The sequence below is a fragment of the Mauremys mutica genome, chromosome 3 (assembly GCF_020497125.1).
Source record: "Mauremys mutica isolate MM-2020 ecotype Southern chromosome 3, ASM2049712v1, whole genome shotgun sequence".
Taxonomy (NCBI): domain Eukaryota; kingdom Metazoa; phylum Chordata; order Testudines; family Geoemydidae; genus Mauremys; species Mauremys mutica.
The window spans coordinates 26,791,418-26,935,596 of NC_059074.1; the positions used below are offsets into that span (position 1 = coordinate 26,791,418).

The following is a 144,179-nucleotide window of genomic DNA, read 5'->3' on the forward strand; positions in this document are numbered from 1 at the left end:
CAGACTAGCTACAGCCCAATAAACTGTGAGAACAGCACATGGGTGTTTAGTTGTACTCCGGACTCTGACTGTTATTTGGAATTACTACTATGGGGAGTATGGTCTTTGCACATAATAAGAATTTATGATCATTTTTCAAAGATCCCAGAAGGAAGTCAGTCAAAATCACTGGATTATGAGGTATTCAGTTGTGCTCCCTGTTTTTGTTTTAAGTAGAACATATTGTCAGATATTTCTTGTATGTATAAACATATATAAAGGATGTAAATAAAAAGTGACACGAAATATATATTTATTAGCTTAGACTGTGAATAGAAATTATTTGAACTCATACAAAGATTTATGTTTTAGTTTAATTAGAAATAGTCTTTTGTATTGCTCACCAATATGTTACACAAATATTTTCATTAGTATAAAGTGTTGTACAATATAGATTAAAATATTTCCAGTAAACCATGGAATTTATTATAATACCGATACACAACATGAGATAATGTTTTCAAAATGAGGGAGAAAAGCAGTAGTGATTCTAAATAAATGTGAGGGAGTCTAGGGCACTTGAGAATTATTTCTCTGCACTTCTAGCACTTCTTTTTTGAAGTTGGAGAATAACATTCCAAAATGATTCAACAAGATTAGCATAGAATGGTCAAAATTTAAAGAACAGGAACAGCTCCCTATGAAAAATAACAATAAGAAAACAAATAATAAGGGATCAAGGGCCACATCATAAATACACGGATTGGCCCTCTGTGTTGAAGCTGGTGCAGAAATGCTTACTCATGGGAGATGCATTTTTCTTGTTTAAACTTGACAGGCCCAATTAACCACTGCCCTATACTTTTGTACAGGCATTTACACCTAAGTGAGCCCAAAGTACATGTAAAAGACTACTGTCTCTGACCTGGTAGCATTTAAAACCAACTTGCCATTGGTACAAGTGACTACACTAGGTGCAGAGCAACTATGAATTAAACCTGACATAGATAAAACTAGAAAAGGTGTGGTGTAATCAATTTATTTGCTGAAGTCTCTTTCATCGTTTATGTTATCTGTTCATTCTGAACTGAATATTCCTGCTCCATAATTTAAAATCTATTGTTTACATTAAATTATTATCTGTCTTTTGAATGCTATCATTTATGTGTTATTTTTGCTGGATTGGCAGAATTTAGATGATGCTTCTGCAGCTTAATAATGATTAGAGACCATATATTAGTCACATTTAGATTAGGCTGTTGCAGTATTTTGCTTGTGGGTGGGCATTTTGTTTTCCTTTAGTATATACTGGTCCAGACTGAATCAACTTGCTGAAAGAGACTAAACACATAACTTTAATTAAAGTATTAGCATTTCAATTTGATGGACTGTTGGTTAATGATAATCAGTTAACACTCTGAGTTTATATGAAATGAAAACTAAGATGACGAAGATACTGAGATGCAGAATAGAAAGGAAGTGAAATGAGAATAAAACAGAGTAAGGGATATAGAGAAAACACCAGCTAAAGATCTAGTAGCCTGGAAGGAATGGTCCATCGGGACTCTGGTAATTGAGCCCAGGCCCCCTAAGGCTGCCACCTTAGCCACTATGCCAGAGCAATACCCTGACCTGGTACCCCCTGACCAACAGCCTTAGTGGTAAAGGCCTACAGGCTCACAGCAGCCACACACCAGGCTCCTCAATGGATGGACAAGCAGCTCTCTCATTGGGTACCTGGACTATCTAAAGACTCCAACAGGAAGAGGAAGTTGTCTGAGCAACAGACCATTGCCTGCTGGTTGCTCCTCAGACTGCCTTGCCTTGCCTGACCCTATCTTGCTGCCCTGGTGCCTTGCCTGACCCTACCTTGCCTCCTCGTCCAATCTCGCTTCCCCAACCCACTGACCCAGCCCCTTGGATTGGATCTTTCATCTACTGACCCCTGTGAGAATCTTGACCATTTCTCTGTACAGCCTCTGATATGGATTGACCTACTAGCTACCCAACTATCACACTCACTTGACTACTGCTCTGGACTGCCACCTAGCCTGCCTCAGACACCTGGGCATTACATGGTCCTACAATAAATTGTGATTCTACAGGGATATTTAAGGTGTAATGTCTGCTTTTCTTCTATAGTTGTTTTAAAGAAGGTTAATTATTTATTGCCATATACATTCATTGTTCTACTTTTCTACATGTTGTAGTGCGTGTACTTCGATTGTCCTGTATTTTGCATCCTGATATCACCTGATGAATCAAGCATTTGGAAGGTCATGGGATATAAGGAACATCTTTTAAAATAAAAATCAGTCAAAGGAAGGATGGCCTACATCAAATAATCATCTTAAAATAAAACAGGAGACCGCAGAGAAATGTTCAGGTACAAATATAGTCAATGTTTGAAATGAATAGCTCCAGCAGACTGACTGCTGCCATAACAGGGGTAACTTCATTACTGAGCCTCCAAAAAAAGAAAGTGTAGTGACAGTTATAAGACGTGCAATGACTCTTAAGGGCTGTGCTCGTTGGCTATGAGACAAACATCTAATGTTCCCAGTTTCACTGCCTACAACCAGCACTTCAGTATGTGCAGTTATTTATATATTTATTTTTAAGTAGCTTCTGTTTCACTAGAGCCTTTGTAAAGGCTTTTGAGCCCTCGTTACATAGCAGCTGCCAAGGTCTAAATTTGCCAATTCTTTGAACAGCTAAGCCTTCTCTTGAGTGACCCCTCTGGTTTCAGTTGTGGCACCAGCCCGATACTTTGGTACTTTCCTTTTACTGTGTTTATGGCTGTACCTAACTTTGGATAAGTAAAACAATACCAAAAACGGACTTGTTTATTAGGCCTGTAGCGGTGCAATGACTCACTGGCGTGGTGCGTCCTGCTGGTCATCCTGGGAATTAGCTCTTCCAGCCCGGAGCACCCTCTGCAGGCCGGTGTCTCACCTGCCACGGGCCCCCATGGCCTTCCCAGACCCTGGTGTCCCTCTACGTCAGAGTTCTTCCCCAAGCAGTAACCCACAATCTGGATCTCCCCTCCCAGGGGAACCCCCAACCCTCTATCCCCACTTTCACCTCAGTCCCTGTTTTTCTCATTAGTTGTCCCCCACATTCATTTGGTCCCTGGATCCAGTGGTCCCTCCCACTAGGCTGGGGGAGGGGCCTTTAGAAGTGGGCGGGCGCAAGCACCTCCCAGGTTTTCCAATAAGACTACAAGGCCTCACAAATGACTCACAACAGAGCCGGAGGTTGGGAAGCTCTCCTTTCCACATCAGTTATCTGTTCTCTCTGTGGTATCTGATTGTCTGTAGTGCTGTATATGGCACACTTTACTTTGAGTCAGGAATGGACCAGTGCCCCAACATGATGTGACTATGCTGCTGGAAGTGTCATCTTTTGTAGGAGATGTGAAACAGAGAACTTAGTATAGAAAGGGCCATGAACTCTTTTAATGACTATAAAGGATAAAAATCAACTGATTTGTGCTTTCTCATATAACTGGTTGAGAACCAAAATCCATGAGTTTTTGCATTGCCTACATAACAGTTACCACGGGTCTAGTAAAATTTTAGCCAGGTTTCCAGCAGAATTCAAATGTATTACAGGAAGGAGGCTGAAAATAGTTATAATTGGGCTGCTATTTAACACTATCTTCCAATGTAGTTACAGTACAATCTTTATGTATTCATATCATTGTCATGTAGCAGTAATATAATTATACTGTTCAATTATTTTTATATTTCAGTATATATTTACAGCAGCTTCCTAATTGTTACCTGTGAAAAAAAGAACCAGAGTTCACAAGTTCAAGTCATGAAAAAAGGCATAACCTAAGAAAAAGTTCTTCTTTAAAAAGCAATGAAGCATCCTGGCTCAGAGGGAGGGGGAGACCATATCAGGGCATTCCTCTCAATCTGACAGGAGGGATTTAGGAATGCAATGAGGAAGGAAGGAAATGGAAACTGGCTGACAAACCTCCGATTCTAAATTGGGATATGACCACTCCTGTGTCCCAAGAAGCCAATTTTGCATATTGGAAGGTACGTTATATAGCATCATTTTCAAACACACAAAAGGAACTCGACCATTTTTAACGGGTTTCTGTAGAAAGGGATAAAGAAAGCCTCAAAGTTCCACTTCACTGTCAGTGTGTCTCCCTTGTGCTTTTGATTTTAAGATTCAGGGATACTTACAGATAGAGGACCTTATCCCTATTTTTATTGAAATCAATGCCAAAACGTCTGTTGACTTCAGTGATGCAGGATCAAGCCCCTAATACCTGATTAGGGCCATACTGTGGCATTTAGCAGCTAGCCTGACTAAGGGGCAATGCATATTTCATAGTCCTACGGGAAGCATGGGGGAGGGAGTATTCTCCAGGACGCAATCTGTTATCAAGTGGCCTGGTGGGCACAGGGAATGTCTAAGTCACGTCCCCACCTTCCCTCTTGAACCTTTTGGGCAACAAGAACTAATCCGAAACTCAGTTAAGCCAATGGGAGTCCTCTCATTGATTTTAACGGTGTTGCATCAGGCTGCAAGAGAGCTGTCTTGATGTTTTTCCAGTTGCAGGGACTGCAGCTGTGACAGGCCTGTGCAAGGGGAAGAGGCTCATCACTGTCACAATATGGGCCTTAAAAACTCTCATCTGGAAACTTGTTCTCTCTAGGATTTATTTCATTCTTTATTTATGATAGCCCTCAATATGTATTAAACCTTAAATGGAGTTGACTTTAGCACTACACCTGGATTCAAATCCCAAATCTTTCAATATGTAGCCAGCTTTCTTCACCACCACAAATCTTTTAGAATTTCCTGAGTACCGCGCAGTTTATTGTGGGCAGTGGAAGAATCCTCTGATGTGACCTTAAATGGAAGAAATCCTTTCTGCCCTATTTTGTTTGTCCAGTAAAGATCCTAGGGCCCTTTTCACTGGGCGAGAGGTTTGCCTGGTGTTCTTAGCCAAATATATCTCTGGTCCCTCACATCTTACAGCATGCTGTATGTTAGGCTACATCTGCCTGGCAAGCGAGGGGTGTGATTCCCCTACTCGTGTACACAAACTCATGCTAACTCAAAGAGAGCTAGTACAAGTATAAATAGCAGTGTAGCTATAGTAGCACTGGTAGCAGCAATGGAAGCACCACTGAGGTGGGCTGAGTACAAACCTGCCTGAAACCAATGTGTATGTACTCAGCACAACTCAGCTGTGGCTACGCTGCTATATATACTCACACTACCTCAATGAGAACTAGCACGAGTATGTGTACACGAGCAAGGGAATCACCCCCTCACTTGTAGTGGAGACTTGGCCTTAGTTAACCACTGCCCTCTATAAGTGGTGATTCCCTGCAAAGATGCTGTGTGTTTGTAGTGGCTAAGTGCTTTGGGATGTATGGGGCTATATAAAGGGAAGCTAATATTATGTTCTAAAACTTTTTGCCAAACCCATGTTTACTTTTGGTCATTCTAGATATCATGAATGTGGCTTTTTTTTTATATTCCTGGACCATGCAATGCTATTCTCAACTACTCCTGTTCACTGGCATTAATAACGTAATGAGACATAAATACAGCAACAGAGTCATCACACATCAAACTGTGAATGGAAAAAAGGGACCAAGAATGCCCAAGTGTTCCTTATTATAAGAACAGCCATACTGGGTCAGACTAAAGGTCCATCTAGCCCAGTATCCTGTCTTCCAACAGTGGCCAATGCTAGGTGCTTCAGAGGGACTGAACAGAACAGGCATTCACCAAGTGATCCATTCCTGGTCACTCATTCCCAGCTTCTGGCAAACAGAGGCTAAGGACACCATCCCTGCCCAGGGTGGCTAATAGCCACAGATGGACCTATCTTTCATGAACTTATCTAGTTCTTTTTTGAACCCTGTTATAATCTTGGCCGTCACAACATCTTCCAGCAAAGAGTTCCACAGCCTGACTGTGGCTCCGTAGCTCAGTGGTTGGGTTCCCTAGCCTTATAAACCAGGTGTTGTGAGTTCAATGCTTGCTGGGGCCTGGGTAGCACTTTTAAGTTGAACTTCAGGGCCCTAGTGGCCTAATGGATAAGGCATTGGCTTCCTGAATCAAAAATTGTGGGTTCAAGTCCCATCTGGGGTGGAAAAACTACTTTCAGGGAGTGTAGAGGGATAGCTCTGTGCTTTAAGTATTGGCCTGCTAAACCCAAAGTTGTAAGTTTTACCCCCTTAAGGGGGCCATTTAGGGATGTGGGGCAAAAATCTTGTCTGGGGATTAGTCCTGCTTTAAGCAGGGGGGTTCAAATAGATGATCTTCTGAGGTCCCTGATATCCTACAATTGTGTGAAAAAATACTTCTGTTTGTTTGAATCCTGCTGCCTATTAATTTCATTTGGTGACCCCCAGAGCCATCCCATCCATAGGGCAACCACTCTGGGAGGCCCTGCACTTCAGGATATGGGGTCCAGGGCAGCCTGAGGAGTTAACAGGGGGCCTGGTGCTGGCAGCAGCAATTGACCCAGCCTCAGCCCACCCTGCTCTGCTCTGTTCCATCCCACTCCACCAGAATAAATAACACTTCCTTATTTACTTTCTCCCCATAGTATTGATTTTTTTAGACCTCTGTCTTATCCCCTCTTAATCATCTCTTTTCCAAGCTGAAAAGTCCCAATCTGATTAATCTCTCTTCATACGGAAACTGTTTGCATACCCCTAATAATTTTTGTTGCCCTTTTCTGAACCTTTTCCAATTCCAATATATCTTTTCTGAGATGGGGTGATCACATCTGCACACCGTATTCAAGATGTGGGTGTATCATGGATTTATATAGCAGCAATATGATATTTTCTGTCTTATTATTGAGCCATTTCCTAAAGATTCCCAACATTCTGTTCACTTTTTGACTGCCACTGCACATTGAGTGGATGTTTTCAGCGAACTATCTACAATGACACCAAGATCTCTTTTTTGAGTGGTAACAGCTAATTTAGACCCCATCATTTTATATGTATAGTTGGGATTATGTTTCCCAGTGTGCATTACTTTGCAGTTATCAGCATTGAATTTCATCTGTCATTTTGTTGCCCAATCACCCAGTTTTGTGAGATCCTCAGTAGCTCTTCACAGTCTGCTTTGGACTTAACTATCTTGAATAGTTTTGTAGCATCTGCAAATTTTGCCACCTCACTCTTTACCCCTTTTTCCAGATCATTTCTGAATATCTTGAGTAGGACATGTCCCAGTACAGACACCTGGGGGACTATTTACCTCTCTCCATTCTGAAAACTGACCACTTATTTCTACCCTTTGTTTCCTATCTTTTAACCAGTTACTGATCTATAAAAGCATCTCCCCACTATAGCTTACTTTTGCGTAAGAGCATTTGGTGAGGGACCTTGTCAAAGGCTTTCTCAAAATCTAAGTACATTACATCCACTAGATCATCCTTGTCCACATGCTTGTTGACCCCTCTCGAAGAATTCTAGTAGATTGGTGAAGCATGATTTCACTTTCCAAAATCATGTTGACTCTTCCCCAACAAATTATGTTCATCTATGTGGTTTATGCAGAGGTAGCCTGTTCAGAGTGAACCTAATCATAACTTTTCCATTAGAAACCTGTTTTTTTTTCTTTCCTCTCTCCTACCCCTGAACTTTTCCAAAACTCAGCTGCCGGAGTGCATAATGCCTATGATATAGAGAACAATTCTTTTGAGAACAGTGACCCTTTATTAATCCCTTAATTATATGTTCTTTCTTTCTTCATACATGAAGCCATTGAGGGCCAGATCCTCAAATGGAGCTACCCTAATTTACACCAGCTAACAATCTGGCCCTTGATATGTTACACATAACTACTGTATACTCAAATTGTGAATTCGGAGCCAAATTATCTTCAGTGGGGTTGTTTTAGGTTCTAATGTAAATGAGAGCAGATTGTAGTCCTTGGCAGGGAAGGCATTATAGAAAGCAGACAAAGCAAATCAATGTAAACAACCCTATTAAAGACAGCTTGAAATAAATTTCACTGTAACTTTTCAGAATTATAAAGCTGTGCATAGCCGCCCAGAAAATTCCTTTTAAACTCCCCACCTGCTAGTTGTGATATTAACCTTTTCTTCAGTACATTTGTGACTACATGATAATGCGCATTTGAATGTTAGCACTGGTTGAGTTTGCTTGTCATTTTTTTGTTTTTAATGACAAAAACGTGCACACATGTGTTTCCTGCCTGAGGTGAGATTCACATCTACAGGATATGGAAAGTTAGCATGATAAATGTAATGACTGTGTAGAAGGAAGTGCACTCTGGTTAACAGGCATCCTATTGTATTTTACTGTCACCTGATGCAATGTGCTGCACACCATTTCAGGGAAACACCAAAACAAGTCTGGGTATAAACTTCATGTGCAGAAATTGGAAACTCTGATAGGAAAAAAAAAATCATGGCTGAGTTTACTCCAGAAAAAGGCTATCGGCTAAATCCTTCCCTTAAAAGCAAAGCATTCAGCTCCCATTGACTTCATTAGGAGCTGTGGGCATATGTCAAAGGGCAGAATTTAGCCATAAATATTTGGCAGCAAATATTTTTTGTGCAAATGGACATGTATGTAATAATCCTCAAGAGCTGATATGGAAGAGTACATTTGAACAAAAAATGGTTGTTCAAAATGTCAATTATACATGGAGCTATACCTCTCTCACAGAGCTGCTAGGGACCCTGAAAAGTCATTGAGTCCAGCCTCCTGCCTTCATTAGCAGGACCAAGTACTGATTTTTGCCCCAGAACAGCCCCCTCAAGGATTGAACTCACAATCCTGGGGTTTAACAGGCTAATACTCAACCCATTGAGCTATCCCTCCCTGCAGTTAACAGTACTGTTCCTTAAACATATATTAATTTTAGAATCTTGGTCTCTGCTGCTTGGTCACTTAGGGGTAAACTCACTTATTCTAGTAAGGACTCCAGAAAGTCTTCAGTGCAGCACAACAGCTTAGGTTCCACTGCATAGCTAGAGCAGAGATAAAGACGGGAGGCTATGCATCCCCTTCACAGCTGAGCTCCCCCTCAACTATCTATAGGCTCATTCAGGAGGAAGACTGTAATGGAGGGGCAAGGGTGCAGCCAATGACTCTACAACTATGTGGATCCACACGCCCCCAGCATAGAGATGCAGAATTCAGGTGCTGGATTAGAACTCATTTTGGAGTTGTAGGGCAAACCTATACCCTGCCTGTGGATTGACAGTTAGATATCCACACAAAGGAGTTTTTCAGAGAAAGGCCATTTACTTATTAAGCATATAATATTTTATTAAGATCCCTATATTTAAAAATTGGGCTGTGATTGTAACAGAAGTTACTGAAAACTATATGAAAAATTGTTAAGCAAATCTGCAAATTTTGCATTTTGGAAGAATACCCACAAAGAGGTGAAAAGATTAATAAGGATTTGCTCAGGGTTATATGTTGTTAATATTTATTAATTTATATTTATACAGTGCCATAGGTATACATAGTTTATACTTTTGTTTTAAATTCAAAATCACCAAAGGATGAGGTTGGATGCTGATTTTAATTAGTGCTGTGGTGAAATGCCATGTGTCCTGGCTGGTGCTATTGCACCTGTAGTGCACTGACTGTTTAAAGTTCGCTACAGTTCTCTACTTACTCCCATGCTGTTATGTCAGTAAGCATTTGCAGGATCCAGCCCTAAGTCAGTTGATGTCAATGAGTGAACTGATTCCCCAATGGGAGTGCTCTGAGTTACTATAGAGAATTCTTTCCCAGGTGTCTGGCTGGTAGGCATTGCCCACATGCTCATGGTCTAACCATGATATCTGAGGTCGGGAAAGAATTTTCCCATGAGTCAGATTGGCACAGGCTCTAGGGTTTGTTTTTGTTTTCTGCCTTCCTCTGCAGCATGGGGTATGGGTCACTTACATGTATAAACTAGTGTAAATGGTGGATTCTCCATAACTTGAAGTCTTTAAATCAGGATTTGAGGATTTCAGTAACTCAGCGAGAGGTTATGGGTCTGTTTCAGGAGTGAGGGAGTAAGGTTCTGTGGCCTGTGGCAGGGAGTAAGGTTCTGTGGCAGGAGGTCAGACTAGATGATCATGGTGGTCCCTTATGGCCTTAAAGTCTATGGGCAGGTCAACACTACAGCCTGAGTCAATATAACTTGTGTTGCTCAGAGATGTGAAGCCCCACTCTTGTGTGAGACAAGTGTCACGCTATCCATACCAGCGCTATGTCGGCGGGAGATACTCTCCTGCCAACATGCTTCCACTTCTTGCTGAGGTGGAGTAATTATGTGGAAGGGAGAGTGCTCTTCCATCAGCATAGCGCATCCTCACCAGACACACTACAGCAGCTAAGCTGCATAGGTGTAGCTGCGCCGAGGAAGCACTGTAGTGTAGACTTGCCCTATGAGTCTATGAGTCAGGAAATAATGTCTCCTGCCTCTAGTCTGTGATGCATGAATTGAATTCTGTCTGATGATATCACTGACTGAGTCTGAAACTGATTTTTCCAGGGTGATAACAAGACTTGCTGCTGACTCAAGCCCCTGAAAACAAAATTTCTTAAAGTGACATTTCAGACTGAGTCAGAGAATCAGGTTAGCAAGCAGTAAAAGGTTATATTTATAAATTGTAAAAGACAATTGAATGTAGGTGCACAAATGTAGGAAATCAGTTTAAAAGATGGCAGGTGTTGCAATAAAAAATGCATGAGTATGAATTGATTTTTGCCACAGCTGCAGCATATAGATGTTGCTCATCTTACAAATCTATGAGTAGTACAAAATTATATTCCTGCAAAGAGCAGATGAGATGGGGAAGCTCTCCCTAAGATCTGATATTCTCTCTGAACTATGAAATGTTGAATTAATGAGCTATGTAATGCTGCTGGGTAGAAAGCTGTCAGTAAGGATAGAGTCGTTTCACAGCAGAGTTGCTCTATCAAAAAAACCTCTTCCTTTCCATAGTCCTAATTCAGAAATAGAGGGAGGAGTTATACTGAACTTGACTGTTGACCGGACAGTGAGAATGGAGCTATTGTATACAAAACTGAATATGCCTATCTGTGCTGCTTTTCACAGAGCTGTACACAGCAATTACCCTTGAAGAGAGAGGAACCCTCTAAAAAGCTGCTATGAGCTGACTGTCGGTGACTCAGTCTCTGAAGACCAAAAGCCTGAAGTCATAAAGTTCATAGGCCACAAGAGGTAAATATGCAATTTGTAATCCCATCCCTCTGTTTTTTCATTAGCCTCAGGTTAAGCAACAGATTGCAAAAGCCATACAGCAAAGATCATGTCGTCATCTATGCACCGTACAGCAATGTGCATATTGGTGATGCTTGATTAATAATATAGACTGCCAGGGTAGCAGAGCTGGAAATGTTTATCTAATACTGTGACCTGAATTTGCTTATTTGAATAAAACACTCATCACTTCATGGATACTTTTGCATTAGGCATCATCTTTCAATTGCATGGTTTCCTGGTGGGCAAAAAATAACATATGGTTCAATCTGAAATGTGATGCATGTTGGGAAAAGTGCAGATTTTCAATGGGAGGAAGAAACCTGGCCAGTGGTGATGAGAGACATAGGGGCATAACGGATAAGAGATTTGAAATGACATTTGTCACAGCATAATTTACTCTTTTATGTTGTTTACTGTGGGTTTCTCCAAACTTCTGACCCTTTAGTCTTCTAAGATCTCAGAAGGAAGGGCTATCAGGAAACTTTCAGGGTTTGTTGTTTCTGATAGCTAAGCAGAAAAATTAAATACACAGAGTGGAACTTCATTCCTTCCTTGTCATCCTCACCCAGATGCTGAGGATGTTCTTATTTAATTTTAGTTGTTCCTGATATGGAAATGCTTTCTGTAATGTATACAATATAAGACCGCTGCACCACTTAAATCATACTTAAGCCCTTGAAACAGTCTAGCTCTACTATAAACTTACATCAGTATAACTACATCACTCTGGGGTGTGAAAAATCCACATCCCTGAGCATCGCAGTTACACTGACCCAGTGCTATGCCAATGGGATGACTTCTCCCGTTGACATAGCTACTGCCTCTCACGGAGGTGAATTAACTAAACTGACAGGAGAGCCCCTCCCATCAGCATAGTAGCATTGTCACTGAAGCGCAATAGCCACACAGCTGCAGCTGCCCCGCTGCCGCATTTTAAAGTGTGTGTAGCCCTGCCCTAAGTGGTGCATAGGCTCCCTGAACAAGATGAATTCCACTCCCTAAGAATAGCTGAATGATACTCTGTTTCTCTAGCTGATCTGCAGATGAGAAGGGAAATGAGTAGGGTGACCAGATGTCCTGATTTTATAGGGACAGTCCCAATTTTTGGGTCTTTTTCTTATGTAGGCTTCTATTACCCCCGCCTCCTGTCCCGATTTTTCACACTTGCTGTCTGGTCACCCTAGAAATGAGGGTCTCCCAGCTCATTTGTTTTCCCCATTGTCACTTTACAAATAGAAAAATTGCCTCATTCAATGAATAAAAACTGTGGTTCTTTTCCTGTCTTGATCCAGATAGAATTTTTGAAGCAATCAGCCACTCCCTGCTAAAGGCTGCCATTAGGCAGCAGTGGCTAATTTCAGAAGTCACAGGTGGAGCTGTAAGCAGTCATCAGGAACAGATGCAGTGTGAGCAATTCTATTAAATAAAAGAACTAAAGCAGAGCTTGGGTTTTACTGCTGAGAAGGTAGGGCAGTCTGAGGAAAGGCTTTAGTACAGCTTCAGGTGCAGAAAACGTAGATTTTGGTGGTGTTCAAGATATTATGACTCTTTATAGACTCATAGATTTTAAGGTCAGAAGGGACGATCATGATCATCTAATCTGACTTCCTCCATATCACAGGCCACAGAATCTCACCCACCCACTCCTGTAATAGACCCCTAACCTCTGGCTGAGTTACTGAAGTTCTCAAATCATGGTTTAAAGACTTCAAATTACAGAAAATCCACCATTTATTCTAGTTTAAACTTGGAAGTGCCCCATGCAGCAGAATAAGATGAAAACTCCCCAGGGTCTCTGCCAATCTGACTCAGGGAAAAAATTCCATCCTGCCCTAAATATGGTGATCCGTTAGATTCTTAGCATGTGGGCAAGACCCACCAGCCAGACACATGGGAAAGAATTCTCTGTAGTAACTCAGAGCCCTCCCCATCTAGTGTCCCATCACCAGCCACTGGAGATATTTACTAGTAGTGGTCACAGATTAGCTACATGCCATTGTAGGCAGTTCCCTCATACCATCCCCTCCATAAACTTATCAGGCTCCGTCTTCAAGCCACTTAGGTTTTTTGCCCCAGTTCTCCCAATGAAAGGCTGTTCCAGAACTTTGCTCCTCTGATGGTTAGAAACCTTTGTCTAATTTTAAGCCTAAACTTGTTGATGGCCGGTTCTTGTGTCCACATTGATGCTTAACTTAAATAACTCCTCTCCCTCCCTTTGATTTATTATTATTATTATTATTTAATTATTATTATTATTATCCCTTTGACGTAGTTATAGAGAGCAATCATGGCTCCCCTCAACCTTCTTTTGGTTAGGCTAAACAAGCCAAGCTCTTTGAGTTTCCTCTCATAAATTAGGCTTTCCATTCCTCATATCATCCTAGTAGCCCTCCTCTGCACCCGTTCCACTTTGAATTTATCTTTCTTCAACAAGGTAAACCAGAATTGCTCACAGTTTCAGATAAGGTCTCACTGATGCCTTGTATAATGGTACTAACACTTCTCTATCTCTACTGGAAATACCTCACCTGATGCATCCTAGGACTGCATTAGCCTTTTTCATAGCCACATCACATTGGTGGCTCATAGTCATCCTGTGATCAACCAATACACCCAGGTCTTTCTCCTTCTCTGTCACTTCCAACTGAGATATCCCCAGCTTATAGCAAAAATTCTTCTTGTTAGTCCCTAAATGCATGACCTTGCACTTTGCACTATTAAATTTTATCCCATTTCTATTACTCCAGTTTACAATGTCATTCTGATAATCTTGTATGGTATTCTGATCCTCCTCCATATTGGCAATACCTCCCAACTTTGTGTCATTTGCAATTATTAGCACACTCCCACTTTTTGAGCCAAGGTCTGTAATAAAAATGTTAACTAAGATTGGTCCCAAGACCGATCCCTGAGGAACTCTGCTGCTAACCTCCCTCCAGCCTGACAGTCCCCTTTCATTGTAGTCTCCCCAGTTTCTTATCCACCTTGCAATTCTCATATTAATCCCCATCTTCTCCAATTTAATAATTTTCCATGTGGAACTGTATCAAATGCCTTGCTGAAATCCAGGTACATTAGCTCTACTGGATTTCCTTTGTCTAAAAAAATCAGTTATCTTCTCAAGGAAGGAGATGAGGTTGGTCTGGCATGATCTACCTTTTTTTAAATCATGTTTATTTTATCCCAATTACGGTTAACCTCTATGTTCTTAACTACTTTCTCTTTCAAAATTTGTTGGCCTACAGAACAGGTGTAGGGGCACCTGTCTCCTAGGCCATGCAATTTGAATTGTTTCTTTGGGCCCTGGGCTAGAATTTGGTGGAGCACAGAGGGCCTAGGTTCCCCTATCCCCGGTCACTGACTCTTGCCACTGGGCAACTCAGTCACTGAATCCCACCACTGAGTGACACAGGCCAGAGTATAACCACGAGGTGATACTGCTGGCCTTAGACTAAACTCCTCTCCTCACCCCCCTTTTACAGCATGGACCCTAATTATTCAGTTGATGACAAGTTTACAATGTAACAGAGGAATAGAAGTGTAGAGTAATTTTATCTGTGTATATGGAAGTGTTCTTAACATCCCCATTGGTGTTATACACTAGAGAGATGTCAGCATGTGCTGATGTGACTGCCACCATATTAGCCAACACAAGCCTGGTCAACAGTAGAAATTTACATCAGTATTGCTGCATCTCTGAGGGGTGTGAAAATCCACAACCTGGAGAAATGTAGTTATAGTGATTTAAATCCCAGTGTAGACAGTGGTAGGTCAATGGAAGAATTCTTCCATCGACCTGGCTACAGTCTCTTGGGGAGGTGGATTACCTATACTGATGGGAGAATCCCTCTGGCAGCTCACCTGTAGCATTTTAGGGGTAGACAAGTCCATAATAGGGAATGAACAGGGGATCGCCACAGCTAAAAGCATAAGTGGCTACAGCTTGAGCTAAAGAGTCAAGTGTTTAGAGTTGCTGTGAAGTGGTACAAAAGGGGACCTATAAAACACACACATGCACACACAGTGATTACACTTAAAATTATTAGGAGGTAGATGATTAAAATAGCTCTAGTTTTGGCACAATCTCAGATGAAGTCTCTAACCATGCTTTTATGTCATACTTTCCCTTTTTTAGTCAAATATGAATAGAAAATTAAAGATACTTTATTTTGAAGGTGTAAAATTTCTGGCTTTCCAGACATCTCCAGATAAAAAAGTCATTCATAGAAAGTGTCTTCTCACTTATCATGAGACTTAGGGCTTGGCTACACTGGCACTTTATACCGCAATAAAGCCTCCAAGAGCACTCTACCTTGATCCCCATCCACACTGGCAAGGCATGTAGAGCGCTCTGACTCCCTGGCTAGAGAGCTCCTGGTACTCCACCTCCATGAGAGGGATAACGGCTGTTGTGTATTGGCTGAGATGCCCCAGGGCCAGTGTAAACGGGGAGTTAAGTTACAGCATTCTGACTGACCTTTGGAAATGTCCCATAATCCCCTTAAGTCAAGTGGCCTCTCTTCTCTTTGTTGCTTATCTGCAACGAGGTAAAGCAAACGTTTACTGAGTGAGTGAGAGAGGCGCAGGGGGGCCAGGGGGATCTGAACTTACAAGACAGCATGCTGACACACTCTCAGCACACCAAAAACCCACTCTCTCTTCCCCCCACACATACAAACAACACACTCCACCCCACCCCCCTCATTTGAAAAGCACGTTGCAGCCACTTGAACGCTGGGATAGCTGCCCATAATGCACCGCTCCCAATGCCGCTGCAAATGCTGTATTTCTTTGCAGGACTAGGACTTAAAATATTTAATTCAATTAATATTTAATCTCTTGTACTCTAGCAGACCAACCATTTGTCTAGCCATCTTTTTGTCATTCTATTCTTTAGAATGCACTATGTGGGTGTTTGTATTCTATAAATAAAAAATACATGAAAAACTTTATTTAGATTGCAAAGTCAAGCGCTCCAGTTAGAAAATGCCAGAATGTAGGATGCCAATGCAACCTTAATTTTGTCTAGTTGGGCATCCATCCTGTACACTGAATGGGGTTCTGTGGAAAAAAAGAGTATGCCACTTGATTTAAGCCCTTTTTCATGATGCAGATGCATAAGGATTGTCTTAATTCTAGTATTTCATAATTGTCAAGTGCTTGAGTTTGCAATCTAAATATTAGTTTTCACTGCACACAAACAGATAAAATTATGAAATACTCTTGCTGGAATATTGCAACAAAACTGTTCTTTATTTCTTAGAATTCACAGTAACACATAAAAACGCAAAATCAGAGAGAGACAAAACAGGTGGCTCCCTAAAACAGAGAGGCACAATTTACATCATCTAGCTTGGCTATCTACAGACTAACTCCTGTTAGGCCCAAACTGCACGCTCCCCTACAGAGCCCCCTAGCCTGCAAGAAGGACCAGGAAACTCCCCTGAAATTTGTAACACAATTTTCAATACTAAAAACATTAGTCTAATGTAGTATTTGCATGTAATTCCCTAGGACTTTTATTTTTTAAGGTAAAAACAAATTATTATGCATAAATGTAACAACCTGCACATCACCAGCAGGGTTTGAACTGCAGCACAGACGTCTACCACTTGAGCTACAAGACTAACTGTCAGAATAAAGCTGTTATCCAGAGTGGGGACATCTGGAGGGGCCATTAGAGGGACCCTGGCCCAGCTCTCTTCCCCTCTTTCCCCATTGCTGCTACAGAAGCTCCAAACATTGTTGCTGCTTTGGCATCAGCATGCGTGGGGCTGGCTCTTTAGAATGTTCACATTTAGTTACTATTCTGTCACACAGCTGTAACTTTCAGGCAGAATACAAGCAAGAAAAGGAAATACATTTATAATTCATCCAAACCTGAACAGAGATTATGGGATGAGTGAAAGGTACATCTGTACCCATAGGGCTTTGTCCTTGCTGAATTTCAAAAGCCTGCTGCAAACAATGGAGGTGTTCAAGCATCTTTAAAAAAAAATTCTATAATCTTTTATAATGTAAAGTGTTAAATCAACCAAAATATAGGGGTTTCTGACAGCTCCCTCTATAATACATATATAAAATACACACACACAAACAGTTCACAGATTGGCAGAATATTTGTTGATAAAATAACCATGGGTGACATTCATATCTGTGCTATAGGTTAGAAAAGGCCTATGCTTTACTTAAGGTCTGTGATGTAGCTGAGACTGTCTGAGTTAGTGTTTATAACTGGAAAGAGCAGGCTCTGTAGGACAAACACTTTTCCTTGCTAGCAAGTGGGCAGGATAGCAATGCAGAAGGATGGGAAATGGGTAGAGCTTTAATTCTGTCCCTCACCTCCGAAGTGCTGGCCAGCAGAGCTATAACTGTGCATGTGGGGAAATATGCTGCACAATAGTAAGAGCTACAATAAATTATTTCTCTCCCCACAGATCAGATCAAGGGAGTGCACAGGAGGAACTCAGACTTTGGCTAATAGTTCCTTCTCAGGGCACCACCCAGGGTGGCCCACCTATGCAACACACAGGGCTGAGTGTAAATTCTCAATCAAGAATCAAGCCTTCAGTTTTTATTGAGCAGGCATATTGAGGAAAATGTATAATATACCATTCTCCTAGATTCCATCTATAGCTCTTAGCTATAAAAGTCAGCCATCTTGAATTCTCGTTATTCTTGCAGTAGCAGATCATTTGCATAAAATGAAAAGACTAAATTGTTAGGAATCTAAAAATATACTGTTGCCAGGATACATCTTGCTAGATGCAAATGTAACTGTGTTTGTGCAGACCAGCTAAAAATAGTTTAGTACTCAAAAAAATTCATATTAACATTAGTGGTAAGTGAAATGATATATACCCACTGAGCTACTAAAATTCTGGCTATTCATTCTGAGTTATATGAAAAATAACTTTTGCATTAGTGATGTTATTTCAAGAAAAATTGAACTATTTTGCATGCTAATTATAATTCCATTAATAATCTTTTTCCAGTGCAGGTGCCACTGTAGAAGGATCATATTCCAAGGGTAAATATTCTATTTCAGCTTTTAGATGCACTTCCTTGTACAATAAATTAGTCATTCATTAATGATGGTTGCAAGGCAATGTCCCCTCCCAAAGAAGCAGCAGCAGCAACAAATATTTAACTAGCTCTATATAGTAACACTACTACTATATTGTCAATGTATACATATTTTGTAGAATCACAGCTGAGAATTAGTAAACCAAAGTGCTTTCCTAGGTTTTGATCCTGCACCTACTAGAGTCTATAATCAATTTTTAATGTGTTATATCTACTTATTCCTGTTTATCAAAGAAAATCAGAAGAAATAGAATTATTTTTATTGCAAATAATATACTTTAGAAATATTAAACGATTACAAATTGAACATACACACAGGGCTTATTTTAAAACCCTATACAAGTTAATTAACTATCACTTCCCTTGGGGAAATTGTTTAATTTGTGTAAGATTGAGAGAGGAATGAGCTAATACCAAATCACTGATGAGGGCAATTGGAAATTAATGTATAAAAACATGCACATTGGTAGTGTGTGCTGTCTAAATTGCCAGCATGTGGATATTGAATAAATCTTGCTGAATGAATTAGATTTTGTCATTTTAAAAACTGATGTTTTTAATATTTCAGGAAGGATTAAACTGAACATGAAATTTATAAAGACAAAAATTGTACCACAATTACAATGTTAAATAAGGAATAAAGAGAGAAGTTTAGATCAAAATAAAGATGGTTAAAAATTGTATTGCCATAACTTCTAAACAGGCAGAAAAACTTAAGCTTAAAAACTCAGCTGCATCCAGTTCTATGCCTATCTTGGCCTGAGCAAACATGAAGCTGTTCTATCCTATACTGGCTGACTGAGCTCCCCCATCCAAGAGGCCACTGACAACCTTGGACTGTTAGAACACACTATGGCCATGCCCCCTCCTCACCGTCTACATTGGATGCCTCAAAAGGAAGTGGCCTAGGAGTTTATTATGCTAACTTTGTGCCCACTGGGAACAACCTCATGCTGAAGGAATCCCCAGCAATGGAGATCCAGGAGCTCTCTGCTCCCTTTGGGGAGCCAGAAGACAGCTCAGGATTCACCCTTGTTCTCAAAGAATAGGTTTCTTCCTTGTCTGGAGAGAAAGGATTTAACAAAAACACAGGAAAACCTATCCTTGAAACAGAAAAATGCATTACAGTGTTGAAAAAGGATACTAGACGGCAAAAGCCAGTTGCTCCACATAATTCAGAGACATCAGAAAATGGATTCATCCCTCACATACAGTTGCATCGATATAATTCCATCCATGGCTTCAGTGGAGTTACTCCTGATTTACATCACTGGAGCTGAGAAAAGAATCAAGCCCCTCAACTCCGGAAAACAGCTTGAGCATGGGTTTTTTTCAGAAAGGCTAAGCTCCCACAATTCCAGCGAAAGTCACATGTGCAAGGGTTGGCAGGCTCAGGCTAGATATTAGTATAATTTATTAGCTTCAATTTTTTTTTACATTTTAACCACAAAATTATGGTTCTCACACACTGAGGGAGTGATTAAGGACTTGATTCAGAGGTCATGACATTGATGAGAGTGTTTATATTGACTTTAATAGTCTTTGGATCAGGATCTAAATCTTTTTGTTAAAGTGATATTACCTCTTTTTGGCCTTCACAGAGAGGCAAAATAAGCATTAACTAGGTTATTTTATTCCACAGATTAGGTCTTGGATGTAATGCTCAAGAAAACTACTAAATAATCTATTAGTTGTGCAACATCAAAAGCAAATAACTCAGTCTCCCATCTGTTCTGGGCCTTTGTTTGCACCCAGATGGCTGTTGGTGTGGTTTTGCATAAAGAAATATGCAAGGCATCTTACCCTCCAGACAGAAAAGGCTATGCCAGGTGAGAATTCATTTGCCATGTTTTCAAGATGATGTTACAATTGATTCATACTCAAGAATCATTCAAGAGTCTATATTCCAGCAAATCACTAGATTTAAAAAAAACCCATGTTTTAGATTGTTTTATAAATATATCCTTAGTATCTATTTATTGTTAGTCCCTTTCCTACTCTCATCAAAATCAATGCGTCAAAACTCATATTGATATCGGTAGGGGAGGATGGTGCTGTGATGGCCATCTCCTGGCCAGGCATAGAGTAGCAGCTTTCATCCCATATGGTTCCCCCTGCCAATGGTCGTTCCATTGCTGAAGTAGTCTTTCTTAACGTAATTCACAGTGCTCCCTCTTCACAACTCAGCCCTCTAGCCTTGCCGGACTAGGTAGGGAAATGCAGCTCCCCCCTACCCCCTTCTATGCTGGGTTCCAGCCCAGGGACCCCTATATACAGCAACTATGGTCTACTTGCTCCCAGTCCACGTTGCTATTTCCCTGGATTCCTTCCTCCTTTCCTTCTCTATCTTATGGCCCTATTCCCCTCTGGGTTTGCTGACCTAAATTCCTTCCTCCCAGGGAGCAACTGTAGACTACTCCCTCCCCCTGCCCCGACTTCTTGCCAAACTCTGTAGTCCCAAACAAACCTCCTTTCTCCCAAGAAGTGACTGCAGACTACTTCCCCTGCAGTCCCCTTCTTTTCTTTTCTTTTTCCAGCCCTTAGCATATGGGGGGTTATGACCACCACCCACTACAGTTTTCACATAAGCAAAAATCTATTTCCTCTCACCCAGTCTTGTATCCATAAAAAAGCAAAAGTAATGCTTTATTAACGCTATTACACTTTCCTGGTACTCTCACTAATCCTTTCAGACTATATTCTTTCAACTTGAGGCATCTCAGTTCTTCATAAAGAATCTTTCTTTCTGTGTAATTCTCCCTGCGTTGCCACAGCAGATGCTCAACTGTTTCTTCGGCTTTGCACGTGTCGCACAACCAGTCTTTGTACTTGTTTAGTAAATATAAATTACCATTCGGGTCACAGTGACCTGTTGGCAATCTAAATATAGTTATTTTGCTTCTTCTATCATAGCTATTAAGTATACCATTATCCTCAAGTTTAGGACATATTTCACAGAACCTTCATCCTTTTTTTTCTCTTTGGCCCATTGTTCTAGCCATTGCTCCTTAATTACACTATTAACCAAACTTTTGAAGTTCTGTGTACTCAGAGGAATCTTTATATCAACCTCCTCATTTTTAAGGCACTTTTAGCTGCTTTATCTGCCTTTTCATTGACCAGTATCCCGATATACACTGGAGTCCACACTATTACTATATGTATACCTAGTTGTACTATCTCTGTATTTAAGAACAGTATTATGTAATTTCTGTTTTCCAGGGCTCCCTTTCTAATTGCTGTTATACCCAATAAAGAGTCAGATAGGATATCAGTCATAGAAGATGTGACAAGGTCTGCTTACAACACACTAGCCCAGACAGGGTTAAGCCCATATTACTGACACCAGAAGTCCCACCTCCCTGGTGGGACAGGGCATGCTCCAAATGTGCTAGCAGTATAAAAGGAGGAAGCCCAGCTCATTCTGGGCTGGAGGCCACAGGGGAAGGACCTGTCTGGGAAGCTCCTGCAGAGGGCCAGCCACAGCTCCTGACTGTGCTAGGAATCAGAGCCTCTCTGGGACTGTCTGTAGCCCGGCGACTGGCCCAACTGATCACAGACAACCCGATGTCTCATGAAAGACCCCAATTCAGACACTGGTAGGAAGTGACCCAGGGAGGGTGACGGAGTGGTACCTCCTGCCCGGGGAAGCTCAGAGTGTTTTGGTAGGACCCCCCCTGCTGAGTCAGTGGCAAGTTGCTATGCCACTGTTAGGGCCCTGGATTGGGGCCCGGTGGAGTCAGGTGGGCATGGGCCCCCCTACTGGCGCTGCCACTTCCCTTCGTGGGCACCCCACCCTCATAGACTCTGGCTGCTAGGCCACATTGGCCAGCACCCCAGGGCTACTTTATAGACTCTGGCCACTAGGAAACGCTGCCCTGCACTCAAGGACTGCTTTATAGACTCTATCCTGACCCTAGCGGCATAGACTTTCACAGATGGGTATATGTCCCTTATCCAGATCAGTGCCAACAGTATGCTCATCATAATGGCCACAAGATTAGATGGTCCCATAGATCTTTAATTCCAAATTCAGGGATCCAAAAGTCCGTTCCCACTCTACCAGTGTTGTCATCGTTAGAGCTGACAATATGGATTTGGCAATGCTGACCTCATTTGCTATGTATAATCTCATAAACCTTAATCATCATATTTGACAGTCCTGCTCTTCTTTTTTTTATTGTATAATTCCAAATCCAAAACTGGAGAGCCAATCGTCCAGCTATAGTTTGATTTCCTCTAAGTAAAGATTTTTATTTATTTATTTTCATCCAAACTTTTTACACATCCTTTGACCCTGTTAACATGTGGGCGTTTGTGGTGCCCAGTTATTTCTTGTCTACTTAATTCCCAACAGGGGTTCCAGAACAGGGGAGTCAAGGGGCCATTGCCCTCCCACTTTTGAAAGTGAACCGGCCTGGACCATACACTTTTTGCCCCAGGCCCAGCCCCCTGCCACTCTTCTTCCCTTTGAAGCCCCACCTCCCATCCAGGCCAGAATCTGGGGCCGGGTCAGGAGTAAGAGCCGCGTGGGCAGCTGTAGTGAGCCATGGACCCTCCACCTGCCCTGGGGCACGGGCCGGGGGCTGCTCTTAGGCCTCCTCACCCCAGGCAGGTGGAGGGGCTCAGGCTCCCTGGCCCAGTTCCAGCTTGGCCAGGAGGGCAGGGCCTCAGGGGAAGAGGAGGGGCAGGGACAGAGCCACAGAGGAGGGTGGGGCCTTATGGGCCCCCAACTTTTAGGAAGGATCCGTGGCCCCTGATTCCCAACAATCCTTGTATATCCATTTAGTATACTCTTATCTTCACTATTTCCATTAACCTTCTCCCAAAAGTTTAAATCTAACAATTTCATTCCAAAATGTATAGGTATTTCTCTGGTTGCTACCTGCAGCACACACAATGGAGTTATAATACTAGCACTACATCCAATTTGCAGAGCTTGGGCTTTGATTGACTTTAATTTTTTAACTGATGATTTAGAAGTTGAATTAAAGGATTGGCGTCCATGATGTAAAACTGGTCTTATTAATACCCTATACAGCATCAGCAATGTGTGCTTATCTGCACCCCAATTTTTCCCAGCAATACTTTTAAGTATTTATGCTGTCTTTTCATTTAGTCTTTATATGATCCTTCTAAGTTGGTTTGTTATCGAACATAACTCCTGAGAATGCAAAATTTTGAACTACATGTATTTTTTTCTCTATAGAGATATAGGTTCCATTTTTCCCCAACCTTTCTTTTTGTGAAGATCTTTCCATTTGTTTTACCAAGTGAGAACTTAAATCCCCATGTATATCCCCATTCTGAAATCCGCCATAGCACTTCACTGGTTCTCTCCATAGCTATTCTAAGTCTTCTGTGTTTGGCCCATATAGCACGGTCATCCACAAATACTTATTCCTGCCTGTATATTCCCTGGGAAATCATTAATCATAATATTAAACAGGGTGGGCTGATAACACTCTCCTGTGAAGTGCCATTAATAAGTTTATAAATATTCAACAAAGCCTTGCATAGTTCTATTACTTCAAAAGTCTCTTACCCACCAGAACAGTCTTCCTTTTATTCCACTTCCTGCTAATTTGTACAGCAAGCCTTTCCTCCTTAGCATGTCAAATGCTTTTTCAATGTCCAGAAAGACATTTATGATAAACTCTTTATCAGAGGGGTAGCCGTGTTAATCTACATCCACAAAAACAACAAGGAGTCTGGTGGTACCTTAAAGACTAACAGATTTATTTGGGCATAAGCATTTGTGGGTTAAAAAAACACTTTTTCAGGTGCATGAAGTGAAAATTACAGATACAGGCATAAATATACTGGCACATGAAGAGAAGGGAATTACCTTACTAGTGGAGAACACGTGTTGACAAGGCCAATTCAGTCAGGGTGAATGTAGTCCACTCCCAATAATTAATAAGGAGGTATCAATACCAAGAGAGGGAAAATTGCTTTTGTAGTGAACTCTCTGTTCCTCCTGTTTTTTTGTATTTGTTTCTAATCTTACAATATTATCAACTGTGCATATTCCATTCCCGAAACCACGACACAGTTTATAATTTCATTTTTTCCAAATAGGCTACTAAGCTCTCATTTATCATTCTTTCCATAATTTTGCCCACATATGACGTGAGGACAATAGGTCTATATGCAGCAGGTCTTGTATGTAATATGCCAGGTTCTCCTATTGGTATAACCTGCGCTTGCTTCCATTATTCCCTTTCCTCATGTTATTATATAATTTCAATTAAATTCTTAAACTCCCTTTGCTATGAATCCTGGCATCAAGATTAACATGCTAATATTGTTTGTCTTCACTCTGCTTGAGTGAAAGGCCTAGGAATTATAAGATTTCCTACAACTGTCAAGCAGAAATAGTCAGCCATCCTGCATTTGAATCCCTCTTGATAACCCAGACCTGGTCATCTAACCTAGCATCTTCTGTAACCTGTGCTCTGAGGACATTCAAATAATCCATATTTCTATCAGTTGACATAAACTTTCCAGCTTCCTTATTTCAAATTCTAAAGTATATATATTTCTGTAATAAAGTATGTAGAGAACCTGTTTGGTGACAGCCACTTAACTTATACCAGTCTGGGATTTCATTTGGTGACAACAGCATCTGATGCCTTCTATAATTATTGTACTCATAGATTACCCACATTCCACCCAGAACTTGAACTGAAACTATTTGAGGATTGTATCCTTGGAACTGAAGATTTAAGATTTCTGCAGTAAATTCAATTTTCTTCCCCTTGAAACCTTTCTTTTCAAAGAGGACTATGATTGGCTCAGAAAGCTTAATGTTTATAACATATAGAGATTTAAGGCTTGTTTGGGGTGGACAATCCATTGCAGAAAAATTAGGATAGGTTCCTTCTTCTAACACATACTGACTACCAGAGACTCTTCTTTATCATATGCAATCCATCTGCCACCCAAAATCTTTGAAGATGTTATAACAAATGAAACATCAATATAATTGATTTTTTTCTCAAATATTTGGCTGTAACCTTTGAATTCTGGTTATGAAAATAACTGGATGTTGAATTTCCCCATTTGGCTATTGATGGTATCCACAACTATGGACTGAACTGAAGAGATCTTACAATTTGTGGCTTGCCCAAGCCTCAGTGCTGGGATACAGTCCTTTATCAAGTATTGCTCTCCTGTAAAGTCAGGATTCTCATAGACAACCCACTCTCCACTTAACACGTTTATGGATTGTCTCCTCAGCCATTCCAAGTGTCTCTCAAATTGGAAATAATTCCTAAAACATTAATATTGGAACCTTTACTCCCAAAGTATTTTTCACTGAATGTTATCATATGGGGGTTTGTGAAATCTCCTAGCTCTTCACTGTAACCACCCCAATCTTTCCATTCCTGGTACACACGTTCCTCCAGTAAATGATGACCTGCAAACTAATTTCTTGTAAGCAATCCAAATGCCTCCAAACACTTTTATGGACCCAACTGATGTAAATGGCCGTGTCTTCTTTTCTCCCGGTACTTCTTTTTGCTTTCCTTCCTCAGTAAGTGTGAGTATTTCTGATTCCAGTTTCATATATTTACCTTCAAAGAGAGAGTTCTCATAAATTATTACCTTTGGTTCTCCAATGGATTCAACTTTGTGGCCACCCATTTTCAAGGGATCTATCTCATGGACCTAATCTATATTTCCATCTTCTCCCAAAACACTAAATTAAGATATTCACCAGGCTCTAACATTAAAGGGACTCCCTGGAAACCAGGTTCTTCATAAATTAACCCTATGCTCCAATTTACTTTTAGAGAACAAGTCTGCTGTCTTGTGCCAAATATATGTGTTTTCTCTTTGTCATCAAAAAATGAAGTTACAATTCCTACCGCCTTCTGGTTCCATATACAAGTTAATTTGGCAGGTCTTTTACTACATGTTTAATTTAACTAGTCACTGCAAGCTTAGCAAACATACATTAATCTTTTTCTTCTGAAGTATTTTCACCTCAAATATTAGTGAGTTCCTGTTCTCCTTCCTCCAGAGGAATAGAGGTCCTTCAAAATTTGGTTTCTCATACAGAATTCAGCTTTAACTATGTACCATTCTTGTGAAAGTTTGTTATATATCAGCATCTGGTCAGGTCTGGTACGGATTTTATTTGAGCTGTTTCCTGAAAATGCCTCCTCATCTAATAAATGAACAGGGACATTTGGTTCATATCAGCTAGACTGTAATGAGCTTGAGAAATTTTTGTCAGTGCTTTCATAGTTTGGCATTTGTAAATTTAGTTCTTTTTTCACATTATCTGTTTGCAAATATTTTTCCATGTTACTTGGAACTTTTGAACCTGAAAGGGACCCAGACTTTTGAGGTATGTTGAATGGTCTGGCTGCATCAAGTTGTAAAGCAGGTATCCCTTAGGAGTCAGCTGTGAAAGTTGTTCTGATGGTGTTTACTGAGGTTACAAAGGGAGTAAATATCTTTTCTTTAGTTGTAAATATTAGCAAGCTTGAGAAGACAGTACTTTTTCCAGACGGAACCACTTAATTTCACCATCTTTACCATCCTTGTTCTCTTTTCCATTTACTTTCTGAATGAGTGCAGGTTAATCTCTGTTGGATGACTTGAGTAATTTGAAAAGTATTTGTTCTGTAGATGCATGCTTGGGTCTGACTCTGGCTTCAGTTTCTAGGCTTTGTATTTTAAATTACAAGGCTGGTGCTAGATCCTGTGCTTTTCTCTCTTTATTCACAAAATAAATTAAATATACTGGGATTAAATACTTCCTCTAAATTGTCTTCATGAATTGGAGACATTGTAAAGTGATTGTAGGGGACTTTGGAAGCTTTGGCCTTTTCTTCTTACGGGATATACAAATTGATCTGTCTAGATTTTTGATAGTTTCAGTAAACTTTTTCATGTTAGATGGGGACTCGAAAATGCTCTCATTATTACCATAAAAAACATTACAAGTGTTACTTGGACTTTTCTGAATACTGACAATATTTTGCTCTAATGTCTGTATGTTTTCTAAATTGTTTTTGTTACATTGCATGTTTGTAGACATTGACTCTCCTGGTTTTTTTGTCTTTTTGCCTTCATTTTGTATTTGAGAAAGCAAATTCTGCTCTAATTCTGATTCTTTGGAAACTACATCAGATTTTAAGGGATATTTATAATCTTTACAAGGTGATATGATCTCTTTGTTTGATAACAATATTTGTTTTTCACGTTGGTGAGATTTTGAGGTTGTATTAATTGCTCTATTAGCATTACCTTGGAAGATTTCATTTTGTTGGGGGGTTGTAAAGATGTTATTTTAGGTAACTGTCCTTATTAATAGTGGTGGGTTCTACATCTGCTTGTCTTAAAGAGCAAGCACTAGCATCTGCTTTGCTGGTGTGGTTAAAGAGAGATCCCATAACTTTGGTTGTAACTGTAGTACTGGAAACATCTAAACATAAGTTTCTCAGCTCTGAGCTATCTAAATCAGAACCTGTTTGTTTTTCAGTTGATTTGTCTACTTTTCCATATTTAATCCCTTCAGTACACAAGACAGCTCCTCCATCAGAGCTCCATTTTTACATGTTTTGCTGTCTTGGATTCAGTTTTACTTTCAGAAAGTGAGCAAGTGGTGCTTCTCTGTGTTATCAGTAGAGGAAACTTTGGAAGTCTCCACATTGCTTTCACTAGAAGGTGTGGTGAAATATTTTTGGTTTTATTGTTTATTGCTACCACAGGTTGGATAAACTGTCTTCTTGGTAAAGAATCTTTTACCTGACTCTTCAAACTAGTGGGAGAAACAGGGACTGCGTAAGATTGACTCTTTTTTTAAATGATCTTCTTCTTCTGAATGGGGATGAAGTTCGTAGTTGTTTACTTTTGTCAGATTCAATTTTAGGTGTCCCTTGTGATTTGATCCAACCTTTATGTCCTGGTTTCTCAAGGTGGAAGAATTCCATTCAGGAGTCTGAGATTTAATTTTTCTTTCTGACTTGGTTATCTTTTCTGAAACCACATCCGAAGAAACAATGTCATCCAAAACAGAGTCCTTTTTGCAGTATTCTCAGTCTGATTCTCTCTCCATTTAGAGTGTCATCAAATGACCGAGATTTCCTCCTCTTTCCAGATCACATAGTAATAGTTTTTTATCCGCCTGTATCATCACAAACTTCTCCTGATAGGTATCTAATGTTAGAACTCTAGCAGGATACATGCATTCAGTTGATTTGGATTTCACACTGTGGCAATTCCTTTGATTTGCATATTTGGGATGTATGGACACTTACACATTCACTAGTTGCTTGTTAATATGTTCTTTTCTAAGTCTTCACTGGATTAATTATTCAAACTTCTGATGAAATCTAGCATTGTGGAATTAGAGTATATAGAACAGGCTCTTTTTCTAGTTCCTTTATCTAGTCTCTGCTCTAAAAAACATTCTCTGAAGGTGACCTAACATATTTCAGTAATGCCGTTCCAATCAGTTGACCACTCACTGTCAGAAATGACTCCCTTGCTGCTCCATTCTGAAATATCATGACTCAAAGGTGTTATTTCCTTACTGAAATTGTGTCTCTGCAACAGCATCCAACTTCTTGCCTTCCACACATAGGGAGTTTTACATTTTTTCTTTAGGTCTTCACTATCTATTGATTTCAGTGAGGTTGTATGCTTAGGAAAATTTAGTATTTGGACTTGAAGAGGATTCTAGTGAATTTTTGGCATTTTTTCTCCTACCTGCACTAAGCACATTTCCAAGCTTTCCCAAAACTGGTTTATTTTTGTTCTCTTCTTAGAAGGAGTCTGGAGACTGTGCTTTGGAATTAACAATTTCAAGATTGGGGCCCAAGTCATTAGGGCATGGCATGACCCTCTATATGCAAAGGTGAAAACTTTGCTCTTAAACTTACTTGATTTGAACACCCAAACAAAATATTCTGTAACAGTAAAGGTTGCTCAAGTACAACCACCACCCAGACACGAAAAATGAGGAAGTCTACATTTATGTCAAATACACGTACACAGCAACCAATCACAATTTATAGAAAGCCCTGGTTTTAATAGATCACCCATCAAACTCCTAAGCAAATACCCCACCCAAGAAACCTTAAGTCTGTCCCTGTAGTCCAGTGCCCTTCTATTCGCAGCTTAATCCCTTTATACAGGCCCAATCTGCTCCTTCCCAGCTGAACTTTGTCTTCCATTAGGTTTACTTTTCCCTGCCTCTCCTCCAGGTGCAGAATATAAGCTTAATTGACCTAATTTAACCTATTCTGCCTTGTGTGGGGGTGGACACCCCATCACAGATGCCTATGATTTCCATAAAGTTTTAAGTGCAAGTTCAAATTGGTTAGATGTTTCTAATTCACAGGACAACATTAAGCCAGCAGTACCAGCCCAGGCCTACCTAAAAAGGTAACCTTTGTACTATGCTCTGAAGGTCAGTGGACTGAGCTGTATGAGCAGCTATTGAAATAGTTGGGGTCCAAACTTGGTTATTCCACTGTGAGCAGGGTTGGGCTCTCTTTGGATGAAATGAGAAGTAAAAGGGAAAATTTGGTTAAATATCAATAAAGCCTCTAGACTAGATCCTCAACTGATGTAAATTAGCATAACTCAATTTCCTTCAAGGGAACTGTACAACTTTACACAAGCTGAGGACCAAGCCCAAGAGCCTGATATTCAACAGGTATAAATTAATGTAATTACAGCAAATTACAATACCAGTAGATATTACACAAATTCTAGTTTGTGTGTTTCCATTCAAACACATATGCATGTATAACATATTGGTAAATAATTTGTCAATCATTAAAATAACAAGAGGGAAACATATTTCTCCTTCTCTTTTAACAGGTTTATAACAGGAACCGTGCAATAAACAAAATCTAAACTTTACTGTCAATACTAACAACATTTACTTGTGGTTCTTCTGTTTTCTTCTTTACTGTTATCTCTATTTTAATTCAATTTCCAATTTAAAACAATATATATTTGTCTTCTATTATAACAGACCCATATTACTGAGCACACATGTATATTTTATTCATCCATCTCAATAAAAGTGCATTCCATTTTAAAATATTTTCTTTATTCTTATAATGGCTCTAAAATACTATGTTGTAAATCAAAATTGGTTTCACCAAGTCTGGAACCACTTCTGAAGCATAAAGACTTAAATGGAAAAAAAGTTTTCCAGCACTCTGTAGGATTTAAAATAGCCAGCATTAGGTGAGACACAGGTTTATTCTTCTCTAATACTGACATCATTTTGTATCTGTTGCTTGGTTAGGTGGTTAGAGTGTAGTGTAGTGCTCTTAATGTCAAGGTATTAAATTTAATACAGAAGAAGAATGGTTGCCTGGGAATTGAGATACCAAAGTTCAATTTCCGGCTTTTTGTCTGACCCTGGCCTCCCTGTGCCCCTTCCCTGTCTGTAAAATATGGGTAATAGTACTTTCTTGCCTCAGAAGGGTGTTGTGAGGACAAACACATTAAAGATTATAAGGAGCTTAGACACTACAGTGATGGGGACCACTAAGTATGCCGTTCATAGATATCCTCTTAGTATCTAATACTATCCCATCAATTCATTTCATGTATTCTAGTTAGATACTGAAGAAATCTGGGGTTTTAAAAGAAAAGTTCACCCATGGCCATGATGTGGCAAAGCAAGTAGAGCTATAATAGCTTCAGCAAACCTAGCATACTGCTTTTATGTGGATGAAAGGCTAGAGCAGGGGTTCTCAAACTTTTTTTTGTTGGGCTTCCCTTTGAAAATATTTCAGGCTGTGATGACTTCCCCCACCACAAAAAATGATAGCAAATTATTTGAAAATGTTTGTTGTTGTCTTGTGACTTCCACAGATCCAGTTTTTTAGCTAAGGCATTAATTTTGTGATTGAGTTTGAGAATGTTAGTTTCTTTTCCTGTAGTGACTCATTCAATGAATTTAAACAATCAAAAATGTCTGCTAGATATGCGAGTGCTGCCCACCATTTGATGTCACTTAAATGCTTCGTCAGGGAGGAATCCACTTCAGTCAGAAACAAACGCACTGCATCTCTCAATTCAAACAGATGAGTTAGAACCCTTTCCTGTGTCAGCCAGCGAACCTCTGTGTGCAGTAATAAGTGCTGATGCTTCAATCCCATTTCTCCGAAGAGACTTTTTAAAAATCATGAATTCAGTGGCTTTGCTTTAATAAAAATAACAATTGCTACAGCTTGATTCAAAATTGATTTAAGATAGGGATCCATGTTCCTGCAGCAAGAGCCTCTCTGTGAGTCATTCAGTGTCTACTAGGCTTCTAGAGCCACTTCTGTAAGTCTGTCAAGAAGTCCACTCTTGGTACCAGGCATAGCTTTTGCAGCATCAGTGCAGATTCCTACATAGCTGTTCCAGTTAATGTGTTCCCCCATTATAAAGGCATCAAGGAGGTTAAATATTTCCTCTCCCATAATATATGCCGGCAGTGCTTTGCAGAAGAGAAAGTCTTCTTTACCTGTGTTTTCTCAAATGTACTGAACATAGACCAGTAACTGTGCTACTCCTGAAACATCAGTGGATTCATCAATCTGTAAGGAAAAAAACTTGCTCTTTTTAATCTTTTCCATCACTTGCTCTTGTATGTCATTGGACATATTGTCAATATGACAGCTCATTGTATCATTTGATAGCTCAGCTGAGTGGCAGAATCTTTGCCAGTCAGAATCTCACATATTTGTTTAGCTGCAGGAAGAATGAGAGGCTTTTTTGCCCTGGTGATTAAAATTGAAACAGCGTAAGACGCCTCCAGAGTTTTGGGTGTCACAGTTGCTGATTTACGTATAACAGCTTTTTGTTGCTCAAGCTCATGAAGATTTCTTTTAAAAAATTCCACAGTCTTCTCAACGTATATAAGTCACTAAATTTTATTTGGTTTTAGGCTGTTATTGACCAAAACTTCTCTGCACAAAACACACTGGGACTTGGAATGTCTTCTGAGCCAGTGTAAGTAAATCCAAATGCCAAATAAAAACCAGTATTTTCTGGTTTGGGGGCTTTTTTACCACACTTTTGATTCCTAACTCTTGTTCTCCACCATCTATGTCGACTTCAGTTCTCCTCTTCAGGCCATGTACAACAAAATGATCCATTTTAACAAAATAAATTTATTTAAGAAATTACAGTACTGTATTTCTTTTATTTTTGCTACCTATTTTTTCCTGCTTTTAGAGTGGGGGCTGGCTGTCTTCAACAATATGTAACTCTTCTGCCAGGTGGAGCAAGCAGCAACCAGGGCAGGATTCAATATCTAGGGGTTTCTTTTCAACAATGCAACACAGAACCAGCCCGAACCCCCATCTAGTAACCTGGGAAAACTACACATCTCCCCTGGGTGCCTCTGAGAGGCAATATTTCCCCACTTGCAAGCACAGAGTCTGAGTGTAGAAAAGAAACTTTAAATAAAAGGAGAGAAGTCACCCAACATTAATTAGGGAAAATGCCACAAGCAGGATTCAGAATCATAAAACTGTGACCAGGACACCAACCCAGACTGTGTGGGGCAGTGCCTTCCATCTCAGTGCCTTCCATTCATCTTGAGTTCTACAGCCAAAAGGTCCTTTTCTGTGCCTGTCTCTGTTTCCTTGGTCAATGAGGACCCCGGGGTTCAGAGGTGCATATGTGTGTCAGTTCAGCTCTCACCCAGGGAAGAGGGCACATTACTTGCTCTGCCATCTGAGCGCCTGCTCTGGCTCGCTGCCTGGCTGGCTCGCCAGCCCACTGTCAGTGCCACCTGCTTCTCTGCTGTGACCTCTGCAGGTCAGTCTCTTAGGGTACGTCTACACTACCTGCTGGATTGGTGGATAGCGATCGATCTATCGGGAATCGATTTATCGTGTGTAGTGTAGACACGATAAATTGATCCTCGATCCCTCTCCCGTTGATTGCTGAACTCCAGCTCAGCAAGAGGCAGATGCAAAGTCGATGGGGGAGTGGCAGCTGTCAATCCCGCGCCACAAGGATGCGAAGTAAATGATTCTAAGTTGATCTAAGATATGTTGACTTCAGCTACACTATTGTCATAGCTGAAGATGCATATCTTAGATCATTCCCACCCACCCCCAAGCATAGACAAGGCTTTAGTGATTTTCAGCTCTTTGCAGACTAGGCAGAAACACTGCCACATCAGAAACAATTTCACCTGTCATTTAAGCACTTTTAACATAATAAAAAGGCTCTTCTTAAAGCCTATTTAGCTCTATCTTTGAACAGCAGGAAGGACTAGATTAAACCAAGCTGGGGACCCTTAGAGAATGTCCACATTTCCTAGCTAGGACACCTGTCTCCACGTCTCTTTCATAGGGCTCTGGCATTCGAGCCCCTGACTTAACAAGGTTCTTTCAGCTGAGGGTGACCCCCTCATTTGGGACAGGTAAAGCACAGTTCTGTTCCCCTTTATTTATACAATAATGACAACAACAACACTGATAACAGCATTTCACTACCCCTGCAAGTGATTTGTAACCCAAACCCAGCCAAAGTTGATTACTTTGAGCAACACTGCTCTATCTGATGGATATCTAAGCAGAGTAGGGTGTTTATGTAAATACAGCCTACTCCTGAAGTCTCTCCCCCGCCCAGCTAGCTGTCAGGGGAGAATTCATTCAAACCCTGCTTACAAATATGCTACAAAAGGGTCACATTCCATGACAACAAGGATGTTGCTTAGGGAAGTGACACAATCACAACAGCCTTGTTGTCATGGAATACCCGGTTCTGAAGGCAGAGCCACTGTCAGCAGCAGCGCAAAAGTTTGGGTGGCTTGATATGCTATTGCTACCTTTACTTCTGCACTGCTGCTGGTGGCAGCACTGCCTTCAGAGGTGGCCAGCAGCTGTCAGTCTCCCCCCTTTGTGTCTGGGACCCCCCATTTGAGAAATGCTGGGATAGAGAATCAATTTAGCAGCAGCTCCGACCTTCCCAGCATCATACACAGCCCCAAAATAGGCATCCCAAATCTTGACTTCTCTTATCCATTAGAACTACTCCAGTTCCAGTCATAGGTATTGTCTTCACTACAGATTTTATCAGGTTAGAATACAACTCTGAGGTTTGTAAAGTCTGTGCAACAATTTAAACATCTTGGTTCAGTCTTGAGCTATGATGGCAATCTGATTGAGGATGTTAGAAGTCACAGGAAGAGCAGTTGATGCAAATGGAGGGAGGTGATGGGAATTCTCTGTGACAAAGAATATGCAAAGAAAACTAAAAAAACACCATTAGGTCAGCCATGACGTATGGGTCGGAATGATGGCCAATGAGGCAGAGAGAAGAACAACTGCTTCACGCTGCCAAAATGGGAATGCTTTGTGGATGCTGGGTAGAGATGAGCGCTAATAAGCTATGCAATTAAATGGTACCTGCCATGATGCTGGAAAATAGGGTGACCAGATGTCCCGATTTTAGAGTCTTTTTCTTATATAGGCTCCTATTACCCCCCCCATCACCCCCGTCCTTATTTTTCACACTCGCTGTCTGGTCTCCCTACTGGAAAAGCTGAGGAAATACTGACTGAGAAGGCTGGGTCAGTGCGTGGTTTACTCCTCCACTTACAATGGGGCTGAGGGGTCTCAGTGCCTGTTTTCCCACTTTACCCTGGGACTGGGGAGTCCCAGTGCCTGTTCCCCCTTTACACTGGGGCTTGGAGTTTCCAGCGCCAGTTTCCCCCCGCTACACTGCAGTTGGGAGGGGGGGTCCCAGAGCCTGTTCCGCCCCCTTACCCTGGCTTTGGGGAAGGTCCCAGGCCCTATTCTCCCCCCCCCCCTTTACCCTGGGTTTGGTTGCTCCCAGTGCCCGGGGTCTGCCCGTTAGCTCGGTGAGGGGGAAGGTGGGAATCCGCTGCCCTGTCTGTCAGGCCGAGGAGGCGGGGCTGGGGGCGAAGTGCCCGCCCACAGCGAGCTGGGCGGCTGTGATAGGTCACCAGGCGGAGGGGGTGGGGCAGCGTGCGCCGCGCCCCCTGGGCTGGGCGGGCACTGGGCCGCTGTCGCGCGCGGAGGCGGCGTTGGAGCGGGTGGCTGCTGGCGGCGGAGCACAGCGGCTCAGGTAAAGGAGTGGCGGGGAGAGGTGGCGTTGGGCCCGCGTCGCCGCTTGCGTTGCCCCGGGAGACCGTGCGGGTGGGCGCGGGGGCATGTGGGCGCTGACCAGGGTACGGCCGCGCTCCTCGCTGCTCCCGCCTCGTGGGGTCCTGCTGGCTCCGGGCTTCCCCCCACCTCATTCGCTGTGAAGGCGGGTGGCACCCAGCGTCCGGGGCTGCTGCTCCCCCCGCCACTTCCCTGGGGTTTGGGTGGGAACGTGGGGCTAACCCGTGTTATTAGGGATGGGGCGGGGTCCCAGTCTGCTCCCCCTCCCCGCGTACCCGGGGGCCGCAGGGCCTGGTCTGCTCTCCTGGAGCACCTGCGGGCCCCCAGTGAGGGGCTAGCACCGCACAGACACTTCAGCAAATAGGTGGGCAGTCACATGCTCAAAGCGCTGACACATTTATTTCAAACCGTAGCAGGTGGGTGAGGCAAACAGAAGTAGGGTGTGTGGGGGAATAATGCACAGGTATTTAGGTGGTTGAAGGAGAGGGTCCTTCATGTCCACTGGGCTCTATGGTTGTGTAATTTCCGCCCCTTTATTATAGTTTGTGCATCCAGCACACTGCAAAATGTGTTTTACGCTTTGAACTCACCGTTTGCCTATAGATAGGGTGAGGCAGTACCAAAGTGAGACTCCATTTGCCCTCTTTTCTTTTAAAAACAACATTTACTTTGTTGTCTTCCTGTGAATCATTGAGACTGCTCAGGCCTTACCAACGCAGAAAAGTTTTACCTGTTATACTGGTATAGTTATATCTGTATAATCCCTGTGAGGACATTCCTATTCTGGTATTAGGTTGGTTTTCTTTTTTAGCTTAAACCTCTTTCAAAGTACCATAAACTAAACCAAAAACTACCTCTGTTATGAGGATGGGTGGAAAAGACTTCTTTAACATTGACTCCACCCTCCTGGTTGAATCCCTAAACCCCTTTCTGTATTGTGATGTTTCTGACATTGAACTGATGCCACGCTTGATTTTACTCATTTTTTAATTTAGCTTCAAGGCAGTCTTCCTTTTATTTTATTGATCTGGCTTTCAGTATGCTAAGCTCTCAGCATTCCTGTTTTATGTGCTGACATCGTATGTTCCATAAAGCGCTAGAAAGACTTTCACTTTTCTCCCTTTTTAATTTTCATGTTCTGCTGTCTCTTTTTTTTTTTTTTTTTAAATTTTGATTCTTCCCTTCCCTTCTCTCAGCATCTCTGCATCTGCTTAGTTAGAAATGTATAATAATCTAAACCTCATTTTCACTACTTGGAGAAATGAAATGCATTTATGACATAAGATTGCCTTTTGAGTACCCAGCACTTGACTACAAAAAACAGAGAAACCTCATGCCAGGTGGAGAAAAATAAAGCTAATTCCTTGCCTGTTTTGTAAGGTGTGATGTTATTAAATTTTCCTTTTTAGTAAAGTGTAGAGAATATTTGTACACCAGCAATTTTGTCATTTTTCTCTTAGACATGATTTCTGTGTGAATACAAAGTTTCTTTCCTAACTCCCTATGTATTTAGTTTAAATAAATACAACTATGAAGCCCTATAGAGATCAGAAATTTCTTAACCCTCCCAAGGCTATACTGTAATTTGTTCGTGGGCATAAAAGAAAATTACAGATTACATGAGAGTAACATTAAGAGCTTGACTTAAACCCACAAAAGTGGAAACTAACAGTTAAGGCTAAAATTCTTCCAAATGTTACATTTTCGCCTAACTACTGCAGCACATCTGGTTTATAAGATTGTACCTAAATGCAGCTAACTATATCTAAGAGTTTCAGGATTGCTTATTAATTCCTTTGTGTTCTGAGTACTTCATATTTTAGTGCACTCCCTTTTTAATTTCCTTTTATGCTACCCTCTTATATCCTTTATGTAGTAACTCTTGAATTCCTGTTTCCTTCCACCCTCAATTTAAAAAAAAAATCCATATGTTAGACATTAAAAAGTCAGTACTTGTTAGTCAAAAGAAAAAATAAAGGTAACGGGGAAACTGTAGTAATGTTGGATACTATTGCGTAGTAACCATTGGCAAACATTGACACTCTAATGGTCATCAGAGTAGCTGTAATTGTCATAGTGCTGGAGAGATTCTTTATTGTCAGTGTGCTGAGGTTTAGAATGTCTTCATAACACTGCTTTATATGCTCTGCTTTTCTCAGGCCAAAAAAAATGTTATTTAAAATTAGTGTTTAAAAATACATCTCAGAAGTATCTGGGCTACACAGTGCAAATCATTTCGACTAGAATGAAAATTTCCACCTTAAAATAGAAGTCCTTTTTTGCTGATGTACAAATAACCTCAAACTGGTTAGTCCTCTCTTATCAGTCACATTTATATGCATATCTGAATATCCTGTAATAATAGTGTTTAATGTAATTTGTTTTTGTTGGGCATGATGCAAAATGCCAGTGGCCTTCTTTAAAACCATTTTAACAACTACGTTCAGAAACTCCCTTTCTGCTGTATACATAAAGTTTGATCATTCATTTGCTAATTCATGTAATAATATTCAAAATCACAACACTTTCACTTTTCACAACTTAATCAAATTATTCAGCTGTAATTCTGATGATCTGCTATTAAAATCCTGAAAATAAATTGATGATGCTAATGTTAACCCTTAACTTCTGTGTCCCAAGTGGACAATAAAACATATGTAGTAAATATATGGGGATTCGGGGGAAGGGGGGCAGAACCTGCTAGTGCTATCCATGTATGGAGTTGTACTGACTACACTGCGTGTCATGGTTTTGGCTCATTGTTAACACTCTACTAGTAGTACATTTCATGCATCTCATTCAGTTTTACTTCATTGTTCCTAGGTATGGTGAATAGAGAAAATAATTTGAAATGAGTGAGTTAAAATATTCTATACTGAACTAGCCCAAAAGCTCAAGGAAAAATGAGGTAAAATGGAATTTCTCTGAAATTATACATATGGTGTAGGCTATTGGGTTTTTATTTGTAGTTATAAAATGCAAACTATGATAGATAATAGTTTCCATAACAAAGGGTGTAGGACATAATACTGTGAGCCACTGAGTGTCCTCCATTTTCACTGAAATGGAGAGCATGCTTTTATTTTTCTATATGTTTGTACAGTGCCTAATCCTAACTGGAGTTTTTTTGATGGTACCACAATACAAATGATTTATTGACACAGAACAGTTTTTTTGGGGCCATATCTGATTATGATTATGGGGGCACTCATTCTCAATTCAAATATTTTTAAATGTTTGTAAAGTTTTGTTAATTTTGAGTTCTAGAAATGGCCAAAACTGGAGTAATTTTTACTTTATCCTAAATAAATATCAGTCAGTTCCAGTGAGATTCAGATGAATAATCAGTTTTATTTCACAAACTACTTTAATAATATACAAATCAGTAAAGCACTTTAAAAACTGCTGAGGTATGATTATCTAATTTAGCCCCTGAGTTATGATTAGTCACTTCTCTGGGATTTCACTGTTCTCTCTCCTAGTTTATAGTGCTGTGTGTTTCATAGACTTTAAGGTCAGAAGGGACCATTATGATCATCTAGTGTGACCTCCTGCACAATGCAGGCCACACAATCTCAGCCATCCACTTCTATAACAAACCCCTAACCTATGTCTGAGTTATTGAAGTCCTCAAATTGTGGTTTGAATCGCCATGCAAATCAGCTTTCAGGATTGGGGTCCTTAGTCAAAAGGAATAGTCACTGTGCTTGAAGTGAAGCGCACAATAAATCTTTGAAGGATTCAGCCGTAGATGTTTGAGAGATTCCGTTTTGTGTGCGTGTGCAACTTTCTGTGGCAGAGGTTCTCAAATTGTGGTCCATGGACCACCAGTGATCTGTGAACTCCATTCAGGCAGCCCACACATGAGAATGAAGGGCCACCCACCTAATTAGTGGAGCTGTGCAGGTGTGGCTCTGCTAATTAGGGGCCTGGACACTGGAGAAGATTCACATGTAAGGTGAGGTGTGGCCTTGGGGGGAATAAGGGGTAGGTGGGAGAGGGTAGTGGGATGAGACGAGGGCGTGGGGGGAATTTGGGATGCGCAGAGCTGTGGCGACGAGAGAAAAAGGTGACTTTCCTCAGCTCCAGGGCTGCAGCTGCTGGGGGACAGACGGCCCTCCTTCCCAGCCTCAGCTCTGTGGCTGCTGTGGCGGTGAGAGACCCCCTCCTTCCCAGGCCCAGCTTGGGGGCTGTCTCGGTGGGGGAGAGAGGTAAGAATACTGATATTAAAATATGAATTGTGCGCTTATATTTGTAGACCAAAACCAGTTTGTTTATTAAGAGCTTTTTTAATAGAGCATTTATACAAAGCGCTTTACAATAGTTAACTAATGGTACAAACAACATTTGGAAAGATCATTGTTGTCCGCCGAGACCCTCAGCAATTTTTAAGTAGTCTGCGGGGGGGGGAGAGGGAAGGAGTTAGAGAACAACTCTTCTAAGATACAGGTCTGCTCGTATAGTAGTTCTGGGTAGAATGGTCTATCGGCAGTCCTGTTTGTTCTGGCAATAAATATTGGCCCAGTTTGTAAATGTATTCCTACTTTGATCTGGAGGACAACACTGATGTGGTATGAGAATGATTATATAGGTTGTGGAGTGTGTTTATCAGATTCCTGGGTTTAGTTCTCTAGTGCTCTGTGGTGACTTGTCAATTAATGACTCATAATTGGACCTTAGATTTTGCATTCATAAACCTTCCTATTCCATTTACTCCTGGGGGAATTCTGCGTCAAAAAATTAAAATTCTGTGCACTATATTTTAAAATTCTGCATATTTTATTTGTCAAAATAACACTTTTTTGGTAATTTATTGTAAAATATCTCTCAGTAAGTATGTCTGTAGCAATACAGACCAAATAAAGATTCTGATAATTTTTTTTTTTACAAATAGATTCCTTACTAGGCACATTAATACAGAACTCTGAGTAATTAATTTAAATTACAATACATAACTGTATTTCCTTCACCTGTCAGAAGCAGTACAAAGGCTTGGGGGAGTCAGGGGTAATGGAGGAGCTGAGAGAGAGGGAAGGAGCCTGGAGTGAACCTAGAGGGTTGTTGGGTGTGGGTGGGAGAAGTATGGAACAAGTTTTTTTGGGGGGGAGGGAGAGGTGGGATTGTGAGGGCGTTGGGAAGCCTCCCTCATGCAGACCCTGGCTGACCCCAAGCCTCTTCCGCACATCCTCATGGGTCTCTGTAGACTCCTTTCCTATTACCATGTGTCCCTGCAACCTCCCTCCCCACTCAGCCCCTGGCTCAATGCTGTCACTCCACAGGCTCCTGAGCCCACACCCCAATGTGTCCCCTCACTAGCCATTCTGAACCCCAGTCTGTGACCTCCCCCAGCAGCCTTGTGTGCCCCACTCTGTCTGTCCTTATGTGGCTCCGTGGGGAGGGTGCTGTGATGAACTTCTAGTTTTGGGAGAATTCTGCGCCACTGTGCATGCACAGAAGTTTTTTTTCCCCCCCACAGAAAATACCTTCTGCCCCAGAAGTATTGCCGTTCTTCCTTTTGCCAACTAGAGGCCCACTGTGGTACCAGAACAGCTGGCTGGGTTCATGTTGCTGGCTGTTTCGATGCCACAGCAACTTCTGGTGGGCAAAATGTGGAAAGGAACTGCAGCACGTTTTGGGCAGAATGTATTTTCTGCAGGAAAAATAAAAATTCTGCGGGACACATGAATTCTGCAAATGCGCAGTGGTGCAAAATTTCCCCAGGAGAATCCATTATCCTGTTGTGGTGTTTCAGTGTTCTTAAGGGGGGATTGTAGGCATAGAAGGTCCATGGTGTATGTAGTTCCTTGATGCTTTCATTTTGAAGCAAATTTATGAGTAATGCATGATTTGAAGGGTTTTTTTTAGTTGGAGTTTTTCCTGGAAAACATGGCATTTTTTTCCTTTCTCTAGATTACCTTGTAGGGGCCTTGTGCTTCAGTAAGTCTAAGGCAAGACTTGACCAGATTATGACAAGATCATTTGTATACCAGCTGACTATTTTTTTTTTCTTGAAGTTTTTTAGTAAGAGCTCTGGGTAAGAGCACAGTTTGAGCAGTGTAATTTGATCATTGATGTGTAGGTTGAACATGTCTGGATTGATACCATGGTCCTTTCTGCTATCTTGTCACTTGATGGCATCTGTTTGCACATGTAGTTTTTTGTTTCACAGAGAATGGATTGGTACATATGCTAATTAATCCACCATCATTTCCATTTTGCAGAAACCCAAAGTTCCATCCAGGATGTCACATTGAAGAAGAGCTCTGTGTAAGCTCAAAAGATTATTTCTCTCACCAACTGGCACTGGTCCAATAAAATATATTACCTCACCCACCTTGTATCTCTGATATCCTTGGACCAACACAGCTACAACAACACTGCATAGATTGATTCAAAGTTTTTTTGGGGGGGGGAAAGAGAAGCTTGAAATGCACTTCCTATTTTTTTTTTAATATGTTGATTACCATTCTGTAGTGCAAAGATGGGGAACATTGGTTTTGGGTAGTCCGATGATATTGGCTAGTCTTTTGATGATAATCAAGTAACTTGAATATCTTACTGATGTTCCTTCTAATACAGAAGAATCTGTTTTTTGAGGGCTGAAGCAGTCCCAGCATGGTGGTTAGCCCATATGATCCTGTCTCCGGTAAATGGACTCCAGAACTATGTTGAAACAGCTCCTATAAGTCTTATTACTGTGCACACCTAGAAGTTTGAATTTCTCCTTTGATATATTATTTGGGACTTGTTGGATCTAATTTTCTGTGGATTTTATTTGAATTAATAGATTGCAATAGAAATGTGTGAGGACAGGTTTCATAGGCTCCAAGGCCAGAAGGGACCATTATGATGATCTAATTTGACCTCCTGTGTACCATAGGCCACAGATCATTTCTCAACATCCAGTCTTGATTGAAAAATTGACAGTGATGGAGAACTGAACATGAACCTAGGTAATTTTGTTCCAGTGGCTAATTATCCTCACTGTCAAATTTACGCCTGAATTTCTATAGCTTGCAACTACCAGCCATTGGATTGCATTTTATCTTTCTCTGCTAGGCTGAAGAGCCCATTATTATATATTTATTCCTCATGTAGATAATTATAGTCTGTAGTCAAGTTACCTGCTGTCCTTCTCTTTGTTAAGCTAAGTAGATAGGCTCAAGGAGCTCAATCACTATAAGACAGAGTTTTTAATCCTTTAATCATTCTCATGGCTTGTCTCTGAACCCTCTCCAATTTATCAACATCCTTCTTGAATTGTGGGCATGAGAACTGGACACAGTATTTCAGCTGTGGTTGTACTAGTGCCCACAGAGGTAAAGTAACCTTTGTACTCCTACTCCAGATTCCCCTGTTCATGCTTCCTAGGATGACATTAGTTCTTTTGGCTACAGCATCATATTGGGAGCTCATGTTCAGCATATTATCCACCATGACCCCTGAATCTTTCTCAGAGTCACTACTTCCCAGGATAGATTCCCTTATTCTGTAAATATGGCCTACATTCTTTGATCCTATATGCATACACTTACATTTAGTCGTATTAAAATGCTTGTTTGCCTGTGCCCCGTTTACTAAGTGATCTATATCACTCTGAATCAGTGACCTGTCCTCCTCATTATTTACCACTCCAACATTTGTGTCATCTTCAAACTTTATCAGTGATGATTTTGTAGGTTTTTTTTTTTTCCTTCCAGGTCATTGATAAAATGTTAAATATTGTAGGGCCAAAAACTGACCCCTGTGGGATGCCATTGAAAACTGACCCCTGTGGGATGCCACTGAAAACTCTTGAGACCTATCAGTTATGCAGTTTTTAATCCATTTAACATGTGCTATGTTAATTGTATATCATTCTGGTTTTTAAATCAAAATACGGTGCAGTACCAAGTCAAATACCTTACAAAAGTTTGAGTATATTATGTCAGCACTCTTACCTTTATCAACCAAATTTATAATCTCATCAAAAAAAGTTGTTAGTTTGACAAGATCTATTTTTCCATAAATTCATGATGATTTACATTAATTCCACTACTCTCCTTAAATTCTTATTAATTGAGTTCTATTATCTTGCTGGGATTGATGTCAGGCTCACGGGCCTATAGTTACCGCGGTCATCCCATTTACCCTTTATAAAAATTGACACAATATTAGCTTTCTTCCAGTCTTCTGGAACTTCCCCAGTGCTCCAAGTCTGATTGAAAATCACCATTAATCTTCCAATAACTTCCTCAGCTAGCTCTTTTAAAATTCTTGGATGCAAGTTTTCTGGACTTTCTGATTTTAAAAATGTCTGTCTTTATTAGCTTTTGTTTAATATTCTCCAGAGGTACCAGTAGGATGATGTAGTTTCATCATGAAATAAAAATACTCTTCATCTTTTCCTTCAAATACATAACATAAATATTTACTGAGCACTTCTGCCTTTTTTTGCATTATTATTGATAATGTAGTGTTATGGACCCATATTATTGTTAGGTTTCTCTTGTTCCTAATATTTTTAAAAATCCTCCTTATTGTCCTTAACTTTGCTGGCCATAGGTTTCTTCTTGTGTCCCTTGGCTTCTCTAATCAGTTTACTGTAATGTCTTACTTCTGGTTTATATTCCTTACAATGAGCTTTACCTTTCTTTCATTTGTTATATATTTTTAATTTTTTTGTAGGTGTCTTCACTTCCCCTCTAAGCCAGATTGTGGGGGTTTTTGTTTGTTTTTTTAACCAGCACAGTCTTCCTTAATTGTTGGATTGTGGCTTTTTGGGAATCTGGTAAGGTGTTCTTAAATGATTCCCAATTATCATTCACATTTTTCTGAGTAGTTCTTCCTTCTAGCTAATTGGCTCATGATTGTTTTCAGCTTTGTGAAATTGGCCCCATTAAAACAACAAATATATATATTACTGGGTCAGACTCATTCTGCTTGCACGTTATAAGTATGACCAAGTCATGATCACTTGTACTTAGAACTAAAAATTAATGTTAGTTTATGATCAGCTCCTTGTTAGGACAAGTTCTACACTAATAATTTTTTTTCCCATGTTGACAGTATAATTTTGTAGTTGGGAAATTGTAATCTGTAATGTTTAGAAATTCCAAAGAAATTTTAGTACTGGCAGCATGAGACCTCCAACATGTATCATTTAAATCAAAGCCCCCCCATGATCACATACCTTTTCTCCTATGCATTATGGATAGATACATAAGGAGGTGGTTATCCTTTTCCCTGTTGTGATTTGGTGGTCTGTAGCAGACACTAATGAATACTGTATTTGTACTTTATCTGTTAGAACATTGATTCATAAGCATTCAGGATCATTTTCTTCTGAGTTATCAGTAACTCAAACAGGGAGGAAGGATTTTCTCATAGTATTTAATATTTGTTTAAATGGCTTGTTTCTAGATTGGATCTGGAAGTTGAAATTGCTAGGATTCTTTCTCTTCTGAGTTGTCATTATTTCTAGAAACTATTAGCGTCTAATGGTGCTTCAGCCTGATAATACCCTCCCTTAGTATAATTTGTTTTCCTCTGTTAGCGCATGATTATGTAATTTTGTAGTTCTGCAGTTCTCAAACTGTGGTGTAGCCTGCTGGTGGTTTCCATAGAGGAGGTTCTATGCTGCTTGCGCCTTGTTTTCAGATCTGAAGGGCTTGGACATCTGTAGAAGCAGCAACAAGGCAGAGCCACCATAATTGCCTCCAGTAGAAGTGGCTCCTGCATAGAAGAGGAAATGGGAGCTGTTCTATATTCATCTACATTACATCTTTAATATCAGTGATGTAAGCTCTAGCATAGACCATGCTTAGGCATTTTCAGCACTGTCTCAGAGTAGGGTTTCACAATATGGTAATGAAAATGTCAGACCCTATCTACTCTAGTGCTGGCACTGCTGCTATCACCAATGCAACTGTATCGGTGCTGGATAGTGAGTATGAAATTCTGTAGTGTAGACAAGGCCTCGGAGACAGGAACTGTCATCTACCAATGAGAATGGAGCTACCAATTGTCTCAGGAGCTGTCAGCTAGACAGGAGCAACCTCTACCACTACATAGCTCTCTTATGGTAGTTCCCTTCTTCCTGCACATAGGTCTCGATGTGACAGGCCAGAATTTCAAGGGAGTGGGGGAAGAATCAATGAGTTCTTAAAGAAATAGTTGCAGATAGCAAGGGGGGAAGTGTGACTTCCCTCCAATAGAAGGACAAAATAACAAATATAACAAACACAGTAAACAATATCTAAATACTTTCCTAATGTTATATTTCCATATAAACAATTGTAATTACTACAAGGACAGTTAGTGATTACAAATGAGATTAGGACTGGGATATTGGAAAATGGGGTCCATGAGACTCTCTCAAAGGTAGTCCATGCTGGGAACATTTGAGAACCCCTGTTAGTTTTATCAGTATTGAACAGATTAGTGTCTATATGGTGTATGTCCTGAAGTTCTTTATAGTTTTTCTTTGTTTTTGCATCAAATGTTTACCTCTTTTTTAAAAAAAAAAATTGTGTGCTTTTAATCATTTATGTTGGTTGATTTCAGATCTTGAAGTGAGTGATTACATTTTTTACGAGTAGAGAGGCTCATGGTTTGAATGTTTCCCTTGTAATTGTATAGGTTTTATGGACAGATCATAAAGGTTTTAAGTGTGTGGCTAATTGCTTATCCATTAATATAATTGACGTAAAACTAGTTAGTTACATTTTTGACAAGCATGGTTGGGATTTGACTATTTATTTGTTCATTGTCATAGATAGTTGCACATTGTCTTTTACTGAACTAAAAGTAAATCTACCTTTAAAAAAAAAAATCCCCTTTTGTTCTGCTATTGAAGAACACTGGGCTGCTAAGTCCTTGCAGTCTGAGTAACCACAATTGTAGTAAATGTTAATAGTTTTGTGAACACAGTTACATTCTGTATGATCTGTTTTATTTATAAATCAAAGGGTTACTGTCAGGTTAAAAATCACATTTAAGAAGTATATTCCTTGCTTATGTTTGAAATAATATTTGATTATTAAAACAAAATTTAAAAACATTTTTCACTATTTATGCTGCTAAATGCAAAGAGCAAATCCTATGGCTATAAACATTGACTAGTAAGTTTCTAACAAATTTCACTTTCAGGTTGTCATGTACTAGCAGTGATAGGCTTGCAAAAAAAAAAACCAAGGTTGGTTTTTGTGTGTGTGTGTGTGTGGTGGTGGTTTTTTGTTTTTGTTTTTTAAAACTGGTCACCAACCCTACATTTTGAATCATATTTGACCTGACAGTGTCCCTTGTTAAAAGTTTGCATCTCTTTCAGTTAGTTTTAAGGACCAAGGCTCTGCTATTTCAAATGCTTACACATGTTCTTAACTTTAAGACTTGGCCTATGATCCTGCGAACACTTACGCTTGGTTAACTTTGTTTGCTGCATCAGTGCCCAAGAAAGCAGGGACAGCTTGGTTACAATATTAAGTGCAAATAGCAGAGTAACAACAGGTGGATTTTGGATCTGAGTCTGCAGCCCACATCTTATGGGGCTGGTGACTAAGTTGGACCTATAAGTAATCTGTATAAGCAGTTGTAGTTAGGCAAATGTGTGCATGTCAGGAACATCATCATTTGAGTTGGGCCAAGCTTCCTAATTGTTGTCTGAGTTAATGAGGCCCCAAACTGAACTTTGTTTTGTTAATAATGCAGAACAACAAAACTCATTGAAGGCATATGGAATGGCATTTACCTTTCTACAGTTTGGAGCCTTAAAAGGTTGACAATGTCTTCTGGAAGGCCAAAGTTTTGTAAATTACATTATTAGTCCTTTTTTTTTTTTTTTTTTATGGTCCTGTTTTGTTGAGCTGCATTTGTTCAACAAAAGGATGTGGAGGCAATCACCAAAATGTTATAGAACACACATAAGAACGTAGAATAGTAAATACTGTGTTAGCCGTTTTGCATTTTACTTACAGTTCTGAGTCAGTATATCTGATTCCAAAAGATAAATTCATATACTACTGATATGGCATTAATACAAGAATGGAATGTTATGTATTTAATTTGTATTTGCTTACCTGTGCTGCATCTTTTAGTTCTTAATAGTCTTTAAAGTGTAGCCAGGAAATCATGAAATATTTTGTGACAAGTAACTATGTATGTATTAGAAAAAATATTGATCTACATTTGTGCTTTCAGTGTATGCACTCTTTTTTTTTTTCACTGAGATAGGGATGAGTGAGTAGTAGAGCAGCTCACAACATCCTAATTCATATGCTGGTGCTGAAGGGAGCAGTTCGTGTAGTGGTGCTGACTTCCTTCTATTCTTTTGCCCATAAAAGGAGAAAAACGCTACCATATGACTTTCACTGGAGAGAATCTCAAGGCAAAAAATGCATGTTTTAAAAATTGCTTTAGGAAGTTTATTCTGTTACATTGCTTGCTGTATTCTATTTCATGTAAAAATGTCTAAAGTAACTCAGATCTCTTTTTGGTTCCCTCCCTCCCCCCTCAGTTTTGTACATCTCAGTTCATAACAATTTTTTAAAAGGGAGACCATATTACTGGTGAAGAATAGATTTAATTCTTCCTGAATACTTGATAGTTACACCTTCAATGAAGATCTGCAGAATTGAAATATATTTTGTTCTGATGATTTTTTTTGGTTAAACAACTTTGAACTAAAGAGAGGATTCTTATGGGGGGGGGCTGGGTGTAAAGAGGATGGAAAGTAAATACTGTATCACCTCTTTCACAAAGCCATTTCTAAACCTTGCAGAAACATTTCTCCTGGGGCTGAGAGAAACAGCTTTCCAGAGCATTCTTCCATCCTGTGTTAGTGACTATCTACACACCCAATCACTTAAGAATCACTTGGATTTTACAGAGTATGATGCAGTTTTGTCAATAACATTGTTGTTTTGGCTACTTTAAGCTAAAATCTGAAATTTTAAAATATGAAATTTTTAGCGAAAAGCTGTGATTGTAGATTGGCAGCTGTAGAAAATCATTCAATTGTGTGAATATTTGTATAATGTCAAAAAATTACACATGTATTGCACATTAGGGACCAGATTCTTTACTGTCTTGCAACCCTGTGTAATCACTTACACTTATGCAAAGTGGGTTACAGCTTTTTTTTTTTTTTTTTTTTGACTATGTCAATGATACTCAGACCTCAGTGGTTCAGGAGCCAAATTAATGATCAACATTACCCAAAAGAGCCACAGTAGTGTGAATTCATTGTTTCATTTACTTTAGTATACATTCATGTTTAAACAATATGACGGGGAAATGTTTAGTGTGTGTATAATATATAAAAATTCTCACAGCAAAATAAGTGACCAAGTATTATTTTATCACCTACAATTGGTTAATAACATAATAAAAGCATCCTGATTGGTTGTTAATTAAATCACATGGTGTTTTAATATCATGTGCTGCAAATAGCTGCAGGAGATGCATTAAAGAGCCACTTGTTTAGTCTGAGTATGACTGAACTAGGCAGTATTTCATACCCACTTTGTACCTTGTGTAGTCATTTATGTAAACCACTGGAAAATCTCATCACTGGCAATTAAAGAGTCATTGCTTTGTTTCTTTTAATCAGAATCGAGGGGAAACTATTGTTTTAACTATGAAATTAAAATCTTAAAAATCTAGAGCTTGGTGCCTTTTCTTTAGGATTAAAAAGTTCTTTAACAAATTGGTGTTAACAAACAAAGAGGATTATCTGGTCTGAAGTAACTGCTATAGTCTACATCTGCTAATCTGTTTTGGAAACAAGTGAAAACATAAGATGTCATCCCCTTCCCCCCCATTATTCATAAACAGTAGCAAACATAGAACCTCCAAAAAATTGGTGATATTATTTTACATTCTCATTAGCTTCTCAAAGAGATTAAGTGTCCTCTCCAGATGCCCACATAACAACCAGCCAACTTAATGAGTGGCAATGGAGGGCTGTACTGTCAGCTGCTCTATATTGGCATACCTTCATTGAAGCTAGTGGACCTATGCCAATTTACAGCAACTGACAATTTGGCCCAGAGTCTCTTCTGGTATTGGAAACAATCCAGGGTGATTAGAATAAGGAGTCAGATGCTCAGATACAATAGAGATGGGCACACTAGTTATTTTTATTATTAAGAAGAGATTAAGAATTTCCAGGCTTCTAGATAGAAGATGCGCTTAAAATTCCATTTATTCCTCACAGTACCAAAAGTGTAGAGAGACTGTTGCCTTTGATCGCTGCAGTATGCGGATTGATATACACTAGCTGAGGATCAGGACCTTTAACATTTGTCATCTAACAAAATATAGGAAACCTCTAATCACATTTTTAACTAAATGTAAAAAGGAGCTGCTGAGTACCTCTGTGGTATACCTGGAAACTCAAAGATACTGTCTGCTGTGTCCCTGGTTAATTTTCAGAATTGTTGCTTCTGAAAAGCAATGTCTCCAGAAATGGAATTGCAGCAGCCCTCACTCAAGAGTATTATGAGAAGTATCACTTTTCAGGAGATTGTGATTCACAAACTTTCCGTTGATGCTGTGGGGTAACCTATGACCGGTTTATCTTTAGACTTTTCAGATGATTGGCTATAGGCATCCAGTGCAATGACCATGGCTATCGGACAAGGCCTTCCAGATAATTAAATTGAAGGCCTCAGCCCACCAGCATGGTGATAAGCACGCTCGCAATCAGCTGAAGTGAAAATTTAACACCCTGACACTCCGCAATTGTGAGGCATATTATAACCAAGTGGTGGATGATGTCAAATTTTACTTGTAGCCAGCATTCCACGCCATTTGCAACCTCATCAGTCAAGAGGTAGTCACTACAAACTGCATCCTGAATGACAGCCAAGGCCATCCATGTAAATCGGATGATGCCCTTCTCTCACAGGTATTTTATTTCACATTTGGGGACAATGTATACCTTCAAGTCAGCAGCACTGCTGTGGGTACCTGCATGGCCCCACAGTATGCCAACATTTTTATGGCTGACTTAGAACAATGCTTCTTCATCTCTCGTCCCCTAATGCCCCTACTCGCGCTACATTGATGACATCTTCATCATCTGGACCCATGGAAAAGAAGCCCTTGAGGAATTCCACCATGACGTCAACAATTTCCATCCTACCATCACCCTCAGCCTGGACCAGTCCACACAAGAGGTCCACTTCCTGGACACTACACTGCTAATAAGCAATGGTCACATGCACCACCACCCTATACTGGAAACCTACTGACTGCTATGCTTACCTACATGCCTCCAGCTTTCATCCAGACCACATCACACGATCCATTGTCTACAACCAAGCTCTAAGATACAACCACATTTGCTCCAGTCCCTCAGACAGAGACAAACACCTACAAATCTCTATCAAGCATTCTTAAAACTACAATGCCCACCTGCTGAAGTGAAGAAACAGATTGACAGAGCCAGAAGAATACCCAGAAGTCACCTACTACAGGACAGGCCCAACAAAAAAAGTAACAGAACGCCACTAGCTGTCACCTGCAGCCCCCAACTAAAACCTCTCCAGCGCATCATCAAGGATCTACAACCTGTCCTGAAAGACAGTCCTTCACTCTCAGAGATCTTGGGAGACAGGCCAGTCCTCACTTACAGGTTTCAGAGTAGCAGCCGTGTTAGTCTGTATCCGCAAAAAGAACAGGAGTACTTGTGGCACCTTAGAGACTAACAAATTTATTTCAGCATAAGCTTTCGTGGGCTACAGCGCACTTCTTCGGATGCATAGAATGGAACACACAGAAGATATTTATACATACAGAGAACATGAAAAGGTGGAAGTATGCATACCAACTGGAAGAGTTCAATCAATTTGAGATGAGCTATCATCAGCAGGAGGAAAAAAAACCTTTGAAGTGATAATTGAGATGACCCATAGAAGGTGTGAGGAGAACTTAACATAGGGAAATGGATTCAATTAGTGTAATGACCCAACCATTCCCAGTCTCTGTTTAAACCCAAGTTAATTGTATCTAATTTGAGTTCAGCAGTCTCTCTTTGGAGTCTGTTTTTTTTGTTGTTGTTGTTGCAAAATTGCCACCTTCAAGTCTGTCACTTAGTGGCTAGAGAGGTTGAAGTGTTCTCCCACTGGTTTTTGAATGTTATGATTCCTGATGTCAGATTTGTGTCCAGACACAAACTGGACAGTCTCTACGCGAAAGAATAAATGGACACAAATCTGACATCAGGAATCATAACTGTGCAGCTGTTCTTGAGTTTGACTATGGAATGAACGGTGGATTTTTAGCCATAAAAAAGATATTGTTACACTAGAAATAGCCCTTGTGTTTGGTTACTTTGTTTTTTCCCTGATATTTACATATGATTTTTAAAGCTTTGGTAATCTTTTGAAAGTATGAGAGCCCAATCTCAAATCTTCCAGTATGCAAAGGATTTTGGCAAAAGCCGTTCCAGTTTATGTAAATATTTTGTTTTAAATGAATATAGGTATTATGACAAGCAGCTAAATTTTACAAGGCATGCGTCTCACGCATTCCCATAATTTAGTTGAATTCTTAACATAATGCACATGCCTCAGTTGCATGAAAACCACTTGCACCAATCTTGGCAGCAATTCATCAACTTAATCCCAAATAATTTGAGGCAGTTCAACAATAATTGAATGTTTGCATGAATAAAAATTAAATATTTTAAAAATTCAGCTCTGCCACACCTCTAAAATTGTTTTTCTAAGTCTGATTTAACAATGTTCCAAATTTCACTTTTTAAAGAATGAGTATGGGCTTTCTTTGATATAACCCAATTTGTTTTCTTTTTAAGCTAGGGAAGTGTCGTCATCTGCAAAGTTGAAGGAAAGGAAAAGCGTAGTGATTCTGGGTGTGATCCTGAGTGTTTTATGTGACAGACGGATGCTGAGTTTCTAACTCCATCATTCTAGATTGTTGAACCTGAACTGGAACTACTATCTTACTAGGTAAGAGATTGTCAAGTGTGTGTGATTTTTATATGCCTTCCCCTTTGCAGTGTTTAAATGAAAGTAAATTTATATTCTGAAATGTAGCATATTGTAGAGTGTGTATTTTTGTTAAATGTGCTTGGCTTTATTAGGGGTGCCTGCACTGCTGAAATGATTGGTACAGTGTTCCCATGAGAGAGACAGCAGCAGCAACTCTGCATGGAACAACTTTGAAACAGCTGGCCATCAAAGTGTACTATGGAACTTTTAGTGCCCGGCAGGCTAGAGCACTGTACATTTACACCCCAGCTTGAGATGCACTAAATTGCCTTATAAATGGTCTCTTGGTCTCCCTCCAAGAAAAGACTTTTGAGACATCATGAATTAGAAGGGAGCCTGGTCTAAAAGACCCTACATACACAATGGTACTCTGTCCTTGACAATGAGGTCTCCCATCACACTTCTCTGGGGGAAAGCCTTGCTCTCTGGCTACTGCTGTCCACCCCCTGAGGGGAACAGAAACTGAAGAGGAAAATATAATGTTCCTTTTAGCACTATTAACGATGGACAAGTTCTTGATAAGAAATGTTGGGGATCTCTAGGGCAGCATGCCACAGAATTGTTCTCATCAGCTCTGACTCAGACGAGCTGCTTTTCACCAGCTCTTCTTCTTAGCTTGTTTGAAAACTTTTGGCAGATGTTGGAGTTTTGAAGCGGACTGTCCCTTGTCAAATCCTTACGGGAGGGACAGTTTTGTTTTGTTTGCATAGTGTTTGTTTATGAGACAAGGCTCATTAGAGGAAGTCAGTTTGGGCTAGTGGTTCCTAGCAGAAAGAAAAAGAGCCCTCAGATATGTGGAAATGAGTCTTTAGGATAGCTGTTCCCTACTCTGGCAACAGGACAGCTGTTGTGCATTATCTAGCATGGTATGCTATGAGCAAGTGACCCCCAAAAGAAACATCAAAGAAAAATCAGAGTTATGAGCAGAAACAAATCAGTTCATCACATCAGAAGTCTGTGTCATTGGGGATGTCAACAAAACAGATTTGATTCAGCCACACTCCGATAAACCCAGGGAACTCAATACTAATATTACAGATATGATGTAAAAGGAATAGAATAGAACCACTAGCAGATTTATGGATTCACTTTAAGGCCAGAAGGCACTAAAATGATTAAATAGTCTGACCTTCTTTATAACATAGGCAATAGAATTTCACTCAGTAAGTCCTGCTGTAGAGGGAAGTATTCTTCTCTACCATGTAAAGTTACGCCATCAAGTCCATAAGTAAACACACACTGAGGTGCAGTTAGTAATCAACATAGATGCTTTGGCATTTGGGTCTCACTTATTTTTCTTTCTTGGTCTGCGTTACGGGGGTCTCATGAATGAATCCTATAGGATTTAACAGAAAATTGTTACTGACAGATTTCTACAGGATTTTTTTAAGTATAAAAAGACATACAAGTATAGAAAGGATAGTGCTCTCAATTAAATTCTAGGGCTCATGCTCCTTTGAGAGGGAATGTGCTGCTGCCACTTTCACAGGGAGGAGCCGAGGGGCTCCACAGCCAAAAGCCATTGCTCTCCACTGAACGGGGGAGAGCAAGTTGAGTGAGCAAATGAGTGAATGGCTGTAGGTGTAGAGGGGTGTGTGTGTGTGTGGAATGGAGAAGAAGAGAAGAGGGGATTAATTAAGGCACAGGACAAGAGATCTGGGGCGGGGGGGGGAAGTGAGGCAGGGGGGAGAAGGAAGAGGACTAGGGTGAAAGTACTGTTTGAAAGAGGAAAGGATATAGGTGGGTGAGAGAAGAACAAAAGAGAAGAGGCTCTATCACAGAAGAGTCTGATCCATAATAAAAAACGAAGTAAAGGTAGGAAGGAATAACAAAAGCATAAGATATAGTTAATGACAAGTTTTTTTAAAAGTTTATTAAAAAAAAGGTTAAACAGCATTACAGTCAAATACAAAACACTACTATCTTTATTCTGTTAAGTGTCAGGGTTGTGGCTTATAAAGGCTCTTGTGGTACAACTCTTTTTTTGCATGAAATACTGATGGTGTGAAAATTTTGCAAGCCCTGATTATTTGTTCTTTTGTTTCCAATACATTATATATCTAACATTCAGTGGCTTATTACCAGATGACACACAAGTTTGTGTATATGTTGTCTACATTTGCAGGAACTTGTTTTAAGCTCTAAATGAGTTGCTGATTGTTTAGCTAAACTTTCATAGCTTATTCCAGCAAAAGATTGTGACAAAATAATGACTTTGGCAACACTTGTCTATCTTAGTCACAACAGTTACTGAAAGTTGAATCAAAATGTCAGGGTGGGGTATTAATGATTATCCTTAAAATGCTGGGTACGTTTCTTACTCAGAGCTGTGCTTATGAAACTTTGGAGACATTTGCCACTTCTGTCATCAGTGAAAAGAGGAGAATTAAACTCTCAATTTGCTACCAAAAGTGGGTTCCAGTAGAGCTATTTGAAAAATGAAAAAGAAAAAATTGCAAAAAGTAATTTAAAAGGCTATTTTTACTTGGCAGAGTTTGAAAAGAACCTTTTTTTTTTTTTTTTTTTTTTTAATTGGCAAATGAAAACTTCCAGAACTATTGTTACCAAACACTGTATGGAACTGACGACACTTTGACATAGTTTTTTTGCAATTTTTCTTAATGAAGTCTTCCGTTTTTGAAAGTTTCAACCAGCTGTAAATCTTTCCTTTTAATACTTATTTCTGGAAAACTAAGATTCTTAAAGAACTTGTGAGAGAGCTATGAACTCATTTTTTTTTTTTTACCATCTGAGCCATCCAAGCCTTCTGATAGCCAACTTCAGCATGTTATCCAAATATTACAACAGTATCTTGGGGGGGAAAAAGACTAGCCTGGACAGTATTTTAGCAAGATTTAGTATGAGTTCATAATGTGGAGATCAAGGGCTGGCCCACAATATTTTGGCACCTGAGGAAGGAAGCTCAAATGACGCCCCCATGTCCCCTCGATTGGCCCAAAACTTTGAAAGGCCTCAATTTTGCTGCCTTCCTGTTCTACTCCTCTCATGGTACTGCTCTGCTACCTACACCAATAAAGGAGAACTAACAACTTAAAATGCCTTGTTCAAAAATTTTAAGTAACACTTAACTTTCAAACGCCTGAACGGCAAATATAACTTTTCTTGTCTGCATAGTAAACACTGGCATTTTTATCTGTTTGAATAATCAAAGTGGTGCGTTCCGTGCCTTCTTGGTTGCAAAGATTTGAACTGCTTCCTGCTGAAGATCCACAGTCTGGGCCAGCTCATGCTCTTTTGAGATGGCTGCAAGGCCAACTACAATGACACAGGAGAGGCTGGAGCTTAGATGTGTTTTTATTAACTTCAGCTTGGAGAAGCTGCATTCTCCACTGGCAACTGTTACAGGAAGTGTTAGAAGTATGCACAGAGCAACAAAAGCATTTGGAAAGAGGATGGTCATCTTATTTGTTATATTCCAGAACAGCCTTTGGAGTTGATCCTGCTGAAATGTATCTTGAAAGGGCTTTCAGTTCATCACCTAAATCACTCACATCAATATCACGCATGTCATCATGTGTCAACACTGTCTCTAGTGCCCTTCATTGCTGGTGTAGGTCTTCTTCAGGTATAGTGAGGAGTTTTGGAATATCATACAACATCCCAAATATACTGCTCTGTTCCTTGAGCTGCATGAGATGTTCTTCAACTGATTGTATTGCACAATCTAGCACCTGGTTAAAGAATTCAACTTTGAATTGTTGTTTGGGGTCTTTTATGGGATTATCCCGTGCCTCGTAATCAAAATGTCGTCGTCTTCGGTGACTCTTGTATTCTTGGATGGATGGGAAAATAGCTTCAGTGTGAAGTTCCTCTGCCAACTTCTGTGTACTCTTCAGAATGTTTTGAAATCCCTCATCTGACCGGTAAGACTTTAGGTATGACTTTTGTTCAGTTGTTCCATTGCTCCAGATATATCAAGGTCAACACCTTGGAGTCGCTTGCTTACAACATTTATTTCAAACAGTATGTCATGCCACAACACTAAGATGCACAGAAATTTGAAGTTATGTATGTTTCTGGTGATTCCATTTCCCTCTGCCACTGTTCTCCCATGAACAGTTCCTGTCATAGCATTATCCTCCATAATGGCAATTATGGCATCTATCTATCTTCCTAATTTGGTGTTTGATAGGCTTTATTCCCTCCACTTGACTGTCCTATTATGTGGCCCTCAGTGGTTTCCGTGTCAGAGAGGATGTTCCCAGATGTTGCTTCAAAATTCTCCATCGATGAGTTGATGCAGAAAAAAATACATAGATGCTTTGAATTACGTTTTAAAAATTCAGCAGCGTCATTAGAAGCTAATGCTGTGTCACTGACCACCAAGTTCAATGAATGAGAACTGTATGGGACAAAAAAAACTCAAGGGTTTAGCTCTCGATCCGTGTCTTCACTCCTCTCTTCTTTCCTCTTATGTTGGCACCATTATCATAGCCCTGGCCTCCCATGTCAGCTATTGCAATTCCCGTATCTTCCAGCTTTTTAAGAAGCACATTTGTCATACCAGCTCCTGTAGTATCATCAATGTCAATAAATTCTAGAAAATGCTCTCTGACAGTCACCATTGCTGGGACACTTTCACTAGTTACAAAAAGCACCATTAAAGTCATTTGTTCCGTATGGCTGATGTCAGGTGTGCAGTCCAGAATAACAGAGTAATATCTTGCTGACTTCAGATCTGCCACGATCTTCTGTTTGACTTTTCTTGCCAGTAACTCTTTGATCTCATTTTGAATGTTTTTTCCCAGGTAGTGGTGTGTGTACATTTCTTGGATGGTGACTCTTCTTAGATGCTCCCGGAGTACAGCATCAAACTCAGCCATCAGCTCCACAATATTAAGGATGTTTCCATTGTTTGGCACATGCAGCTGATCTGAAGTGCCACACAGTGCTAGGTTTTGGGTAGCAAGCATTCTCACAATGGCAATGAGCCTTTTCAGAACATTTTGCCAGTAAAGAGACTCTGATGCAATCTTCTCTTGATGCTGATCGGCTATGGTGGCCTTTAACCTTAGTCTCATCTCAAGCACTTTCCACCTATGGAATGCTCTCTGGTGATTTGCTGCCTTCTCATGGCATGCCAGATTTTTAGCCACTTTTTTCCAGTCCTTTGTTCCCATAGAACCCAATGTGGCTGGAACATTAGATTGGAAGAGTTTGCAACAAAAACAGTATGCAGTATTCTGGGTTTTTGAGTACATAAGCCATGGCCTCTCCACTTTGTCACCATTGGGGATTTCACACCAGTAATATGTTGGATGGAAACTCCTATTTTCATAGTCTTTGGGGAACATGACGTTTTTCACTTGCTGAGGTCCATTCAGTACAATGAAGTCCCTCAGGCTACTGCTCAAGTGGGTCCTAGATCATCTAGACTTAAGGAACAAAACTTGGCAGCAGCTGTTTCTTGTGCCTCCACCACATTCTTCTCAGATCTACACTTTTCTTCTGTGCATGGTTACATCCCTTTTGAGATAGAGATATGGATGCTGCAGTAGCTGTCAGGTCACCTGCACTCTGACTAACTGGAAGATCAGGCATCTCTTCACCACTCACTTCCTCACTGGGGCTGGAAGGCTCACCGTGAATGTTTGTGTCTATGTATCTCAAGAGAGCTCCTTTCTGCTTAGATAGGAAAAACTTCCTTTGCTTGCTTTCTTTTTCTGAATTCTGCCCCAGAGGGGCGTTCTCTCCTTTCGCTCATGACTGCTGTTCTGTGCCAGCTATAGTGGCTCTCAACACTCAGTTGAAGGGGACAAATAAGCAGGCTGGTAGCAAGGCCTGAGCAAGGGACGATATCCGCATCTTAAGGGCCTAACTGGCTCCTAATACTTCAGTTGACTGCCTGTTCTCCTCAAGTGGGTTCAGGGAAGCAGCAGGAAACAGGAAGCTCCCTAAGAAGCTGGTGTTAATCAATCCAGGCTCCTGGGGGTGCTAGAGAGGTACATAAGAGGCTGCTCCTCCTCCTCCTCCTCCTTTCTCTCTCCCTGCAGCTCCTGCTGCTTTCTGTTATTCCCTCTCACCTTTTCTCCTGCCTGTCTGTTATGTCTCTTGTGCCCTCCTTCCTCCAGCACAACACTCTATCTCTCTCTGCATCTAGAGCAGAGAGAATACATATGCACCAGCAGCAGACACAGTTTTCTACATTCTGGGTCCTAGTAGCATGTCTCCCTCTTCCCCACAGTATGGCATCTGAAGTGGCTGCCTCAGTTCACCTCATGATAAGGCCAGCCCTGTGGAGATCAATGTTAACCAGTGAACTGTGGTACTCTTGTTACACACAAATATTATGGTGTTAGGCACATTCATAATGCATGAATGTCTCTTGACCAATAGTTGAAATAGACCCCAAACTTTCACTAATCCTTTTCAAGTGGAAGGACCAAAATATGTAACTGCTTATAACTATTTTTCTTTTTAAAAAAAAAGGTTGGTTAAGAAATAAACCCAGAAACATCTTGTAGAGCAATCTAGGTATTCAGATTCAATGACAAAATGATTCTACTGCACATGCTTACTTGAGCACTCTCTTGTTTTATCTATCATAAGCATTTATGTTGTTTCTGCTCTCATGCACAGAAACAAGATTGGCATAGAAATGGTCATATAGGATTCAGCAATCTTTTGAAAGCCTTCCCCCACTTATGCCAGTTTTTGCTTACTGTGGATTTTGTTGATGCTGTTGTATTTAATATTTGTATTGTCATAGCACCTAGAGGCCCCAATCTTGTGTAACCCTTCTTCCAGGTGGAGCAACAAGCGGGTTCAATATGTCCCACTTAACAATACAGCACAGAACCAGCTCAAGCCCCATCCAGTAATCTGGGAAAATTAAACATCACCCTTGGGCGCCTCTAAGAGGTAATGTTTCCCCAATCTCAAGCACAGAGTCTGTGTATAGCACAGAGAACTTTAAATAAAGAAGGAGAAAGGAACCGGGCATTAATTTGGGAAAACACCACAGCCATGATTTGAACACATCTGACCATGAGCAAAACACCCACCCTAGAGTACATTGGGCAGCGTCCTTTGCCTCATTTTCTCATTTTGCAGTGTGAAAGTCTGACAAACAAATGTTCCTTTAACATGCCGCACCCGACTCATAGCTGCTGTCCTTGGTCAGCGAAGACCCATTTAGTGTTGTGCTCACATGAGTTTATCTCCCACCCTGGGAGGGGATGTTGCTGTTGCTGCTGTTGTAACTGGCTTACCGTTGCTGTCATTCACTCTGTGTCGCTGCCTGCTGCCGCCGCACCACCATTTGCTCCACTGCAGTCATTTGTTGTGCCAGTGTTTGCTCCTCCTTACCATCTGCTCTACCGCCGATGAAGTTGCACCATCGCTTTCTCCTGCCATCTGCCTCTCTACTGCAACCTATGCCAGTCAATCTCTTGAGGTGTCACCCAGCTCTCAGTGATTTCAGCAGCAAGTGAGGGAACCTCACTGCTAGTGCAGGCTGTGCTGTCTCTTCCACAGAAATGCTGTCTCACAGCAGGTCAAAGTCTTAGCACTTGGACCTGATTATCAGTGATTTCAGCTTCATTGATCACTTAACAAAAGAAAAGACTCAACTGAGTCTAATCAGCTGTCTTTAAACAGTGAAGAGGGGCAGGTCAAATGGTGCCTACAGCTCTTAAGCAGAGTCCATACCACCACATAGAAACACCCGTCCCTACCCTCGCTCCCCTCCACTGAGATCTGGCATATGACCCCTGCTTCACAAGTTCATTTGAGTGTGACCCCCTTAATCAGGACAGGCTAAGTACAGTCCTACTGCCCTTTACCCATACAGTAAGAGTAACAACACTTCATTATCTCTGTATTCAGTAGTAAAGAGATTTGTAACCCAGTGCCAGGAAACATTGATCACTTGGGCAACACAGCTCTGTCTACTGGATGCCTAGGCAGAGCAGGTGTGTTCATGTATACACAGTCTAGCCCACAGTCTAGTCTTTCCCCCTCAGCACTAAATGTCAGGGGAGAGCTCGTTCAAAACCTTCTTATACATGGATGGGAGCCCCATTCTGCTAGACACTGAGCCCAGATAAAGTGAAAAAATAGTCCCTTTATCAAAGGGCTTACAGTTAAAAGATCGGACAAAAAAGAATATTTAGATACCTTGTGCACTGTTTACAATGGTGAGATCAAGATTAGTGTAATCATTACATTGTAAGATTTCTGGGGCTTGGACTGTTTTTTTTATTCTGTCTGTACAGTGCCTAGCACATTGGTCCCTGGTACATGACTGGAACTCTTGGGTTCTATTTCAATACAAATACATAATAAATAAGCAGTTTTCTGATCACACTGCTGTCTAGTCATTGTCAATTGTTCTATCAACATTGTGATATAAGTGAGTCTTAAGGAGAGTAATGTAATTGTAATTCTTTGTCATGTGTTACTTGCAGGAAGGATTTTGCAAAAAGGTATAATTTTTTTTTTAAATGGGGAGGCTTAGACTTATGCTCAATTTTATCTTCTGTGCGAGGTTGTTCCACAGTCAAATGCCCAGATTGGAGAATATCTTTGAGTCCTTTGAGAGTAACATCCTGGCTGCACTCTCAAGACTGGAGTTGTCTCAGTGGGCATGAATGGAGAGGTGTTCTCTGATGCAGCTTGTGCCCAGCCTATTGATGACTTAAATATTATGGGTAGGGCTTTCAAAGGCACCTTCATGACTTAGGGGCACAAGTTCTATTGACTTTTCATGCCCTAAGACCAGGGCTTTGAACTGTCACCAGAAGCAAACTGAGAGGCTGTAGGGAGTAAGCACAGTGTGAATTTTTTTTTTAAGCACTCAGTTTATTTTTAAAACACACGCCTTTTGTGTGGTGTCCATCTCCATTAACAAAACGTGCTGACTTCTTCCTCAAAAGCTTTCCAACTGGAGCAAAGGAACAATTTTTAAACAGCTCTTGAATTAATTGATGTGAAGAATTTGGTTATAGGTTCACTCATGTGCACTAAATGTTTGTGGTAGGTGGATGTGTAAAATAGGCTGTTGGCATGGTGTGAACGCTGCTGTGCCTACACAAATCAGGAACAATCCATTTTTACAAACAGAATGGCCTCACTCTTTCAAGTGTTTAAGCATGCAAGTTTAGCTATGCACATGCTTATGTATTTGCAAAATTGGGGCCTAAATGAAGAAGTCATTATCTAGTCCACAAGTCAGATTCAAAACTGCACTGTGCTCTTGTATGTACTGATGCAAATTCTCTACTGCCTTCTGTTTGTGCCTAGTGTAGTCATTTATAGTTGTGCCACCAAAACCAAATAGTAGTGTTTCGTACCTACTTGAAACACTACTATTTTGCAGGTGTAAATGACTACATGAGGCAAATCAGGCCCATTCAGAAGCTAAGCTAATTCTAATGAACTAGCTCTTTGCCTGTAAACAGTGAGTGCATCTTAATCAATCTGAAAATACTTTACTCTATGTGTAGTATAATAACTTCTGGAAATGTTACTCTGATTCAGACTTGACTGTTTTCATGATTGGATTTTTAGCCGTATGCTCATGTAAGTAATCCTAGCAAGCACTCCCTTTCCAGCCCCTCACTAGGGCTGCTGTGAGGGAATCCAAGCCTTTGCTGCTCTGGATTCCTGGGTGTTTTCAAGCCCGTAAACCTGAACTAGATCTAGCCACTGCCCCAGTCCCAGGGTTTCTAGGTAGGCTCTCAGAATACAGATCTTCTATATGATACCACCTTGGGAGAGCTGGAGCCTGCGTTCCAGCTGCCTACTTCCTCGGGGTGCAGCAGGGAGTAGATTGCTCCCTGCTTAAACACATTCCACCCAAATGGTGTGAAGCTTCTCGTTTACAGTTTAATGCTCTCAGGGGCACAGTGGTAGAGAAGTAGTTCTGTTACAGAAAGACTCTGTCTGTATCTCTCTCTAACACATTTATGCTCTTACTTAATCATTTAATGCACAGGAGAGTGCAGATGATAGAAAACAAACACTGCACTTGTGTCCTGGCGTTCCTCACCACTTCAGGACATTTTTTTGGCCTGTGGCAGGCCGTCCGGAGCTCTTCTGCTTCTGTGCCAGTGCATGGTTCGTGGCTGCCATTTGCTGGATTGCTTTTCCATTTTGGACTGGAGAAAAATGGCCCCTGTGCAAACCAGTTTCTGCTCTTTTTTTTTTTTTTTAAAACCTTTTTCCCCTCTCCCTCCCTGATTCAGCTGACACCCTTGACCAACTTTCCCACATGACACACACTGTCAAATGACTTTGTTGCCAAGATGACCTCCTCCTGGGCCTGGTCTACACTAGGACTTTAATTCGAATTTAGCAGCGTTAATTCGAACTAACCGCTCAACCGTCCACACCAGGAAGCCATTTAATTCGAACTAGAGGGCTCTTTAGTTCGAATTTGGTACTCCACCCCGACAGGTGGAGTAACGCTAAATTCGACATGGCTAGCTCGAATTAGGCTAGGTGTGGATGCAAATCGTACTTAGTAGCTCCGGGAGCTATCCCACAGTGCACCACTCTGTTGACGCTCTGGACAGCAGTCCGAGCTTCGATGCTCTGAGCAGCCACACAGGAAACGACCCGGGAAAATTTGAATTCATTTTCCTTTCTGGACAGTTAGAATCTCATTTCGTGGTTGGACATCGGGGCGAGCTCAGCAGCACCAGCAGCGATGCAGAGCTCTCCAGCAGAGGAGTTCATGTAATCTCTCAATAGAAAGAGGGACCCGGCTTAGACTGACCGGGAACTCTTGGATCTGATCGGTGTGTGGGGCGAGGAGTCTATGCTTTCGGAGCTGCGCTCCAACAAACGGAATGCAAAGACCTACGAGAAGGTCTCCAAAGCCATGATCCAGACAGAGGATACAGCCATCATGCAATGCATCGCCGCGTGAAAACCAAGGACCCCAGACAAGGCTACCAAAAAATCAAAGCGGCAAACGGACGCTACGGAGCCTGCCACCACTGCCCCACCAGTGACCATGGACTCTGATGATGGGACAGTGTCGACGGACAGTTCCTCGACGATGTTCACGGACGGGGAAGATGAGGAAGTGTTTGTGGAGGACGAGGCAGGCGAGAGCGCTTACAACGCTGGTTTCCCCGACAGCCAGGATCTATTCATCACCGTCACGGAGATCCCCCTACCAACCCTCCCCGGCCATGAACCCGGATCCTGAATCAGGGGAAGGAGCAGTCGGTAAGTGCTTTAACCATGTTAACTTTTATTCTTAATATAACAGGAATCTGAAGTGTGTGAGAAGGAGGTCTCTCTATATATGGTGATAGATCAGAAATCCTCCTGGGAGATCTCCACGAAGCTCTCCTTCCGTTAATCGATAAGCATCAGCAGGAGGTTCCCGGGGAGAGCTGCCTTATTGGGTGCTCCGTGATAGCACTCTTTTCCGCGCGAGGCTTTCATGCGGTATTCAGGGAGCATTGCCTCCCCGACCACGGCTGCATCGGTCCGTGGTTCGTGATAGATTTCACGCAGCATGCGCTCTCTATCTCCTTCAGTGCCCGTCCTCACGGTGATCTCGCTAGGAGACTCATGCATCTAATTAGGGGAATTACTGTAATCTTACGCCTGGTCCAAAGTATTTTTAAAAAATCTCCGGACAGACGGCATAGCAGAGACTCAGCACGCTGCTGCGAGACGAGTGTAACGGAAAGCCAAAGAATCAAATGGATGCTCATGGAGGGAGGGGTGACTGAGGACGCAAGGTATCCCACAGTTCCTACTGTCTCCGAAAATGATTTGCATTCTTGGCTGAGCTCCAAATGCTTCTAGGGACAAAAACAGTGTCCGCGGTGGGTCAGGGCATAGCTCGGCAATTTACGCACCCCCCGACCCACCCCCAGAAGTGAAAGGGAAAACAATCCTCTCTTGACTCTTTTACATGTCACCGTATCTTTACTGAATGCTGCAGATAGACGCGATGGTGCAGCACTCAACACCAACATCCTTGCTCCCCCCACGCTATGGATGGCTGATGGTACAAAAAGATGGGTATCCGTCCTCAACATCAGCCTATTGGCACATGGGGCAGTGCAAAAGGACTGGTAACCATGCCGACTACTATCTGTCAGGTTCCCCAGTGTCAGGTGAACCTAATTTTTCCTGGTAGATGGTACAATATGGCTGGTAACCATCGTCATCATAGCAACAGGGGGCTGAGCTTCATCAGCCCCCACCCTTCATGTGTAAAGAAAAGATTCAATTGCCCCTGGACTAGCAGCAGGATGCTGGGCCTCCTCTCCTCCACACTCCTTAATGTCCTATGTGGACTATCATAGCAACTGGAGGCTGCCTTCCACTCATTTCTCACTAACAAGTCACTGTGTCTTATTCCTGCATTCTTTATTACTTCATCACACAAGTGGGGGGACAGTGCTATGGTAGCCCAGGAAGGCTGGGGAAGAATGGAATGAACAGGGGGGTTGTTGCAGGAGCACCCCCTGTGAATAGCATACAGCTCATAATCTATGCAGGATCTGACACAGAGCAGCTGTGCTCTCTGGTTCTCTGATACAGTGGTTCTCTAGTACACTTGCCCATATTCTAGGCAGGACTGATTCTATTTTTAGATACCAAAAAGGAGGGATTGACTCAGGGAGTCATTCCCAATTTTGGCTTTTGCGCCCCTGGCTGCTCGGCCAGGGGCACTTATGACAGCACCAAATGGTGCAGTGCAAAAGGACAGGTAACCATGCCCATCTTATTACCATCTTATTACCAATTTATGGTATGGTAGATGGTACAATATGGCTGGTAACCATCTCTGCTGTCATGCAAAAGCATGCTGCTGTGTAGCGCTGCTGGATCGCCTCGGTCAGCGGCATCTAGTACACATACGGTGACATACACAAAAGGCAAAACAGTGTCCATGGTTGCCACGCTATGGCGTATGCCAGGGCAATTCATGGAAAACGGGCTTGAAATGATAGTCTGCCGTTGCTTTCCCGGAGGAAGGAATGACTGGCGACATTTACCCAGAATCCACCGCGAAAATTATTCGTGCCCCAGCAGGCACAGGGGTCTCAACCCAGAATTCACACAGACAGCCTAGACTCAGTTAATTGTTCGCAAAAATGTATCTTTGAAAGGAATTCACTCCCTGTTTCCCATCTCACAGCTTCCACTGTCTCCAGACCTGCCACAGCATCCCCCTCGCAGAGGCTTGCAAAGATTAGGCGGCGAAAGAAAAAGACAAGGGACAAGATGTTCGATGAAAGTATGGGCTGCTACCTAGCCGAGGCGGACCAGCAGAGCCAGTGGAGGGAGACCGTCTCTCTATACCAGCGCTCACACAGCGAACGGGAGGAGAGGTGGCGTGAGGAAGACAAGCAGGCGACTCAAACAATGTTTGCACTAGTGAGGGAGCAAACGGACACGCTCAGGCGCCTTGTGGATGTTCTGCAGGACCGCAGGAGGACAGAGCCCCCCTGCAGTGTATCTGCAACCGCCCTCCCCCGCCACAAAGTCCCATACCCCCCTCACCCAAAATAACCAGAAGGAGGGGCGCCAGAGGCCGTTTAAACTGTCACTGCACCCGAGCAGAGTGCTCAAGTACCAAAAAGCTCTCATACCCTACATTTGCAGAAGTCGTTCCCTTCCAGACTCACACAAGTCCCAATCCCAGTTCCATCCCCTAAGTGTCTACTTAAGTAATAAAAATACTTTGCTGTTAATTACTGTTTCCGTTATGTTTTTTCAAAGAAGACTGTGTTTGAATGGGGGGCGTGGGGAAGGGGGTTGTTAATTGCATAGGACAGTCACCTTTCCCAGGGTACAGACACGGGGGCAGGATCAGCAGCGGGTCACACACACAGTGCAGTCAGTAGGCACCCTGGTCGGTATGGGAGGTGGTTTCCAGGTTCTGTGTGGGCGGGGGGGGATGTGACTTTGTAGCGGGGGAGGGCGGTTACAGATCTTATACAGCGGTCCTTGTCCTGGACCGCTGAGTCACGCAGCAAAGGAATCTGTATCCGTACTCCTCCGCCACAAGGTCACATATTCCCCCGCACACAGAATTCGAAAAAGAGGGATGGCAGGCTCCGTTGAAAGAAGCCTTCCGGCACTGCGGACCGCTCTAGGAGCAGGAGCCTGTCATTCGTTGAGTTTAGAGGCGGTCTTTACATCACCGCACACCCTACCCAGCACAGTCTGCCTCCCAGTTTCAACCCTTTAACGCAACGTCATGAATAAAGAAACCTTTCTTCAGTAACAATGGGACATGTATTTTATGTTTACACGTGTGTTGGAAGTGGGGGAAACGGGGTGAACGGGGTATGTAACCGAAGAGGAGAGTCAACAGTCAGTGGGTAAAGAAACAGGGGCAGGTTCAGCTTCTCTGTAAAGAAACTGAACAGTCACAGGTCACGCTGCTCGCTGCTCGCTGGTATTTGAAGAGTTCCTTGTCGCTGTCCCAGGCGCCTGTATAGGGCTTCATGAGCAAGTGCATTAGCGGGCAGGCTGGGTCCCCGAGGATGACTTTAGGAATCTGCTCATCCACAACAGTTATTTCGTGGTCCGGGAAGAAACTACCTTCCTGCAGGCGTCTGAGCAGCCCACAGTTCCTGAAAACACACGCATCATGAACCTTGCCAGGCCACCCGACGCTGATGTTTTCAAAACGTCCCCTATGGTCCCCCAGTGCTTGCAGCACCATTGAAAAGTAGCCCAATTTCTCATCAGCTGACTGTGGAAGAGGTGGACGATAAAGTGCGTGGAGGAGAAAACGGCGATGATCGCAGCGGGCTCCATGCTTGCAGTGCTGTGGCGTCCGCGCTGTCACTGACCAGAAAAGTGCACGAACAGATTGCCCGCTGGCGCTTTCAAGGAGGGAGGGAGGGAGGTTGTGATTGACGGTTCAATGACGACACTTACCCAAAACCACCCTCGACACATTTCTCCCCCCAGCAGGCATTGGGGGCTCTACCCAGCATTCCAATGGGCAGCGGGGACTGCGGGAACTGTGGGATAGCTTCCCACAGTGCACCGCTTCCAAAGTCGACGCTGGCCCCGTGAATGTGGACTCAGAAATTCGAATTCGTGTATTTAATATGGATACACAAATTCGACTTCATAAGGTCGAATCCACAAATTCGAACTAAGTTGATTCGAAATAGTCTTGTAGTGTAGACAAGGCCCTGGCTATGCCTGTCTGTCTGAGCAGGCATCAGTCTATCTAGAGTGAATAGATTTCCAGAAATTAGGTACTTAGTCAACTACCCTCTATTGGTCAACCCTGTATCTCTGTGTATTGGAGCTTCAGTCCACTGTGGAGGCAAACAGGCAGTAGAGAAAGTGAAAAGCTGCACATTACAATTAAGTTTGCAGCCTCAGGCAGATATATAGCTCATAACTTGTAAATCCTACAGACAGATTCCCAAATTACAATGTGATATGACATTTCTGTTTTGCATCTTTCTCGTGATTGCTTTGTGACTAGACATTTCTTTTATGTATTCACAATTGTGTTTGACTGAATGAATAACCTGGTAGTGCCAGGTTACTAATAAGCTTGAAACCTGTTAATTAAATTGGAATAATGCTTAAATCTTCGACATTCATAAATGAAATTGATTATCCAAAATACAGTTCTTCAGTCTATTCATTTTTAGGTAAATATATGCACTGTGTTCAGATTTTTTTTTGCTGTATTGCTATAGTTGAGTAAATAATGCCACTTAGTGGATAACTGCTATCACTACAGCCTCTTTATGAAGAATTAAATATTGCTCTTTATACTGTCATTTTCTTTTACTTCTAGATAGAATATGCTAAAAGTGGCACTTTTTCAAATGATGATACACAGGTCCAACATTCTGGTAAAAGAAGAAGATGGTATGAGCGGAGAAGAGGTTTGGCAAAAAGTAAAATTTTAAAAGTGCAGGATGGGAATGGAAATAGTTCTTTTAAATTCTAATGGAATCCTCCTTTAGTTTAAGAAATCTAGAGAGGAGTCTAATATTTTTTTCTAAACACAGAATTGTGTGTTAAGATGCAGATGCCCTATTAGATCACTTCAGTGCAGCAATGATTGCTTCCTGAAGTGTGTTCCCTAGTACTTTCCACTGCCCAACTGTACCAGTGTATCTGAGCAAGCTATGGTACAAGATTTTGGATGTGTCAAAAATCATGATGACAGTTAATTATTAATAGATTAAGGCGCCAGTTTTTGAGGAGCAGTGTGGCTTTAGACCAGGCCATATGGATCAGATATTTATGCTCTGACAGTTACTGGAGGAGAGAGAAGGGACTTAAGGCTGTTCGTTGTTCTCATCTACTTTATGAAGGCATTTGATTCAGTTTGGAGGGAAGCATTATCGAAAGTAGCAAAATCATATGGCATTCCAGATAAGATAATTGTAGTTTAAAAAGCTGTATATGAAGACTCCTTCAGTGTTACAAGAATTGGCGGAAAGTGAAGCAACTGGTTCAAGTCAAATTTCAGTGTAAGACATTGGGGCAGGGAATCATCATTGTGGTTTTTAAACTGGATGAAAATGGAAAAATGTTAGAGGAGCTCCAGGGTGTGACAACTCTAAACTTAAGCTGAGCTCTTTAGTTTATGCATTGTACAGCTGGTAGGCATGCTTTTTTGAATTAATGATACTTTTCACTACTCTGGAAAATTTGTGTACTTGACTTGTACTTACAATAAATGCCAGGAAGATTTAAGTGGGTGCATCTTGGAAAAGGGGCAGTAGACAATGTTGAAATGCAACAACGGCGAAGTCATAAACAAGTAAAATCTTACGTACCTAGAAAGCTTGGTTAGTGCCAATGGCTCCATAAAGGTTATAAGGAGATGGGCCGCAGCTACAAGTGCTGCATAGACATGGACAAAATAGTGGCTGCTATAAATATTCATTTTGGTTCCAAAGCATGCTAACAGTATTACGCTATAGTTTAGAAGCAGCTGCTTTAAATGAAACAGACATCATAAATCTAGAAGTAGTAAAGATGAGATTATTTTGAAAGATGACTGGTATAAAATGGAATGATTTAAGATAAATTGTTAGGAGCAGAGTAGGATGTGAAATCAAGATATGGGGTTGGCAACAATCAAAAAGATTAGGATGGTGAGGAGAACACAAACATGATAGGAGGCCGAAGAAAATAGTGCAAATGCAACCGGTGTGATGGCAGGACACTGTACGCAGGGACGCAACCAGGGTGGACTTATCGGAGGAACAAGCCAGGACAGGAATGAATAGTGACTCTGTACAGCTCCCCTTGTCTGCAAAGATGCTTTGGGATGAAGGAGAAGCTTTTGACCTTGTGCATCAAAGCCACTCGAAGTGCATCCTATTGATATGACTTGTGCTATTAGAGCATAGCTTCTGAATTTTCTAAAGTCTTAAAAAAAAAAACATGGATGCGTGGTTAAACTCAGAAATCCTTTTTTAGGTGCTGAAATAAGTGGCTTGATCTTTCTCTAGTGCTGAGCACCCAAAAACTCCCATTGCCTAGCTTTAGGCACCCACTTTTAAAAAATTGTAAGCTAATGTTTAAAAAAACAAACAGAAGTTTGGGTGGCCTCAATGGAATATATCCCTTATACTTTGGGGGAAAAAATGCTTCCTAGTGGGAGGGGCGGGGGCAAATAATAAGGGGAAGTTACACTCCTTTTCTCTACTGTGTTGAATACATTCATGTGTGCTGGTAGTGTTGTCTGGACCACTTTTCCCTAAATACATTTCCACTACTTCGCATGAGCCTGACTGTTTTTTGTTTTTTTTCTAATTGCATTAGAGGGCTTTGGAACAGGCCATGGGTTTCAACTGAAGAATTTTTGATGCATCAACAGGAAATAATTTAATTTAATTTTCAAAACCCAGGATGAGTTATTGATTAAAGATTCCCCCCCCACACACACACTCTCCCCCAACTGATCAAGATTGCTGTGGAAGTTATTTAGGCAAAAAAACATATAACTCCATATAATTTTTAGTCTCTGAAGAGTATGAGTTTTCATCTTCAAGCCTTTTTGTATGTCGTTCCTATTTGACAGTGGCAATACTTTAATAGTATGGAATTTGGGGGATAAAAAATACTTGAAATATGTCTCTTCCTTGTTAGTTGCCTTTGCAAGCAGCAGAGGGCACTATTTAATTAACAAATGTCTTATTCCGAAGCTTGTTTTATCCCTTTTTCACATGAAGCCATATTGAATGAGCAAATGTCTATAGACTGGTCTGTGAGTTTTAAATGTCTCCTTCACAGGAAATCCACTGAGTAGCATTGCAGGGTTGTCAAAACAACTGCACAATGTCCACTTTTGTGCATGTGTTTAACTTTTCTCACATCACTGAACAATACTCTGTTTTCTTTGTATAATGGAGCTTTCTGGTCATGGGCATCTTGTAATATGAAGGGAGTAAACTGAGAATCATAAATGTGTTTATATGATTAGTTACTATGCAAATTTGACTTAATAGTAGTGAATTGATCTAAAATAGTGTATAACAAAGCTGAACTTGAACATAAGTTCTACTGTATATCAATTTTATTGTCTTAATAAAAAATTACTGTGCAATTTTCATAGCTAAATTAACAGTAGTGTCTGATAGTAATTTGCCACAGTTAAGTCTGTCAACATATTTTAAATTTTCTTTACCATTTTAACAAATTTAACTTTGAATTGCTAATTCTCATTGTGTGCTGTGACAAGGTGCTTTGTATTTGATCAGTTGCTGGATTTTTTTCTTTTATTTCCAGACCATCTGTGGGCTTGTTTAGCTGCCTTCTCCACATTGCAGATTTTCTTTTATGATGACTTTTTGGAAAAATAAAAGATTGGTAGTTAGAGACTGTAACTGCTCATGCTGGGAGTGGGGAAGCTATCCTGTGAAGCTGATATTTTACATTCTACTTAGGAAAGACAAGATATCAATCTTCTTTATCTAGGAGTTTCTAGGATTTCTGCTATTATAGCAGTTGTTTTATTTTGCCCTTTAAAGAAGCTAATGTGGCAATTAGCAAAAGGTGATATGCAAGGAGGGGAAAATGGCCCTGAGTGTGGTTTTTGTTCTTTGACTTCTCTTGTCTTCAAAGTGTGCACATGGGGAAGTCTGCGTAGGCTGATATTAGACAGGACCTGAGCTTCCAGTGGAGAAGACTGAGAGTTACTAAAGTAACAGCAAAAGCATCAAGAAAATTAATTTTGAACAATTGAGGGTACGGTCGGGGGGAAAGAGTTAAACTGGCTAAAACTTTATATTTTGTAGGTAGGACGGAGGGGGCTGTTCTTAACACCTGTTTAACTTGAATGCCTGGCTAACATTTTGGAGGAAGGAAGTCCTAAAGATTCAATATGTTGGTCCCTAGATCAAAGTGTGATAGTTAACAATATGCTCCTTTTGAAACATCCAGTAGGTATTCGTAGAACATAGGATTGGAAGGCACCTCGAGAGGTCATCTAGTCCAGTTCCCTGCACTCATGGCAGGACTCCATCCCTGACAGGTGTCTGTGTAAACTGTTCTTTAAAATCTCCAATGATGGATATTCCACAACCTCCCTAGGCAATTTATTCCAGTGCTTAACCACCCTGACAGGAAGTTTTTCCTAATGTCCAACCTAAACGGCCCTTGCTGCAATTTAAACCCATTGCTTCTTGTCCTATCCCCAGAGGTTAAGGAGAACATTTTTTTTCTCTCTCCTACTTGTAATAACCTTTTATGTACTTGAAAACTGTTATCATGTTGTCTCTTCTCCAGATTAAGCAAACCCAGTTTTTTTTCAGTCTTCCCTCACAGGTCATGTTTTCTAGACCGTTAATCATTTTTGTTGCTTTTGTTGCTTTTCTCTGGACTTTCTCCAATTTGTCCACATCTTTCCTGAAATGTGGTGCCCAGAACTGGCCTCCAGTTGAGGCCTAATCAGTGCGGAGTTGAGCTAAAGGATTACTGCTCTTGTCTTGTAAAACTGTAGAATGCTGCTTCTGATATTTCTGAAGTAAAAAGCAGAGGGTAAAACAAAACTGTCTCAAACCCCCTTTATAAATTGTCAATCAATAATGTCAGTGCCAGCCATCAACCTAGGCTCCATATATTTGTTGTTCATATCTTATTTTTTTAAAAATCTAGCTAGTCTATGGTAATGCATGTTCTTATTGCTGCTTCCTTCATCTCTCCCCCCTCTTCCCAGTCCTCCTTAGTGCTAGTTATACTTGATTTAAATTAGACTGTAAACTCTTCAGAGTAGGTCTATCCTTTTTACTTTGTTGGTACAGCACAATGGAGCCCCAATCACTTTCGTGGCTTCCTTGCATTATTGTAATGTACATAATAAATAATAGGAATGTATGTTCTGTCTCTCTCATCTTTTTTCTGCTGTCACTCAGGAATGGTACCAGATCTTAAACTAACTAATTTGAAACTGCCAGGTGAATTAGAATCTTAGTAGTAGTAGTAGTCAAAATATGTATGATCTAAGTACCTCACTAACCTATTTGCAATGTTGTAGAATAATGCATTTTGTTCACTGGAAGTGTCAATGGAATATGAAAGGGTAATATTACACAGAAGTCAATGACCATTTGTTACTTTGTGTAACAGAACTATCAAATATAGTCACCCCCATGCATACTAAAATACTTAAACGGACAATGTATAGTCTTTATAAAGACTTAATATTTCATCCTTAATCACGATGTCTCGCAATATTACTGCATACAGTGTGTCAATAACCACTATTTCAGAATTTTGGTGATGTCACAGAATTTCTTCTCCAAATAAATTGCTTGCTTAGCATTATAAGATAGCAATTGTTTTCTTTTGTCACAGTGGAATACTTGCAAGGATTAGTTCAGATTTCTGCTCCATAGCTTACCTTATTCATAAATGCTACAAATAGAAAAATAAAATAATATACATGTTCAGACTGGGGATAATACAAGCATTAGCTGCTTGTTGCTGACATTTGAAGTGCACATCACCAATTACCTCAGGATTGATATGGCAGGTTTGATATTAGATTTGATATTTTTGACACACACACAACAATGGTGATTTAAAATATTTATTCATTTCTGTAGAACTAGGGTAAGATTTCTCTCAAAGCTCTAGGGTATGAAAAGGTTCATCTTGTTTTTAAAGCATTTGTATTGAATTTGCTCTGAGTACAGTTCAGTATACTCCACAAAGCACCATCAAGAGCTTGAATAACAGATGAGACAACCAGTGATGGACAAAAAGGAACAGCTACATTATTAAAGTACTGTGCAAGTTCTTCTGTTCCTAATTTTCTTTTGCATTTGTACACAGCATCTGACCAGCAGTGATGTTTTCCTTTTCAATCTGTGCATGTTCTATAGGATATTTTCCAAATAAATCACTTCAGACAGTTAAACTTGCAAATATCTGGGAGGTATTTATTGTGTTGGCTTCTCTCCTCTTTCACTGTGATCTTGTTGTGGTTAAGTGGAGGAACGTCCTGTGATATCTTCTATAAGACTTTTCTCTCTGGCTGAAGAACAGCTGACTCAGACTCGACCCAGGTCTACGCAATGTTGTTACATAAGAATGGCCCTACTGGGTCCATCTAGCCCAGTATCCTGTCTTCCGACAGTGGCCAATCCCAGGTGCTTTAGAGGGAATGAACAGAACTGGTAATCCTTAAGTGATCCATCCCCCTATTGCCCATTCCCAGCTTCTGGTAAACAGAGACTAGGGACACCATCCCTGATTTGAAGTGGGGGACTTTGAATTAGGCAAAACATTGTATTCCTTTTTCTATCAAAGGCATCTGCCCCATTCCTCAAAGCAAGCCAAAGCCTTGACATTCAACTTTGTTTTCCTCTTAGCTTGGGTGATCAAATAACATTAATGATAGGATTAGGAGAAAGAACCTCTTTCATTTCCTTCCTGCTTGCAAACTTTACCCCTTCTCCAGGATGAGCATCTACGAACTTGATCTGTATATCCATCAGATTGAAACTGGGTACACTGTACACAAAGCTGATTGTGGAAGCAATAAAGAACCTGTGCAAAATGTGTCCCATCCTGCCATCTCAGCCACAAGCATATTAGTCTGGTGCTCCAGTCCCTCCACTGGTTTCTATTCCACTTCTGTTCACTGTGTAAAGTCCTGATCTTGACCTGCAAATCAATAGTGGATCAGGATCAAGATATGACACAACCTCATCTCCATGCTGTCAGGATAGCTCCTTCTGGGACACTGCAGCCTCCAGGACAAAGTATGTAGGAACTCAAGATAAAATATACGTGGAGGGGGTTGGATGTGGAACAAAAAACATTTTTGAGGTTGTAATGCTAGATAAAAGGCTTTCAGTTCAGAGAAATTAAGGTGGTATAATCTGAGGTCATCCCTTTTTATTTCATGACTTTGGTGAGGTATCTTTGGAGTGTGTATTTCTGTCATTGGGGTTGCAGGCTCTGACAATGCTGGCCAGCTCTTCGGTGTGATGGAATCAGGGGAATTATTTATCATAGTGGGCCATTTGTTAAGCAGTGATATGTCAATCCCTTCAGATCTGTAGAATGCTTCCTATAGTTCTCTTTCCTAATTGTGTGCTGACAGTCTGCGTGTGGATTCCAGACTTGGAGCATTATCTCTCTAGCTCTGTATTATGGCAATTCTCTCCTCTTTGAACTTACACTCTTTATACTGGGGATTGTTTGCAACTTGCTTTTTATCAATGATGTATGTCTTACTCTCCATCTTGTGGCCTACTCTGTACAGATCACATAGTCCTGCTTTTCTTTTTTCATTTTTTATTTTGTTGTAATTCAGGTATGTTACACCCTGCTACCAGTTGATGTATGGGTAAATCTTTCCCAGTTATTATTGATTTTAGTTTTTGTTGTGAAATTATTTATGCAGTTTTTTTTAAAAGGATACGTCTATGGATCATACTGGGGCTGAAATGACTGTCTTCTTTGGAGATGAGTAATAGTGTTGCCTTTGGTGTGTAATCAGAATGATCTGTGTTTTGCTGAGTATAGATGTAGGTAATGCAGTATGAACGTTCTCTAGGAATGGCCTCTAGCAACCTTAGCTGTTAAGTGTCTGCTCTAATAAAGTGATAGAGTAAAGTTAGCATGCGCCTTTCAATCTTGACCACTACTATTGTAGCCCACAACTACAGCTAAACTTTCAGATATCTTAGCAGTTTGAGATGGGTCAGATGGGAAGGTGGGGGGGGAGGAAAGCTCTACCTACATAAGCTCTTCCAAGCTCTACCTACATAAGTCTAGGAAGAAAGAATGTAGGCCATTCCTATAGAATGGGGAGGGGTGGTATATACTGGAAAGCAGTGACTCTGGGGAGTAGGGGAGGCGATTTTTACCTGTGTTTATAGCATTGGTGAGACAAATACTGGAAAGCTCAGTCCGGTTCTGCTGTCAACATTTTTAAAAGGGGTTTGAAAAATTGAAGATGGTGCAGGAAAGACCCACGGAAATGATTCAAAGATGTGAGAAAATGTCTTGCAGTGAGAGACTTAAATTTCTCTGTTTAGCTTATCAAAAAGATAGAGGTGTCTTGATTACAACGTATAAGTGCCTTTTAATGAGGACAAAATACCAGGTACTAAAGGGATATTTAATCTATCAGAGGAAAGGTATACCAAGAACCAATGGCTGAAAGTTAAAGCAGAAAAATTCAAATTGGAAATCTATGCAGAAAATTTAATAGTGTTTTAACCATTGGAACAAACTATAAACATAAAGTAATGGATTCTCCATCTCTTGATATCTTCAAGACTGAATGTTTTCCGGAAGATATGCTTTAGCCAAATACGAGTTATTGGACATAATGCAAGGATAACTCGATGAAATTATATGAACTGTGTTATATAGGAGGTCAGACTAGATGATCTAATAGTTCCTTCTGGCTTTAAACTCTGTGAATGTATGAATAATTGCTGCTGATCAACATATGATTTTGTGTGGTCTCTGAGCTCCTTGAGTTTGGCTTCACTTGAATGTGCTCATTGTCTTGTTTACTGGGCTCCTTCTTGACTGACTGGTGTGCAGGTGATGAAGCTCAGGCGAACACCATCTGCTTGTGCACCAGAATAGACATAACTTCCAGTAAATTGTGGAAAATCTGATTTTCCCCCCCCCCCAATTCTTTTTTACATGAGGCATGAAATAGTTATTGTTAACATTTCACTGAGATGAATGAGGCAGTTCACAAGTCTTGTTGCTATTGTTCCTGGCCCAGATAAAGAATAGCTGGTCCTAGGTCAGTAATAGGTTTTAAAAATCTAATAGCTCACAGTTGATTAGGATTGGAAGCCTTATACTCCTGAAAAAGGAGATCTTTCCAGTTTTTTAATAGAACACAGGTATCTATGGCCACTATTTTAACATTGTTGTCTTTATGTTTAGTTGCTTTAGGATAACTTTAGTAGTAGTGTGTTTGGTTTTTTTGTTTTTTTTTATATATAGATATTCCTACGAGGTCCATACAACAGGATTTATGGTCTATAGGGGAGCCCAGAGGGATACAAAAGAATCTCAATTGCATTTTAAAACTCTAACATTTCTAAAATAGCTTTTATGTAAAATAAGTCATGCATACAGAATAGATGTTGATGAGTTATACAGAGATGTTGATAGGAGTTTGAGAACATCCTTCCACAATCTATAAAAATAAATTAATGGCGATATCCTATCACCTAGAACTGGAAGGGACCTTGAAAGGTCATCAAGTCCAGCCCCCTACCTTCGCTAACAGGACCAAATACTGATTTTGCCCCAGATCCCTAAGTGGCCTTCTCAAGGATTGAACTCACAACCCTGGATTTAGTAGACCAATGCTCAAACCACTGAGCTATTCCTTCCCCCTCTAGTATTAAGGCAGAGAGTTTAGAAGGTGTCAAGGTTTCTCCCCCACTCTGAACTTTAAGGTACAGATGTGGGGACCTGCATGGACACTTCTAAGCTTAATTACTAGCTTAGATCTGGTAACACTGCCACCATCCAGAAATTTCAGTGTCTGGATTACTTTCTGTCCCCCCAAAACCTTCCCCTCCCTGGCAGCCTTGAGAGGCTTTTTCACCAAGTTCCTGGTGAACACCGATCCAACCCCTTGGATCTTAACACAAGGAGAATTTAACCATCCCCCCTCCCTTCCCCCACCAATTCCTTGTGAGTCTAGATCCAATCCCCTTGGATCTTAACACAAGGAAAAAATCAATCAGGTTCTTAAAAAGAAAGCTTTTAATTAAAGAAAGAAAGGTAAAAATTATCTCTGTAAAATCAGGATGGAAAATACTTTACAGGATAATCAGATTCATATAGCCCAGAGGAACCCCCTCTAGCCTTAGGTTCAAAGTTACAGCAAACAGAGGTAAAATCCTCTCAGCAAAAAGGAATATTTACAAGTTGAGAAAACAAAAGAAAGACTAACACGCCTTGCCTGGCTATTACTTACAAGTTTGAAACATGAGAGACTGATTGATTCAGAAAGATTTGGAGAGCCTGGATTCATGTCTGGTCCCTCTTAGTCCCAAGAGCGAACAACCCCCAAACAAAGAGCACATACAAAAGACTTCCCTCCACCAAGATTTGAAAGTATCTTGTCCCCTTATTGGTCCTCTGGTCAGGTGTCAGCCAGGTTTACTGAGCTTCTTAACCCTTTACAGGTAAAAGAGACATTAACCCGTAACTATCTGTTTATGACAGAAGTATTAAAAAAAATCTACAATGTTCTCCTCTGTCCCTCCTCCCTCCCTTCCCCCCCCACCCCAGCAATGGTTAAATTTTCAGTTGAACTGAAACTAGAGATGGGAGGGAACATTTCCTCTCCTCCCCACCCGCCCCCCGAAAATTTCCAAGATTTCAAAAAATCTGTCACACCAGGATGAAACCTGGGGTGTGGGAGACCTAGGTTCAAGTCCCTCCAAATCAGACACAACAGGGACTTGAACCCAGGCAAGTGTCTTAACCACTTGGGCTGTTGGCTATTCTGCGATCTCTTTCTTGATGGAACTTTTGTTGAGAAATTGAAGCATTCCCACAAAATAATTGTTTTTGAGGAATCATCATTGTTCAGTGAAAAAAACATTTTGTTGCAACATTTCAACCTGCTCTCACTGTAACTGAATGAGAAGGGGATGAAATTATCTGTCCTTCTGTGTGTTTTGGATTCTCAGAGTTCTAACAAGTGTGCTTTTTCAGGTAATTTATGGACGTAGATCTAAAAAAACCATCTGAGTCATTACCTAATTTTTAGGGTGCCTGATGTAGTGATCACTTTTTCTCTTCATTATTACTTGTAGCACATTGGTATATTTTACTACTGATACATTGTTATAAAATTAGAAACCAATTTTATTTTAAAACAATGAAAACAAAGTACATTTTACATCGTGCCCTATAGGCAGACGTATATTTGAGAACAAATTCTGAAGACTGGACGCTCTCACTAAGACCAACAAAGAATCCTGTGGCACCTGATAGACTAACGGACGTTTTGGAGCATGAGCATCCGACGAAGTGGGTATTCACCCACGAAAGCTCATGCTCCAAAATGTCTGTTAGTCTATAAGGTGCCACAGGATTCTTAGTCTGGATCTGTAAAAGCAGCAAACACGGCTACCCCTCTGATACCTCACTAAGACCCCCAGTCCTGCAAAGATTTAACTATTCCTGTATAATTTAGAAGTAACTATTCCTATATAATTTAGCTATTCTGGTCAGTTTTCCCCCATGCATGCAAAGCCTGAGGTAGTACGTGTCTTCCCCCCCCCATTGATTTCAATGAATGTAGAGAGTCAAGGTGAGTGAGGTAATATCTTTTATTGGATCAACTTCTGTTCATGAAAGAGACAAGCTTTCAAGCTACATAGAGATTTTCTTCAGGTCTGATCCCAGATGCCCATTTATAAGTGTATATAGTGACATAACATCCTCAACTCTCACTGCTTTTTATTATGATCTCTCTGGTTTTGTTGTTTTATTTTATTTTGGTTTGGTTTTTTGTCTAGAGCTTCAAATTCAGAGCACCTAAGGAATAAATTGGGATTTGATGCTAACTGTCCTGAAAATTTATGTAAATTAAATAGAAAAGATGTTTTTCTTACATGCTTATGTAAATTCATAACTAAATTTGAACTGTTTGGAGAGCAGAAGAAAGCATAAATATATAGCTGAGATTCTGATGTCAGCACTTCATTGATTTAAAGCATACCACTGAAAGGTAAGTTTATTTCTACAATTTTGAGTGGTTTGGACACTAAACAGAATTTGGCACCCCATTTAGGAGTATTACAGTACACACATTTTAATCGTGTATGTTGAGCTGAAGCTCACCTTTTAAACTGAGTCCACAGTACTAGAGAGCAAATACTTTCCAGGTTAGTGAAACGGAACATTGTGCTCTTCTAAAACTAATGATTATACATGATTTGCTAGTCTATCAGCCTTTCACTTGAGTATCCACTCTGTGTGATTGAGGAGACAAATTATATTCACACCCCCGATCTGAAATAATTAGCTGCTAATTTGTAGAGTTCACCATTACCACAAAAGACTCTTTATCAGGTTAAAGTTCACAAGCAAACTGGTTTGCACTTCTACATCTTCCTTCACGATAAAGCTTAAAATACTGCATTTGAGATTTTCTGGTGGAAGTTATTTTGTAGAAATTTTGCATTTTATACCCTGAAATATGGTAGAGCAGTCAGCTCTCCAAACAAATGTATTTGTCTGAGGTTTGAGCTAGAACAATTGTGAAATACGAGATAAATACGTTGCATTTATTAACTGTTAACACTGCTGTTGACCCTATGCTAGCTACACTCATGTAGTCATAGTTTGGTCCACACCCCACCCCCACCCCCTGCCGTAAGGATCCTGTATAGGCCTTTCCTATACAGTATTAGAATGTTTCCACCAGTCGAAACAATGTTGAAAATTGTAGTTTAATGTAGCTCAGAGAGTTACAGGCATTTTTAGCATACTGTAGTCAAATATTATATGCACATAAATATTTGAGTGACATTGAGTCAAAAACTAAAGGCAGGCACACTGAGGGGGAGCGGGTGTTCAAGGTGGGGGGAATCCTGCATTTTTTTTCTTTTCTGAAACACCCTTCCCCCCCACCTCCTTGTTCAAAATCTTTCTATTCATATCCCTGAAAACTGGTAGAACCTTGCTTAGCAACCTTGCTTATAGTTAGCTGTCCCTAGGGGTGGGCAAACTTTGTGGCCTGAGGGCCACATCTGGGTATGGAAATTGTATGGCAGGCCATGAATGCTCACAAAATTGGGGGTTGGGGTCGGGGGGGGGGTGCGGGCTCTGGGGTGGGAGTGCAGGAAGGTGCTCTGGGCTGGGACTGAGGGGTTTGGAGGATGGGAGGGGGATCAGGGTTGGGGCATGGGAGGGGGTCAGGGGCACAGGCTCCTGGCAGCGCTTACCTCAAGCAGCTCCTGGAAGCAGCAGCATGTCCCCACTCTGCCTCATATGTGGAGGCACAGCCAGGTGGCTCTCCGTGCTGCCCCATCTGCAGGCGTCTCCCCTGCAGCTCCCATTGGCCTCAGTTCCTAGCCAATGGGAGCTGTGGGGGTGACACTTGGGGCAGAGGCAGCATGCAGAGCCCCCTGGCTGCCCCTATGTGTAGGAGCCGGAGTTGGAACATGCCACTGCTTCCGGGAGCTATTGGGCGCCATGGCATGTGCAGAGCAGGGCAAGTCCCGGACCCTGCTACCCAGCGGGAGCTCGAGGGCCAGATTAAAATATATTAAGGGCCGGATGTGGCCCCCGGGCCGTAGTTTGCCCACCCCTGCCCTAGCGTGATTTCATACCTTCTGGTGTGATAGTCTCTCACTGTGCCTGGTCACATGCCACGTGAGGCACATTGCACATATGCTAGAGATATATGCCTAAAATCCAAGTGGAATTTCAATAACTTATTGGCCGGACTGGCTTTTCGAGTGTTTCCAACAGATACACAATGTTTCTTATTCTTGAGATTTATGGGCTTTCTAATTAGGAGGAGCTATATTTATGTTTTAGGTTGGGATACCAGGATGGATAAATGGACAGATGCTAGTTTCTCTAGAGGATTGAAGGTGACTTTACATTAGAGGTCTCTCCCAACATCTCCAGAATTAAACCAGTTTGCCTGAAATTTCATGTATCTGATTTTAGCTCAACATACAGGTTTTTTTCCTGCCATATCTAAAGCAAATCTTATATAGAGTTTTGGGGAATTATTAGTGTTCAAAGATTAGGATAATGTTGAAAAAGTGAGATTACCTTAAGCGTGTTTGGTTTCTCATAACTCCAAACTAACTTGGTATATAGGGACTCCCAACTTGTTTTTAATCTTTTTTGCTTTTCATGAGAACTTGTGATCATGTTTAGTTTGTGGGTGGAATTTAGTTCTTTAAAAGTTCCCATTGATGTTGAGCTACTGTGTCGTGTATGCACATAAAGTATTTATGTCTGAGTCTAAAGACTGCTGCTAAACAAATCTACTAACTCCATTTGGTTTACTATTCTCATAATGGAAGAAGTGGAGAGCTATGTATAAGGAAAGAATGGGCCCAATGTGAAGACTGGGAAATTAAGATGTTTAATATTTTTTTTAAATACTTGAAGTTGGATTTTCCTTTTAATCCATGAACAGAAACCCTTAAGAGGATGTGGAACATTGTATTCTAGCCTGAAAGTTCAGTAACTTGAGACAAGATTTTGTTTCAACCCCATATCTTTTTTGTTTTTATTGTCCTTTTGATTTTAGTACTACAAAACAAGGAGCAACGTTTAGTAATCAGCTTGACCAAATCTTTTTGATACAGAAGTTTTCATGGTTTTTTTTTTTAATGTAGCTTTAGACACCAGTAGTAGAGGATGTTGAAGTATCAACTTCTAGAACATCAGAAGTGGCAGCATGACGATCAGCAATGATCACTATGAAATCACTATTTGTTAAATGATCCTTGTTTATGACGGGGAACAAATGAAACTTGAGGTGAAAATAATTTAATTACATGACTATTCCAAATGAGGGAAGAAAATAAATTAAAGTGGAAGTTCAGGTATATGTAACTTAAGTCCAGGAAATGTACTTAGATTTTTTTCCTTAGCCCTGGAGTGCTGCACTACAGTGTATTCATAAAATACCTAGGGTCAGAAATAAGAGTTTTAGTCTCAGACTAGCATGTTTGTATTTTGGCAAAGGGGACTGCTTTCTTGCTGTTTCTAGCATGCTGTCGACCAAGCCAGTCTTTGGATGTAGTGCTGACTTTGGAACTAGAAGAAATTGCTTTATCAGATGCTGTCTGAACAGTGAGGTAAGGCACAATTTAAAATGAGTCGGAAGTGAGGAATCCAAAGTGGGACTAACTGGGTAATGTTAACTGTTTTCTTAAAGCAAAGGTTCAATAACAGTGCATTGTTTCTTCCACGATTATGAAAAGGAAACTGAGATCTGCATATTGTTTGTTCTGCATGATGCCGGTAGCAACGTATTACTGTTGTTGGGATGAAATGTTAAATTACTGAAGAAATACATGATTTAGTACTGTATAAACTAATTTTGGTTCCATTTGCATTTTGTTCACTTTTGTAATCTAATTGGAAAGTTAAACTCAGTAGTTATTATACAGACCTCGCTTTGAAAGTTTAAAAAAAAGAATTCTAATCTTTGTTTTTGCATATGAGCTGGTATAACTCTGAAAAAACTGATGTTCACTTTTTAATATTTTGAATGCAAAATGTTGCTAATTGTAAAGGGCTTGACAGTCTGCTCATTAGAGGTGTTCTGGAAAGGAAACTTCTGGATAGTTGAATTCCATGAAAAATGTACAACCATTTAAAGCCTAATATGGCTTCCTAGATGAAGTGAGATCATATATCATTGACTGTTAATTTCACTTGTACCACTTTATGAAATAAACAGGGCTGCTTTAAAATCATAGAAACATTCCACTACAAGGCTATTCCTGTTCTTTCTTGTCATGGAAACACATCCTTTAAATGTGTAACAGGCAGGTGCCATGTCACCTTTCATTCACAAGGTTTATAGGACCATTGGACAAAACCTCACTCCCCAAATTGGGTATATGAACACTGTATGTGTGCTTAATAAGTCAGAGTTTCGTGTGTGGTCTAATACTCGTTTAAATGAAGAGAGGAGGAGGGGGAGAGAGAGATTAAACTAAAAAATAGATAACTATCAGATACCAGTCCGAAGATCTATGGATGATAGGGTTTGACAAACATATTTGCCATGCTTAAATTGTCATTAATGTAGTGCCTCACTTATCTTATTATATAGTACTTCTGAAAGAGGTACTTGTGTAGATGAAGGTAAAGGGGAAATATTGCAGTCCTAGATTGCTGTGGGCACTGTCTAAACATGGAAGTTTTTCAGTGTAACTTAGTTTAATGCTTTCTCGCTCTCCTATTATAAGTGTGCCTTTTTCAGTTTAGCTTGTCTCTCCGTCTCTTGGGAAGTGGGGTTAAGCTAACCTGAAAAAAGTATTTTTATACTCTGCCAGAATAAGAGTCTCCATATAGAAAAATTATACTGGTATAACTGATAAAACTTTCCAACAAAGACAAGGCCATACAGAGGTCCTCTTCCATGTCTGTCAATGAGACACTCCACTTTTTCAGGAATTTATGAATTTTTTTTCTCTGACAGTGAGGCTTTTTCATTAAGATGGGGCCTGGGTGTTTCTTAAATCACTAACAAGTATCTGACATTTAAGTTTTTAATAATTGTACTACAATGAAGGGGTAAAGTTCAACAGTTCTCGTAGTACACCTCTTCCCCGATATAACACGAATTCTGATCTAACACGGTAAAGCAGTGCTCCAGGGGGGCGGGGCTGCGCACTCCAGTGGATCAAAGCAAGTTCAATATAACATGGTAAGATTTTTTTGGCTCCCGAGGACAGTGTTATATCGAGGTAGAGGTGTAGTGCTTATGATGATGATGCTATTTAAATCTTGTTAACTTTAGAAACACAGAGAACAGTAACTTTTTGGTTCTATTCCTTAGATTAGTGGATGGTGGGGATTCTTTTTGTTTTTTTCCCAATAAATGACTACTTGGGTTTCTATTTTTAAATATAAATCCAGGACTGAGACCTTGTTTTTCTTTGGAATATTCCTGATTCAGCAATTGGGAGGATTCACAACCATACAGGGTTTGTAAGTTTTGCAAAGCGAAGTAATTCCGACATATCTTCGCCTACATTTAAGGGTCAGTACAAATGCATCTACCCTGACTGCTGACCGTCTGTTTCTCCATCAGAGGTATTTCCAAGTATAGACAAGGCCTCACTCTCTCTGCATTGGTATGGAAATAAATACCACACAATTAATAATAAACGTTTTCTGTAAGGTCCAGAACTTACCATGAAATTTAATAGATGTTGCAGACTGTGTCAAGCCCTTAATTTTAACGTTCTAATTTTGCATATGCAGTATAATTATTTTATGATTTTGTTGCATTCACTAGGTTTGCTGGGATGGGTAATCTTCTTAAGGTCCTTACCAGGGAAATTGAAAACTATCCACATTTTTTCCTGGATTTTGAAAGTAAGTTCAAAAAATTACAAGACAATGAGAATCTTTTTTCATGACTTAAAAGCTGGTTAAGAGAACTTTTTAATGATCAAATATAGTGGCAAGTTTCCAGCAGAATCAGAATATCCAAATCGATATCTCCAAGATGATTCATTCACTCAGGATGCCTGTTCCCTTTCTTTTCTGTTTTTCAGTAACCAAAAGTGAAAGCTTTTGAAAAGTACTCACTTGCACAGAACTTGATCGGGGGCAAATTTTTTCCTTGACTTTGAAAGTGAGCAAAACTTTTTGCCTGGCTTGCCGCCTTTATTCCTAATAATTTTTTCCTAATACTGTATGGATTTATGCATCATACAATATTTAAAAAGAGATTTGTAAACAAATTGATATATGCTTCTGTTTAATATTGAATTCCGATAAATATTTGTAAAATATTTTACTGTAAAATTGCTACAATCTTGTTGGGCAAAGAGGATAAATGTAAGAGTAAAGTCTTGTCTTGACTTCAATACACGTAGTATCAATCCTGAAAGTAGACACACAAATACTAATGTTTTTGATGAAAGGCCTTGATTTCCTTAAACTTTTTTTAAGAATCATTTTTTAGATAAACATCATTTTATTTTGTCACTTCATCATATAAAATTTTTTTTAAATAAATACCAAATATATCAATAACTGCAACATAAATTGTTCAAATGGCACTTTTCTTTGCATTGTTCAATACTGAATAAACTGGGCAATTTTTATAACTTATGGAAATGTGGTCTGTATATATGCTTTATTGCATCTCTGTCACATGTTTGTCAGCTTACAAAATGTAATGTGTTGCATGCTAATTTTCTAAACACATCTGTACCTTGATGCAAGATAATTCATTTTTTACTGGTTAGTTGTGCATGTATTCTAGACGTTCTCTTGAAAACTGGCCATCAAATTTTTAAACATAGATTGAATCTCAATTCTGCTACTTACATGAAATGCCTTTTTAAATGATACCAATGCATGTTGGCATGGCTTTTTTCTTAGAGTATTTAAATACCTTAATTAAACAATGGTTCTGGCAGAAATAATTAATTACAGACTTCTTTCAAATTCTTTTGGAAGAATGACAAGGAGAATTTCAGTCTGAGTCCAAATTTGTACTTGTCTTAAAATACTCGAAGAATTTGATACCCAACTGTTTTCTAAAGTCATATTTTTAAAAGATTGGATCCACTTTAAAAAAAATCTAGTCATTTTTAATTCTTAACAGAAAAACAATGGCATTATTTACACACTCAGGTCAGCATGTTCTTAAATCAATGACTGTTCAAGAAACCACTAGAGCATGCTTTCCTGAATTGAGATTACAGCTTGGAAATAGTGTTATGTGGATATATAACAATTTCCCCTCCCAGATCTTAATTTACTAGGTTATGAAGAATCATGCTGATACCATCCTTCTCTCTCTTGTCCAGATAATATGAATGTGTTTTATTGTAAAACTGGGGTGTCAAACCTTTGTCCCAAACATTGTAATCTGGTCTATCAAACTTTAGAGTGTTCTAATTGAGCTCTACACCTGCCTCTGTGCTTTTACAAAGGCCTCTTCCTGCCTTGGGGATGCACTGTTTAATCAGTACCATCATATCATGGATTGAAAAAAAGGTACTTCTGCCAGAACTGCAGACTTGGCAGGAGACAGGTGGTCTGGCTGTAGGAGTCCTTGAAGGAAGAAATATCTAATTTTAAAATCTTGGCTCTGGAACTGGATTTTCCTGAAGTATGCTGCCAACAAGAAATGGAGTGGGGTAATGCAGAGAACACCCGCTCCCCAAGGACAGTGACAAGTAATTATTATAGGCACATACATACACTTGTCTGGCACTCCCAACTGTGGAGGAACAAAAGTGCCTACAAATTTAAATTAGTTGATACTGCTGAATGAAAGGTTAAAAATGTTGTGATTTTGTTATTACTTTTAAAGGTACTACATGATTGAATTGGGCCAAGTCTAAAACTTATAAAATAAATACACCAGAAGATTCCCTTAGCTGCATGCTTGAATGAACTTTACATTTACCCCATTACAGCATAAAAAAGAGGCTCTTAAACTAATGTGCTTGCATAAGAATGTACTTGGATTCTTGCTGGACTTGTTTTCTAACTTCTTGTATACTTAAGGTTTCTAGTTTTAGGTTTAAGTCAATTAAAATGCCACCAAAGCTGACACTTCAGAAGGCTTTTCTAAAATACACACTAACCAATGCCCTCCCCCAACTTACTTTTTTTGCATTGTTGAATTTTCTTTGAGGGGGCTAGGCATACTGTACAGTTACTGGGAACTCATCCACCATACTTCTGGACTTGGGAGTTGGCCAGTTTATTTTGATATACAGTGAAACAAGATACTATCCTTAATGGGAACCTCCTCACTTTAGAGACTACCCTAAGGAATTCCCAAATGTATGCCCTGATCCTGCAAGCACTTTGCTCATATTTAAGTCTGAGTAATCCAGTCAGTTCTATGGGACTTCTCACATAGTGGTAAACACATGCATAAGTGGTGGAGGATTGGGGCTATATTGAGCATAATTCTGTTCCATGTTCGTTAAAAGACCACCTCTGTTCTGCAGCCAATTGTTGGTGGTCCCTTACATGATTAAAACTGTCTTCACTGTGTTTCAATAATAAGATAATTTTCACTCAAAAAACTAATTTGCCGAAACAGGAAAAAAATAGAACTATCAAACTAAAACACGCACACCTTTTATAGCTTCTGTGCCCCATTACTCCTCATTTATATAGGGACATCTTTTCAATTGTATCTTTACATTTTATTAGGATATAATATATATTATAGCTATTCTTCAACAATATATTTTTACATCTGAAAACAGTTGAGTTCAATCATCTTTCAGCTTCTTATGAAGTTGACATGTTTATTTTAGGACTGTCTCTCAGAACTCTCCACACTTGATTGTGTGACACACACAGGCTTTGTGTCACAGACCTCCCTGTTTATCACGGGTGCACAATAGCCAAGCGATGTGTCCGAATGGTTTGGAGATAGGGGATGCATACAGTGTATGTTCTTGGTTTTAGATTTATAGTTCTTAAAGTGAGATTGTTTTGTAGCAATTAAACAATAAAAACAATTTGCACCTCGAGTGCTGTCCTACATATCTGGTATGTATCTTTAAAAGTGCTGAGACTTTAATGAATCTGCTTTAGAGCTTATGATGAGAACCAGTAGGGAAGGGCTAATAAACATTAGATCTTTGTTACTCTCATGTTACTCTAAATGTATCAACTGAAATCATAAACCCAAACCAGCTCTGTGTTCCTCAAGCTTAGGTAATCATCTAAGTCCAGAGAAGTCAAGTAGTATACTGTAATGACATGTCTGATTTACTGCACTCTTAGTCAATATTAGTTTCATTTGGGACAACTGCCTTTGGTAAAGTTATTTTATTTTGTGATTGTATTGTCCCCAGATTGGAATTTCTGGCATGACAGTGTTTTCCCTGACTCCAAGGCTTTGTATTGTCTTGATAGCCTATGGTTTGATGACCTTCAATAATTGATAATATTGGCAGATTCCTCAATGCATTTATCCCTTCCTGACATTATTTCTTACCTGGCTTGAGCCAGTTGCTCTTCATCCATGTCCTAATCTTTCTAGGCACTGGGACATGTAGGTGATGTCAGGGCCTGCCTCCTCAGAGAGGAAATAGACAGCTGAGTGTCACCAGCATCAGAGGTTCTGGTGTTCTTTCCTCTTCAATATCTGCATAACAGAGCTTGGAGAAATTGAGTGCATATTGAGCCTTGCAGCACTCCCTATGCTAGTGCATTGGTGACCAGGAGTAAAGGCCAATCATGATCCCCTGGGCCCTGTTTGATAGAATGAATGAAACCAGTAGCATGTTGTCCCATTTTGCTTCTGCAAGATTTTGTATATGTGTCATCGACACAATATGATAAGCAGTACCAAAGTCTTCAAAAAATTGAAGTACTATTACCATATGACCTTCCCCTGCCCCCCAAACTTCTCAGTGGGTTTGGGTAAACAATGAGTACCAGCAGAACTATTTTGATGCCATATCTTGATATCTGACAGCTGATTATGATGACTTCAGGGATGCTGGCAGAGAATAAATACTAATGGAGCTTGGGTGTTACCACTGTCTCAATTATCTTGCCAAGAAAAGGAGGCTGAGGGTAATGCAGACAAGGGTACAAGAAATGTATGACAAATCAGGATACTTTCAAATTGGTAAGATACACTCATGCTAAAAGCCAAATCCTACTCCATACATTCTATAATGGAGTGCAAATGGCAGTCTCTAATACATTTGGAACCTTCATATATTAATGCTCTCAAATATTATGGAGGAGTCCATCTTTCAGGTAGCATTGAGCTTTTCACTTAAAGCAGGACTAAATTTGCTGTTTCACATATTAATGATTGAATTCAGTCTCAAAATTTACTTCTCCCCTGAACAATAGTGTTACATTTTATGGAATATTTTCTGGATAAAATACTTGCCAACTTCTCTAGAGATTTTTTTTAAACAGCCATCTATGAAATTTTAGCCCTAAGTACGTCTGATATTTCTTGTTAACTATAGCTACACAATCACAGTCAGTACAAACTGCAGAGTTCACATACGTTCTACACCAGTGTCTTTTCTCAGGCACAGGCCACCACTACAATTTAAAATACAAACAAATTAAAGGAAGTTATTCATCAAAATAATCTTTATTTCCACCAAAAGAAGCAGGTGGAACTATCCCACTGTAGGATTACTTCTGTTTTCAGACATTTTCTTCTTAGCCCAGCTGCTTGGCCTGTCTCCCTGCACCCTATCTCCACTCCTCAGAATTCCCTAGCCTGATCATGCAGATGTAGACTGAGCTGTGGAATGCTGAAAGTAGAATGGCATATATGTAGTATTACTTGATAGGGCTGCTCCCCCAGCTGTGCTGCTTAATTTGTCCCCTATCTCTGCTTTAAGATGATGTGGCATCTTTTGGCATGGCTGAGTAGTCCTGCCTGTAAACAGACTCAAGCCAACCACTACCTTAGCCTTTCTCTAGCTCCCTGGCCCACTCATTCCAGGCCCCTGACAGATGTCATTGCTTCCATCAATGGATGTCCGCATGTGACACATCTGCTTGGTTCCAAAAGACTGAAGCCTCTCTCTTGCAAACTACAAGTGGATCCCAAGAAAAAAATTGTCTCAGTTTAGGTGATGACCTGCAGTGAACACTGTTTTTGTAAGAATCTCTTCCCTCTCTGCTCACTGTTGGATGGTGTAAAAGATCAGGTTGAGAGGGAGACTTGCAAATTAATGCACCTGAAGAGCAGAGCTTAATAGTTCAGCTCCTGAGGATGCTCTTCCCTCTGTTGGACTTCCTGTGGCTTGCTGAAGAGGAGTCCCAATGTGACAAACCTGAGCATGTTAGCTGCACCCTGCAAAGGTGGGGAGGCATTAGTTGTATGGGTGAAGACCACCACTAGAACATGGCTGGAGGTTAAACAATCTTGGACTAAACACACAGCCACTCCCAATTATGCTATTAGAAAATGGGCTGAAGTCCAGGGGTGAGGGTGAATCAAGACATGGGTTGAGGACAGATGGGTGAGCTGAGATTGTGTAAGGATGTAGGTGAGCAGCGAAGCATGCGGACAGGGAAGAGGGTGTATGGAGGCAAGAGGTTCTCCTGTGCTGAGGCATCAGTGAATGAAGGGCTCTGTAGAGTGTCTAGAAAGCAGCACATGGAGAGCTCTTGATATGCCAGTGCCTCAGTGCAGGCATACTTTATGGACATAACATGTTGTTACAGGTATTTCTGCTAACAATATTTTAATCTGGTCCAGGTCTGAGTTCATGTTTTGTATGAGTGCTCTCAAATCATTGGGTGTGTGCATTACGAGTGGCTATTATAATTGAAAGAGTTTGTTGTATAGCTGTGGAGTTTGTTGTGCAGTGAATTTTGTGTGTGTTGGAAGACCTGGGAATTAAGGATGGTTAGATGTGACTATTTGCTTAATTGATGATTTCCTTTATTACTTTTAAGCTGTTGTGTTAATGTTCAAAAGCACATCATCTCTGTTGGTTAAAATTTTTGTTGACACCAGAAGTGTACACAGGTTTCAGAAAATATGCACATATATCTAGGTAAATAAGGACAAGTTGGTTACTTATGTTAATTTTCTCAGGGCTGCAAAGATTCCTTTCTTGTTCAGCCAAACACTTATGACATGAAACATTTAAATCAAGTCAGTATTGATTATCTCAGTTCATTCAGTATCAAATACAATGTATAAAATAGGTCAAATTAGCTATCAGCTTTCTTAAACGTTTTATATTCTTCTTACCAGATTCATTGATGAATCTTGGATAAATTTAAAGGAAAGATAATCTGCATGTATGTATTTACAGGGATTTATTCCAAGCACATATCACCTGTGGGTCAGGGCAGCTAGATATCTACAAAGGGATGCTTCTGGTTAAAAGGGGCAGGGTTTTTAGCTCAGTGCATTCCTTCTTCGGGTTATGTTTTCCTTACAATAATCAAAATGAAGTCCAACTGAGGCAAAAAATGTTATTTCAACCCTTGCATAATGGAGGAATAATTTCTGTTCAGTAGCTTCCTTGGGTGTGAAGTTAATGTGCAGACAAATATACAGCACTCTGATTTGGGAAAGCACTCTGGAGAATGTTACTTTTTTTTAAAAAAAATGGTGTTTGAGGACAGCAAATTCTGTTTACTGCATTTTGTGACTTAGCAGGACACTGTACACTTTTTCTTCATAACTACATGCTGAAATTTCAAAATGTAATCTCTGCATTAACTCAGAAATATATATCTTGCAATTCTTTACTAGCCTTGGGATATGTCAGCTGAAGAGGGGATGGATATGAGAGATGACATATCACTTCCTGTCATGGATACAAAATGTCACACTGGATTGCAATCCCTAATGATTTCTTTGGCAAACCAATCTTTTTTAAAGTAAATATAACTATGACCCACATGATTGCCCCACCCTCTCCACTTCTAAACAAAGGTTACATGTGCAAATATTGGTCACAAGTGGTGAGGAGACAGGGTAAGGGATCTGAGTGAGAAGAGAAGCCAAAGATCAGCATGGTTCTTTACTCTCCACCCTTCATGTGAACTGGCCATAGGTTGAGGTAGCTGGCTGTTGGGATGAGCTGCACTATCTTCTCCCAGCAAAGTAGCATGTTACATGTTTATTAAATGCTGATTCTCCATAGCTGTTATTACTGGGTTGACCAGTAATTCTATAATTTGATACAGATTAATAGCAGGACATCTTCACTTTAGGGTTTGAAAAATCCTACTATTTAATTTTCAATTAACAATACATAAGACTCCAGTCTACTTCCAACTGCTCTCTCTTTTCATCAGCTGAAGGCTCTCACTTTTTTCTCAAACATCTATCACCAGCATGTTCTTTTCATCTTTTTGTCCTTAGTGTTTCAAACACTTTTGACATAAAATTCTTGACTTGCTTACGAGGACTATTTGAAAAAATGAGCTGGGGACTCTTGAATATTTGTGTGAAAATTCACAGACACACTTTTTTAAATTCAAAATCTGTGAAATTTTGATTAGCTCTACTATTGGCTGAAAAATAGGTGAGAAGGATGAAAATCCTCTCAACTTTTTCTTTATCCAAATTTTGAAATTTCATCCATTTCAAAAATGTTGACCAGCTCCATTTTCTTACATTTCATCTATGGTGCTTAGGGATTTCGGGTACAGAAAAATCCTTTGCTTCTCTAATTTTTTTTCATGTAACCAGCTGTTACCAGTGTAGTTTTTCTTCTGGTGTTTTCCTGGATTATCTTGACAAGAAAGTATACTTCTGAGCTGGAGATGGAAGTAAGAGCTAAGGAGATAATACTTTAAAATTGCCATCATACTTTTCTGTAATATTGTCTTGCAAGAAAAGGGAGTTCTGCGTACACAGGAGTAGTTTTCCTGAGTTGGGAGGTATTGTGGTGATCAGTGCCATAAAAACCTAGACAAATTAAAAAAACAAACAAACAGAAAAAAGACCGGCAAAAATTAAAGCTGTTAATCACAGCACCTATCTCAATATAACAGCTGAGTACATTCAGTAACTTCCATCATCTTCTTTCACTCCAAACTTGAAACCAAATAGCAGTGCTCAAGACAGTCTCTCAAGCAAATGATATCCCACTTCAGGAAGCACATCTTATCTGCTAGGTGGGGGGGGTGGGGGTGGGGGGGAAAGAGAGGTAATTTCAAAAGCCCTTCTGTAAGAGTAGGATGCAGACCAGATTCATGTAATCACTTTGATAAAGGACTACCAGTATAATCTTACTTTACTTCCAACAATAAAACAAACGAGCATTCTTCTTGAAGCACGAGGCATTGGTGATGCAGGCATTTTCATTCAAACAGATTTGGAGTTGGATTGATTAGACACCTCCTATACTTCTTCCCCTTACTCCATCAAATTTTGCGTTAATAGAGTAAAGGATACAGAGACAGAATCTTAACTCCCAATTGGTCATGTGACTCTTAAGTATCACAACTAATGAAAACTTTCATTAGTACTTATGGAGAATTCCATGATGTGCATTTTGTTAATTCAAGGGGCATTGTACTGTTTGGATCTGACCATGTTTAATTTAATGGCTAGTAGATTGAATCCTGAGTACCTGAGGCTATTCTCAGCAGGCTCTGAATTTTCTCTTTCTCATAAAGGATTTACTGCCACAGTTTATTGCTGCCTATGAAGGCCCTTCTTCAGGGGTACAAAGAAAGCTGAAAAAAATATCTTGCTGGGAATACTTTGGCATTTTCTTAAAGCAACAAAAACAGTCCATTTTAAACTTTGAAGGAGTTCTGTTTTATAGCAGCCTCACAAGTTATTTTGGAAGTTTTTTCTTGAGCAGTTCTTCGCTTCCATGTACTACTACTCTTCTCTTCCCCCACCCCCACTCCCCCAAAAATACCTTCCCCTTTCTAAAAACAGGGGCACTTCCAAACCACTTGAAGCTGTATGTAAGCTAAATAGTGCCCTACAGAACTTGACATTCCATTTTTGAACTATTGGCCAATATTTGTTCTCATTTCTGTTCAGGTGGCTTTAAAAAATTATGATGAACTTTGGAATGACAGACCAGAGAATTTGGGGCTGGTAGTACAAATAACCATTTTATTCCCAAGAGATGCTAAACCTAAGACCAACGCTTTCAAACTAGATTGTCTCAGGTCTGTTTTTTTTCCTTCCAGGCCAATTATAGTTGTGGGGTGTTTAGTATTTTTGAAAATCAAGCTGGCTGACTAGCTGCCTAAATGGGAATTTGTGCCTAATTTGAGACTCTATAGAGTCTGAAAATGTTATCCAAGATGCTTTTTATTCATATCCCAGTGATTTCAGAGCAAGAAAACAGTGGCGCTTCAATTCAATTAGAAAAGTTATTGGGTCTCAGATAGACTGTCAGCTAACTACAATTTGCAGAAATAGTCATAAAGCTTCCAAGGATCCCCTCTTCAGGCTGGCTAGGAACTTAACTGTGAAATCAGATATTGTCAGCTCCATTGCTTGAAGCATTTGCAAGTTCCGGATGGAGAATCAAGTTTTCTGTTAATACGTGAATAGAGGCATCAACCATTGGAAGAAGTAGTAGATATCTATATTACGTCATGTTTCAACTGTCTAAGTTCTTAGAACTTATGCTCCTCCTATTCCCCTCAGATCTGCACATTGAAGGCCTGAGAGCATGTGGATGATGAACAGGTTTGACCAGGCCCTTTGCCTAGGCATCCACTTCTGCAGCTTCACACTGAGGAATGCAGTTCTCCCATGAATCCCAGGTTCTGTTGCTTTGCAAGTGCAGTACAACCAGGAAGTAATGTGGGTTATGAGGTTGACACTCCCATAATGGTCTATTGGGTACTTCTGCTCAATGGAAGTACCAGGGCTACTTTAAGTTCAAGAAGTTGGCATGCGGGTGTTGTGAACTTCCTATACTCTGAAAAAAAAAAAAAAACAGGCATGCAAGTTCCTTAAAAGCACTTTTATGTATGTTAAAGTAGCTATAATTTCTCCCTTAAGTGTTCCTTCACCCTTCCAAAAAAAAATAAAATAAAATTTAAAATAATTCCTCACCAAAGGTGCATTGGTCCTTGCCAAGACCAACATGTTTAGAAATGAAAGCTGCATTTGGAGTTGGAGCCAGCAAAAATGAAACCACTGCCTCTTACTTTTTTGTAAACATATCCATGAAATGCCTTTGCTGAAAACATCCAAAAAAAATTGTCCTTACACATGATCATGCTCATGAAATTTCAGGTGGCTTGGTTTCATTTTGACTAATTTTGAAGGTTGGAATCTCAAAATCTAGTTCATAAGGAAAGTTGGTTTAAATCTTAACCATGGAGAGGTTAGCATCTCTACCTAAATTTTTTTGGAAAAAAAAATTCATTGCATTTAATGGTGTTTGGAGTCCTCTTAAGTATAGTATTTGCTGTAACAGGTAATGCTGGGGGAGAGGGGTATTCAAGCTCATAAAATACCTTTTGTCTAATTGCTTTTGATAAATGAGGATGGAGAATCAATGTTGCTGTGATGTTAAAACTTTTAAGACATAACTACAGCATACCTACAATATCTTTCATTCTATGCTGTTCTCTGTGTTATCAGTGCTGGGTGATGAGCCATGTATTAGAGCTATGCAGTAACGGGCAGTGCTGACAAGATAGGCTCAAAGCAATGTCTTCAAGGCATCATGCTCCCTTAATGTTCGGGTCAGTCAAAGCCAGACAGGTGTGATGCTTTTGGCAGATATGATGCCTCACTTAGTGACATGCCAAGATTGGCCTGCTTCAAGAGGAGACATTTTAACTTCCATTTGGCTTCATTTTCAACTCCCTGAAGAGGCCACCCAAGACTTCACTTTACCCTAGTCTCATTAACTTTAGTGCCTTTGGTCCGCATCACAAATTCTTAGGGACAGCGGGATATATTGATTGGCTTTATATCATCCTCATGGCCTATAATTTTAGTGATATCCCAAGTAATTGCACCAGCTTCACCACAGAGACAATCCTTTGTATATTTGATGGATAAGCAAGGCACTGCCTGACAGTGGCTTTTGCATAGCTAATGTTGATGCATACTTGGCAGTTGGTACATTTCCAGCAACTGCATGGTTTGAAACAGATCATTTGAATCAGGGATGTTAGACCCAGAGGAAACTGAGGGCAAGTTGGGTTTCTTTCCCCTCTGTGAAGGTGGAGGAGACACAATGATTTCTTCCCAGGAATATCTGACTCCACTGTTAGTAGGAAAATGGCCTGGATTGTCCCTTCTGCTTCAGAGACCACTAGACCCCATGGCAGGCATTTTGAGGAGTACGTCAAAGAGGCTGCTCTTACAGATAGGGTAAATGATTACCACTGTCTTTGTTCATGACTAGTTGGTTGAATAACAACATCCTTGCAACTCCCTCTCTATCTCTAATGGGGCTGATGAAGTATTTTCTCTCAAGGGGTTACACCAGTTATGTTTTCCACATTTCACATGACATTTTGCTGGTGGAGGTTGTAAAAGGCAAAGCCAGCCACTTCAGAGGCTTTGATACAGAATTTACCAGTTGGTAGTGCTGGCAATTCATATTAGGCAAGCATCACTTGAAACTGCTGAAGTCTCACTTCCCTGTGTATTTTATTTCCTCCAAGAGAGATGCAGTGAACTTTCAATGATAACCAGTGAGCATATAAGCAAATAGACTTCAGATGCAGGTGTTTCAAGTGATGGTGATGTGTCACTGATGGCAGTTGTATCTAGCATGGGTGCTTGTTGGCTCTTTTGGCTGTGTTCAGACTTTTACAGTAGAACCTCAGAGTTACGAACACCTTGGGAATGGAGGTTGTTCGTAACTGAAATGCTTGTAACTTTGAACAAAATATTATGTTTCTTTCAAAAGTTTACAACTGAACATTGACTTAATACAGTTTTAATTAAAGTCTTGTATTAAGTTAGGAAAGTAGAAGTGAATTATCTGGGTTGTCACGGTTGTCCTAACTAGAGGGAATTTCATGGATGGGGCTGTCTCCTGTTGCCCGGGACAGACAGATCTGGTTTTACCCTCAAGCTGCAAGGAGGCTAAAGGAGCTATTGTAATGGATTTGTGGACTTTATTACTCAAAGAAAAGAAGAGATACTTTCAGTTAAGCACAGTTAGGTTGTCCTAGTTTCTAATTTATTTACTTCTGAAAAATACCTCTAACTTTTTTCTATGCAATGTTGTTGTAGCTGTGTCAGTCCCAGTATGGTAGAGAGACAAGTTGGATAAGGGTATATCAGTTATTGGACCAGCTTCTGTTGGTGAGAGACAAGTTCTCGAGCTTACACATGAAGTGCTGTTGTTCAGGTGTAAGCTTGAAAGCTTGTCTCTCTCTCCAACAGAAATTGGTCCAATAAGAGAGTACCTCACCCACCTTGTCTCTCTAAATATTTTGAACATTTGATTGTACTGACTTGAGGAGTGGGGGGAGAATTGAACAAAGACACTGGTTCTGATCTAAAAAATCAATTGATCACCAAAATCAATGGGAATTGACTTGAATCCGCTTTGTATCAGAGCCTGATTCTGATCTTTCTTTCTTTGATATAAAGGAATAATTTCTTTGAAGTTAGTGGAGTCATACCAGAATAAAATCAGAATCAATTATGACTGATCCAATTGGAGTTAACTCCATAAATGGAACTGAATTATGTTGACATTCATATTTCATTTGTAATGTGACGTGTTTTCGCTTTTTATGTTTCTTAGATGCACAGCCTACAGATGGAGAAAGGGAGGTATGGAATCAGATCAATGCAGTTTTACAGGATTCTGAAAGCTTGCTTGCAGACCTTCAGGCTTACAAAGGAGCTGGACAAGAAATAAGAGATGTATGATAATATAGCAATGACATTTCTCTTGAAGAAACATCAAGTAATAGCCTGCAGTATTTATTTCTACTTTGCATGCCAGACAGTTCACAAAAATTATTTGTATTAAAATTACTCAGTAAAACTGTACTTATGAAATACAGTAGCTATTTAGAATTAAATTACATTCACTCTTTTAATGATAGGTACAGTACGATTGTTTCATTTAAACATCTTAATATTAATACAATTGAATACTGTACTTTGGTTCTCGGAAAACACATTTTATGTACCTTTATGGGGAATAAAATCAACATCCATATTTAGAAAAATATTTCAATATCATTAAGGCACTGTAAACGTAGGAAAAATGCAAAATAGTTTCTGTTCTATGTAAGACTGTCACATGACACCATAAAAATACACTGTAATTACAATTCTACATGTGATCGTCTAAGGGAAGACTTCTGAATTGCTACAATTATCTGCTAGCATTCAGAATTGTATCTGTCTGCTTTAGCTCTCACTTAACCTAGGGCGTTTGCCAAGATAGGTGTCTCGGTCTCTCTGATACAAGATCTTCATGATTATCATTAGTAAGAGCAATTGGTTACTTAACAGCTGAAACCTACTACTAAAGTAGTGACAGAACTCCCATTCACTGTGAAGGGACCAAGCTTTGACCTTGTAAACCCTTTTCAGTGTGAGTGTAGTACAAATGGCCTTCATTAATGTTTCTGCTATGGATACTTTGACCTAAAAGACGATTCTGAAGCATACTCCTGTATGTGGGTGCTGCACTTTGAATGAATAGTTTTAAAATAGTTCCCAGGGGCTGCATTAAATGATATTGTTTCTATCACAGCTGAAACAGATGCCTGGATATTTTTGTTTTGCTCTTTTTTTTTTTTTTTTAAAGTCCTTGACCTTTTATTTTTGACGCTTTTTTTTTCATTCAACAGCTTTTTTTCTTACAATTGTTCTAGATTTTTTTTCAATAAATATTTTTAAAACTACCATACTGGCAATCTTCCTATATCTATACATCCACAAAAGCCTGGTTCTTTACTCCAGTATCCTATATGTATTTACAGTAATATTATCATTGTAGGCAATACAAAACCCAAATGATATCCAACTTCAAGAAAAAGCTTGGAATTCAGTGTGTCCTCTGGTTCTGAGGCTGAAGCAGTTTTATGAGTTTTCACTCAGACTAGGTGAGTGCCTCATATATTTGTTTTAACCGATATTTTTTTTCATACTCAGATATGCAAAGTTTCTCTTTTTCTGAAAGCTTAGAGTTGCACAGTAAAACATTGTACTATTAATTTGACTACAGTGCCTAGATGTCTCTCTTCTGGGAAGCCTGTAGGTTCTATTTGCACAGATCTGAACATAAATTTATCCTGATGTAATTTTGGAAATTTATTAAAAGCAGCATGAAGCCATATGCTTTAACATTTAGGGTTCTGGCCAGCCCTTGAGTATGTTTTCACTGTCAGTACTGGTCAATTTCCTAAGCTAAGGGAGAGCATCTAGAAACAGCTGGGAAAGACGGTCTGGGTTAGGGCTCCTGAGTGGAATGGGAAACAAGTATAGACAACCTTCAGGTCCACCTGGCTGAGCTTTCCCCTCACAAAGCCTTTGCAGGAGATTATCCCTGCATCATGTATTGCCAGGTCCCTCACTCTGCATTTGTAATCCTCATGTTGGACCACAGTGGCATCGGTGACGAAGGGTGGATTCTTTTTGGCAGAGGTCCCAGAAGCATCTTCATATTGAAGTGGAGTGGGGTGACCATTAGGGGAAGTAAGGTGGATGAAGAGTCTGAGGGACTGGATGCAATAGATCTATCTTTAGCATTTGTGTATGGGAAGGACTGTCAAAGAATTAGGGGTGTGGAAGGTCTGGGAGTGATGGCAGAGAGTGAGGCGCCCGGTTTTTTTGTTTTTGTTTTTTGACGGCCCCCCCCATCCCTCATTTTTAGAATCCTATGGACAATTACTAATTATGTCTTTAAGGCTCCTCAAGTTACAGAGGGCCTTTCTTCTTGGCAAATTCTTATTTAGAAATCAAGTTTGTTACAAAAATAGTTATACATATGGCATAAAGCATCAAGATACAAATTGACATTGTGTCAAAAATGCAGAAGCCATGACTTACTGCACAATATTTTGTGTGATTTTTATCTTCCTTAGAGAAAGCACTACAGAGCTTATTGGAATCATTGACTTGTCCACCCTATACTCCAACTCAGCACCTGGAACGAGAACAGGCTCTAGCCAAGGAGTTTGCAGAAATCTTACATTTTACTCTCCGCTTTGATGAACTTAAGGTTAGAAATATTTTTTAAATATACACTGAAACATTTCCTTGCATTTTGAAGTGTGTTGAATACTGATTCTTTTTATCCATTAAGATGAGAAATCCAGCCATTCAAAATGACTTCAGTTACTACAGACGGACAATAAATCGCAACAGAATAAACAATTTGCATGTAAGTAAATGGAACTTGGACATTTTGTTTCCACTCTGGAGTTTATGGCTGTGCGTTCCCACCCCTGGTGGTAATGTTTTTTGCATTGGTTTACAAGCTGCCTACGTTAAAGACCGTATTGTCTGATTAACTGCTCACCAATGTAAGGAGTTGACAAGTTGTACCACTGATTGCAATGGGACTATTCATGTAAATAACGGCTCACCAGTGTGTGAGTATGCAGTTGATCTGTTTCTCCCTGCTGGTAACATTTTGAAAGGAGTGTCATTTATTAACTACTTTTTCTTCATATTTTCATCAGATAGACATTGAGAATGAAGTAAATAATGAAATGGCCAACAGAATGTCTCTATTTTATGCAGAAGCCACACCAATGCTGAAAACACTCAGCAATGCCACAACACACTTTGTATCAGAAGTAAGTGATAGAAAATAGTGCAAACAATCTTAATATTTAGTTGTACAAGTTGTTTTAATGATCATAGTTGTGTTTAACTTTTCTAGAACAAAACCCTACCAATTGAGAATACAACAGACTGCTTAAGTACTATGGCCAGCGTATGTAAAGTCATGTTGGAAACACCGTAAGTTATGTATCAGTTCAATCTTTTTCTTTTTCTTTTTTTTTTTTTTGGTCTGTTTAAGTAGCCATCTAGCATGTGAGCAGTTTTTGCAAACTAAAGTCTAGTATGTATGCCTTTAAATTAAAATATCTTTCTAATAACGTAGATTTTTATAGAGCAACCAGCCCGGTAGTTGCTCTATAAAAATCTAAGATAGATATGTTAATTTAAGGCATACATACTAGACTTGTGAGTAGGCAAAGAACTAACATAAGAAGTCATGCCTCCTATCTTGACTAGTATGAATATTTTTCATTAGTAAATTAACAGTTTTGCTCAGGGAGGTTCACAGCATAAGGCTCTGACTCAGAAGAGTGTTAGAATGGGTACGTAGACTTCAGTGGGACTACTTGCATCCGTAAAGTTATGCACATACTCTGTGCTTTGCTGGATTGGGGGTGTAATTTCTTAGAAGATCCCCAAACAATTGTACGTGGGGTAATCTTCCTGTAGTTGATATCACAAAACCAGATACTTCAGTCTGAGCTATGCCATTTTTATAGACAAACTGGTGGGAACAAAGATAGTCTTTTTGGGTGGTGTTTAGGGGTTGTTTTTTGTTTTGTTTCTGAAAATACTGGAGGTTCTGGGGAAGTATATATTGATCAGGGAACTTGTTTAAATTTAATCTCTATTTGGCTGTAAACCAGCCAATGGAGAGGGTTTTCACTCAGTTGTGATGTTTGGCCAAATCTACCTTCACTGCAACAGGTTTTATGTAAAGTTTATCTAAACAGATAGAACTGCAACAAAAAAAAAGAAACGTCAGAATTCTCCTGTGCTTTGATGCCTACAAAAACTACTGTGTTATGACCCTGGCTTACCAAGTTGATCATAGTCATTTGTTACTCTGTGCTCCCTTCCCAATTTGTTTGTATCCATTTTCTGTTCAGATTAAGGGAACTCTTGGAGGTAGAGACCATCTTCTCATTATATGCTTGTACAGTTCCTAGTACGATGGGTTTGGTCCTCTAGGCATTACCACAATATAAACATCAAATACTATCAGTGTCCCCGTTGTAGAAGAGAGGGATGTAAGTTACAGAATAACTGATTTCTTCCCAAGAACAGGACCCCATTGTACGTTAACAAGGAGTACATGTGTCCAATGTTCTGCAAACATTAATTCAATCCTCATAATACAGCTGTGAACTCCTAGATTAATATTTTCACATTGGGAAAGTGTGGCTGCAAAAGAAAATGCCTAAAGCCATATAGGGAGTTGGTATCCAAGCTGAGAATCCCTCTGTGCAGTTTCTGCACTCAGCTGACAAGAGTAGAGGGAGAGTATACTAAAATGACAAAAGGAACGTAGACTATATTGTCTTTACCTTTAACTCAAATGCCCTTACTCCTTTAGAAAGGGACTATTACATAATTTTACTGGGTCAAAGGGATTTATTTAAGTAAAATAAGCTAAAGATTGTGTAATGAGGAAGCCACTGTTTGTTTTTTGGCTTTTTTTTAATTGTAGTCTAGTTGGAGTTATTTTGTACAATCCATCATTATGAAAGGAATCCCTTAATTTTACTTACTGTTTGGCTTCTGCTGCAGTTTATCTATCAGTTCTAAAATGTCCTGGCATGATGCTTCCAGACTGATGGTGGGAGGAGGGGAGGAGATATTGAAGGTCAAAGAAGGTAATAGTAGTACATCTCCAGTGAACTCTCATTTACCTTAACATTCCAGGAGCTATGACATACTAAAAATTATCATCGTCCTAGGAATTGAATTAACAAAGCCTTAAATATGATAAAATGTAAGATACCGTATTTTATTCTTACAGATGGTGAAAAAAATCTGGTGACCTTTTTTAATTTATCCTCCCTCTGCTCCATATTTCATATCTTAGTGACCCTTAATCTTAGCTAAGGGTTATTACCAAGGGTTGTGGTGGATTCTCCATCACTGACCATTTTTAAACCAAGATTGGACGTTTTTTCTAAAAAAGATGCTTTAGGAATTACAGTTAAACTTCCTCATTCAGAAGAGAGTAATGAAAAGTGACTTATTTTGGGTGATTCAATTTTTGGTTGCCCATCTTGACATCTGATTGGAAGCTGATTTACATGAGTGTTAAGTATCCGCTTCTTTATTTTGAGTGAATGAAATTTTTCGTACCCATCTTGACCCCTTAATCAGTCGCTTTTCAAAATTTAGGCCCATGCGCTTACAGAAAGGTTGCATAATTGAGGAAAATTTAAGGAATTAAAATCATTCAGATAGAGTGGCTAATAGGTGTAATGGAATTCCAGTTGATAAGCTTAAAGGGGTGTGTGTTTTGTGTGTGTTGGCCACTCAGGGTCAGGAGCAGATGTTTTCACTGATAATATGCCTATCCCTAGATTGGCTACAGTTATTGTTTGCAAGAGACTGTATTGCCATCCTGGTACAACTGTTTTTTTTTTAAGATAATAAAATAAGAAATGGGACACTTTCAAAATTGCACAGCTTTGTCCTGTCTGCTTCCAATGAAGTCAGTGGCAAAACTTATATGAAGCAGACTTAGGCAAATGCTGATTGCTTTTGAAAATACCACCTAAACTTTTTTAAAAGCATAATTTTAACATTGCTTTTTTAAATCATAAAGGAGACAGCTGAATAGTTATCAGACATTTCCAGATATAAGTGCTCATAGCCTGTTTCTGATTATATGCTATTATTGTTACTACATTATTTAAACAAGAGAAAATAGAAGCTGTACTTTACATTTCCTTTACTTTTAATTCCTGAACTCTGTTTTGGAAATTAACAAGGTTCACCATTCTCCTATTGCTGACTTTCATTTAAGAAATCAGCAGAAAAGTCATTAATTAAAACAATAAAGGAGTTAATCTGAACCTCTGATGTAGGAAGGTAGTTGAGAAATACAACACAGACTAGTCTCAGGCCTCTTTTCTGCTCAATTCATTTTTCACCTCCCTGATGATAATTTCAAGGAGTAACTGTTGTTGTGACTGTTTAACTTGGCAATCCACATACTGAGGCTACCATTTAAAAGGCAAATAAAATCTTGATAGGAATGTTACCTGTTCACTACTCATATTTAAACAACAGAAGTAGCTTTACTTTGAGTTCCTATTGTTTTGGCGTTCTAATAGTGAATAATGAGCATTGTCTACCTTTATAAGCTTCCATATCTGTGGAGACCTCCAGTAAATGTCTAAAATTCATATTTTCATAGAGGCGATTAATATGATCTTTGAAGAGGTAGTGGACAATTTTACTGTACTATCAGTTATTTTCTGACTTTCTCTCTCTCTCTCTCAACTGACAAGTTGATTGATTCAAGGATCATTACTGATTTTGGTTTCCTTAAAAGCTTATTGATTTACACTTTTAATGCTATTATATCAGTTTTGGGATTTCCATGCACTAATACTCTAGTTTGAGAATAAAGTTCTCATGTGAAACACATGAAAGAATAAAATTGTGCTATGCAGAATCAGTCAAGAATTATTTTTTTTTATTTTCCAGAGAATACAGAAGTCGATTCACCAGTGAAAAGACTCTTATGTTCTGCATGAGAGTAATGGTGGGCGTTATTATTCTCTATGATCACGTTCATCCTGTGGGAGCTTTTTCTAAGACATCAAAGATTGACGTAAGCATAATTTATAACAAAGATTTTTTTTTTAATGCTCTGTACATTTGCAAAATTGTTTGTCTATAGATTTCTTCCATAGAAGTTTAGGCTTTTATACAAATCATTTTCAGTTGTTGAATCTTGTATCAGACACTGTTGCTCATTTGTCTTGTAGGAAGCCAGTTCTGTTCCTTTACTAGCTGTTCTATTACAGTAAAATTGCAGTGTTGACATTCTGGGATAAACTAACCTTGTAATTTGTCAGTTCTAAAATTCTCTTTTTTTTGGAAGTGTTTCTAATCTAAATAACTAGCTATTGTATGTGGTTACTATTTTGGCTGAGACCCAAACTAAGCCTAAAGTTTAATCTGTTTAATGCTGACTGAGAGGTTTTAGTTTAAGTTTTGGTGAACATAGTCATGAAGTGAAGTCAACCTTTAATGTCTTACATACAGGAAAAAGTACCTACCTATTTATCCAAGGTGCTTTTGACAAACTTAAATCTACAATCAGTTAAACGGCTAACCTTCAACAAAACTAAACTGCAAGTGACAAAAGAATAAAAGTTCTTCGAGTGATTGCTCATGTATATTTCTCAATAGGTGTGCGTGCTCGCCACATGCACCAGTACTGGAAGTTTTTTCCCCTATCAGTACCCCCAGGGAAGCACCCCGGTGACCCCTGGAGTGGTGCTTCCATGGCGCAGTATAAGGGGTGCTCGTCCCCAAAACTGCTTGTTTGTTCAGTGTATGGTACCCATAGTGGTACCCGTAGTTAGCTTAGCTTAGCTTAGCTTAGCTGAGCATGCGGACTGTTTACGCTGTTTACCCTCCAACCGCCCCCTTCCCCCATCCCTCCTGGGGGGAACCTCGCATGAGGCTCTGCTCGAGCAAGAGGTGGGCAGCTCCTGGGAAGCAGTACTGGGGCAGTTCAAAGGCAAGGAGTACTACTCCCACTATTGCCTTATCCCAAAAGCCAAAGGGGGGCTCAGGCCCATCTTGGACCTGCGAGGCCTGAACCCAGTACATGGTGAAGCTCAAGTTCTGCATGGTCTCCCTAGTCTCCATCATCCCCTCCCTGGATCCCGGGGACTGGTACGCCACCATCGATCTGCAGGACGTGTACTTCCACATTCATATATTCAAGGGGCACAGATGCTTCCTCCATTTCATGGTGGGGCGGGAACACTACCAATTTACGGTCCTCCCCTTTGGCTTGTCCACTGCCTCCAGGGTATTCACAAAATGTATGTTGGTGGTGGTGGCCTACCTCAGGCACCAGGGGGTCCAGATCTTCCCTTATCTGGATGACTGGTTGGTCAAGGGCAGCTTCTGGTCTCAGATGCGGGATCACGTGGCGCTTCTTCTGTCCATGTGCACCACTTTGGGCCTGTTGGTAAACAACACCAAGTCCACATTATGCGTTGTACCAGGACTAATGTTTATCGGGGCGGTCGTGGACGCCTTGTCGGTCAGAGTCTCCCTCCCACCGGATAGGTTTGAGACCCTGAAGGGGCTCATCGACAACAGCCAGAGCATGCCTCCAGCTCTTGGGTCACATGTTGGCGTGCACATATGTGATCCATCACACCAGACTCAGGATGAGGTCCCTCCAGCTCTGGTTGGCCTTGGAGTTCTCCCAGGCCAGAGACAGGATGGACAAAGTCCTCACAGTGCCCAAGCCAGTGATCACCTCCGTAAGGTGGTGGTCCTCCCTGAGAAATATGCTCCAACGGGTCCGGTTCAGGGGCAGGTCCCTGTTGCTGGAACTGGTGTCCGACACATCGGACCTGGAATGGGGGGCCCATGTGGGGAATGTTCAAACCCAAGGTCTGTGGTTGGCCCAGGATCTGACCTTCCACATAAACGTCAAGGAGCTCAGGGCAGTACGGCTGGCATGCATGGCCTTCCACTCGCACCAGGAGGGCTGGGTGGCTGGGTGGACAACACAGCCTCGATGTTCTACATCAACAGGCAAGGCGGGGCCCAATCCTCTGCCGCGAAGCCCTCAGGCTGTGGGACTTTTTTGTATAGCCCACGACATCTGCCTTCAGGCCTTCCATCTGCCGGGCATGCGGAATGTATGGGCGAATCACTTGAACAGGGACTTCTCCTCTCAGCACAAGTGGTCTCTCCACCCAGAGGTGATGCACAGACTTTTTTTCCAAGTGTGAGGAACTCCCCTGGTGGACCTGTTCGCAACTCCTCAGCGCCGTCGCTGTCCCTCATTCTGCTCTGGGGAGGGCTGGGACGAGGCACTATCTCCAATGCCTTCCTCCTGTCCTGATCAAGCCAGTTTCTCTAATGCCTTTCCCGCATTCCCACTGATTGGCAAGGTCCTGGAAAAGATAAAGACAAAAAAGGACCGGGTCCTTCTGATTGCCCCGACGTGGCCCAGGCAGCATTGGTACTGGACCCTCACAGGCCTGGAGGTCGCCCCCTCCCACCCACCCCCGTGGCCGTTGCCGTCCTGCCCGGACCTGCTCTCCCAGGACCAGGGCCGCCGCCTCCACCCCAACCTAGCGGCACTCCACCTCACAGCTTGGCTGCTTGATGGTTAGGAAGGGAGGAAAGGATGTGCTCAGAAGGGGTTCCTTGAAAGCAGGCGGCCCGCATCGAGCCTACTTAGCAAAGTGGTCTCAGTTTTCCGTATGTGCGGACGAGTGGGGCGTTTCCCCGGTGGCCGCCCCAATCCAGTTTATTCTGGACTACCTCCTTTGCCTTAGAGCCCAGGGCCTGGCGCCCTCGTCAATCAAGGTGCACCTGGCTGCCATATTGGCCTTCCATCCGCCAGTGCAGGGCCACACGGTATTCTCCCATGCTATGACTGGCCTATTCTTTAAGGGGTTGGATCATCTCTTCCCATATGTTAGGCCCCCAGGCCCGCAGTGGGACCTAAACCTGGTGTTGACCCACCTCATGGAGCCCCCGTTTGAGCCGCTAGCCACATGCTCCTGGTCACACCTCTCGTGGAAGGTGGCCTTCCTGGTTGCGATCACGTTGGCTAGGTGGGTCTCGGAACTCAGGGCCCTGACCTCCAAGCCCCCATACACGGTGTTTCCTAAAGATAAGGTCCAGCTCCGCCCACACCCTTCTTTCCCCCCGAAGGTAGTCTCTGCCTATCACACAGGTCAGGACATTTTTCTGAGAGTCCTCTGCCCCAAGCCCCATGCATCAAGTGAGGAGCTCCACCTTCACGTGTTGAACGTGAGACGGGCTCTGGCTTTTTACCTGGAGTGGACTAAGATGTTAGGTAAGTCCTCGCAACTGTTCATCACCTCGGCTGAGCGCGTGAAAGGTCAGCTGATCTCCACTCAGCGGCTCTCCAACTGGATCACCTCTTGCATCCGTACCTGTTATGATCTGGTGGGAATTCCTCCACCACCAATTGTGAAGGCACAGTCGACTAGGACGCAGGCCTCGACGGCTGCCTTTTTGGCCCATGTCCCCATTCAGGACATTTATAGGGCTGCCACGTGGTTTTCAGTTCACACGTTCACCTCACGGACCAGGAAGGAAGCCGGGTTCAGCAGGGCCGTTCTCCATCCCGAGAGTTTGTGAACTCCTTCCCACCTCCAACAGATATAGCTTGGAATCACCTATTGTGGAATACACATGAGCAATCGCTTGAAGAAGAAAAGACACTTACCTTTTCCGTAACTGGTGTTCTTCGAGATGTTGCTCATGTCTATTCCACAACCCGGCCCCCCTTCCCCTCTGTCGGAGTTGTCTGGCAAGAAGGAACTGAGGGTGGGCTGAGTGCGCAGCGCCCTTTATACCACACCATGGAGGCGCCACTCCAGGGGTCGCTGGGGCACTCCCCTACGGGTACTGCTAGGGGGAAAAACTTCCGACACCGGTTCACGTGGCGAGCACGCACATCTATTGTGGAATAGACAGGAGCAACACATCTCGAAGAACACCAGTTATGGAAAAGGTAAGTGTCTTTTTTTCCTTAACAGCTTTCCCTCCCACATATGAAAACCTGACCATTTTAAAAAAAAATTGTGCATCTGTTTTTATAGTAATATTAGCTTTCATAATAGTTTCATCTGTAGATCTCAAAGCACGTTACAAAGACTCTTTCACTGACTCCATATTACAGTGGGGAAATTGAGGCACATATAGGCAAATTGACTTTCTCAAGGTCAGTGGTAGAAGTGGGACCATGTTTCCTGATTCCAGTGTCTTACCCAATGGACCATGCTGCCACAGAAATAAAAGACTTGAAATGTTGCCAAAAGCTCAGTTGTATATGATATGATGATTGTTTCACAATGCTTTTATCAAATGAATGGGGATCATTTGCCTGGCACTTTACTATGTATTGTAATCCAAGTTTAACTGTGTAGGTAGCTAGATACAAAGTAAAAAGGAATTGGCAGGCAGGAGATACTCAAGTCAGATTTTAGTGTGTGCAAAGGGGACCTAAATCTTAATTTCAAGAGTAAAGTGCATGAATACTTTCAGTATTTCAGATGGGTCTATTCAAATGAAGGGTCAGTTTTCTGCAGAAGGCAATTCTCCTTTCCAAGCCAGCAATCTCTTGGAAAAAGTTTTGGCGCATCCTACAGACAGTGGAGCAAATGAACCCTTTCTTACCTTCCGAGTGTCCTAGGTTCTGATTGTCTCTGTTTTTGGAGAAAAGCCACTTTCCTGCCGAGTAACTTGGTGACTGTTTTGGGCATAGCTTCTGCCTTAGGCTGCCCCCATCTATCCGTGGATTGCTGCGAGCTCAACTGAATTTTCCATACAGGGAGAATGAGCAATTGGCTAATGTCCATTTGATTACTCAGTGAGTAAAGGCTTAGACATTTTCCAGATCATCTTGTGCAGCTAATCCATAGACTTGGCGCTAGTTAAAAGAGTCTGGGAAGTGCTTAACTGAACTTCCATTTATCCACCTACAGATTTAGACACACATTGTTATCTCAAATTGAGAGGAAAGACTGACTTGTGGTTAAAACTCTGCAATGGGACTCGGCAGTAGAGCTGTCCTAAGGATGACAATTCTGTTTCCCAACAGATATTGAGGTTTTGAAATTTGTTTTCATTCTGCTTTGGAACAAAAACAAAACATTTTTCATGTTTTTGCAAAAACCAAAATTGTCAGGGAAAAAGGTACGGGGTTTTGTATGGCCATCGCCTGGTGGTTAGGATAGTGGCTGGGGATTTGGGAGACCCAGATTCAAGTCTCTGCTCTGCCTGATTTTGAAGTGACCTGAGATGAAAAATTCTGTTTGGAATCAGGTGGGGCAGGAATTTAACCTGGGTTTCCCACATTCCAGCCAGTGCCCAAACCATTAAACTATAGTCTCGTTTCTTTTCCCCTTCCCCTTCCCCCCCCCCCCCCAAAACCCATTCCCAATTAGAGTTTGAGAAATAGACACATCTCCATAATGTATTCAGTTTAGTTGTAGTTGTCGGTCCCAGGATATTAGAGACATGGTGGGTGTGGTAATATATTTTATTGGACCAACCAACATCCATTGGTGAGAGAGACAAGCTTTTGAGCCACACAGAGCTGCTCTTCTTCTCTGGCATGGGTTGTAGGGTTAAAAATTGCTGTGTAGACATTCTGGCTTGGGCTGGAGCCTGAACTCGGGGGTCCATCACCCTTGCACATTTTTTAATATAATGACATTTTACTGTTCATGCTCACTGGCTGTATGAGACATATTTGGAAATAAAGCTGACCTGTATTGGTTAGGTTTTTATCTGTTTTCATATACTGCAAATTCTGTATTGTTCAATAGTCATATGCTTCTGTTTCTAGATGAAGGGGTACATAAAAGTTTTAAAGGAGCAGCCTCCTGATACCGTGGAAGGCCTTCTGAATGCTCTCAGGTATGTATGGAAGTAGAATATGGTATGAGGTGCTCAGGCCATATGATAAGGGGGCAGGGAGGCATGCACATATCTAAGGTAAGTAGATGTACTAAACCAGGGGTCGGCAACCTTTCAGAAGTGGTGTGCCGAGTCTTCATTTATTCACTCTAATTTAAGGTTTCGTGTGCCAGTAATACATTTTAACATTTTTAGGTCTCTTTCTATAAGTCTATAATATATAACTAAACTATTGTTGTATGTAAAGTAAACAAGGTTTTTAAAATGTTTAAGAAGCTTCATTTAAAATTAAATTAAAATGCAGAGCCCTCCGAACCAGTGGCAGGACCCAGGCAGTGTGAGTGCCACTGAAAATCAGCTCGCGTGCTGCCTTTGGCACACGTGTACTAAACAAAGATTCCAAAAGAGCTAAATATATTTGGATTATTTCTTAACAAAATTAATGAGATTGTTTTGAGATTTGTAATGGGGATGAAATGAATGAATGGTAATGGAACCACTGACTGGCTTCTATGAAAGTGTTAATATCAAACCATACAATTACATCTTCCATTTTAGAGTTATGTTCCCAGCAATCGCTTTGTTTTCTGTAGGGAAAGTGAGGAAACCATGTTTAATATACGTAAACCTCCTACATTTAGTAAAACTTCATATTAATTTGCAGAACAGATAACAAAGCTTTGATGATGTCCTAATTCATGTTCATTATTTGTGTATTACGCTTTCACTTTGTATTTATAATTCCTAGGTTCACTACAAAACACCTGAATGATGAATCTACTTCCAAGCAAATTCGAGCGATGCTTCAGTAGTCCCTTCTGAGACAAGTGGATCTATGTATTGATCACAGAAGATGTGTATGTTTACATAATTTAATACAGATTGGTGTTAATACTTGTGTGTATGTTCTTCACATCACTGAAATCTATGAATCTTTAGTCATAACATGACTGACTTTATATAGCACAATCTCTATTTACATGTCGGCCTTATCTTTTTACATTATACTTCAACTACATCTGTTGTTGTCTGTTTGTTTAATCCAAAAAAACTGCCTCTTTCACAGAAGTAAGCAGTAGTAAGGACAAAATGGAGGTCAAATAGACTAAACCCTAGGGGTGAAATCTTGCAGGAGAAATTGAATGTGAATTAAAATTAAAAGTGAAATTAAAAAAATAAATGAGACATTGTGCTGTTGGAAATTTAGTTTTACATAAAGTTCTCCATTGAATTTTTATGGACTGAAGGTCATTTGAATGTTCAGCACCATTGCATGAGACACAACATGTTTTGTATTAGGCAGAAGGAAAAGTGGCCACCTACTGCGCATTCTTGCTTGGCTGAAAACAGCCAACAAATTCTCTTGCCAAAGAAGACATTGTGTCTCTTCGGTTTATTCTGTAACCCTCGCCGTTCCACAGTTGAGAAATTAATATCCTGTTTCAGGTTTAATGTATTTACTTATAAAATGCAGTTCAAGACTATCCTCCGATTCAGACAAGCTTGTATTACTGAATAAGAAAAATACTCTTAGGCCTAATGCCTGAAGCTTGGAGAATAATGAGGAAGTACTAAAGCCTTGTGTACATTAGAAAGCTTATGCCAGTTCCCCAAATGAAATCTAAGGGTCTGTCTACACTGAAATAAAACACCTGCAGCTGGCCCAGGTCAGCTGACACCGTCTCAAAGGGCATGGGCTGCAGGCTATAAAATAGCAGTATAGATGTTGGGTCTTGGGCTGGAGCTAAGGACCCTTCCCCCTTGCAGGGTCCCAGACTCTGGGTTCTAATCAGTGGCGTAGCCAGGTGGAGGGAACGGGGAGTGATTTAAAAAAAAAAAAAAAAGCGCCACCCGCTGCAGCACTTTTTCTCACCCGGCGGCGCTCCGGGTCTTCGGCGGGCCTTTCTCTTGCTCTGGGGGGTCTTTGGCGGCACTGAAGGACCTGCTGCCAAAATGCCACCGAAGACCCACGGAGCGAGTGAAGGTCCCACCGCCGAAGACCCGGAGTGCCGCTGACTGAGTAAAATAAAAGCGTCACAGCGGGTGGTGCCTTTTTTGTTGTTGTTGTTATCTCTCCCCCGGGTGAGTACAAAGGCGCCAGGAAATTGACATCCCCCCTAGCTATGCTACTGGTTCTAACCCAAGCCTGAATGTCTACACTGCAGTTTTATAGCCCCAATCCCCACACCATGGGCCAGTCGCAGGTCTCTTATGGTAGTGTAGACATACCTTAAATGGGCAAAAAGCCTTTTTGCTGGTATAACTGTCTGAATTAGAGCCTTCTGCTGATATAAAAATATTGTAAAGACCCTCACCCCTAACTGACATTATTATGCCAGCAAAAGTTTCTAGTGTAAACCTGGCCTCATTAGAGCAGGAGTGATATAAAGAGGGTTTGACTGTGTTTGGGAGTTGGGCTATTTGTAAACTCCCTTAAAATCAAACTCCGTTTATAGTACTTTTTGTCAGCCAATACCATGTGAAAACTGAGAAGTTTCAGTTGCTTACTTAACCGTTGTTTTCAAATGTGACTTAAACTTTCAAGAAGTTGAGTTCCTCACTGAGTTGCATTTGTTCTTAGTTTCTCCAGTCAAAGGAATAGAGGTCTTTTGCCAAAACGAGCAAAGTGCTCTTTTGAGTGTCTGAGTGACCTGCAGCAGCAGTGAATTTTCTAGCAGAGAGGATCACGTTTTCAAAAACCTGCACTAAATTTTGCGTTTGGCTTACACGTTTGCATGTAAACTCTAAGGCATATGCATAAACTCTGATTTGTGTATCTGTATACATATTGGAATTTGTGTGCAGTCATTGGAGTTTTCATGAATGTACTTCAGAAAATGTGGCCCTTTGATATTTTGGAGGTATAACGCTGCACGCTAGAAACTGTACTGCACTCCTACAAAGCTACTTATCAATGTCAGTTCCTAGGCAGTATTTAGTTTGTAAGCTCTTCGGGGTAGGGATTGCCTTCTGTTGTATATTTACACAGCACTTATTACTTTGAGGCCTCAATTCTGATTGGGGCCTCTAGAAGCTAATGTAATACAGATAATAATGCTTCTGACTCTGCTATACAGCTGCTGCTGAGTACTCAGATGTCATTAGAAACAGTTTAATATAGGGATATTTACCAAATGTAAAAAAAGTACTTTCACCATTGTCAGCTAAATGGACTACAGATTCGTAGTGGATCTGATAGATTCTTTATTTGCTAAAGTTAATACTTGCCAAAAGAGGAGAGCTGTGTAATGAAGAAAAATGTAAACCTGAAAGCATTCTTAAAGTTGTCATGTGCTGTTTGCAAATGTCAGTGCATTTCTTTGCCTGGTGTGACGGGGCTATTTTGTACAGAAGTTTGTTTGAAATAATAAAAAGTTTGGTACATTCATACCATTTGGATTGTCTGTATTTATACAGTGGGTAATAAGAAAGGAAGGTATGGATTGACATTTGAAAGTTCCATTCAATATCCCCAAATATACCCAATTTATAAATGTTATACTTTTTTATACCAGTAATATTACAGATACTACAGTTGTTAGACACTTGAACAGCTCTGCTGGTTGAATGTATCCTATATAATTACTCTTGAGGAAATTCTGCTCCATTGCGGAAAGTAGAATTAGCACAGAAATTAGTATTATGCTGAGAATTTCCTTCTCCCTCTACCTGAGAAATGAGCTTGAGCTGCCAGCGGCCACTAAGGAGTGCTAGACCCAGCAGAGCCCGGCTCACAAATAGAAGATGCTGCTGTGGAGAGGGGGAGGGAGCTGTAGGATTCCTGGTAGCTACAGTTCCCAGCATGCCTTGAAGGAAAGAGGTGGCATGCAGGAAACTCCATTCCAGCCCAGGACCCAGCATCAGGATGTTTCTCCCTATGGATCACTGGGCTCTAGGGGGGTAGGAGGTGTCTGGGTGGGTGAGGGGGGAGGCACAGCTGAGCTTTGGGGGCAATGGTTCCAGGAGTCTGGGTTGGGGGGAGGTCTTGCAGCTGGCCTCTGGGAAGAATGGCTGTGAATGTCTGGCCCCTCCGGGTAGGCTCTGGGGGGAAGAGGGTAGAGAAATAGGAATTGAGTTGTCATAGAGGTTTCCTTAACTCTCTACTCCTTGGGGAATTTTTTTGTGTCTGTATTGTTGAACATAGTTGCTGATATTTATTTTGAAATAAATTACCAAAATAATTGCCATGATTATATAGTGTTGTTCTGACAAATAAAATATGCAGAATTAATTTTTAGCACAGAATTTAACTTTTTGGCACAGAATTGCCCCAGGAGAGTATAATGTACCTTTCTATGTGGTGGAGGCTTTTTCTTGTATAAAGTCCAACTTTTACCTTACATTTTTAATTGTTTTTAAGCTGCTTGACATTTGATTACTACTACGTCATCCTATATTATAACAAAATAAAAACTGGCTACCATAAGCTCTGAAGCAATGCAGAGTCTTAAATAGCTTGCTATTCTTGGAGAAAGTTCAAATGTTTAATTGAATCATTTTTAATATGGTGCCCAAATGTAGAGTCAAGGTCCATTGTGCTAGGCAATGTTCACATGTGGCTATAACTTTCTGCCACTGCCTATGGCAGGGTGTGGTGCATTCAGGCTGCATGTTGAATCTATGTGGGTGACTAATTTCTTTTGAGGAGGAAAATTGATGATAGAAGCAGTAATGTGTCCATTTTCCCATCTCCATCTCTCCTTTTCCCCTAAAACTACTACCCTTGGAACAAAGAGGCTGGAAAGGCAAAATGAAACTATTCAAACTTTTTTTTTCAAAACCACGTATTGTATATACCAGTTAAATTGACCAAGATGTATTTAAAAGATTTGGGGTGGCATTTTCAAAGAAACTTCAGTGAGTTGGAGACTCAACTCCCACTGACTTTGTTTGCAGCTGGGCATCTTAAATCTGAGGTGGTTTTGGAAGTATGCCTACAGGACAAGAAAGGTGTATCCATAGACACACCTGGATGTTAAAGTCCACGGTGTGTCTATGGACATACCTTTCTTGTCCTGTGACCGGAATCACAGGGGAGTCAGCTGAAGTCACTCAGTTAGGCTGAACTGCAGAGAATGGAGCAGGCAATCCCCAAAGCTGGTGGCTATTCCAATATTGAGATTTACCAAGCCAGCACAAAACAGCTTCTGTTATACCTCACTGGTTACTCAGGAGTCAACAGCGCAGTTCCCTTAAAGCAACCCAGCTTCAGGCCTCCACCTTCTCACCCAAGTCAGATATGATGAGGATTAATGAAAATCTTATTCATCATACAAAAAGGTTCTACCAATCCCATAAGATGGGACACATTACCTCCCAGGTTAATGACTATTCCAGATCTTACCCAATTACACGCTTACAGGCAATGCTTATTAACCAAACTAAAATTTATTAGAAAAGAAAAGAGAGAATGGTTAAAAGATCAATATACATACAGATGTGAGTTCAATTCTTGAGGTTCAGATTCATAGCAGAGATCGTGAGCTTTGTAGTTGCAAAGAGTTATTTTAGAATTTAGTCCATAGATTATAGTCCAATGTCCAATATCCTATTCAGGGTGTTTCAGATTAAATGAGATCTCAATTGTGCAACTCAAACTTCCCCTGATGAAACTTAAGCAGATCTGAGATGACAGGATCAGGACCCCAAGTGTCTTTTATACAATGTTCTAGCATCCACTTGACCTTACTGTCCTGGATAAACAATAGGCAGCCAGAGAGACATTGAAGTGGATTTACTTCCTAAGGATCACCTGGTAATTTGCATAGATTAACATAAAGCAATTGCCTGTTTTCCCACCATTCACAGATTATTTGCTATACATTTCAAAGAGAAATGAATACATCCTATGTTTACAGTTCATTTAAATGTTAAGATGTTCTTTTGATCTCTGAATTAACAGAATACAGCATAGACAGGGACTGTTGATTACACTGTTGACCACTACCTATACACCGCTACCTCGATGTAACGCTTTCCTCGGGAGCCAAAAAATCTTACTGCGTTATAGGTGAAACCACGTTATATCGAACTTGCTTTGATCAGCTGGAGTGCACAGCCCCACCCCCCTCAGAGCGCTGCTTTACCGTGTTCTATCCGAATTAGTGTTATATCGAGGTAGAGGTGTATATGTAAAGACACAAAAACACAAACGTTATCTCCACATATGTCTACAGGCTGAATTCGAGTCATTCATCCTGCAGGATGCTTAACCCTTTCTAATCATGTGTCACACCACCATTTATCATAGAACAAGTGCAAGTACTTACATATTAATTAGAGCAGGAACTGAACCTTTATCTTCCAGGTGAGTGCTCCTAACCACTGGGCTATAGTCATTATCTCACTCATTCTCTCACACAATGACTATTTAAGTATTTCATACAAAGTAGAACAGCTTCAACAGGAGAGACCCATCCCAGAATATCCTACAATGCAGTAGTTAAAGCACTCAGCTGGGAGACATGGATTCATATCCCAGCTCTGAATTTGTCCCTTGGGGTCTCATATCATGGGCTAGTGTTCTAACCACTAACCTAAAAAGAGGTATCCTGCACTCCTCCGCAGCTGTTTTCTGTGGGCCTGATCCAATAGGCAGCCATGCTGGGACTTCTCTCTCTCTCTCTCCCCCTCTCCCTCCTGTTGATCCCAGACATTCTTCTCATGTAGATAATGCTCCAACTCTCAGGTGCAGTGAGTCTCAAAATCAGATTCCTGGGCTCTCTTCCCAGCCTTGCCACTGACAAACGGGGGGTAATCCACTCACCCAGTTTCTGCCCCACTTAAATAAATGAGATTAAAAGACAACTTGCTGCTGAATCTTTCCAAAGAGGGTTTATTTGACCAAATTAGAATCCAGGTTCTAGTTCACATTTCAGTGTTCAGGAGACTAAACAGTTGTGTGCCAGAGTCAGTTGTGTACCAGGAAATATTATGGATCAACCAATGCTTGAGGCCCCTATGACAGCAGGGAATTGATTAGATGACATGTTCAGATAACCCTTGCAGATTATCAGTGCTCTATGCTGCAGAGGAACGCTAAAAAATTGCAAGGTTCCTGCCAATCTGACCTGGATGAAAATTCTTTCCTGATACCATAGTGGGTAATCGGTGTGAGCCTGAGCATGGGAGCATCTGCTAACCATCTGGGAGAGAGGATTCTTTGTACCTCCTTGGAGCATTGGTTCATCTCATCCTGTGGCCTGATTCCAGCTGTGGCCAATATCTGATGCTTCGTATTAGATGAAGGTTGGAAAAAAAAATTCCCAGAATGTAGCTGGCCAAATGTAAATTGGGAAAATTCCTTCCTGACCCTTGCAGGTGACCTTCTGAAGCCTGAGGTTAGATTGTAGTGATTGACTAAATGCCGAGCTGCAAGTGTATGTACATAATGAGGGCAATTCCTGTTCTCTCTGGCATCTATGAAGAGAGAGAGTGAATAGGGGAAAGGAAAGAGGTTAAGGCCTTTATTTAGCAATGACAGTGGGAGTCAGGAGAGGGTAGGGACAGTCCCTCCAATGAACTCTGTCCTTTACACAAAACATCCAAACAGGAACATTCCATGTGACCTTCCTTCTGTTGTGTGAGAGCAAAGCACGCTCACTGTACTGTCCCTTTGTGGAAGGATGGCCTTGCTAATGGGATCCAATTGCTCGTCCCTGTCCCTCTCTGTGTATACACTGAGGATGCTTGTGCTGAGGACATGTGGAAACAAATTACATTATTACAACAAGAATGCTAAACTTCTATGTGGCATTGACTGGTTTGAAGCTTTGGGGTCCAACCCAGGCTAGTAAGGGGTTTTATCACTGCCTGCCCTGTATATCAGAGCCCTGACACCAATAGCATGCTCACAGCACAATAGCCTCATCCTGGTTTCCACCAGCCTGGTTATTCCTTGCAGAGTGACACCAACACTCCCCCAGTTCTGAGTTCTCCCCAAGAATGTCTGTTGCTGCAGTGCCCAGCCCTTCCTATTGTAGCACCCACAAAACCTCCTCAACTTTGCTGTTTCTTTCAAGAGACCATACAGAGCAGCATACAGTGGGGTTGAGAAATCCTCCACTTCAGTCAAAGCACTGAGTTGGTTTAAGATAAAAGTAAAACAATTTTATTAAGAAAAGGCATAGGTTTAAGTGATACCAAGTATAAGGAATGGGGAAAGAAAGCATTGCAAAGAAACAAAAGGAAAAATACATTTCTGAGACTAAAACGCAATAACCTAGAGTCATTTGTTCAAAGAAGTTTTTCTCACCAGTCATTCTTCCAGCATGGCTGTCCTGTTCCTTAGCCAGGACCCAGCACACAGCGGTCAAAGCACTTGGTTTCTTGGAATCGGCGGGTGAAGGCTAACTATGGGGTTTGTTCCCCTTCTTTTTATAGTAAACTTTTGAAACGTATTCTTTGAAAAATAAGCTCAAAGGTTTTCACTCCTGCTGGAATGTAGATGGCATGCTGTCTTCTTCTCTGCTTTATAGCTTTGTTTACTTTATGGTTACTTATTACTAATAAAATTTAGGCTTCTGTTAGTGCTGCTCAATATATAACATGAGAATCTTGTTGAAATCTTCTACTCATAATCTGTCTTTAAACTGAATCTAAAAATTAACAATCAAAAAAATGTTTCAGAAAAATTAATAGATGTCTACAAAATCCTTTATTTTCTGAGCTAGACTGAATGAAGGTGAGTTTAATTAAGATAATAAAGATAATATCCTAGACTTTTTTCCAGTTGATCTAAATTTAGGGGCCAGCTGATGTAAATTTGGGAAATGCTTTATTTACCCCACTTTGTAAAAATTGTTAAGCAAGACACAAGGTTAAAAAATGTCCTGTTTTATAATGTTGCCTTTTTTTTGCCTCCTTAATACATTTCAAATCCTGTTTGTTTGTTTTTTAAGTATCTATGTTATTTATGATTGGCCAACAGTAAGATTATCATTTCAATGCACATTTTTATGTGGTTGGGTGCTAACTGCAGTAAGCGTTAATCTCCTTTCAACCAGAATGATTTTCTAATGGAATTGTTTGTTTGGGGACACCACATTCTCAATTGGGCACAGAGTGATCATTTTTCATTTCCGTAAGCTAGGTCAAATGCAAAGAGTACAGCAGCTCAGTTCAGCACATTGGAAGCATTGTACCATATCTTAGGTTTGAGGACCATGGGTGGGATCCACAAAGGGAGTTAGGCATTGCAAAGCTGAGCATGACAGCGCCTAACTTTTAGGCACACAGAAAAATCACAGGAACAACACTGTAATCCACAAATTAGGCACCTAGGCTCCCAATACTGTGAATGGAGGGAATCATGCCTAAAAATGCAATCTGCAAAAGCCAGCACACTAGGTAGGAAGCCACCTAAGCTTATCAATGGTGGATGCCAACCAATGGAGTGTGGGCAAAACTAAATTCAGGCTTCAAGGCAGTGCCTAGCTACCTGGAGTCAGTGCCTAAGGCGCTTCTTGAAGAATGAGTTAGGAGCCTGTCTTGCTCTACTTGAAATGGCCAGAGTACCTTATAACATTTAGCTCAGTGGTTAGTGCACTTGCCTGGGATGTAGGTGACCCAGGTTCAAATTGCTCCTCTTACCACAAGGGAAGAAAGGATTTGAATTGTGATCTTCCACCTCTCAGCAGAGGGCTTTACGCACTGGACTACAAAATCATACTCATTCTTCCCCCAGCCTTCAACAGGACAGACTGGAGGAGGCCCACATCAGAATATCTCAGATCCCTCTCCTGAGAGATGGGAGACTCCTGTTCAAATCCTTTCTCTCCCTTAGGTGGGGTGTGGGGGTGAATTGCACTTGTCTCCCCCATATCCCAGGTGACTGCTCTAACCATTGGGCTAAAGGTTATAAAACGGGCACCTCCTCCGGCTGAGTTTTGAATAAACCCTGATCTGGTAGGTGGCCTCTGAGCACACCTACCAAATCAGACCCGACCTGAGACTTAGGCGACTGAATCCCTGTCTTTCCCTTGGCAGTGAATTGCTCTGGGACTTAGGCAAGAGAGAGGCATCTGGACATCTAAGGGAGGTAGGACCGTGCATACCCAAAGGCTGAAACATAGGCATCAAGGGAACTTTTACTTTGAGAACTTGGGCACTGAGTAAGTATAGGCACCTACATGATTTGGCAGGAGTGTTGTGGATTGCGGTAGTGCCAAAACTGTGACTTAGGACCATACGCCTGAGACTTAGGCATCTAAGTGTGGGGCTATGCATGTGTAAGTGCCTTTGTGGATCTGGGTTTGTGTGTGTGTGTGTGTTGAATCCCTGCTGCTTGCTTGCCAAAGGACTGAGCCGGCATCTGTCGATGTAATCGGCAATGTTCCCTTGACTTCACTGGGTAGAGGTCTGAGCCCTAGGATTGGTCAAAAAGTTTCCATTTAAACTTTATTTCTGTCGGAAAATTTGGTTTTTGACTCAATGAAAAGTTTGCAGAAGGCTTTTGGTGAAAATTTTTGGGTTTTGGTTGCTGAAAACATTTTGGCAACTTTTCAACAAAAAGTTGAGATTTTCTAGTAAAACGTTTGACAAAAACATTTTTGATTTTGTCAACGCTTTCAGTGTGCTGGAGGGAAGGAGGAATACATTTTCTGACCAGTTGTATCCAATAGACTACCTGCTCACCACCTTCCAGCCACCTCTGTTCACCACCTCTGCTGCTATGTCCTGTTCACTAACTCTTCTCCTCTCTATTGTAGTTCATATTTTACTCCTGTTTAGTTCTGTTACAACTTTTTCCACATCTGAATATTCCTCAACTATACGAGCAGCACCTAGATCGGCCTATTACACTATTCACCCATCCTTAGGTCAGACATTGGTTAAAACATGTATGTGTTAACATGTTTGTCCCCAACCAACACAAGCTGGAGCGAATTGTGTTACAACCCAGTTTGTCCATACCTGAATTAAACTCGCTGTTTTATAGTGCACACAGAGATAGTAGTAGTTCCAGTTAAATCAAGCATAAGTACCCTTGCAGAATCAGGGCCTTAGAAATCATCCTCCCCAACTATGGTGACCAGATAGCCCGATTTTATAGGGACAGACCCGATTTTCAGGGCTTTGTCTTATATAGGCACCTATTATCCCCTACCCCATCTCTATTTTTCACACTTGCTATCTGGTCACCCTATCCCCAATCGAAGGATTTCTAACATAGGATTCCTTAGAGCGGACGTGAACCAGGGTCTTAGATGAGTTTTACAGAAATTAGTATATTTGGTCTCAGTTACCGATATTTGGCTATCTCAGTTTATGCTTTCTAAGGGGATGCCATGGTGAGGTCAGCCATTTAAACGCTTGTAAAATTAATAACTAATTGTGGGACGAGATCTTTGTGACTCCTGACCAACCTTATTAAGCATTTACATGAAATTCTTATTATGTGTATTAGATTAAAAGTTTGTATTCATTATGCTGATTTTTTGATTGTGCACATTTTGATTGAAATATATGTTCATAATAATATCTTAATATTTATACCCTTAAAGATTATTTCCAGCTCCTAGCCCAGCCAATTCTGTGCCGCTGTGTTTTAAAATTACAAAGTAAAGGCCACATTTATTTAACTTAATCTGTCAGAATGACATTTGTTTTATTAATTAACAAGTTAAATAAGCTAATGAAGATTTCTTTGTTCAATGGTTTCATGTTCACATTAAGGCTTACCATTCTGATGATGTCTTGCACAGCTATAATTATTTTAATTAATTTAGTGGGATATGCATTTAAGCTTGAATAATTAACCTTTATTTTTATCACTCATGACACAATGGCCCAGATCCTCAACTGATGCAAATTGCTCTTGTGTCATCGACGTGAATAAAGCTATTCCAGAGCTACACCAGATGACTATCTGACCCAAATAATTTAAGCTGGTTTGAGGTCAAACCAGCTACCCACCAGCCTTTTGTATTTTACAGTGGCAATGATTCATATCAGAACATCTAGAGATAATTAAATGTCAAGGATTTTACATTTGGTAATGAATAGTAGATAGGGACCCAATAAAAAAATAAAGAGCTGCTCCCCTTTATAAGTGCATTGACCTTGTGGCTCTGCCTGCTTTCCTGCTGTTCTCAGTGTTTTTTATGCTGCTAGCATTAAGATAATACACCCAAAGTTATATAGAAAAGAGAAATTAATTAGGTTAATAACCGATGTCCTGCTCTGAATAGTGAGAGTCTAGTATACATGAGGATATGTGGGGCCCAATTCTCTCACTTACATCCATTTTACATAGTATAAATTCCTGGCCCCATTGAAATCAATGGGCATTTGCCCATTGACATCAGTGGTAATACTCTTGATTTATAGTGGTGTGAGCAACATCAGAATTAGGTCTTATGGCTCCAGTTCTGATGTTTCTAATGATCTTCTTGTAGTCATTTGTTTTTTAATTGATAATAAAATAATCTTGTTTCCATTGTTTGGGTGATATGAAGTTTTTACACCATTAGACTTTGGAATGACAACTAGGTCTTTTGTAGGGTGACCAGATGTCCAGATTTTATAGGGACAGCCCTGATTTTGGGGTCTTTTTCTTATATAGACTCTTATTCCCCCCACCCCCTGTCCCGATTTTTCACACTTGCTATCTGATCACCCTAGTCTTGTGAGAGAGTGCTAAAGCATTTTTGCCTTCAATAGATTTGTCTAGCTATAAATGACTGGAACTTAATAGACAAATCTGTGGATAATGCACAAATAGGAATAAAATCCAGCTCACAGTACATGTGTTGGCCACTCAAAGTGAACAGGAGTAAAATACAGTAAACGTTTAGGACTTGCCTACATGCACATTCAGTTTGTGGCAAGCTGGGGTCTGAATCTACTCTGCAGTAGCCCACCTGCACCTTTCTGAAGCACATTAACAACTCTTGAGAACACTTTGATCTAGTCATCTTTGAAACAGGACTGGTTCAAAGTGCTCTAATGAACTGTTAACATGTGGGGCACACACACAACTAATCCACAGAAGGCTAGTGTGGGGTAGATTCACACCCAGCTTGCATTGAACTAATTGTTTAGAGAAACTGTGATGAGGTGTCCACTCCACACAAGGCAGAGCTGGTTAAAGTAGGTTAATTAATCTGATAGGCTGCACCTGGGGAGAGCCAGCCACTGAAAGACTGATTCATGATGGTGTCCAGCTGAGGAGGAACAGGTGGGTCTGCTATAAAGCCAGGAAGTTGGCAGTAAAAAAGGGCTGTAAGGAAGTAGTTTTCAGTCACCCTTTGGAAGAAGAAGGATGTGTTTTAGGGCTTTGGAGTTGAGTAGGCTGCAGTTACTCCTTGGGAGGAGAGAGTTGGGCTGCTAAACCCAGGGAGGGAGCCAAAAGATGTAGGAAGGAGTCCAGGGAAAGAACAACAGTGTCTGGGAGAAAACAGACCACAGTTGATAGACACAGAGTCCCTGGGATGGAACCTGGAATACAGAGCAGGCCTGGGTCCTACCAACCACTGGGCAAGTGGCACAGACTGGACAGTGGAGCAGAAGACTACCTGGAACAGTTGTCCAATAGGACTTTGCTACCCTGGAAGGGAAGGACTAGAGTGACCTGGCTGGAGGGCCAAGCCATGAAGAAAAGAGAATACCTTGAGTCACCGAGAGAGATGGCAAAAGGGGGTGTCAGTCCTGTAAGGAGCTGGTTCCCCAGATCAGCCAGGAGGAGGCACCGTAATGGTGAGTGGGTCCTGTGATACAAGTCCTTATTTTAGCCACTACAGTCAGCAGCTATTATTCTGAATTAGGTTTCTAATTCAGTATAGGTAGTATTTCTGTGGAAGGAAATACAATTGTGTAGCTTTCTGCTTCGACCAGCAAAGGGAACAAAAATTTCAGTTTTGCTTTGTCAGAAAAAATATTTAAAATGAAATGATTTCTGTGGAAAGTGACCTTTCGTGTGAAAATGGAGAATTGAATGTCAACAATATTTTAATGGAAAATATTGCTTTTGAAGAAAGCCCAGTCTGTAACCGAAATACTTTTCAGTTGAAAATTTTCAACTAACACTAGTATTTATGTAGCTCACATTCATTTTGCAGAATCTAAGATGTCACTTTTTATAGGGGCAAAAGCTTCTAGTCCTCAAGGTTGTGGTACAAACTTTACAAGTGCTCTCTGCCTGAGTCTGCCGGGAGTCTGAAACAATGGCTCTGTGAGGGAACATATAAAACGTACCTTCAGTGCATGTCTACACATACAGTGCTGCTGAATCATGTCTGGTGAAGACCCTCTATACTGACAAGAGAGCTCACCTATCGGCATAATAAAGCCACCTCTTTGAGTGGCGGAAGCTATGTCAGCGGGAGAAGCAATCACACAGAACAGCATCGATGTGGACAGTGCTATGTAGGTGAAACTTATGTCACTCAGAGGGAACAGTTCATTCACACCCCTGAGCGACATAAATTATGCCAACGTAAGCTGTAGTGTAGACATAGCCTCAGCTAGTCTGCAAAGCTGCTTGCTTCTCTTCCTCCAAATCCCTCCCCAAGAATCAATCACATATGGTGCCTACAAGTAATCAGCCATCAAGTTATTAGGTTGAACGAAAGCTGCAGCTTGCTTTCTTTTTACATATTGTAACGAAGAATAACAAGCGGATGAGAAGAATGGATACTCCTTGGCAGTATAGGAGATGCCCTATCTAGACTAATTCAGATGAGGGTTCTTTCGTATCTTATCAGATTCAGTGTGAAACAAGAGTCAAATAAGCAGGCACAGCTCCCAATGAACTAGCAATTTTTAGCCTAGTGCAGAAAGTCTCTTAAAGCTCTGTGTGCCTGGGAAGCTCATTTTTCAGGGGATTCCTGTTCCATTGTATTACACACTATGGTAATTGTAACTGCCTCTTGCTGGGTGTACTCCTTTGACATAGCTTTTATTGACTTCCCAGGTCAAGAAACATAAAAATGAAAGATAGTGTTTTAACCCCTGCAGTGGTGGCCATTTACCGCCGTGATCTCTAAAGCAGTATGAAAACAATTCATGGCCAAAGTGCTGGTATTAGAGCACTTAAAAAGACATTCTCTCAACTACTTTTTAATGGGCTTTAATATTATTTTTACTAGCTGCCTCCTCCTCCCCCACTTAAAAGCTTGAAAATAAAACCTCTTTCCTTGACCTATTCTCTCCTTGTCTATCTGGTGCAGGGTTTATTTCTTCCAAGCCCTCTTTTTCAGTATGTCCAATGGAACTGAAGTGAACCCTGGGAAGCGTAGACTTCTGAATGCTGCCAGCAAAAGACATCACATGAAATATATTGCATATGATTCTCAGCATGAAAGGGGAGACCCTAACTGTGATTGTTCCCTGCTTTATTTATACACCAATATCAGCACAATTCTGGGAAGGGCCCCCTCCTCCTGCTCCCCCAGCAGCCTCAGAGGTGGCTTTGTCTGGGTCAGCATGGCAAAGAAAACCCCTGGCCTCTCTAAAGATGGCAAACCTACCTTTGTTTTTTCTCCCCTACTCATGGGCCCCTCCTCATGGGCTTGAGGAGGATGGCTTAGGCTGATTGGTTTGGTGAGGGATTCAGCATAAATCTATTGGCTCCTATGCACCCAAGGAGAAGACTTATAAAACCTTTTGCCTCCTTGGGATTACAATAGGACTGGTTTTTTTTTCCTTTGCTGTGAGCATCATGCTAGTTGCCTTTTGGGGGCTGGGAAGGGTTTTTTTTCTTCCTTCCAGATTGGTCTGGGAGGGTGGGTTTTTTGCTTTCAACTTAAGAGCCCAGAGACCTGGTGGGTAGGTGAGGCTGTAATATTCATTTTATCGCAACTTGGTTTGTGCCCGCTGCAGGTACTTGTTCATGAGGGGATTGGAATTAGAAGTGGATTAGAGGAAGACCTCTCCTAAAGAAGGTGAGGAATGGGGTTTTCCTCACCCCCTTAGCCTTCAGATAAAGGGAAGGCAGTGGGGGCTCACAAATGGTGCTGGGACCAGGTTAATAGGGAGAGGGACTGATGGCTGCCGCTCTAGCAGCTGGAATGTATTACAAAGGAAGCAGGACCTGCACTGGATGAGTTATTGCTGGATAGTTGCCAAATGCATACATTAATAAAATGGCAGCCTAGTTAAACCACATTCCTGGTGTTATGTCGTGCTTACTGGGTCCTGTGATAACTCCCCCACCTCCAGCGCAGCACAGGGAGTATATCAAAGATGCGAGAGGATATGTTAGGGGAAGAGCAGAGCTCTGTTCCACCCTATTGATCCACTGGCATATGTTAGAACTGTCTCTAAGATAGACTGGCCCATCGAATCAGGCAGCCATAACTAGCACCATGACAACTCCTGCCCTCTCCTCCATAATTTCCTCTCATCATAATCCCTCTATTAATTCAGATTCCCCTGGTGTGTGTCAGTGGGAGAGGCTACAGAAACAAAGCTCAATAATAATGGGGGGTGGGGTTCAACTATCCCCATATTGACTGGGAATGTCACCTCAGAATGGGCTGTAGAGATACAATGTCTAAACCCCATTATAATGACTGCTTCTTATAGTCCTGGAGCCCGCAAGAGGAGGGGCAGTTCTAGATTTGGTGCTAAGGGGAGCACAGGGTCTGGTCCAAGAGGTGAATATAACTGAATCGCTTGATAACAGCAACTATAATGTAATTAAATTTAACATCGTTATGGCGGGGCGGGGGGTACCAAAGAAACCCACCAAGTAGCATTTAACTTCAAAAAAGGGGAGTTACACAAAAATGAGGCTAGTTACGTGGAAATTAAAAGGAACGGTCACGTGAGTGAAATGCCTGCAAGCTGCACAGAAACTACCAAAAACTTCCTAACAGGCTCAAACTAAACATATACTCCAAATTTAAAAAAAAAAAAAAAAAAAAAAAGAGATAAGAGGACCAAAACTAAAGAGCAGGGTAAAAGAGGTGATCAGAAGCAAAAAAGTGTCCTTTTAAAAATTGGAAGTCAAATCCTAGTGAGGAAAATACAAAGGAGCATAAACTGTGGCAAGTCAGGTGTAAAAGTATGATTCGGCAGGCCAAACAACAGTTTCAAGGGCAGCTAGCAACAGACACAAACTAACAGCAAAATATTTAAGTACACCAGAAGCAGGAAGTCTGCCAAACAATCAGTTGGGCCACTGGACAATCAAAGTGCTTAAGGAGCACTCAAGGAAGACAAGGCCCTGGTGCAGAAGTTAATGAATTCTCCACTGCGGAGTATGTGAGCAAGATTCCCACATTGTCGTCATTCTTTATAGATGACAAATCTGTGAAACTGTCCCAGGTTGAGGTGTCAATAGAGAAGATTTTGGAACAAATTGATAAATTAAACAGTAATAAATCACCAGGGTTGGATGGTATTCACCCTAATATGAAACAAAGAATTACTAACTGTGGAATGTAAATAAGCCTCTGTACCAGATGACTGAAGGATAGCTAAAGTAATGCTGGTTTTTTTTTTTTGTTTGGTTTTTTATTAACGGCTCTAGTGGCAATACTGGTACCTACAGGCCAGTTAGCCAAAATTCACTAAGAGGCAAATTGGTTGAAAAGTCTAGTAAAGAACTGAATTATCAAACACATAGATGAACACAATTTGTTGGGGAAAAGTTAAGATGGGTTTTGTAAAGTAAAATCAAGCCTCCCTAATCTATTTGAATTCTTTGAGGGGATAATGAGCACATGGACAAGAATGACCCAGTAGATATAGTGTACTTGTACTTTCAGAAAGCCTTTGACAAGGTCCCTCACCTAACGCTCTAAAGCAAACTAAGCTGTCATGAGATAAGAAGGAAGGTCCTCTCATGGATCAGTAATTGGTTAAACGACCGGAAACAAAGGATAGGAATAAATGGTCAATTTTCACGGTGGAGAAAAGTAAATAGCAGGGTCCCCTGATGATCTGTACTGTGACCTGTGCTGTTCAATATATTCATAAATGATCTGGGAAAAAGGGTGAACAGTAAGATAGTTATTTTGTGTTGTCTACAAACTCTATCTTGAGTAAAGTCCAAAGTTGACACTGAAGCGTTACAAAGGGATCTTACTAAACTGGGGGATTAGGCAACAAAATGGCAGATCAATTTTAATGTTAAGTGCAAAGAAATACACATAGGAATAAATAATACCAACCATAGATAAAAATGATATGATTTAACTTAGCTGTTACCACCCAAGAAAGAGATCTTGGAGTCGTTGTGGATAGATCTCTGAAAACTGCTCAATGTGCAGCAGTAGTAAAAACTGAACAATGTTGGGAATCATTAGCAAAGGGATAGACAATAAGACAAAAAAATCATAATGGCACTATATAAATCCATGGTATGCCCATGCCTTGAATACTGCATGCAGTTCTGGTTGCCCCATCTCAGTAAAGGCCATATTGGAATCAGGGCTGGTGCAACCTGTTAGGCGACCTAGACGGTTGCCTAGGGCATTAGGATTTGGGGGGCAGCATCTTCTTCAGCGGCAACCATGGCGGCCAGATCTTTGGCCGCCCTGGTTGCTGCCAGCATTTAGGCGGAGGGAGCTGGGGCAGGAGGGCACGAGGAAGGTCACCTACAGCAAGTAAGGGGGGAGACGGCATGCAGGGGAACTCCCCTCCCCAGCTCACCCCTACTCCGCCTCCTCCCTGAGCATGCCGTGGCTGCTTCACTTCTTCCGCCTCCCAGGCTTGTGGCGCCTAAGCTGATTGGTGCCGCAAGCCTGGGAGGCGGAAGAAGTGAAGTAGCGATGGCATGCTCGGAGAGGAGGTGAAGCAGGGGTGAGCTGGAGTGGGGAGCTGCAGAGCAGGGGTGGGGAGTTTCCATGGGGGGCGTGCTTCATGGCGGAGGGGGGTGGGGACCTGCCGCAGGGGGAGGCACCGGGGAGGGGGAGCTGCCGCGGGGGGTGGGGAGCACAGGTGAGCTGGGGTGGGGGGAAGCTGCCGCACGGCTCCCCGGGGGGGGAGCTGTTATGGGGGGGCACCTCAGGGTGGGGGGGAGGCAGGGAGCTGCCACAGGGCTCAGGTTGGGGGGAGGCACAAGGTGGAAGTTTCGCCTAGGGCGCGAAACATCCTTGCACCAGCCCTGACTGGAACTGGGAAAAGTACAGAGAAGGGCAACAAAAATCATTAAGCGTACAGAAAGCCTTCAGCACAAGAGAAGATTAAAGAGACTGACTGCTCAGCTTTGAAGAGATGACTAAGTGAGGATATGTACAGGTTTATAAAATCATGAATGTTGTCGAGAAAATGAATAGGCACATCACACACATACAAGAGATCACGCAATGAAATTAATAGGCGGCAGGTTTAAAAAATAAGGAAGCATGGTGGATATTGTGAATGTCAAAAGTATAACACTTATTTTAAACTCGGTAAGTTCATGGAAAATAGGTCCATCAATGGCTGGTAGCCAAGATGGTCAGGGACACAACCTCATGATATGGGTGACCCATTACCTCTGACTGCAAGAAGCTGGGACTGGATAACGGGATGGATCACTTGATAATTGCCATGTTCTCTTCATTTCCTCTTCAGCATCTGGCACTGGTCCCTGCCAGAAGACAGGATACTGGGCGAGATGGACTATTGGTTTGACCCAGTATGGCCATTCTTATGTTAATTAATGCTAGCTTTCTTATCTTAGTAGATCTCTTATTTATTGTCAATAAAAGAGATGTCCATGCATAATCAGAGCATCTGTGTGATTGTAAAGCTGTCCCCTCTGTCCTTTCTCATGCCGTCTCTTCCTTTCTTTTCCATTCTATTCAGGGTCTTTAACCATCCTTATTATCATGTCTGAGCATCTTCCTGAAATTAATTAAATGATGTGACTGCCATGTGGCTCATTCTCTTCCCTAGGGAGAGAATTGTATGTGCAGTGGAGTGGTTTTTTTTATTTTGGTGGGGATGTTTTGTTAGTTTTTCATATACATGCTACTCTGCATATATGTTAAGAATGCAGGTCAAAGACAAGCACCTTGGACTTGCAGCAGAAGGAGGGGAGGATTGTGAAGAGAGTTTCTATAAAATATTGTTCCACAATTTGATCTCCTTCAGAGAAAGCTATGTCTCCTGCATAGATGAGCTATATTCTTATGGTAGAAAGTCCCATTGTGCCCAAAGAAGCAGAGTCATTCCACTATGGTCCTCATTCCAGAGCTTTGGTTGATCTTTAGATATGCTGGGCCCAGGCCATGGAGTGCCTTAAAATAAGGATTGAGATCTTAAACTTTAATTGAGATTGCATAAAAAGCTAGTATAGATGGCAGTAGACAAGTTTGATGTGCTGCTGGTAGCTTGAGTAGCTGAGGAGTAGTGCTGCTCCATTCTGAAGTAGTTGGAGTTTGCTAAGGGTTGACAGCTTCATGCCCGGGTACATTGCATCAGGACCTCCCGGGGGCGGGGGGAGGGAGGGGAGTGGGGCAATTTGCTCCAGGCCCCACAGGGGCCCCCACGAGAGTTTTTCAGGGCTCCTAGAGTGGGGTCCTTCACTCACTCCAGGGGCCCTGGAAAACTCTCGAGGGGCCTGGGCCCCCAGTGCTGCTTCTGCTCTGGGTCTTCGGCAGCAATTCGGCCGTGGGGGCCCCCTGCCGCTGAAGACCCCAGGCCCCCTGAATCCTCTGGGCGGCCCTGCATTGCATTGCTGTAGTCCAGATGGGAGGTGACCATGACATGTATAACTTCAGATAGGATGGAATCTCCTTCCATAGCCTAGCAGAGATAGTGGAAAGCATTATGTGCAGATGCTGCTATGTGAGAGCTTAGCATCAATGAGGAATTCAGGGACACATTTAAACTACAAACTGAATTAACTGATTGTGGGTGTGCACTTTCAATCAAAGGAAAATGTACCATGACTGCAAACTCATCTACATGGTCACCTTCACTCACCCTGGTGTGTCTGAAACTTATGCCCCTGTCCTGCAAGCTGATGCAGATGGATGGACCTTCATGACTACGATCAGATCAGTGCTTTACCAACAGCACATATTAACAAATATAATACATAGACACGCCCCCCACTGACCCACTATAAATGACTGGTGTAGGTGCGCCTGGTATTCTGGGACCTACCAGGCTGAGGGGACTGCAATTGCCAAAGAGAAGTACTTGGACCACAGTGGGAAAAATGGAAAATAAAGCCAGTGACCTGGCTCCCATATAGCTGTTTACTTAGAAACTGATCAAAAGCCAAGCCACTGTGTTTTGGATTGAGCCTAATATGAACTTTAAAAAGAAAACAAAACTAAAAAGCAGTTATTCCAAGTTCTAACATTTTTGTACCCTACGTACATCCTCATGTTCCCCAGTAAATCCTCCTTTTTCTCTCTGGTGGCCACAGGCTACCTGACAGGCTAACAAGCAATGCTAGTTTCTCCAGAAGAGTTCAGCAGTTCATCCTTACTGGGTTACTTGGAACTCCTTTTCACTTACTCTCTCTGGGTCTCTCTTTCATCTGTGTCCACTTTGAACAGAGATTCTCTCCAATGCTACTGTGTTTTAAGACATGTTCCATTTGCTGCAGCACAAGTTTTATAGCCAGTCATAATTGTTTAGAGCTGACCAAAAATATTCCAAATAGCAATCTGAACCTGAATGTATACACTCATCACACATTGTAATTTTAAATATTTTTGAGAAACTTTTATTAAACCAGAGAAGTTAACTGATTTTCTATCTTTATCTATTTTCCCATCAAAGAACACATCATAGCAAATATTTAAGGAATATGCTTATTCCTCATTTAACCCCCCCCCCACTATATCCATGCCTACAGCATTCAATAGAGTTGTAAATATTGAATAAAATGTTCTGAGAATATTTGTTTGAATTTCAAAATTGGCCTCAGCCATTTTCCTGCCCCTTGTTGCATATGTTTTGCTTTATCTTTCTGGGAAACAAGTGCACTGGTAGGAATGTCTGTGGCTAGTGATATGGATTGTGTGGGGTTTTTTTTAGAATATTAATAGAAAGTGAATTTTACTTTTTTTTAATTATCAGGAATTGGTCCAAAAATCTGATTAAGACTTCTGCTCATCCTGTCAGGGAACAGAAAACGCCTCATGCTGTCCAACTTGAAATTTGAATATCAGACACTTGCAATAAAATGCTCACAAGATGCAATCAAATAATTAGTTATTAAAACAATTGGTGAATAATTCAAAATTATGAATTTTGAAGGAAATGATCCATTGATGGACAAATTGCTGGAAAATTAATTGAGGACCTGATCCCAAGCCAAACAAGGTCAGCGGAAAAACTCATTTATTTTAGAGCCTTTGGATCAGGCTCTCCTTTCATCCAACTCTACTATGAAGACTGACCAGAAAGCTACTATAAAATCTGAGTGTTCAATCTCAGTAAGGCATAGTTCCCATTAAAAGTTTCTCAATGGGAATTTGTTTGAGTAAGGATTGTAAGATTGGGCCCATGTAGTCTAAATAAGGTGTTTACCATGTTGGTAACTTCCTTTCATTGGATCACGTTCTGCCCTGACTTAGGCCTGTCTTCTACAAACCTTTTTTTATTGTAAAACTCCTGCAACTCATGGGCCAAATTCTCTGTTGGAATAACCCCACTGAACTCAAAGTACTTACCCCACTAGAGAATTTGATCTCTTGACTAAAATATGTCAATATACCCCTAACCCAATATAATGCGACCCGATATAACATGAATTTGGATATAACGCGATAAAGCAGCACTCCAGGGGGGCAGGGCTGGGAGCTCTGGTGGATCAAAGCAAGTTCAATATACCGCAGTAAGGTTTTTTGGCTCCCGAGGACAGCATTATATTGAGGTAGATGTGTACTCCTATGAGCAAGAGGTTGGCAATGAGCAATGTGTAAGTCCTACAGTATATGATATATGCATATATCGTAGCACAGAGCAGGGTAGAATTTGATCCACTGTAGAAAAAGGAACATTTGCTACAGATGCTACTGAATATTATATGCTATGATCTATACAGTCTCACCTACCCAAGCCTTTGATTTTTGTCAGGTTTTTCATTGAGTCAGTTTTCTCCTTTATTGGCAAATGTTATTCCTTGTCAACTCAAATTTGCTTTCTGCAGTTATATTTCTTAGAAGAGAGAAATAGCAAATCATAACTTTTCACTTACGAGTTTCTGCTTCTAGTCAGATCTGCTTTTGTCTTGTGGAAGGAAAAAAGAGGCTATTCTGTTATCTCATGTTTCAGCTCAGTCTAGCATAGATTTGCTTAGGGGGGGGAAAAGGTTGAAGGAAAATGTCAAAAATGAATAATAAATAGTATATAAACAGAAGCAGATTTTCTGCGATACATTACCCCTGATAAACTTGATAATGTTTCCCAAATGTGTTGACTTGGCTCAAAGCCAAGTTGACTGGTCAGGTTTTATGCGCTATTTTTAATTTTACTGCTTAAAAAACTTGACATCATCCTGTAGGAATTCCCTCCTACTGCATAGCTGCATCTAGTTATATGTATGTTAAAATTCATCTTTATATTGATTCATATAAAACATGTGTTACCACAGAGGCAGCAAAGAGTCAGAGCTGGGTGGGTAAAACAAGCAGGATTTGCAAGGAAACCATTTTTTTTAAATGAAATATGTTTTCCTTTGAGGTCACTCCACTGTTTGATATTGTAGACCCGAAGGTCTTTCCATTCAGTAAACTTTCCTTGCCCTTTATGCAGTGAAATCTGAATGTGAAATGTGAATGCAAACTACTATGGACAAGGGAACAGAGACGGTTTGGGTTTCACAAAAAGCCTCTAGAGCTATGTAATAAACTCAGGAGGCTTTGCAAAACAATTTAGCTTTTATTTAATACATAGACATAAAGGGCCTGATTCTTCTCCCTCGCCAGCATTACACCAATAGAACTCTGTTAATCTGAGTAGTGTTACTCCAGAGTTACGTCAATGTAAGTGAGGGTAGTTAGACTCAGAGCAAGATTCCTTTTACTTTATCTCAGAAGAAAATATTAAAGGGCTACAAGATTTTAAAGGGCATTAAAACAAACCAAGAACACAAGGGAGTGATGCTAGTAGTGAGACACTGGTGGTAGAAAAAAGTAGCACCACCAGTTTAAAAAAAAAAAATGTTGGCACACCATTTGGTGATCATTCAGCTAGTTTTTTGCTTTGCTCATTAGCCCTCAGCAAGTATTTGATGTGTTGAAACAACTCCCCAAGAGTCTCTCAGGTTATTGAGGGTTTGGTGCTTTAGCTCATCATTAGAGAAGAAATAATTATATGGACAGATCCTCAGCTGGTGTCAATTGACTTCAATGGAGTTGTGACAATTTATATCAGCTTAAGATCTGACCCAGCGAGCCTGATCTACTTTTATTTCTTCTACCACCAACCTTTCCAGGGAAAGAAGGGTTGTCAGCCATCCAAGTGTCTTACTTTCTCACTACCCAGAGTGGGAGCAGCATAATGAATCCCATCTCCAGAGGGGAGATCATTTAGGAGGTGCTGCAAATTACATTATGCAGGGAGCTTCATTTTGCTTGCTGGTTCTGTCTGGGAATGTATACGAGGACCATCTAATGATATTGGTCTATTGACTTTCTCATCCCTACTTTCTCCATAGGTTGATGACACAATTGACTGTACGTAACATATGGTTGATTGTGGTTACCACAACCCCTTTAAAATATTTAAAATGCCCAAACTCAAGGAATTAAACTTAGAGCTGGGCAGTTTACTTGCCCAAAAATGCAGCTTTGGGGTGACCAAAACTATTTGTTGATTTGGGTCAAACTTGGCAACTAGTTTCAGCCAAAAATAAAAGAAACATGTTTCCAAAAAGTCAAAATGCTTTTTTTTTTCAACATTTTTTAAGTGAAATGTTACTTTTAGTTTCAAAATGGTTTCTCATTTTGAAACTTATCTAGAATTATTTCTTTAAAAAGGATAAAAACATTCCAAAATGAAATGCAATTTTTGGTTGAACAAAACTTTGTTTGACTTGAAATGATTTTTTTTTGTTTTTTGTTTTCAGTGGGGTGAGGGTTGGAATCTGTTTGAGGCGGACCATTTTTTTTTCTCTCTTTTTTTTTTTTTTGGTTTGGCCACTGAACCAAATAATTATTCCCTCACTGTTAATTAAATTGTGCATTATTAGACAGACACTGCAAAAGGCAATCATTTAAATCAAACATTATGCCCCTCATTCCCAAGTTATTTGGGAAGAGATGGAAACTCATCTGAACGTCTAGCTGAGTGTTAACTGGAATGGTAAGGGAGCGGAATATGGTTGGAGCAGGAGATGTGATGGAGGCGGGAGGAGCAGTTAGAAAAGGTGAGGAGGTTGGGAAAGGCAGCAGTGTGATAAAAGCATGTGCTATAGACAACAAACACAGCAATGAGATAAATCTTACACGCACTTGGAGAGCTAAGTCTGTGCATCTGGGGTGAAATTCTGGTCCCAGTAAAGTCAATGGGAGTTTGCCATTGACTTCAGTGGAACCAGGATTTCACTCCTAGTCTTTCCTTTCCAGAGGCGCAGATCTCTAGCTGAGCTGAAGGAGATCTGTCGGAACTGGCCCTAGTAGTCAGTCCTTTATTCTTACTATGAGCCACCCACTAGATGGAGACATGGATACATGCACACAGTCACTGCAGTACAGTGACAAGGTTAAAATCAATTTTACTGTTACAAAAACAAAAGGGGCCTACAAACTAAAATGTAGCCAATTTAAAATAGAAAACTACTTTGTCATGTTTAATTACTCTGTAGATCTCACTACAATAGGATACTCTTGAGGCAAATAGCTGAATGAGATATTTTAAAAAAGGATAAAATATTTAAATGAATAATGGTAGCATGTGTAGTTACTAGGACTATCAAGAAATTAAAATTATTATTAATAGCACAATTGTGATTAGAGTACCATTTATTTGAATATTTTTTGTTTTCTACGTTTTCAAATATAGTGATTTCAATTACAACACAGAATACAAAGTGTACAGTGCTCACTTTATATTTCTTATTACAAATATTTACACCATAAAAAACAAAAGAAATAGTATTTGTATTAGGTGAATGTAAAAATGCTGTAGTTCAACTTTCATGATAAAGTGATTGCACTTACAAATGTAGAATATATGTACAAAAAATATAACTTAATTCAAAAACAAAACGGTGTAAAACTTGAAAGCCTATAAGTCCACTCAGTCCTACTTCTTGTTCATGCAATAGCTCAAAAACAAGATTGTTTACATTAGCAGGAAATAATGCTGCCTACTTTTTGTTTACAATGTAACCTGAAAGTGAAAACAGATGTTTGCATGGCACTGTTTTAGCTGGCATCGCAAGATGTATACGTGCCAGAGGAGCTAAAGATTCATACGTCTCCATGTTTCAACCCCCATTCCAGAGGACATGCATCCATGCTGATGACGGGTTCTGCTCGATAATATCTGCACTGCTTTGGATATTCTTTTTCATCATTTGAGTCAGATGGCACCAGCAAAAGGTTGATTTTCTTTTTTGGTGGTTCGGGTTCTGTAGTTTCCACATCAGAGTGTTGCTTTTTCTGAAAGCATGCTCCACACCTCATCCTGCTCAGATTTTGGAAGGCACTTCTGATTCTTAAAACTTGAGTTGAGTGCTGTAGCTATCTTTAGAAATTTCACATTGATACCTGCTTTGCATTTTGTCAAATTTGCAGTGAAAGTGTTCTTAAAATGAACAGGTTCTGGGTCATCTGAATCTGCTATAACATGAAATATATGGCAGAATGCAGGTAAAACAGAGCAGGAAGCATACAATTCTCCCCCAAGGAGTTCAGTCACACAAATGTAATTAACTTTTTTTTTTTAACAAGCATCATCAGCATGGAAGCATGCACTCTGGAATGGTGGTCGAAGCATGAAGGGGCATATGCTAAACATTCATATCTGGCATGGAAATACCTTGCAATGCCGGCTACAATAGTGCCATGCAAACGCCTGTTTTCCCTTTCCGGTGACATTGTAAATTAGAAGTGGGCAGCATTATCTCCTGTAAATGTAAACAAACTTGTTTCTCTTAGCGATTGGCTGAACAAGAAGTAGGACTGAGTGGACTTGTAGGTTCTCAATTTTACATTGTTTTTGAATGCAGTTATATTTTTTGTATATAATTCTACCTTTGTAAGTTCAACTTTCATGATCAAAAGATTGAATTACAGTACTTGTATGAGGTGATAAAATAAATAGTAGCAATTCATTTTACAGTGCAAATATTTGTAATAAAAAATATAAAGTGAGCACTGTACACTTTGTATTCTGTGTTGTAATTGAAATCAATATATTTGAAAATGTAGAAACATCCAAAAATGTTTAATAAATTTCTATTGGTATTCTGTTGCTTAATCACACTCTTAAAGCTGTGATTAATCACGATTAATTTTTTTAGTTAACCGTGTGAGTTAACGGTGATTAATTGACAGTCCTAGTAGTTACATTACATATGATAAATATTATAACTATGCACCATCCTATTTCAGGGCAAAAACTTTTCACAAACAGGTCAGGCAGCACTTCCCCAGGATACAGAATCACACAGTTAAGTAAATTATGGAGATGTTATGCTTTGCTTTGAAACATCAGGTATAAACATCTTAGGAATATTAGCCTAGATGTACCACTGCTGTGTGTTGACATGCCAGTTTCCATATTCCTACTTAAAAAGTAATTTTAAATTCTTTAAAAGCCTCATGTCCTTCAATGATTTGGAAACAAAGTACTAACATAAATCCAGAGCCTGCTTCCATTGGCATCAATGGCAAAACTTCCATTGACTTCAGTGGGAATAGGATTGGGTGGATAGGACCCAATCCTGAAATGAATTTAGCATGAAACTCATCTGGAAGGTACTCGGATAGTATGATAAGAGTAGTACAAGAACTAGAATAGCCCACTTGGAGCTCATAAGAGATCTGATGATGTAGTTTGCAGCCATTCATATTTCCATCAGGAAAACAATATGTAAAGTCTCTTTCTGTAATTACTTATTTTAATAATCATAAATGCCAGTTTTTCCTTTTTTGATAGCTTTGATCATGTTCCCTAAAATGAATGACCTTTGTAGGAAGAAAAAGTGAGGTAAAAGGTATACTGTATTTGAAACAAAACAAAAAAAAATCAATAACATTTCAACAAACCCTTTTAAATTAATGCCCAGTGTCCACTCTGTTTTTGAAAAGTGAGACAGTTTGCTCTGCAGAAAGTGCTGGTCTCCTTTCACCCTTTCACAGCTTCCCTCACTTTTTAAAACTGGCAGCAGTGCTGAGAAATTGGGGCATAGTAGAACCACCTCAGCTCCTGCAAATTCTAACATTGTCTGACTCTTTTTTCTATTTAAAAGGCTCACTCATCATTTAAGCACACAGAACTCAACATTGAACCCATTGTAGTCAAACTGATTTCCATAGGAGCAGAAGCAGGACCAATATATTCAACTTTCCCTTCATGATTTACAATATCCATCATTCAGTTACATCTTTACACACACACACACTCTCACTTACTTTCCAGGATTGTGCAAAACACTGACACCAAAAACGGTAATGAGTCACATGACCAGGAGGTAGAGCAATCATTTATATACCAGGCTCCTGTTTATAAATACTGGACTGAAACAACATACTGTATCTTTATTTGTATGTGAATCCCTTGCAGCACCAAACAGGTGCATCGGCTGAACAGTGTTCATCACTCTGAAATCCTAGCATATCTGACAACATATTGGCATCTGGGTAGGGTGGACATTCAGGATGCTTGAGCTCAGAATTCAAAGACAGGCAGAGGGAATCCCTCCTTTTAGCAGCTGTACGTAGTACAGTATACTGTATATAACTGGGATATTATAGGGCTAGACTAACTGTGCCTTGAAAGAGTGTGGTGCCTAACTGTACCTCCCCAGGAGAAAGCACAGAATGAACTGAGACTCTCAATTCCTCTCCTGCCCCTGCCCCTTGCTGAAGGGAGTAAAGTGGAACAAGCTACGTTGTGGCTTTTCATGCAGCAGCTTACTACCCTGATATGCTCAGCCAAGCACTTCTTGACCAGGGAGTATCAGGCAAGTGGCTTTTGTTCTCTACCCGACAGCCAGAGTCACCATCTGAGCAAGCTGGAGAAAAGAAGTAAGGGAGGTCTCACACCTCACTCCCTTCTCATTCTCCTGTGTGGCTGAGCAAAGGTTCCAACAATCTAGCCCAGAGTCCTTTCCTTTTAAAAAATATATTTGGTGCCAAAAACTGCATGTGACTGTACAGAACAGATAAAGTCCTCACCCAAAGTGCAACCTTTCTCAAATACCCATTCAGAAGACTGAATTCATGTGGGAAAATCTTAGCTGGGGCTCATTACTATTGTCTAATATTACTGCTAAATTCACTTCTTGTGAGCATCATTGATGGGCCTCAAGATGAGATTACTTTTTACAACACACTTTACTTCTGTGAGGACTTTGGGCTCATGTCTACACCTTCTTGCTCCTAGGTCTGTGTAATATTTGTCTGAACTGTTTTGCCTCTCGATCATAAATCCCCTAAAACAGGGACCATCCTTCAAGGCAGCACCAAGCCCTTGGCCAGCACCCAAGAAATAAATATTAATATTCGCACACTAGAAACAGGTCTTATTTACTGTCTCCAGTTTTCTTTAGTATATTTCCCTTTGCAGTTAAAAAGTATGAAGTTGAACAGTTAAGAGTCTTCAACTGGATGCGTTGCTCTAACACACCTTTTTGTACATTCGTAATTAGCCAAATTCTAGGATCCTGGCTCAGGTTTACTTAGTCCTTGCTCAGGCAGAACTCCCACAGAAGAGAGTGGAATGTTGATCAGAGAGTGACTATGGACTTTTGGGCTGGGTCCATTCTGTTTGTTTTTGTTTTATGACATCTACTACTGGTTTTCTTGTAGGATCCAGATGGTATTAAAAAAAAATTTTATCAGTTGGTTCAGAAAAGAAATTCCAGCCTGATTCTTAAATCAGGAGTAAATCAATTGTGTCCTGTTCTATACAGGCTCTGACACCTCCCTCATCACCATGGTATCCGAGAGCCTTCCAATAGTACATTAAGAGGTGTGGTGAACATCTATCACATGAGATGTTGTCTCATTCTATCCCATGAGGGAAGCGGGGAGTGTGTGCACGCACAGTGTTTTTTGTAGGGAGTTCGGGTGCTTTCTAGGGTATTACATTACACTAAAATGCCATCAAAATTCCATTGTCTTTAATTTAACTGATGTGAAGGAGAAGAGAATCAGGCCCATTAAACTGTGGTTACAGAGGGGTTTGGTTAAGGAAAACCCTTCACTGAGCCATACGCACATCATTCTTTATGGAGTGCGGGTTTGCATAAAGTTGTATTGTTCCCTGTTCCAACTCACTCAAAGGTTGTTTTTTCTCCCCTCCCCCCCTCCCAAATCTTATATGCTGCCTGTTCTCTTTTTATTCTTACTGCTGCTGTGTTTCCTTTTTTGGCCTCTGGGCAGGATGTAGCAGAGCCTGGGCTCCCACCCCTCTGCACATGAACAGCATATCTCTCTTCTAAAACAGCCTGCAAGCCACAGGAATGCATCATTACATCAGCACCAGGCAAGCCTACCAGTTTCTCTAAATAGCTCCTTATATCCCTGGCTGCTGAGCAAACCACAGGGTGGTGAGGTTGGTGGTTTAGCGTCTAGCCTATGTCAGCAGTAACTCACATGCCCTTGCTTTTACTCTATAGGTACCTTAAAAAAGATTCCCAGAAAATAAAAAGCTGTTCATATTGGATTCAGTGTTTGCTTTCAAATATATTTGTGCTCAATGACTTACAGTCTAAAGAGGGAAAGATTTTTTTTTTTCAGGTCAAATCAGTGAGCGCAGAGATAAAAGTAAAGATTTGTTCACATAATTTAGCTTTTATATTTCATTCATGCTTACTAAATCCATCATGATAGTTACTGGATTTCCTTTTATTCTTGGACTGATTACTTTGACTGGTAAGTAATTATAAATTTGTCCTATAAGTATCTCATATTTTACAACATTCCCAGATTATATTAATTAACATTTGTAGCACACCACTCTCATGGAACTAGAAATAAGGAAGGTGGATCAAATAAGGAAAGAGGGTCAAATTTCATCCCTGAGGTCTTTTCATATACTTTAGTGGTGTTAAATCACTGATGAGCTTGGTCAAGCCTAGTATTATTATTCCTATGTTATGGAGGAGAAAATAAGGCACAAAAGGCGATATTCATCCCAGAAGCTAATGGAAAGTCTGTATCCCTTCAGTGCCATTTACACTCTTCAGATGTATTGTTTAGTACTTACAGTACCATCTAGAAGCCCCACAGCATGCAGCAACCCTTAAAATTTTAAATCTTTTGAGGGAAAAGGTAAATGGCATCATGTTTTCCTTTACCCAAACATCTAGGAAGTTAGCTAGATGTCTCTTGCACGAATCTTTTGCTCTGCTAAAGGTAAATTTGTTTCTTTATTCCATTACCAGAAGAGGATATACTCAGAGGAAAGTTTCCAAGAAGCAAGCCTTTTGGAGGCAGGCATCCCTCCAAATTGTATATGAAACAATTAGATTTCTTTAAATTTAATCATAGTCATAAGGTTAGAAGGGATCATAAGGATCCTCTAATCTAACTCCATGCCAAGATGCAGGATTTGTTGTCTAACCTATTCCAGACGGTTGACTATCCAGTATCCAGCTTTCTTTTGAAAACCTCAGGTGAAGAAGCTTCCACAGCCTCTCTACCCAGTCTATTCCATTGTCCTATGGTTCTTACAGTTGGGAAGCTTTTCCTGAGATTTAATCTAAATCTACTATGCTGTAGTTTGAACCTATTGCCTCTTGTTGTGCCCTCTGTGGCAAAGAGAACAACTTTTCGCCATCTTTTTTTGTGACAACCTTTCAAGTATCTGAAGATGGCTATCATGTCCTCCCTTAATCTCCTCTTTTCCAAACTAAGCATACCCAATTGGTTCAGCCTTTGCTCATATGGCTTGCATTCCATCCTCTTGATCATCTTTGTCACTCGCCTCTGGATCCTTTCCAGTTTCTCTCTATCCTTTCTATACAGCAGTGACCAGAGCTAGACTCAATATTCTATCTGAGGCCTAACCAGTGCTGAGTAGAGCAGTACTGTCACCTCCTGTGACTTGCATGCTATGCCTCTATTAATTCAACCTAAAATTGTGTTTCCTTTCATTATCTTACCATGTATACTTCTGTCATACTTTCTCCTTTCCCCTGGATGCCTACTCCAGTTGAATAAAGAAAATTTGGGGCCTGGATTTCAATGGATAATCTATTACAGATAATGAATTCCATAACTTTCATTGCAGTGTATCAAAACTTCATTAGAGCAGAAGTCTCAAAACTTATTTCTGTCTCTAAGCAACTAACTTCAAAATTTAGGTGCCATGGGCATACTCAAAACCACTGTTCAGCTGCCTCCTAATGTCCCATAGGTGTTTAAATTTATGTTGGTGGTCATGTGAAAGCTACCTAAGTCCTGAAGTTGCTCCACAGCTAACAAACTCCTTGGAGCCCTATCATAGAATATTGGGGTTGGAAGGGACCGTAGGAGGTCATCCAGTCCAACCCCCTGCTCAAAGCAGGACCAATCCCCAATTAAATCATCCCAGCCAGGGCTTTGTCAAGCCTGACCTTAAAAACCTCTAAGGAAGGAGATTCCACCACCTCCCTAGGTAACCCATTCCGGTGCTTCACCACCCTCCTAGTGAAAAAGTTTTTCCTAATATCAACCTAAACCTCCCGCACTGCAACTTGAGACTATTACTCCTTGTTCTGTCATCTGGTACCACTGAGAACAGTCTAGATCCATCCTCTTTGGAACCCCCTTTCAGGTAGTTGAAAGCAGCTATCAAATCCCCCGCTCATTCTTCTCTTCTGCAGACTAAACAATCCCAGTTCCCTTAGTCTCTCCTCATAAGTCATGTGCTCCAGCCCCCTAATCATTTTTGTTGCCCTCCGCTGGACTCTTTCCAATTTTTCCACATCCTTCTTGTAGTGTGGGGCCCAAAACTGGACACAGTACTCCAGACGTGGCCTCACCAATGCAGAATAGAGGGGTATGATCATATCCCTGGATCTGCTGGCAATGCCCCTACTTATACAGCCCAAAATGCCATTAGCCTTCTTGGCAACAAGGGCACACTGTCGACTCATATCCAGGTTCTCATCCACTGTAACCCCTAGGTTCTTTTCTGCAGAACTGCTGCCCAGCCATTCGGTCCCTAGTCTGTAGCAGTGCATGGGATTCTTCCGTCCTAAGTGCAGGACTCTGCACTTGTCCTTGTTGAACCTCATCAAATTTCTTTTGGCCCAATCCTCTAATTAGTCTAGGTCCCTCTGTATCCTATCTCTACCCTCCAGCGTATCTATCACTCCTCCCAGTTTAGTGTCACTCCATCCTCCAGATAATTAATGAAGATATTGAACAAAACTGGCCCCAGGACCAACCCTTGGGGCACTCCACTTGAGCAAACATAATTCTGGGATGTATTAGCAGGAGTGTTGTAAGCAAGTCACAAGAAGTAATTCTTCTGCTCTACTCCATGCTGATTAGGCTTCTACTGGAGTATTGTGTCCACTTCTGGGTGCCGCATTTCAGGAAAGACATGGACAAATTGGAGAAAGTCCAGAGAAGAGCACCAAAAGTGATAAAAGGTCTAGAAAACATGATCTCTGAGGGCTGATTGAAAAAATTGGGTTTGTTTAGTCTAGAGAAGAGAAGACTG

At 40.7% G+C, this 144,179-nt stretch overlaps 1 protein-coding gene and 2 pseudogenes across 4 annotated transcripts; 1 reads left to right on the forward strand and 2 right to left on the reverse strand.

Annotated features, from left to right (window-relative positions):
* Positions 1-24,279: 24,279 nt before the first annotated feature.
* Positions 24,280-25,928, reverse strand: LOC123367422 (annotated as a pseudogene).
* Positions 25,929-26,696: 768 nt separating this feature from the next.
* On the reverse strand, positions 26,697-27,370 carry LOC123366136 (annotated as a pseudogene).
* A 7,918-nt stretch (positions 27,371-35,288) lies between these two features.
* CYRIA (CYFIP related Rac1 interactor A) lies at positions 35,289-112,323 on the forward strand. 4 transcript variants are annotated; one of them, XM_045011316.1, is made up of 13 exons: positions 35,289-35,406; positions 52,243-52,396; positions 82,632-82,719; positions 84,897-84,976; positions 97,801-97,922; positions 99,013-99,118; positions 100,100-100,236; positions 100,321-100,398; positions 100,700-100,816; positions 100,903-100,982; positions 104,499-104,625; positions 110,383-110,453; positions 111,202-112,323. In XM_045011316.1, the coding sequence occupies exons 4-13, from the start codon at positions 84,907-84,909 to the stop codon at positions 111,263-111,265; spliced, it is 972 nt and encodes a 323-aa protein (XP_044867251.1). In that variant the 5' UTR covers positions 35,289-35,406; positions 52,243-52,396; positions 82,632-82,719; positions 84,897-84,906; the 3' UTR covers positions 111,266-112,323. The 4 variants fall into 4 exon arrangements, with proteins under 4 accessions (XP_044867251.1, XP_044867250.1, XP_044867253.1 ...); XM_045011315.1 differs by lacking the exon at positions 82,632-82,719; XM_045011317.1 differs by lacking the exons at positions 35,289-35,406; positions 52,243-52,396 and adding an exon at positions 79,579-79,619.
* Positions 112,324-144,179: the final 31,856 nt, after the last annotated feature.

Bases quoted from the DNA above. Each gene is read 5' to 3' on its own strand.
- CYRIA (XM_045011316.1), top strand. From the start codon at position 84,907: ATGGGTAATCTTCTTAAGGTCCTTACCAGGGAAATTGAAAACTATCCA. The intron at 84,977-97,800 runs GTAAGTTCAAAA...TATGTTTCTTAG, and splicing joins TTTTTTCCTGGATTTTGAAA to ATGCACAGCCTACAGATGGA. The intron at 99,119-100,099 runs GTGAGTGCCTCA...TATCTTCCTTAG, and splicing joins TGAGTTTTCACTCAGACTAG to AGAAAGCACTACAGAGCTTA.